This window comes from Dipodomys merriami, unplaced genomic scaffold (assembly GCF_024711535.1).
Source record: "Dipodomys merriami isolate MVZ:Mamm:240054 unplaced genomic scaffold, mDipMer1.0.p SCAF_51, whole genome shotgun sequence".
Classification (NCBI taxonomy): Eukaryota; Metazoa; Chordata; class Mammalia; order Rodentia; family Heteromyidae; genus Dipodomys; species Dipodomys merriami.
Genome location: NW_027206080.1, coordinates 10,793,991 through 10,920,951, shown reverse-complemented (window position 1 = coordinate 10,920,951; position 126,961 = coordinate 10,793,991). Strand labels below are relative to the sequence as shown.

The 126,961-nt window shown below is 40.0% G+C and overlaps 1 protein-coding gene across 3 annotated transcripts; it reads right to left on the bottom strand.

Moving 5' to 3' along the window:
* Positions 1 to 10,921: 10,921 nt before the first annotated feature.
* Positions 10,922 to 92,399, bottom strand: Prtfdc1 (phosphoribosyl transferase domain containing 1). 3 transcript variants are annotated; one of them, XM_069998304.1, is made up of 9 exons: positions 92,276 to 92,396; positions 84,063 to 84,169; positions 77,526 to 77,709; positions 28,065 to 28,130; positions 19,023 to 19,040; positions 17,583 to 17,665; positions 17,085 to 17,131; positions 13,689 to 13,765; positions 10,922 to 12,509 (listed from the first exon to the last, which is right to left on the bottom strand). In XM_069998304.1, the coding sequence occupies exons 1-9, from the start codon at positions 92,321 to 92,323 to the stop codon at positions 12,462 to 12,464; spliced, it is 678 nt and encodes a 225-aa protein (XP_069854405.1). In that variant the 5' UTR covers positions 92,324 to 92,396; the 3' UTR covers positions 10,922 to 12,461. The 3 variants fall into 3 exon arrangements, with proteins under 3 accessions (XP_069854405.1, XP_069854407.1, XP_069854406.1); XM_069998306.1 differs by lacking the exon at positions 13,689 to 13,765 and having other exon boundaries at positions 92,276 to 92,399; XM_069998305.1 differs by lacking the exon at positions 28,065 to 28,130 and having other exon boundaries at positions 92,276 to 92,398.
* Positions 92,400 to 126,961: the final 34,562 nt, after the last annotated feature.

Sequence of the window (126,961 nt, the reverse complement as noted above, 5' to 3'; positions counted from 1 at the left end):
GTTGGGCTAGGGTATTGTGTGCTTTTATTGACCTCACTGCCTCAAACCATGATCATTCTACTTTCAGCCTCCTAAGTAGCTGGATTTGGTAATGAGTCATGGCATATCTAGTTTGGAAATAGCAATTTCTTAAGCTGTGAATATTGTTGCCTAGAGAAGGATGAGTGTATTAAAGCCTAACTATGGTGTAGTTATGGAGGAGTGAATATTCAGGACATATTACAGAATCATAGTCATTAGGAACTATACCAAGACCTTGAGATACTGGATGCATCTCAAGGGTATTTATTAGTTTCCTTTAGAAATGAAACTAGCTAACAAGCCATGCCTCTGGTGACTCATGCCTGTTCTCCTAGCTACTTGAAGGCTGGTATCTGAGGCTTACAGTGAAAAGCCAGCCTGAGTTGGAAGATTTTTTTTCTCCAATTAACCAACAAAAAGGTGGAAGTAGAGCTATGGCTCAAGTGGTAGAGCACTAGCCTTGAGCAAAAAAAGTTAAAAAACAGTACCCAGGCCCTGAATTTAGAGCTGACCACATACACACATACAGTCACACACACACACACACACACACACACACACACACACACACACACACACACACACACACACATACACACACACACACACATTACTTTAAATCAGATTGTTTCCTCAGTATATTTAGGCTTCATTGAGATAATGATTAAAAAAGGAAGTAGAAATTTTACATTCATTAAGACTTCCATATCACCCAATATTTATGTCATCATGCTTTTACTAGAAGGATGAAATGGTTCCATGAAAAGTTAAGTACAACATAGTATTTATTGAATGCTTTATTTATCATCTGTATTTACTGATGGGTAACCATCCTTTATTGAGCGTCCACTTCTAACATTCTTTTTGCAAGCCAGGCACTACTGATGCATTTATACCTGTAATCCTAGCTGCTCATGAGCCAGAGAGCCAAACAGTTTGTGAGACTTCTATCTCCAATTGATTACCAAAAACCAGGAAGTGGAATTGTGGCTCAAGTGGTAGAGCACGGCTTCTGAGTGACAAAGCCAAGTTAGAGTGTGAGGCACTGAGTTCAAGCTCCACTATTTAGCACTGGCACTAAATAAATAAATAACTCATTTGATGCTTTTAAGTAGCTGGAGCCAATTATGATCTCATTGTTAATCTAGTTTGATATATAGATCTTAGGGTGATTTTTCTCCCCAGTAAAGTGGAACTACAAGCATGTCAGGGATAAGATTTAGTGGGGTTTTTTTCCTGTCTAAAGTAAGAATGGTAGAAACAATTTTTAAAACTTTCTATGCATAGCTGGGCTCTGGTGGCTTAGCCTGTAATCCTAGCTACTCAGGAGGTTGAGATCTGAGGATCACCATTCAAAGCCAGCCCAAGCAAGAAAGTCCATGAGATTCTTTTTTTTTTTTTTTTTTTTTTTTGCCAGTCCTGGGGCTTGGACTCAGGGCCTGGTCATTGTCCTTGGCTTCTTTTTGCGCAAGGCTAGCACTCTATCACTGGAACCACAGCACCACTTCTGGCTTTTTGTTTATATGGTACTGAGGACTTCTGGCTTTTTCTGTTTCAAACCCAGGGCTTCATGCTTGCTAGGCAAGCAATCTACCACCAAGCCACATTCTTAGCTCCAATAAACCATTCAAAGTGGCACTGTGGCTCAAGTGTTAGAGTGCTAGCCTTGAGCTGAAGAGCTGAGGGACAGCGCCCAGGCCCAGAGTTCAAGCCCCATGACCGACAAAAAAAAAAAATTCCTAAGTGTGTACAATTCCTTTGCAGACAACACACTGCTATTCCTACTCCCATTTCGGAGACTAATATGAGTCTAGACTAAAACAAGAAACTAAAAGTGAAAATTCCAGGAACACATTTCAAGCCCCTCTTGTACTATGAATATCATGTATAGTTTGTTCCCATAAGAGGACCTGTAAGTCAAAATGAGAGTGGAAAACATCTGGGCAGAAAAAAAAAAGAGATTTAATTTAGAGACGGTTTGCACAATCTGATCCTTAACTTCTTTCTAGTGGCTATCAGAAAGTTCACAAAGATTGTTTAAAATAAAATTCTCTAAAAGCAATCTCACTCTGCATGTGAGCAGGCAATACTGATGGTTTTTTTTTTTTAAAAATTCATTCCCTGTTATTTGTAGTTTTCAAAGGAGGGCCAACTTAGAACAGATTACTGGAGAGATTAATTGGAGGATTTAGAAATCAAGCTTTGCTAAAATACATGCTACACTCTCTGACCAAGTTCCTGCTTGTGTTAATTTGAGGGGGGAAAACGAATACCCCTGTTCGATTCCATGAAGAGAGCAAAGTTGAGAAAAATTGGAAGTTTGCCAATGGCAGAAACACACTGTCCAGAAAAATCCTTTGCTGTGAAGATCATCCTGTCTCCTTTTATAAGCTGCCAGCTGTTGCACTGAATTTAAAAAGAAAAGGTTTTGAGTCATAAGGTGCAACTACACTGGAGCAAAGTTTAGCAGCTTTGGTAAGTAAAGCACCTTATGCTGTGTGTTACAGTGTTACAGAATGAGGAACCTTGGACTCCATTCCAAACAGAATTCAAGTATTCAAAATATGGCTTAAGCCATAAAACATGAATGATACAAGATGCTATGTAAGGAAACAGTGCGTATATATACAGTACCACACACTCAGGGTCTTGTACTACTAGGTAGGTGCTCTACCACTTGAGCTGTGACTCCAGCCCTTTCTGCTTTTGTTAGATTTTAAATAGTCTCACGTTTGTGTTTGGTCTAGCCTAGACTGTGATCCTTCTAGTTATATTTACCATGCATCAAGAGTCCATCTCTTTATTGGTGGAGATGGAGTCCAGGCTGGCCTCAAATTGCAGTCTTCCCATCCTCAGGCTTTTGAGTAGCTAGGATTGCAGGCATGAGCCACCACACTTCCCATTCAGAAAACCTTGAGAGCTTTATAAAAAGCAAGCAGTTTAGGAAGTAGACCATTGCATTTTACAATTTCCTTCTTACTCCTTTGAACCGTGAGCATATTTCAGTGAAAGTTAGCTTCCTTTCAGTGTTGGGAATCAAACTTAGCACCTAGTACATGTTAGGCAAGCACTCTACCATTGAGCTATACCCCAACTCCTGCATCTTACTTTTAAAATGTTGAATCTTAATGTCACAGTGTTTGATCAGAGAATTGAGAATAATGGGATTATGTCTAGATCTATCTATCTATCATCTATCTATCATCTCTATCTATCTATGATATACCTCTCTCTTTATGTATCTATATCTATATGTCTATATCTATGATCCAACTTATGGCTTCTCTTTCTTCCCGGTAGAGATCAGGATCCCCTTAGCCTTTATTCAGAATGGAGGTTGAGCCTTCACCCTGTCATGTTGGAAATTAACACTGATACCTTAAATCTCTCCCAAGACTGAGCTTTCCTCTAAGTTCTTTGTTTAGAGACCTAATTTCAGCTGTTTGAAGCATTTTTCTGTTCTCTCCTTATAAAAATTTCTTATTCGCAGAGGTAGTGGTGGTCTTCTAGAAAGTCAAATCCTGCCCATGTAATTGTAACCCCTCTGTACAGTATGTTCACAAATAAAATAAAATAATTTAAAAAAAAAGAAAGTCAAATCCATTTTTAGGTCAACAGATCAAACCACTTTTGTTATTGATCAACAAGCATTTATTACATACCTCTGCATCCCCAACATTATTTGAGGCTCTGGGGACAAGGATGAACCTACATAGTTCCTGCTCTTTCCAGCATGGATACAAATGACTCATGGTGTTCTGTCTCAAAATAGATACATGTGATTTATGAGGGGGGGGAGGGGGAGGATAAAATATTGACATTTTATTCATGGGTGCTACTGGACTTGAACTCAGGGCCTGGATGCCGTCCCCCCCTTTTTTTTTTTTGCCAAAGTCTGGTGCTCTACCACTTGAGCCATAGATCCATTTATGGCTTTTTGGTGGCTACTGGAGTCTCACGGGTTTTCCTGCCTAGACTGGCTTCCGGGGAATACGTACATTTAAGCTATAGCAGAACACTTTCACCTCAGCTCTGAAAAGTCTCAAGTTCATCCTTAAGCACCGCCTATCTTGTCGGTGCTCTGGTAAATGATACCATTTACATATCAAAGTTGGTGGTTATTTTGTTAGTATATACTCTTCTTTTCTGTGTGCCTCAATATTGAACCTTATCATTATGCTGGCTTCCGTTCTCCGAGATTTTTGGTTGCGCTCATTAGATTTTTCTATGTATGTGATCCTGGAACTGGAGTATAAACTTGTTTTATTTTATTTTATTTTTTCTGTTCCAATCTGGACACTTTGTTTTGTTGTTGGTTTGATTACTTGATTGCACTGAATACAAGAAGCCCTACTACAGTGTTGAGAAGAAAGAATCTTTGTCTTTCTATGGATCTCAGAGGGAGGGCCTCTAACCTCTCACTTTTAAGGGCAATGTTAGAAATTTTTTTGTTCTTTTTGTGTATGTGTGTTTTTTGTTGGTCATGGGGCCTGAACTCATCCTCAGCTCTTCAGCTCAAGGCTAGCACTTTACCACTCGAGTCACAGCGCCACTTCCAGACTTTTCTGTTTATGTGGTGCTGAGGTATTGAACCCAGGGCCTCATGCATGCAAAGCAAGCACTCTACCACTGAGCCACCGTCCCAGCCCCAAATGTTTTGTTTTTTAAAATAGGTTTTTAAGTTTAGTTTTATTTATTTACTTTTTCATAGATGGCATTTATCAAGTAGAAGGAATTCTTTTCTTAAGCTTACTGAAAGTTTAATTAGAAATGAATGTCAGATTTTGGCACAGAGTTGTCAAAATAAACTACCATGAAGGATTTGTTTGGGGAGGGATTTGTTTTGGGTGGTACTAGGACTTGAAATCAAGGTGAGGCAGGCCTCTGTCACTTGAGCCATATCCCCAGACCTTTTATGCTTTAGTTATTTTTCAGATAGTCTCCTTATTTTGCTCAAAGCTGACTGAAAATCAAACCTATAGCCATTCCCTTAGCTAGGATGATGGACTTGGGATCACCGTTCCTGGTTGATTGGTTGACAGGAAATCTTGCTTACCTCACCTCCCTCCCCACCTGCCACTGGCAGGCCTCAAACTATGATCCTCCCAATTTCTACCTGCCAGTACCTGGGATTGTAGGTGTAAGCCATTGTGTTCAGCTTGATTCTAAGGTTTTCAATTCTTACATTGTAACTATGATGAATTGTATTGTTTTTGAAAGTTAAATCAATATTGCAGTCTTGGGCTAAATCCCACTTGCTCATGACATGATTATTTTTTGTACATTGTTAAATTCAATTTGCGGAAGTTTTGTTTAGGTACTCTTTGTGCCTATCAGGGAAATCTATTCTTCAGGTATTCTCTCTCCCTTTTCCTCCCCCTCCCCCCACCTTCTCTCTCTCTCCCCCTTCCCCTGCATGGAGTTTGAACTCAGTGTTTGCTAGTCAGACACTAACTTGGGGCATATTCCCAATTTATTTTTTCCCCCACTCACCATTCCTCTTCTTTGCTGATACTGGGGTTTGAACTCAGAGTCCTGCATTTGCTTGGCTGCCATTCTATGATGCAAGCCATGACTACAGACCAGCATTTTGCTAGTCAATTGGAGATGAGCTTTTCTGCCTGGACTGCCCTTTGAACTGATATCCTCTAGATCTCAGCCTCCGCCTCTTGAGGAGCTAGGATTACAGATGTAAGTCACTGGTACCTGGTTCTTAACAATTTCTTTTTGATTAAGCTTTCTCTTTCAAGATATATCCATTTTATCTCAGCCATCAAATAGTTTCTTAATATCTATCCTCTTACTATCTGCATAATCTGTCATAATGCCATACCTCTCATTTCTGATGTTAGTGATTTGTCTTATTAAAAGACTAAATTATAATAAATTTAGATGAAGAATCCTAATTGTCTGCATTTGTGATTCCACACTCCTCCCTCAAAATTTTGTGCAGAGTATTGAGTTACTTCTAAGCCTTTGCACAGTGCATGAAACACAATAGTTGAGCCAAATCAGTCATGAGATGTCCACAATCCAGCAGGCCTGGGCTCAAGTCTTCCAAGCTTTGCTTTGTTACACTCATGACAGATCTCCTAGGAGGACAGCCACGAGGACTGTGCAGTTACCAGTAGCCAGGCAATATAAGTCGTTTTCTCAGGCTCTTGATGGATATTCTTCACTCAGTGGAAGCAAAAGCCTTGTTACAATAAAGATAAGGACCATTACACTTATTGCTTTTTGCAGCCTACCGACTGTTGTCACTCAATACTAGAAGAACAGACAACCCAGAGCAATCCTCATTGCAAAACTTGATTGGCTAGAATTCACAAATCTGTTGTTTTAAAAATGGATTTGGTGGCCGGGCGCTGGTGGCTCACGCCTGTAATCCTAGCTACTCAGGAGGCTGAGACCTGAGGATCCCGGTTCAAAGCCAGTCCAGCCAGGAGAGACCGTGAGACTCCTATCTCCAATAAACTACCAGAAAACCGGAAGTGGCGCTCTAGCTCAAGTGGTAGAGCGCTAGCCTTGAGCTGAAGAGCTGAGCTGAGGGACAATGCCCAAGCCCAGAGTTCAAGCCCCACAACCGACAAAAAAAAAAAAATGGATTTGGTGATTACTGTTTGCAGGTTATTATTATCCATAAATATATAAATTATACATATCTTGTGTATATTTATAATCTCATTACTATGTGTGTACATAAATATACTACATATATATACATACACACATATATACTATATATGTATACATGTGTAACTAGTTATGTTTCAAGGAATATCTGCCCTGGATTAGTTTCTTGGTTGAATTATTACATAATTTCTTCACATAAAATTAGAGCTAGTGAATTCTAGTATGAGTTTCTAGTCTGAATTCAATTTATAGAGTACTTCATAAACAAAAACTATTCTACTATATTTCACATTACAGACAGCAACTTAGTATAAATAACACTTAATATAAACTTTCACCATATTCATAATTGTATTCCAAACTATAGCTTTATCATGAAGATATGCAGTCTGATCTTTTTATTATCTTGCCTGTTCTCATACATGGCTAGAAGTTATTCTGTAATTCTTAAACATCTTTGTGAGTAGCTATATTTTCTATTATATATTATGGCCACTGAGTTATCAGCCCTCTTCCTAATCTCATTAATAAGAAATGTATGAGGCATGTGAAGTTTTTCTTATGGTAGTCACAGAAGTGTTTCTTGACCATTTGGTGATTTGCTTTCAGATCCTTACACTTATTGGGCAAGCAGGAAAGCACTCTACCACTTGTGCCACACCCATCATTAACTTTTTTTTTCTTTAGTTATTTTTCAGATCGGCTCTTAACTTTTGTCTGGCCAGTAACAGACTGAAATCCTTTACCCTCTACCTCCTGTGTAGCAGCTGAGGCTACAGGCATGTACCGCCACACTCAGACCACTGGATCTTACAATCCAAAGTTGCTATTTTTCTATTAAGTGGTTATATTTATATAGGGAACACAATAAGTCCCGCCCCCCCCCCGTAAGTACTTTAGTAAAATGTGGTAAGAGTGTCAGCCATGTTAAATATAATGTGGCTTCCCTTCTGTTTTCTTCTTTCTTCTTTTTCCATTTGTCTTTGGAACCTAGACATCATGTTGTGGTGTGGCCTGGGCCACGTGAAAAGGCCACATCTGAATTTCAACTGAAGCCTCTGCTAAGGTTCAGCTGATAGCCACATCCTCTTAGTCTTCTGTGTGTGTGTGTGTGTGTAAAACAAACCTTCAGGATAGAGCCATTATAGAAACTTTGATAAGGGAAAAAATCCTGTGCCTTCCCTGTCTAGTATGACAAAGCAATACTACAGGTTACTAATAAACTGTATCCTGGCTAGTGTGAAATTAAGGAGAGGAATTCTTCATTTAACACTCGTTTAAATAAGGATTTGCAGCTAATGGCTGCTCCAGTGGGGACTAGGGGGAAAACCTAAGCCTTTACATCTTAGCTGGAGGTAAGTATGTGTCCTCTTAGTGTTCCTAATCCATACCAATAATAATAAGTAATGCTGTGAGCTTACACTGCTCAGCTTTGTGCTGTTTCATCATAAGATGATTGATAATACATTCTTCTTATCTGGATCTTGTTATTTTCTAGCCCAAGTCTTTCTTGCCCCAGTGTGGTATCTCCTGTACCCTACTTTAGTGTTGGAGATTAAATACAGGGCCTTTTGCTTGCTAGGTATGTGCTTTAGCACTGAGCTACACCCCTGGATAGCCCTCCCATTCTTTCTTTCCTTTTTCTTTTCTTTTCTTCCTTCCTCCAGTCCTAAGGCTTGAACTCAGGGCCTGGGTGCTTTCCCTGAGCTTTTTGCTCAAGGCTAGCATTCTATCACTGGAGCCACAACTCCACTTTTGGCTTTTTGGTGGTTAAGTAGACATGAAAGTGTTACGGACTTTCTATCCTGGAGATCCTCAGATTTCAGCCCCCTGACTAGCTGGGATGATAGGCATGAGGCACAGATGCCTGGCTACAAAGGTTTCTAACCTCAGTTGGATGCTGGTGGCCAGGCTTTTCCAGTGAGTAGTCATTTACCTTCCTCAGTCACTGATGAGTCACCACTCAACACCCATCAAGCTCTGGTTATAAATGAGGTCACAGTGACACTTGTTCAGCTAATTTGTTCCACTTGGATTTCATGTTCCTCTTTATTTTTCAGGAAAATCTACTCTGAAAGGAAAAAAAAATACAAAACAAAACAAAAAAACCCAAGAACTACCACTCTTGGCTGGGAAACTGCAAGGAACATCAACAACCAATCAACCAACAATAACCCCTTTCTGCCCTTCCCTCCCCAACACACACATCTTTTCTGAGCAGAATAAGGAAAGACACTCTTTTGGTAAGAAGGCAGTCCTCTGTAGGGTTGGTGCAGTGGTCAGCCGGGGACTGTATTTGGCTATGATGGCATTGGGCCTCGTGTCTCCTGAAATGTTCTCACAAAACAAGCTGCCATCCTTATACCCTACGTTGTGTTTGTAAGTTGCTCTGATTTTTGTCCAGGTATCCATGAACATTCCTCTCAAGTAAGTGGAGTCGTGTGGTCCTTGTGGATGTCTGTGGTATATGAAGCTTACAGAAGGTGATGTCTTGTGAAGCCCAGGGTGTAAACACTCTTTCTGAGTTTGCCCCAAACATCTGACTGAATAGGGTTTTAACACACAGCCAAGGATCTACTCTTCCCTACTCGTAAGCCTTGCCATGTTCCCCAATGAATTGTGGAGACTAGCCCATTGGGGCTATTCTATTGTGCAGCCAAAGCTCACCAGCACCAGAGCTCTTTCATCTGCTGTCTTGTTACTTTGCATAGTGCTCTGTGGAGTACAGATAGGACCGTAAAACCATACATCTCTCTCCTATCTCTGTGAATCTTCTGCATCACAGTACGGAACTCTTCCATAGTCACCTTACTCCCTTTCTGGGACTAGTCAGTCCAACTGTCCTCATGGGTCATCCTGGGACCCAAAGGAACTTCAAAACCTCAAAGTAAACAAAAAACTCTTAAATGCTATTCTTGCCCAAATTACCCAGACAATTGGGAGGAGAGTGTGGGTTAGGATTTCAATTTCTTAGAATGGGTTCCTTCTTACAAAAGGGAGGAACTAGTTCTATATTTCTCTGCACATGTGACAAGTTACTTCTCTCCATTGGGAAGACGTATGCGTATCCATCCCACAGATGCTGAGCAAGAACCTGGCTGTGCTCTGACAGGCTCTATAGTCTCAGAAGACCTGAAACACCAATTACCATGTTCCAGTCAGACAGCCAGAGATTATAACAGGCAAGTAAGAGAGATGACCATTTACAGTTCACATTTGAGGGTACACAGTTCAGTCTGTGGTATATTCTTGCCAAGGTCCCAATTCATTTAGAGAATTCTAATGTCTTATAAATTACATTGATTATAACTGAATTCAAGTTTCCCAAGGAAACACACACACACACACACACACACACACACACACACACACACACACACACATACACACACACTCACTCAATGAATAAAATTTAGAGCACTCAATAAGTGGATTTGTGATGAAATAATCTTTTCCATTTTTGATCTGAGTGAATAAATGTAATGGTATTCAATAGTTGAGTTTTGAAAGACAAAAAGATACTCTATTTTTCCTAAGATGACATTCTTGGATATCGCTGTCAAAACATTATTAAATATCTTTATATTTAGTGGGTGTTTTTAGACTTAAATACACAAGTTCTAAAAAAGTCTCATGAAGTGGATCAATATTCTTCCTATATTGATGCTTACAAAAATTCATGATTTTAAGAGAATATTTTTATAGCATATATTTTATAGATAATTTGTATTTTAAACCAAATGCATGCCAAGACTTTTCTAGGTCATCTGACAGAAGGGTGACCTAGTGGAAAGTTTCATTTAGAAAATTAATTTTCATATTTTAAGAAAGCAGCTAGTTGTACATATTATTAATTAGTAACTTGGGTACCAATTCTTCCATGGAACAAAGCTAGAAAGGATTCCTGCTGTGATTTCTCTCTTGGGATACCTGGGTGTGGTTTGTTTACTTCTAGGCTGGGACAAAGATATCAAGAAAAGCTTCTTTTGCAAGATTCCTTGTTCTCACAAAACAAGCCTGCAGAAGGAGAAAGGGTGAGAGGGGGGTTGTGAGGGAGAGAGGTCTAGCCTGGCTTAATGTATGCTTCTACAGTGTATATTTTGGATTTTAATCCAGGTTCACAAAAATAAAAATTACAGCTTAAGTATATACTATAGTATGTTTAAGCTACTGGTATATTCACACTTCAGTGGCTGAAACTATATAAAAAATATAAAAGCAGAAGTAAAACAGTAGACACTTAGGAAGCATAACAGGTTTTCTTAAATTTTTATTCGTTTAAAGGAAGTTAGAACATAATCACAATGTACCACATATGGTTCAGAAACAAAGGCTACATAGTTATTTATTTAGAATTTGTTCCTTTTAGAAAGTGAGAGAGGAAAAGAGCTCTAATGACACTCAAGTTGCTTCTCAATTAAATCCCCATAAATTAGAAAGTGTCGCATATAACAGTGATAATAGAAACAAAGGTGTGATTCAGAAAAAATTCTGCATCCATGCTTTGTTCTTATAGCAATTTTCATTGTGCTAAGTCTTATAAGGACACTTGATGAAATAATTCTAATTCAGTATTCATGCATAGGACAGCACTTACCAGGGTCTTAACATTTGTCTTTGCTTGGTTTTGAGCACTGGGAATACTCTCTCACTCAATCCTGCCATGTGCTTGGGTCCCACATGAATGAAAGGGTGACACTTACGAACAGGGCCTCACTGCCATTGTGTTTTTTCTAATTAAAATTCAGAGTATTAAACACAGTTGAGTACATCCATGCATACATGACTTACTGTCAACATAAGCCGGAAGCTCAGAGTGAGAGAACCAAGCAAAGATTCATTGCAGAACATCATTAACATTCACTGAACCCTGCGTTTCTGGAAAGCTCTGTCAAAGCAGATAATAATGTCCTGTCAGAAATGTACCAACAGAAATTTATATTTATTTTCCCCTTTCCTTTTTTTTTTTTTTTACCATGAGAATCTAGTTTCATTCCTAGTGTATAAGCTCTCAAATGAAGAGGTTTTGCAGGGTTTCTTTTTTATGCTCTAAAACAATATTTAAAAAATAGAATATTTTAAAAGTTAGATGGCTCTTGCCTGTAATCCTAGCTACTTGGAAGGCTGAGATCTGAGGATCACAGTTTGAACCATTTGGGCAGACAAATCCATGGGACTCTTACCTACAATTAACTACCTAAAAAGCCAGAAGTAAAGCTGTGGTTCTAGTGGTAGAGCATTAGCCTTGAACAAAAAAAAAAACAGGGACAGTGCCTCGGCCCCAAGTTCAAGCCCCAGGACCAGCACACACACACACACACACACACACACACACACACACACACACACACACACACACACACACACACACACACACACACACACACACACACACACACACACACACACACACACACACACACACACACACACACACGGATGGAAAAATATTTGAATAAGTAGGCGGTGGTGTTCTTAGCACCAGTCATCAGATATAATGAGTGCATGGAATTAAAGAAAGGTGTAGCTTAGGAGTGAGGAGGTGGGCAGGTCTTCTGAGTCACAAGGTGGGATGTTTAATTTGGTTCACCTCAAATGTAAGTACTGGTTTCTTTCCTTAAGAACCTTTGGTACTCTGTATATTATAATCTCAGAAAACTCTCTCTTAAAGCACTTCTTTTTCTCTTTACTTTTGGAGTCTGCTGGGTGCAGATGCCTGGGGAGACAGACATTACATGCTGGCTTCCAGAGAAGAAGGGGAAGGCAGATTGAAGGTGTCTGGGATTTCGTTGGTTGGAATTTGCTTCTTACACTCGGTATTTTTCTTTACCATGTTCATTGATCACGCAGATGTGCTGCAACAATAAAGGATCGAAATGCACCAATTCCTTAACAAAATGAGAAGCACAGAAAATGGGACGCGGTAATAACAGAAGGACATCGTGAAACTGGTTCTTGTCACTTGACACGTGTGTGTGTGTGTGTGTGTGTAAAATCTAGAGACCCAGACAAATGGTGGACAAGAGGATGTAGTGTTAGTCTTGAGCCCTATTCTATATCCACTTACTCACGTCTCCCATAACTAGAAATGCTGAGGGCTCACTATATTTACTCCTGGCAGAGCTAGACATCTACTAATGACAACTGCCTATGTAAATGGAGAACTACCAGTGACAAGCACAGTATGGACTTTTAGTCAACCTTATTTGGGTAACAAGAAGTGTATTGCAAATATTTTTATGGACAAACCAAAGAAATGGGGTAGGCTAATAGAGGTGAGAAGAGGGGACTGATTAGTAGGATATGTGGGTAGCTCATGGAATCTGAGGCATTGCTGAGCAATGAAGCCACTGGAACGCTGGAGTGGAGGGGATGGGAGGGGCCCAGAGACTTCACCATGATGTTTGTCCATGCTTTGGGGTACAGTTACTACAGGAACTTATATCCGACAGCCCTTTCACTCTGCAACTTTTTATATGGATTTCTAATTTCGAAGAATAAGACACTGGACCACTTTGGATGAGGCCTACCTCTAGACCATCCAGTGATGCGGGTGTCACGCTAGACTATGAGACCATCTGTGTATCAAGACCATTTTCTCAAAGGGAGAATCATTCATGAACTGTACACCACTGTCATCAGAACCTGTTTACTTTCAAGCATGGACATGAGACCGGTTATAGACCAGTAGTTATCAGTGGCTGGGCGCAGTGAATGACTATAGAACAAAATCAGTGTGGAGCTGTGGTTGTGCTTGCTTCCTAATTCTTTCTCTTTTTTCTTTTCTTTCTTTCTTCTTCTTCTTTTTGTAACCAAATATAATCATCACTACTCTGTCCTCTAACACCTGCCATGCAGGGTGGCAGGGCAAATTGGGCAGTGTGGATGCAAAGTGTTCAATATATTCCTCACGCAGAAGATATCCAGTAAATAGTAGTCATCACTGTTATGATTTCAGTCACTTGTTAGATTGAGGTCACTCTTAAGTTCTTATTGAAAAGAGAATCAGATAGGGTTTTGCATGCAAAACTTACATTCAGGTCTCTGAAGTATTCATTGTAATCTAAGGCATATCCCACCACAAACACGTTTGGAATCTCAAATCCAACATCTTAGCAAAAAAGAGAGACAGAGAGAGAGAGAGAGAGAGAGGGAACAAATTAAGAGCACAAACATACACTGTCACCGTATTGTGGGCATTTAAACTGAGGACCGTGGGTTTAGGGTAGATACAAATGAGAAAATGGTACAGCAAGGACAAGTCTACCAAGGACCTGGATGAGAATGATTCCCCGGGAGACAAGGCACTCAAGCAAACACGCATGAAGAATGACTGGACTGTCAGGGTACAGAGAGGAGGAAGGGCTCAGGAGGCAACAAGAAGGAAGTATGAGTTAGTCATGTGGCCCATTGTTCCAAAGCAAGCGGCCTGTAATGACATAATGCCAAAGAAAATGCTCTGGAAAGCACAAAGGACTATTCAAGCAGAAGGCACTAAGGTACCGCAGTATATGACTAGGCGTGCAAGCCATAGTCATTGGGAAACAAGTCTCCCTCATGGTCACTATCCTCCTTGGTTGAAGTGTTAGGAAGCAAACCTTGGGAGACAAGATGAGGAGAACTGGGGTTGTTCTGCTTGCTGAAAAGAGTACTAAGGGTTATTTTAATGCTGATCACTGAGTCTTCAAGATAGAAGATACTAATTAGCTCTTTATCTCTAATGAGGACAGAAGGAGAGGAAATGGATTTAAATGCAGCATAAAGAACTTGGGTTCATCAAAAGAAGACTTTGTATTGCCTGCTGGTGGCTGACACTTGTAAAAACTCAGGAGGCTGAGATCTGAGGATTGTGGTTCAAAGCCAGCCCCAGCAGGGAAGTCCATGAGATTTTTATCTCCACCCAAAATCCAGAAATGGAGCTTTGGCTCAAAAAAGCTAAGGGAGAGTGTCCAAGCCCTGAGTTCAAGCTCCAGCACACACACACACACACACACACACACACACACACACACACACACACACACACACACACACACACACACACACACAAAAGGATTTTATTGAACGGAATATGAATTTTATTGGAGAGAATCCTGAAAGAACAGTTATTTATTCTCCTCTTTTGAAGGTCTTTGACATAGAATAAATGTGTCTTGGTTCAATGATTTTTACTTTTTTCAGTATCTTGGGAGTCTTGTTTTCAGTATCTTGGAAGATTGTTTGCTACAGTATAGTACAAAACAGTTGCACTTGTTTAACCTTGATGAAACTGAACTTCCGAAGAGGCATGAGCAATCATCTGCCTGGTCATTCCATCCCATTATTTCTTGTGACCAAAGATTCTCTTACAGAAAAACGAATTGGCTCCTACTTACAAAACATATCAGACGTAAGGACTCTGTTTTCTAGGAAACTCAATTATGGGGTCACTGATCAGGAAAGCTGTTATATTCTTCCAAACTGCTGAGGTTTTTGGTTGTGTGTGTGTATGTATGTGTGTGTGTGTTTAGAAAAATAATCAGAGGAGGTGGACATGGTGGCAAATGCCTGTCATCCTCTCATCTAGCACTCAGAAGGCTGAGGCAAGAGGATTGCAAGTTTCAGGCCCACCTGGGCTACCTAGTGAGGCCTTGATTCCAAGAAGCCCAAACACTCCAAGAGAATCCAGACTAAAAAGAAAGACATGGAAAGTTACACTGAGCATGAACATGTACTACAGAGTCCATGCGGAGAAAGGAACAGAAAGTGCAAAGCCTCAGAAATTCAGTGAGAAAGAAACAGAGATTCTGAGCTGGCTCCAAGAGGTTGAGCAAATCTCAGGAAATCCTGATGGTAACTGTAATACTGACTTTATAGGGAACAATGCAATCCCTCTACAATAGGTGTGGTAACTCAGACTGGGAAAATTAAAGCCCAAAGCCAGCTTAGACAGCCAAGCCTTGTGATGTCATGGGATAAATGAGGGATGATGGCTCAGCTGGACAGTCAGGACCCAGCCAACCACTGCTGGCTGGTACCTGAGTACAGCCTCTAGACTTAGGTTGGCAGTTACCATAATCAGCATGGCCTTACACGATCTGTTAAGTGCAATTAGCTATTATCTTTCTTGAACACTGTCTAGCATGTATGACCCTTGATAAGTGTTAGCTGATTTATGACTATTTTTGTACTGCTGGGACTTGAACTCAGGTCCTTGCACATGCTAAGCAAAGGCTTCACACTGAGCCACACCCCCAGCCCCAGCAACTGCTATTTTATTTATGTTTATGCTATCAGTGACACAAGAAATTTACAATTAACTGGGTATGTTTGACGTGCGTGTTCCTCAAACTCAGTTTAAAAATCTTACCTATTCAGTGACTATCTTGTATGATTTCCTTTCAAAATTTCTGTGTAGTAACCTCATGTAACCTTACTGACATCCAGAAATCAACAGGAACACATTATTGGGTCTATCTGCCTGGAGTAAAAGGGACCAGAGTCAGTGCACCCAGCACAGGGCTGAGACTTGTGCTGAGAATGATGAGTCACCACTGGCACAGGACCCATCCATACAGTGCATGCCTCTGTCTCTAATGTTTGTTCAGCTTGCTGATGGGAATTGTAGCCAAATTTTCTCGGGGGCTTTGGAGCAAATATAAGTTATAAAAATCGAGCTGAAGTCTGCTTTATGCAGGTGAAAAAAATCGCCCCTAGTGTTAGAATAATAAATAATCCAGTGGTTTGCTTATCCTTTCTGGCACTAGACTCTGTCCTGCTCAAGAGAGGAAAATGCCCTAGATGAAGATAGCTCTCAGCACACGTGTCTGAAGTCAAGTGTGAAGATGCTATCTACAGATCCCTGCTTGGCTCATTCTCTGTGTGTCTGAACTTTTGTTTGGAGGTGATGGGGAGACATCTCATATTCCCCACCCCTTTCTGAGGGCTTTGCTAAAGGTCACCGTTGTACATTGTTTGGCAATCCTTCCTAAAACTGTGTGGAGATGCTCCTGCCACTGGTGGGAATGGCCACCAGGCAGGAAGGCTATGTGTTTGAATTAGTCTCTCCAAGTTAAGTCTTTCTCTACCAGGAAATCTTAATCATGTAAGTTATTGAAATTACAGTGTTGTCTACAATCTAACAATTAAAAAAAAATCCCAAGCACAGGACAAAGTTCCTGTGGACAATGCAAATTAAAAAATGCATGACAATGAATTTTAAAGGATTCGAAGGTCCTTTGGCAAGGCAGCAGGGAGGGGGAATTTGTGGGATTGTCAGCCCTATACAGCATCTATGTTACACATGTTGCCATCAAATGGGCAACTAATAATTCTTCATCATAAAATTGAACACCAGCATACACACACACACACACGAACACACACACACACACACACCACACACACACACACACACACACACACACCCAAACCCCCCCAAAAATACTTACAGTCAGGTCTGAAGCCATCACATCGGGGTGTTCTCTTCACCAACAAACTGCCATTCGAAAGGAAGAAAATATGCGCTTGTTATCCCAATAAAGTCTGTATGAATTGCAAACCGAATGAACAAAACTGGATGGATTTTTCTCCCTTTAGTCTGGGCAGCATCACCCCATCCTCTTGTAATTCTGGCCTTTGGTGCTATGGGGGGGGTGTTACCTCAATAGTTACAGATAAAGATGAAAGGAGCTGAGCAATTGCACAGGGCTCACCGGCTGGTCCTGCAAACAGCTCATGGGGGCACAGTCAAGGTCAAGTGGGGTAGAATACACAGCAAGTGCATCCTTTCCCCTTCCTCTTTCAGGCTATTTTTCATTGTGTTCAAAGCATAACACCCAGGAAAGGCTGAGGGAAGAGTGTGCAACAGACTCGGCTCTTTGGAAAGAGCATCCAGTGTTTGGATCCCGCTTGGGTGTGGTTGGAAAAATGGAAATGACCATACTCACCTGGCTACCTTAATCATGTTCGGTTTGTATTTCCTTATGTTGCCAAGCAGTGCTGTCATGGTCCTTCCAGTCCCCACAACATCCTTTGCAGAAGGACAGACAAGTTTATTAACAAAATGTATTTGTGCATCCCAATAGCTTTTTAAAAACTTTTCAGCCAGAGAGATAATCTTCATAAATGGTGCATGATAATTACAAACACCAAACCAGGTGGAGACAAAGGAAGGGAATACCCCGGGTTCTGTGTGCCTAGGTGCTTTTTCTAGAAGCTGAGTTTTGGGGGATAAAGCGGTGTGATGTTTCTCACATCAAGGAGTTTTGTGCAGGGGAACAGCTAAATTCAGTCTTTGGAGAGAGCCCATGGGGCTCCTCCAGGCTGAGTATACTGGACTCGTGCATGCATATTTGGGGACTAAATTTGGCCGCAAGGTTACACAACACAATAGGAGGCGCATGAATTTTCATGGGCATGGGTTGTGCATCTGAATACCCTGAAAGGATAAACCCCTCCCCCTCGGCCTCCCCCACTCAATAGGAGATTCAGTGGCTGGGAAGTGAGACGTCTCTGGGCAGCAGCTGGTGACAGCCATGAGTTCTGAGGGTCGGAGGCTGCCCTGGGCCCAGCTCATCTCGGCTGATGAGCTGTTCCTTCACAATTACGGCAGAATGGGTCTCTGCAATTTATTGTCCTTGAGACAGAAATCAGCTGTCAGTGGCTGATGCTCAACACAACAGGTCTGAATTTAGTCAGGGTTGGGCAATTCATTTGGCTGGAGGGTCTACTTCATGGGTGCAGACCTAAACAGCGATTGTGAGACAAAAGCATGAAAAGAGACTACCTCCCCCCTGCCCTCCTGAATTTTTGCTGCTAAGACAGACATGATCCTGGATGAGGCCATGTGCCCTACCAGTTCACTGCTGTCTTCTGTTTTTCTCTTCCTTTCTCTCTTTCTTTGTAACAAAAAACCAAACAAAAGCCTCAAAAGACAAAAACAAAAAAAAATTAAATCATAGCTTTCCCCTAGATTGCCATTTAAAACTGTATTTATAATTTCAATACTAAAAGCATTAGAGGTCAGAAAAAAAGATGAAATAAAGGGTAAAGAGACTTCTACATTTTGATTTTACAGGTAAGTTTAACAGTAGATTTAGTTCCTGGTTTGAGGAGCTGGGTTACTTTTCAGATTCACAAATTGGAGCAAGAACCAATTCACACATATGTGAAGCTGGATATAAAATGGGATAAACTGTTATTGCAGAGCTTTGATTCTAAATTGCTTATGGATAGTGAATCTACTTGATTCTAATTAATCCAAATGGATTAATTAGGACACGGAGAACTCAGACAGTCCTGGGCTAATCTGATAGCAAATTCTGCTGTTAAAACTCACCAGTAAATTCTTTCAACTTCCAAATATGGAGAAGGAAAAGGCAGCTTACCTCAACAATGAGGACATTCTGAAATAAATAAAACCACTGTTTTAGAATATAATGAAAATCTAGCTCACAATATAAATACATGTTTACTTTATAGTTAGAATTACACTATTTGCCAGTTGGTTCTTCTCTGCCCATTAATTCCAAATGACTGAAAATAAATCCAGCTATTTGAGATTCATTTTCCCAGTCCTTTCAGAATTCCTGGGTGGCGTAATTTTAGTATCCATATTCAGGTTAGACGCAGCTTAAAACTATCCATAAAGTCCTTCCACCTTGATAATTCAGGGAGCACACACTCTGTCACTCAGCTCAGAGTTGAGCTGAGTTCACCAGGACAAGAAGTCAATGTATCCTGCGCTAATAGAGATAGTATTCTGTAGATGGATCATATATACTCATTGTAACAATCCATGCTCATGTGGCAAAACAAATCCTTAGGGATTTGGCATTTACCCTTGGATTTTTCAACCCAAAGGAAAGAAAGGAAGAAAGAGGGGGGGCAAATTCCTTATTTTTGATGATATGTTTAGGTCTCTTAAATATGCCTCCTACACATTGAGTAGGCTTTATTTATTTATTTATATTTTATTATTAGTGTGTGTGTGTGTGTGTGTGTGTGTGTGTGTGTGTGTGTGTGTGTGTGTGTGTTGGTACTACGTCTCAAACTCAGGGCCTGGATGCATCCCTTAGCTTTTTCACTCAAGACCAGTACTCTAGCACTTGAGCCAAAGCTCCACCTGTCCCACCAAAATAAAATATGTGTTGGTGTGTCATTCCAATGAGCTAAATGGTGAGAGTATTACTTTCAAATAATGGAGTTTTGTTTCTTTAAATGACCTTCTTTATATCTCTTGAATTTACATAATACTAAAAAAAATTAGATCAAGTCAGATGCTGATGGCTCATGCTTATAATACTAGCTACTCAGGAGGCTATTATCCAGAGGATCAAGGTTCAAAGCTAGCCCCTACAAAAAAGTCCAGATGATGTATCCAAAATAGCCATCAAAATACTGGATTGGAGGCACTCTACTACCAACTGAATGAATGTGAAGCCCTCAGTTCAACCCCAGCCCCCCCCCAAAATCAGATCAAATCTTACACAGTATATTTCTTTTCTCTCTCGCTTTCTTTCTTTCTTTCTTTCTTTCTTTCTTTCTTTCTTTCTTTCTTTCTTTCTTTCTTTCTTTCTTTCTTTCTTTCTTTCTTTCTCTCATTTTCTTTCTTTTTTGCTTGCTTGCTTGCTTGCTTTTCTTGCTTGCTTGCTTTATTTCTTGCTTGCTTTCATGCCAATATCAGAACTCAAGGTCTGGGTTTTGTCTGCTGCTTTTTTTTTTTTTTTTTTTTTTTTTTGGTCTGGTGGTGGGGCCTGAACTCTGGGGCCTGGGAGCTCTTTAGCTCAAGGCTAGCACTCTACCACTTGAGCCACCTTTGCAGCCCTTGTCTACTGCTCTGTATACTTATTTCATCTTACTATCTCAGTAACTAACTATTTCAGTATCTATCTCAATATCTATCTATATATCTGTCTATCTCAGTATGTATGTATGTATGTAATCTATGAGGTCCTAGAGGGCCTTCAAACTCAGGGCCTCACACATAAATATATTTAAGTCATTTAAAAAGTTTTACCTTAGATGGGAAGGGGAAACAAAGGAGGAGGCTATAATGCTTGATAAGAAATGTACTCATTATCTTGCCCATGTAATTGTAACCCCTCTGTATAGTATTTTCACAATAAAAAATAAATAAAAATTAAAAAAATAAAAAGTTTTACCTTGTTGAGTATGTGTGTCTGGACGCACGCACACATACACACATGTACCTGTGTGCTGCTACTGGAGCTTGAACTCAGGACCTCATCTCCCAATTAGCCTTCCTGCTCAAGGCTGGTGCTCTACCACTTGAAACTACACTTGTAGTTTTGGCTTTTTTCTGGTTAACTGGAACTAAGTCAAATTTTTCTGCCCAGGGTGACTTCAGACCTCAATCCTCAGATCTTAGCTTCCTGAGTATCTAAAATTACAGGTGTGAACCACTAGCATCTGGCAAGTTGAGTTTTCAAGTCTAAATGTATATTCATTTTTAGTATAGCAACTGTATCTATTCCAACACATATAAATATATACTTATCATTAAAGACAGTTTGTGCCTCATAATACAAGATACAAAAATTACAGTAAGTTTGAAAACAGAGCATTTCAATATTTTGAATACTTATTTGTTTATTGTTGGTTGCTGGAAGTGATCCTGGCATGCAAGCATATATTTAAGCAAGTACTTTACCACTGAGCTATATTCCCAGTCCTAAGAGTTTCTAAACTTATGGTCTGTATTTTACTGTTTAAATAATTTTTAAATGTTTATGTATTTTAAAAGAGGTTTAAGTTATCATGATATTATATATTTTACAGAGCCAAAATACCACATTTAGCAACAATGATTCTATCTTGATATTACATGAAGCTTAGTATATGTTCAGAATTCCCCAGTGGCTGGGTATGGTAGCTCAGGCCTATAATCACTGCTACTTGTGAGGCAGAGATCAGGATTCATGGTTTGAGGCCAACAGGGACATAAAAGTTCACAAAGCTCCATCTCAAGCAATGGCAGGATGCAGTGGTACATGACTGCCATACCCAGCAACACAGGGAAGCATAATAGGAGAATTGCAGTCCAGGCTGACTCCAGCATAAAGGGAGACCTACTTCGAAAATATCAAGGCAGAACATAGCTGGAGGAATGGCTTAAGTGGTAGAGCACCTGCCTATCAGATGTGAGACTTGAGTTCAATCCCCAGTACTGATATAAAAAGAAAAACTGTACCTCCAGTTGTCCTTAACATGACTTCTGTAGTTTGTTTAAGCTAGAACCATACGTTGAAATATGTTGTTGTTTGATTGCTTCCCCCAGAGTTCATATGTAGAGAACTTAATCCCAATGCAGTGGTGCTTAGAAGGAGGGGCCTAACAAAGGTAATGTGGTTCTGAGAGTTCTACCTTCAACAATGGATTACTGTCATCACTGCAGGAGTGGGTTGGTATAAAAGCAAGGTTACCCCCACACACACACACACACTTGTTTTTTCCCTCTCTCCTCTTTTCCTTCCACTTTCTACCCTGTAATGGTGGAGCATGAAGGCCCAAGATTAGAGAGGATGTATCAGTCCTAGTTGGGAAACATTTTCATTCACGTCTAAAGAGATGAATAGCTTTATACTTAATTTTTGGTTTTGTTTTGTATTCTGGGACTGGGGATAGAACCAAAGGCCATATAAATGAGCACTCTGCTTTCCAGAACCCTGCTCACCCTCCTCCTTTCCTCAGCTCTTTTGTTTATATTTTTACTGCTGAGATATAGAGTCTCCCTAACTACCTAGGCTGGTCTCAAACTTGTGATCTTCCTGTCTCTGCCTCTGAAGTAGGGGATTAGAGCTATGCCTGGCTTTCTTTATGTTTGAATGTACCATGATTAGTCCTAAGAGCTAAGGGACTAACAGTAAATCGTTGTATGGAATCAGTTATGTGATGCAGAAACTGGCTGATACTAGTGGGTGCTCATGAAATGCCTGTGGAATGAATGAGAGATTCTGACCCAGTTTCTTTCGCCTGCTCTAGCGCACTCCATGCTGATACATCATCTCCATTTTTTCCCTTCACAATCTGTAATTTCTCTGTAACCAAACTATAATTAATGTTTATCACTGTACGAAGCAATCTTCGTACCCCCCTCTCCTTTCTTTCTTTCTTCCTTTTTTTTTTTTTTTTGCAGTGGGCAAAGTTGGAAATTTTTTCAGAACACACTGTGCCTCCCAAACACTTCCAATCTGATAACTGTGATCACCCAATCTGTGATGTTTGCCAGGTACTGTCTTAGTCATCTCGTCACACCTAGATCATTTCCTCCCAGAAAGCCAGTAAAATCTGCTGCCTGGGGGCTGCAGGCAGAGAAATGCATGGGGATTCTCCAGAATGTTCTTTGGTTTTGGTCAAAGGCAATCTCACTGAGTTTCCTAATCTAAACAAAGGCAAGAAAGAAGGAAGGAGGAAGAGAAGGAAAGAATTATACGAAAAGAAATGAGACGGTTGGTTATTCCTACTTTTAAGTCACATTTAATTTCTACTTTTAAAATACATAATGGCTATGTATGGTGGTGCATGCCAGTACTTGGGAAGCTGAGGCAGGAAAATTGAGAGTTCGAAGCCAGCCTGAGTGACAGAACAAGCCTCTCAATAACAACAACAAAAGAAAAGAGCAACTCAAATGCGAAATACTCAGCAAGGTCATTTTGTGGTTACTAATTCAGAGGGACAACCCTGAAGATCTGGGCCATGGGGCGGGGAGGGGGATCGCTGAGCATGCGCACAAGTGTGACTATAAACCCCATGGAGAAAGGAATGTAGCCCAGCACTTCAATTGATGTGAAAATTCACAGAACTGCCAGAATCATCAGCCAGTGGCCATTGCCATTATTGTTCTCAGACTTGTGAGCTGCAATAAAAAAGAATGATTGAACAGCGCAGGCAGCCAAGGGGGAGATCTTGGCAAGGCCTGATGCTTCGTTCTGGCATTTAATGAGAAACTCTGGTGGGGGGTGGGGGTGGGGGTGGGAGGAGAGCATGCTCCCTGTAATCCTGCAAGAACCCCCCCCCCCCCATGTTTCCAGCTTGCCAGATCAGGGCCTGCTTCTATGCCTTTGGTGTTATTCCACTCTTTCAGAGAGTTCTCTTGAACGTGAATAACATCTTCTTGTTTTAATGGATACCCACCTTTTATGAAGTGCTGGGATTAAATCAACTTTAAAAGAATCAGCCCGAAAGCGTGTAGTGCAGACAGCTGACACACACCAAGGGAAATACTCTTTAAGGTGGTGAGCCGAAAAGGCCATTTTACTGAATCAGGAGAGCTACTTTACTCAGCGGCAATGACCTATTTAGAACCATGACTCAGCCAGCCTCCCTTGAAAGCAAAAGAAAAAAAAAAGAAAAGAAAAAGCAAGCAAAAGAAAGGTTCTGAGGGGATGGGGGGGGCAATGGTGGGGGGAAGGGAGCGACTGCTCAGTCTCCTTATTATTTTAATTTGTTCTACCTCTGACTCAGTACAGCAAAACTGCCCAGGTGAGGTACTTCTTGTGTCTTATAAAATTCTTTCATCAACAAATATAATTAAAATATCCTTCTCCCAAGTCCTTCTTTTTTCTTTGTTTGTGGTGGTACTGTGGAGTTTAAGGATGTTCAGTTGCCAGGCCTGCTCAGATAGGGCCTGCACTGTCCTTGGACCATGTGCTTCCTATTCTAACTCCTAAGTAGCTGAGATTATAGGTATGAATCACCTCACTCAGCTTTTATTTTGAGATAGGATTTTGATAATTGTCTTGTCTTTGACTCCATCTCTGCTTCCTGTGTATCTATCTGGGTTTATAGGTATATGTCAGCATGCCCATGTCCCCTTCATTTTTTGACATAGATTTTCTTCTTTTATCTGGACTTTGTTCAGGTGGAACAAGTGCTCATGTTAGCTCTCCCAACCCCACCTTCTAGCTGTTTCCTCTTCCTTCTTGAAGTTCCTTCTACTGTCTTGTCAAATTCACTGTCCTGGAATAGGACTTCATGATGTCACTTCTGCCAGAACACTTTGTTTAAGGCCAGCTCAGGCAACTTTGGTCTCAAAAACAAGCAAACAAAAAATACAAACAGAAGGTCTAGGTATGTGGCTTAAGTAGCAGAGTTTTTGTCTAACAAGTATATGGCCCTAGGTTTAATCCCCTATAATGCAAAACAAACAAACAAACAAAAACCTAATTGGATCCCACCACTGCCACTGGTGTGGCTTAAATTTGCCAAGCCTCTCTTCCATGTCCTCTCTTTGTCAACATCAATCAAAACCAACTTTCTGGTTTCTAGGTAAAACACTAGGTTCTATCTATTCACTTATTCTAGCCTGTCATAGATGGGCAAGATGGTGAAAAAGTCAGGCATGGTGTCTGCCCACTTTATATTGACTTTTGGGTAGGAAGATAGGCAAATTAAAAATGTCCCAAACTAAAGATGACACATTGCAGAGGGGACTATTAGGAAAACAGGGTATATATAGAGGAGCAATCGAAGGTGAGGGTTGGGTAGGAGCAAAGAACAGAGCTCATTTGGAGTAGCAAGGAAAGAAAGTCCTCCTGTGTATAAGATACAATTAGGTTGAAGCCTGAAGAATGGGAGGAAAATAGATTCTGAGGAGAAGCCACAGATTGGCAGGAAGGACTGAGATAGTATGAGTACAGTGCTGTGAGGGGACTCAGAAATGTAGGACAGAGTGGGGGGGACATGCAAGGCCAGACCAAAAAGTCTGAGTAAGGAATTAAAATCATATTCCTAGAGCACTGAGAGTAGGGTTACCTGGTCAATATTCAGAAAACCCAGTTAACTTTGAGTTTCAGGCAAACGAGACATAAAGAAGATAAGGATTTCCTAAATATCATATTGGATTCTCATAGTAAGTATGCATGAAATATATTTATATTGAAAATGGATTCATAGCTTAGAGCTAAACTGAAACTAGAAATCTTGTCTTTTGTTTTGTTTTGCTTTTGTTGAGTCTGGTAACTCTAATGAGGAGGCCACTGAAAAGTTTTCAGTTGGCCAGTGATATGACTATAGGCCAAGTCTAGACCTGCTGTTGTTTTGTAAATAAAGTTTTATTGAAACAAGCCATAGCCATTTATTTCTATATCATCTGTGCTGGCTGTCCTGCCATAATGGCAGGGTTGAATTGCAACTAAGACTATTGACCTCACATGACCCGTTAAGGAATAGGTTTGCTGATTGGTAACTTAGACCACATTTTGCATAGCAAGGGTTAGGGCTTGGGTAATAGGGAGGGAAATGAGAGCACTGGATGGTGTTTTTTTGATCTATTTGAAAGCCATGTGTGGGATAGACAAAGTCTATCTTTTCCTTCTAATGGGAATTAGGTCCCTGAATCGTACAGTCTTTAAGCTCATGTTGGTTTCGGTAGTTGAGAACCTGGCTAATTAATGTTGATTTATCTCAGAAATATTTACCCAGGATGTTCTAAGCCCAAGGGGCTCTACTTGGCTCATGATTAAATATATATAGAAATGGATCTGTGCACACACACAGTATAAAGATACTGCTAAGTAGCACCTGGTGGCCTGGAAGAAATCATCTGTCATGTCAGTAAGAAGTTGGAGCAGGCTCTGCTTGTTGTATGCTCCTCCTGGCTGGGCTTCTACCATGCCTTCTTGTATTTCTATGACTTTTTTTTCTTTTAATTAAACTTACCATTATTTTCCTTTAGTAGTTGCACATCTATGCATGTCAGTTTGTGAGTACAATGCATCTAATCAACATCACCCCTAAACATTTCTTTCTATCTCTCAATTTACCTGGTTCCATTTTCACATGTGCAAAAATATTGACTATGATGACTGCATTCACCCACCCTTCTACTCTCCATTTCTATGGCTTCTACTTCCTCAGAAGAGCCCTGGCAGTTACTTAAAGAGGGCATAGCAAGAACAGTTACTCCTGTTCATATTATCCCTCCTAAGACACTCTCTCTTTCCCTACAGCTCCTCCGGTTGTGGAAGCAAAGGAACATCATTGCTTTCTCCAAGGGAGATTACTTCCAAACCAAATAGAAGGTGTTTTTGTTATGAAAGATTTTATTTGTACATAGAACCCCAAATTCTACGTGCAATTTTTTTTTTGGCATTCACTGAGATTCTTAAGTTTTGTCACTTTGGCAGAACTTATAGTCAAAGCACAAGGCAGCCATACATTCCTCATGTAATAAGCTTGTAAGGTAATATCATACAACAAAGTGCTAAAATGACTTATCATCATTTAAAGAGCCATCCAGGGTTGTTAAAAGTTATGGCTTTTTCTGGAGTCCTACTTGCTTTGAGTATTCTGGCTTTCTAGGATCTTTTATGAGCTAAGGCAGAATCATTGAACAACAGCCTAGAGATGTGTTACCTAACAAGTTAATTCCAATTACTATGGAAAATATTTACTCCTAGATGGTGATTTACCACTTGGACCTACTGTGCTACCCTCGAAGGAAGGGAGAGAAGTCAGCTGTTTGATCACCAGCCCTTGTGGCTCTGTGGTATTTCTAGTATGGATATATGGTATTATCCAACGTGGCTGCTGTTCTTCTTTCCTTACCCAGGGATTTCATAACAATAACAACCACAAGTATGGGAGATTAGGCTTGTGTGATAGAGTGATCCCTTTTACTTAGAGAGCTGAAGTTGTTTGAGAATACTGAATACCAGTTAGGTCAGTACAGGTGAACAGAAACAGATTCTGCCTGGCTAGTTGCTTTCATTCATAGCAAATTTGCATTTCAATCACATTCCACAAAGATCATCTGCTGTCTACAACAGCCTTTCTTGCCAATTTTGGATTTCTGTCAGAATCTAAATAGTCTTTTTGCTTTGTAATTAGGTACAGGCAGGTTTGGAACTCCAAATTAAAATTGGAGGTGTGTTTCCCCATAATCTAATCATCAGTTACACTGTTTTTAATACAAAAAGAGAGACAATGCTCACAAAAACAAAATAAAAAAACATGCTTTTCATCCATAGTTCTTTTTCCTTAATTTTGTACATTTAACAAGCCTGTTTAAATATCTTACTTCAGCCCCAAGCTGCAGATGAGGGAGAGAAAAAGCAGACAAATAAAGAAGAACATAGACTTTTTTTTCAAAGGGGCTTCAGAAAATCTGAAGGAAAAGGGTACAGCAACCAAGGACAGAGGCATTGTCTGAAATAAGATTGCTGTAGAAGCCTGCCGAAGGAAGATTCTGGTCTGTATCTGGTCCGAGAGGTTTCGTAAAAGGAAGGGTTATTTTTGCTTTTTTTTTTTTTAAGAACAGAAATCATGAAAAGGATCCACACATCCATTTGCATGAATTAACAAACCCAGAGAGCGTCTGAAATACATTTTCAGTGCTGACCTGAAATGAAGGTCACTGAAGTCCCCAGACATCAATGCTTACAGAGCAGAGTGACATATTAACAAACCTTTCCAGCCAGGGTTGAAAGATCCTCGCCTCCAATTATCTGCATCTCACCCATGGATTGATCATTCTGCAGAAAATGAGAAAGAAAGGGGGAAAAAAAAGGAAGAAAGAAAAGAAGACAGTATTTTATTGCTCAAGAAAACCTTTTAAGCACATTTTTCCCCTGGCCACTGGGGTAGTAACTAGAATGCACTTTATAAATACAGCACAGATAGCTAGCCCAGGCTCATGGTTGCCTATGGTTACTGGGAGCTGCTCTCCAGCACAGGGCCTGAGACAAAGCCCTTGGAAATCACTGGCTGGAGAAGAGACTGAGTGTGGAGGCTGGACTGAGGACAGATAAACTTAATCTTAAAGCACACCCTGGGACATGTCTGAACTGATCCCCAGACAGAAAGAACTGCAGAAGACAGTCACTCCTGCACCTCACTCAGGTGGAGAAGCTGAGGAGCCTTAGGTGTGGCTAGATAGAGTCCAGATAGAGTCCAGAAAGCAGAGACCTAGAGTCTGAGGCCAACCCCTGCTCTGAGGACAAGGGCAATTCGAACAGGCTGTAGATGAAGAAGGATTGTACTTAGCCCTAATGTCAGGAACAGTCAAGCCTTAGGACATTTCTGTCAACCCCGCTCCCCCAAGCTATTCTAAGACCTGTTTACTCAAATCCTCTCAGAACTTATGGTCAATCACTCACTTTCACAGAGTTTGTTAGAACAGTACATTATCCCGTTGGAATGAAGCATCAACAAACAAAACAAATGGTTGTGTAGTGGAGCTCACAATTGGAAGCCCATGGAGACAAAACAGGAAACAGACTGACAACTAGTCTTCTGCCTCGTGACAGACACAGGTTAAAGGAACTGAATCGGACAGACCCAGGCTGTCTGCTTCACGTCCACACACATAAGCATTCTGGGATGTCGCAATGCCTCTCTCTAAAAGATAAACTCAGGAACAAGTCTATATAGGGACCCTAAGTACCATGTACTGAATGAAACCCCAAGATCTTCAGCTACTGAGGGGGACATCTGGTCCTTCTGCCAGCTCAGCACTGTCCTCTCTTGTTCTGGCAAAGAGATCTTCCCTCTTTTTGGGAGAGTTTGGCAAGTCCAGAGCTTACCAATGCAGGCCAAGTAGCTATGCCTGAGGCTATAAGCCAGCCATTCAAGCCAATTCCCTCCGAATTTATCCTGGGTTGCTTTGAATATGATTCTGTCACTTGCAACTGAGAATTTCTATCAAGATATTTAATTCTCTTGTCAGGAAATTGCTCCTCTGGGAATAGAAAAGATAGCCACTTATATGACAGTCTGGAGACTTTCCTGATCAAAAGGGGAGAAAAATACCACCAAATACTCCCCCCCCCCCCCCCGCCAAATACTTCTTACTTCCATGGCTAAGGCATTTCTTTTCCTTATTAGTATACATTAGCTGTAGAGAGGGTCATTAGGACATTGTCTACACATGTACATAACACCATGATCAACCTCCCTCATTCTGGCTTTCCCTTATTCCATTACCCATCTCTAAAACCAATTTCAGTGGGATTCATTTCTCCATTTTCCTTTCTCTCTTGTTTGTGTGCTGGTACTAGGACTTGAATTCAGGGACTCTCACTTTTGTCTAGTCCTTTTTTTTTTTTTTTTTTTTTTTCTGAAGGCTAGTGTTCTACCATTGAGTCACACCTCAAATTCTGGCTCTTTGCTGCTTAATTGGAGATAAGCCTCTCACTGGTTTATCTGCTGAGCTTGCTTTGAACTGAGATTCTCCAGATCTCAGCTTCCTGAGCAAGTAGGAAGAGAGGGATGAGCCACCAGTGCCCAGGGTCATTGTTCTACCTTCATAAGAGTGACCATACTCATGCTCATTCACCCTTTCCAAAAACCTTCTCCATCCCACTGCTGCTCACTGCTTCCATTACAGCCTGTTTTCCTTTTTTGTGATTTAGGTGTTTTTTTTTTTCTGCCTGAATGACTCCAAGGACTCTTTTTTACTATGGTATTTCAGATGTGCATACATTATGTTTGCTCAGAACAACCCTCTTTAATGTTTCCTGTTCCCCAGCCTCTCAAATCCTCCATGATCAACAGCTAGTATTGAAGTTCCTTATACCATCTTTATATAGAATTGCATTGTATTTCAAAATTATTTGTCCTCTGTCTTTCTTTGAACATCTTCCCTTCCCCTCATTCTCTTACATAGTTTTATAATTAGAATCATATCCTATGTGTATGTATATGTATACATATATATATGTATACCTATAAATATATATATATGAATGTTATATACATATATGAATGTAGATATATATTCCTATATACATACAGATTTATGTATATAAGTATATGTGTGTATATATATATATATATATATATATATATATATATATACCCCTATATATGGGTATACATAGGTATACATACAGGTACATATAGGTATATGTATATAGGTATATACCTATACACACATACATACAACAGAGAAAGAGAGAGAAAGAAAGAGAGAGAGAGAGAGAGAGGCAAAGAAAGAGGCTTTGATGGCTCTACAATGTAGCTCATCCTGAAAGTGGCCCATTACTAGAAAAAAGGCAATAATCTTCTGATCTCAAAAGGAGAGACATCACAGGTTGTCCAGAGTTCACTGATCCTTAACTGTTCTGTATAAGCAAATGCCATCACGTTCACCAGCACCCTCAGCAGTACTTAAGAACTTGTCAAAAATGCTTAAGGAGAATATTTTCTTATCACTTCTAGAGGTGCTGAGATCAAGGACTTAGCAAGGGACAAATATCTTCATAGTAGACTCAAGTCTGTGGTTACTACCAGCAGGAAAATAAAAAGTTCAGATTCCCCAGGGGACTGGACTATGAAGAATCGGACACAACTACCAAACCACAAAGCTGATTGCAGCCAAGGAGATTTGCACTCTGCCAGATCAGTGTACATTTCATAATTCTACTATTATTGTCTCCGCTTTCTATTGAATGTTTATCTCCATTCCATTGGTCTTCTCTTCACTAAAAACAAAAATCCCCACACAATATCAGAAAGTTAAGTAATGTGCTCCAAGATATTGTGGCCAAGTCTTATTTATGAAGGTCATGCTTAGTCCAAGTTTCTAAACATGTTTTTAATATTAGATTTGTCCTTGCCCCATCTGGAACTTACATCTTCCAAGTCTGTAAATGGTCAATTATCCCAACACCACTTATTTAGTTGTTTATTGCTTTTCCATGATAGATTAAAATGTCATTTTTATCATATCCTTCATTTTCATATGTAAGGGTAGTTTTATTGCCTTCCAACATAACATGTCTATTCCCCGCTAATTAATGTAACATGTTCCATTAATGAATTTATCTGTTAGTAATTATAAATAAAAAACAACCAACTAACTTAACCTGTCTACTTCATTCAATTACTATTACTATTACTAATTACATACTATTACTAAATAATATTACTATGATTCCCATAGCTCTTTACAATATTTTAATATCTGGTAGGGTAGGATAAAGTGTCATTTTTTATTGTTGCTATCCTTTTTTAAAAAAATGCCAGCTAGGCCTGGTGGTGCATGCTTGTAATCCCAGCTCTGGGAAGGTGGGCGGCAAGAGAATTTTGAATATGAGACCATTTGGGCTACAGAGCAAGACACCCTCCCCCCTAAAAAAAAACAAACAAAAACTGTGTTGGTTACTGTGGTACATTTTCTTCTAGTCTGATGTGTGCTTTTGAAGACGAAATTCATCAGTACACGTGGAACATTTAGAGTGAAGGATGGCACATGGTTAGTGTTCTCTCTCTAAGTCACAGACTCAGTGATGTGGTTTAATCTTGAGTTCTCCCATGTTAGAGACTTGATCTCCAGGTTGTCCCTGTTGGGAGGTGGTGGAACCTTAAGAGGTGTAGGTCTCTTTAGGTCATTAAAGAGGAAAGTGAAAGCTCATCTTTTCCTCTTCTTTTCTTTTGCTTCCTGGCCACGAGGTAAGTGGTTTTGCTCTTCCATGCACTCCTGCCATGATGTGCTACTTTGTCATAGACTATAGCAAGTGAGGCACCAATCATGGAGATCTCCCAAACTGTGAGTTAAAATAAGCCTTTCTCTTTTGTAAGTTTATCATCTGAAGTATTCATTAGTGATGGGAAGCTAATTAAACCACTTAGTTCATATGATTAATTTGTAGTTCCTTCTCAGTATACTGGTATAAAGAGTTTAAGAAGTCCATAAAAATAAGGCTTTTTATTTTCCAGGCTTTTATTAAGGAGTCTATAACAATAAGCCTTTGGTCATCTACTGGGATGGAAAAGGGAATTCAGAAATGCAACTTTTCCATCCTTAGTATTTCAACCAACTTTGCTGCTTTCACTCTATTTGGCCCTCACTCTACCATCCAAGACGTTAAAGAACCTGGAGTCTCCACCACCCAAGCCTTTTCAGGTCTTAAATGGGTAAAATCCTTGCTATTGTCATTGATACTTTCCTTCACAGACATCAAGACCTTTACTTTCTCTGCTCTGCTGTGTAATATCCTTCTGTAACCAGTTTTCCTTTCAAACTGTGCTGGCATCTCTACCCACAAAGGTTTTATCCATCTCTTTTGTCCCTGTGGGTATATATTTGATTTCTTTATTCTTGTTTCAGCAGGGTTTGAGAACAAAACAGAGCCAATGGTAGATAAACAGTCCACAGTACTTAACCATAATCTATTTCTAATGGTTTTGATTTAATGATATCTTATATGGAACTATTCATGCACCTTCATAAGAAGACCGGAGTATAATCTTCTTTTCCCACCTTGGTGGATTTTTAAACCAAAGTTGTGTTATAATAAGTTGAGTGATTATTTCTCTTGTTTTTCTCTTTGCTCCAAAGAGCATAGAAATGGATGAATGGGTTTATCTGTTTTACTGAAGTTCAAAACAATTCTGAATGGGTATATTTAATCTGTTTTTAACAGATGAGGAAATTAAATAAGCATTCAAAACTTGATATATCTTCTGCTTGTATGTAGGGAAGCTGAAGCATTGGGGGATTAAGTCACTTGCTCAAGGTAATACACCTAATCAAATGGGGAGAATGGGATTGCATCTCAGGCAGTCAGGTCCCAGGGCACATGTATGCTAGCAACCTGGATCACTTCATCTGTGTGTTCACCTTCCTCATAACTCACCCCACAGACATGGTAAGAATGAGTTTCTAAATAAACATCATTATAGAAGGAAAAGGGTGCTTACATGTACAGAAAACCACCCAGAAAGTAAGACAACTTCAAGGAGGAAAACAGATCATTAAATCTTTAAATCAACCAGGCACTTGTGGCTCATACCTGTAATCCTAGCTACTCAGTAGGCTGAGATCTGAGGACCATGGTTCCAAACCAGTCCAGGCAGGGAAGTCTGTGAGACTCTTATCTCCAATGAACTACTCAGAAAACACTGTGACTCAAGTGGTAGAGTGCTAGCCTTGAGCAAAAAGAATCACAAGGGCAGCAACCAGGCCAAGAGTTCAAGCACAGGACTGGCAAAAAACCAAAACCAAAACCAAAAACCTGGGCATGGCCATGCATCCTTGTAATCCCTGCACTCAGGAGGCTGAAGCAGAAGGATGGGGAGTTTTCCACCAGCCTGGGTAAGGTGAGAGGAGTGAAAAAGGGAAGAAGGAAGTGGGAAGGAGGAGGGGGGGGAGAGAGAGAGAGAGAGAGAGAGAGAGAGAGAGAGAGAGAGAGAGAGAGAGAGAGAGAGAGAGAGAGAGAGAGAGGGAGAGAGAAAGGAGAGAAAGGAGGGTGAAGGAGAGAAAGGAGGGAGGGGAGGAGAAAGAGAGGAAAGATAAGAGAAAATAAGAGAAAAAGAAAAGAAGGAAAGGGGGAAAAGATAGATTTAAGAGGCACTGACGGGGGGGGAGGGTTGGGGGGGAGGATGGGAAGGGATGGGAAGGGGAAACAAAGGAGGAGGCTACAATGCTTGATAAGAAATGTACTCATTATCTTGCCCATGTAATTGTAAACTCTCTGTACAGTATTTTCACAATAAAAAAAAAGAACCTAAAAAAAAAAGAGGCATTGACCATGATAGAACCCATTCCATCATGGATTCACCTGTTCTACATTATTTGGGTACCCAGCCCCTCCTCCACATTCCTGTGAAAGAACGCATAGTCAGTGCATCTTTGAGAGCAGCATGGCAAAGGATCAAGCCTGGTTGCAACAGTGTGATATGGAAGAAACAGTATAATAGCCAAGCGAAATGAACACTTTTGTAGAAATGATGTTGACAGTGGATGTGCAGATTTGTTTAAGCAAAAACAAAATCACTGACATTTAGTGCAAGCAACCTTAGAAGAAATGTCTTAGAAGTTAGTGGTGTAGGTGGCCTGATCTTTAGGAACTGGTATAGCTCAGCCCAGCAGGTAAGGCAATTCCTTCCATGGAGAATTGGACTGCTTTGATAACATCAGAGGAAAACAAACTGAGGGAGAAGGACTCTCATGAATATCCTGTCCCTCTGAGGAACCAGAAGAGGAAAAAGAAAGAAAATAAACAAAAGAGTCACTCTCTAAATCATGTATTTCCAACGTCTGAGTGACTTGCTTCCAAAGCTGTATGTTTGAACGCATCCTCAATCTGATTCTTCTCTGCCTTTTCTGCCTGCATCAAGGCCTACCTTTGCTTTGTCCATCTTCCTCCTAATCCTTCCTCTGTACTATGTTCCAGCACTCAGTGAGGTCCCTGAAACTGTTGTCAGGGACAGAGAGGCAAAACATTCATTATAAGAAGTTCAAAGAACATTGCAAAGAACACTGATTTTTTTTTTAACTCACAACATTTCATGCCAAGCCAGATAGTAAAGATGCGTAAATTGATCCCAGTATCTCATTTTTCAAGCGTGGATGATGTAAGACATGACTCTTTATATGTATGCATGTGGGCGGGGCGCTAGTGTAAGGGCTTGAACTCAGGGTCTTATACTCTTTCTCAGTTTTCTTGTTCATGGCTGGCACTCTACCATTTGAATTATGCTTCTAGTCTAGCATTTGACTGGTTAAAGTCTTGACTTTTCTGCCTAGCTGGCTTCAAACCATTATCCTCTAGATCTCAGCTTCCCAAGTAACTAGGATTAAAGGTATGAGTCACTGGTACTGGTTAGGATATAGGCCTTAACTGGGTGCTTTAGTCCTTTAAGCTTACTGGGGTGAAATACAGTATGAAGACAATGCGCAGAGCTTCTGGGACATTTGTATCTGCCCGTTGCTTCAACGAGAACAGCTCTACTTGTCTGTCTGGATTCAAAAAAAGATACTGAATGGGCTGAGGAGAGATTCTGTTATTAAAGAAAAGTGTGAAAACCGTAATTTTGTTATTTGTTTTCTTTGTGTTGAATTCAGGGCCTCACACTCTTGCTTGGCTTTTTATCCTTAAGGCCAATGCTCTACCACTTGAGCTACAACTCTACTTCTGGGTTTTTGCTGGTTAAGTGGAGTCCCAGGGACTTTTCTGCCCAGATCTGCTTTGAGCCATGATCCTCCTATCTCAACTTCCTCAGTAGCTAGAATTACAGATGTGAGACACAAGTACCTGGTTGGAAACTATCATTTTAATGATTTTTTTTCCCCTCGAAGTTGTCTTACTTTCTGGGTGGTTTTCTGTACATTTAAGCACCTTCTTCCTTCTGTAATGATTTCTGTTTAGAAACTCATTTTTACCATGTCTGTGGGGTGAGTTATGAGGAAGGTGAACACATAGATGAAGTGATCCAGGTTGCTAGCATACATGTGCCCTGGGACCTGACTGCCTGAGATGCAATCTCATTCTCCTCATGTTATTAGGTGTATTACCTTGAGCAAGTGACTTAATCCCCCAATGCTTCAGTTTCCCTACCTACAAGCAGAAGATAATCCTACATCATATGATTATGGAAGGATTAAATGAATTAATATACTTGAAGCACTTAGAAAAGTGCTAATCAATAGTACCTAAAGTGAAAGCTGACTTCTTGCCATCTACCTGCAGCCTTCAGAAGCATGCACATTTGCTCTGTTTCCTAACATTCCTAACATTGGCTTTGTGACTTAACTCTTTGTTCATTCACTCAGCACATTGTGAATTCGTGTCAGTGCATGCTTTGTGGCTGGGGGTTTGTTGCAGTTGACTGTTGCCCAGGAAGCCTGTGGTTAAGAAGCACAGATATAATTCCAGTGCTGCTGTGTATAGTAGCTACTGTCTCGTTTGAAACAAGCTCGTTTGTGTGTTTCTTAGAGGTTTCTTGGTGACTCTTGCAGTTTCCATGCTGCAGAGACTGAAGCTTTAAAAGGGTCATTGGCTAGGTGGGATTTTCATCATTTTTTTCCACTGTATCCATTGTATCCATCAATATACAAGTCACCTGGAGATCATGCTCTCACCCATTTTTATACTCAGCAGCAACTTGCATGGGACCCATGTTGCTTATTCTACAGACCAACAGATGGTCAGTAGAGTGAAGTTGACCTTGAGATGCTCTACAAGATGGTGGTTATCGGCTAAGGATGTGGCTCAATGGTAGAGTGCTCACGCAGGAGCCCAGAGCTGATCCTTAGCATCACAACAAAAACAAACAAACAAATAAACAAAAGGTAAAAAAAAAGGATATGGCAGCAGAAAATCTGAGGTAGATCATGCTGATGGAAGGTCCTGTTCTTGATATTTTCCAGGGATCATTTAACATCCCCCAATTCATTTCTATAAATCTACCATTTTAGCTTGAGAATTTAAAACATTTACAACTCCTTATCAACTGAAAAATCTTAATTAAGATATCAGTAAACTGTACAGGAAAAGTCAATAGTCATAAATTTGAGATTTTTTTTTTTTTTTTTTTGGTCATGGATCTTGAACTCTGGGCCTGAGTGCTGTCCCTCAGCTCTTCAGCTCAAGGCTAGTGCTCTACCACTTGAGCCATAATGCCCCTTCAGGTTTTCTGGTGGTTAATTAGAAATAAGAGTCTCACAAACTTTCTTGCCCAGACTGACTTTGAACTGGGATCCTCAGATCTCAACCTCTCGAGTAGCTAGGATTACAGGCGTGAGCCACCAGCGCCCGGCTGCAATTTTTTTTTTTTTTTTTTTTTTTGCCAATTCTGAGGCTTGAATTCAGGGTCTGGGCACTGTCTCTGAGATTCATTTGCTCAAGGCTAGCACTCTACCACTTGAACCACAGCACCACTTTTGGCTTTTTCTGTTTATGTAATACTGAGGAATTGAACCCAGGGGCTTCATGCATGCTAGGCAAGCACTCTACCACTAAGCCACATTCCCAGCCCCAATTCTGAGAAATTTTATGAGATCCCCATTAGTGAGTGATCTCACCATTGCTGGTGAATATCTGGCTGCCTGAGGCCCAGGACTGCCAGGTACGTACCACGCTGGCTCATGGTTGCCTACGCCACATCTCATCATTTTTCTCTACATGGGGAATTCTCACTTTTTCTTCAAGACTCAGTGTAGGCGTCTTCTAGTCTAGGAAACTTTTCTGGAATCCTCTAGACTTCATCTGTTTCAGCATCCCAACCACTCTCCAGGCATATCTGAATGCTAACAAACCATGACTGACAATAACTGTGAATGCTGCAATTTCCAAGGGAATGAAACTTCTAGCACCACAGCCCATTTCCATTCTAATTGTGCCCCCGGTGGCTGGCACTTGGCAGAACTCAGTATCTGCCATGCCATCCTGAATCATCTGAGTACTCATAATTAGTATGGTTAAAAAACAATATTTTCCCCCAATCTGTGTTAAACATGAAGCGCTTGCAAGTGACACTTAATTTCTCTTGCTTTAATGTCTTTCTCAGGTTCCTGAAAAAAACTAATTGCTCAAAGCAGGGCGGAGGGGGAAAGAAAATCAAAATGGCAAGCACATATGAGAAAATATCTGTAAAGCTAAATTGAGTGACAGAAATGGAGCTGAGTACCTTGGGAGAAGGGAAGAGGAAAAATATAGAACTTTGGACATCTGATTGGTTCCCACCCAGTTCCATTTCCCTATTCTTTTTTTTTTTTTTTTTGTCAGTTGTGGGGCTTGAACTCTAGGCTTGGGTGCTGTCTGTCCCTGCACTCTTCAGCTCAAGGCGAGTGTCTATTGCTGTGAGCCACAGCACCACTTCTGGTTTTCTAGTGGTTTACTGGAGATAAGAGTCTCACAGCCTTTCCTGCCCAGGCTGGCTTTGAACCATGATCCTCAGATCTCAGCCTCCTGAGTAGCTAGGATTACAGGCGTGAGCCACCGGCATCCAGCTCCATTTCCCTATTCTTATGTCTGTGTCTATTATCTCATTATTTCAATTCCCAGTCTCTTCAAATATTAAAAAAAACTTGCATCAAAAATCCACGTAACTTCTAGGCACCTAAACACAAACTACTATTATTTTAATATCAGCAATTTCTTGAATAATATGTAAAGGATATATTTTGAAGCCTAGCTAGTAATCTTTCTTAACCAGGGGAAAATACATTAGGATAGACAATCCAGTTCATTTTAGACATCCGTTCTTGATTTTTGGTATTCCTAAATTTACAAACATGATGTGATTTTCTTTGAACACGAAATAGCTTTCTGTTCAGTGACAATGATTTATTGCTCTATTGTGATTGGTATTCTACCCCACCCAGATTCCAAGAGGGGTACTGGGTTAGCTAAGACTATCCCTATCCCACAGAGAAAGGCCCTTTTCTTTTGGAGGAATAAAGAGATGTTGGGTCAGAAGAAGGGACCACAGTGATGTGAAGAAGCTATCAGCTAATAGGAAGACTGCAGGACCACCAAGAAAAAGGGAAAAGGAGGACAGAATGAGCCTCTACTTCCATTTAGTTATCAAAGACTCCAGGGATTGGTGGAGAGGAAGCTCAGTTTAAAAACAGAGTTGGCCACTTTGCTTTACATGAACTTTGTTTGAAACCTTGAGGCCGGATATCCTTCTGTTTGCATCCTTGGTATGGGGCTTCTTGTTTTAATTGAAATTATGTTTTGAAATCACGGGTGGGATGAACAAGCCAAGCCTCATTTGTCAGGCCTATGTTCTAAAATGGGAAAACAAGGGCTGGAGGTGTGGCTCAGTTGGTAGAATGCTAGCAAATAAGCAAAAGCTTCAGGTACCAAGTTCAAGTCCCAGTCTCGGCCCAAAACTAGAAAAAAAAAAGGAAATAAAATGGGATGACTGTATGCCAGCACTGACTATTTTAAAGAAATATCTTAAACATCTTTTAAGAAATATCTTAAAAGATCAATTTCTACACATGCTTTTTCTCCCCTTAAATTACCTAAGGAAGATCTATAATCTTTACAAAGTTAAAAAGTTGCCTAATGAACACTGTTCAACAGTAACAGAATCTTACCCCAGTTCTCATGTTCTTTGCTCGAGGTGCTAGAAGATGGGTATGCAGATGAAGAAGGGCCAAGGGAGAGAACTAGAGACAGAAGCCATGCTTGGAAACATCTAGAATGGAGCTCACCACGTTTTGGCATTAGATTATATCTATGTCCATTCCCACGTGACTTTATTCTGGGTTCAGAAAGTCCATCTTGATATGTCAGCTTCTCAGCTCAAGCTATTTCTGAAGATGCCATGCCTGCAAAACTGACTCCCATTTTGGCATAGCAATGGGCAGAGCCACTTTTAGAACCAGGCTAGAGGCCCTCCGTATCAGGAACACCCAAACACAAGACCCTGATGGAGGTTTTTGATTGTTGAGGGTTTTTGTTGTTGTTGTTGTTTGGTTTTGTTTTCTAAAGCAGTTATTGTTATTATTGTTGCTGTTGATTTTGTTATGTTGAAAGGCCGGTAACAGATTGCACTCATAGAAATTGTGCAAGTGGGACATGTGGGTGAAGCAGGCTTCCCTCCCACCTTGTGGAGATATTCATGGTGGGAGTAGAGTAGAAATAAGAGCTATCTAGTTGGGGGAACCAAAGAAGGACTATTTTCCAACTGACCATCCTAAACCACTCAGCACAGGAGGCTCAGCAGCTGGGCTCTCCACATAACTAACTGTCCATTGGCTCAGAAATCTTGGAAGTACCTGAGTAGGGAAAGAGGGTCAAGAACCCAGCTACTTTAAAGCCCTGAGGTGTTCAAGTAAGGTGATGCAAGCTGAGGTTCAGGCAGGCATGGTCCCCACTCGAGATCCCCAAGCTCTGGCTTGTACCCCGCTCTGCCAGGCATATGAATGGCGCATTTCTGGCTGGCAGCCCGTAGAGATGAGTTCAGATCTTTTTATTAGCCTCCAGGAAAGGAGACCTGGGTAGAACCATGAGATTGGCCATGAACAAAACAATAACATTTCAGAACCTCAAACATTTCCGCCTATGGTATGTGTATGCATAGCTACTCTCGCCTTGGAACTATGACACTATGACGCGTAAGCCAAGCCTATTACGCATGATGCAGTAATTGCCGTCCATTGTGTTTACTTAAATGAACACCCCAAATTATGTCTACATAAAACCTGCATAAGGATATGGGTAGCTGCTTTATTCACAACTGCTAAAATGTGGAAACAACCAAGAGATCCCTTAGGAAATGAATGGAAAAATAAACCAAAAGTAGAGAAAAAAAATACAGACAATGGACTAATGAGTTATCAACCCAGGTATGCGGGTGCATGTCTGCAATCCTGGCACTGAAGAAGCTGAAGCAGGAGGATCACAAATTTAAGGCCAGCCTGGGCCAAATAGATCCTGTCTCAACAACAACAACAACATCACTCCCAAATAAACCTACCAGGTGCTGGTGGGCATGCCTGTAGTGCTAGTTATATGAGGGACTGAGATTAGGAAGATTATGGCTAGAGGTGAGCAAAAGTAAAAATTCCTGAGTTTCCACCTTCTGGATCAATAAGATGATAACTGGTAATGACTGACTGAATCAATTACCCCACACCAATGCTGTGGCAAACTCATTTGATTTCTTATTTATGATGACTTGCCTGTTATCGTCTCAATATTTGTGCCACATGTGACGTTAATATGCTAAAACCTAATCACTCACGGACGGTACTGGGAGGTGGGGCATTGGGAAGGTGATTAAGTCACCATAGCTCTGTCATAGGGCTGAGGATGTGGCTCAATGGTAGAGTGCTTGCCCAGAATGTGCAATGCCTGGGTTTGATTCCTAGCACTATGAGGAAAATGACCAGGAGAGCTTCCTTGGCTCTCCCATCCTATGAATACATAGGGTGGAAGTGTTATCTATGAACCAGAATGGAATGTGTGGGTTCTATCCTCTAGGACAGTTTCCGGAACTGTGAGCACCACTTTCTGTGGTTTATAAAACACTTAGTCTGTGATATTTTGTTACAGCAGCATGAACAGACTGAGACAGTGCTTTATCTCTTCCTCAAAGTTAATATAAGTAGCAGACAAATTACCAATGGATGCAAATGTCATGGAAAAAAAAAGTAACAAAGTTCTCACGTGCAAAAAATCATCAGGAATATCTTTAGGCAAAATCCAGAGCTAGAGGGAAAGGCAATTATATGTCATACACACAAAGTAGAAGATGGGAGAAGGCCATATGCCAACGACCTCATCGTCTGTTATTATTTTTCAGATTTATGGTCTTTGCTGAAACTTCTCCAGGTATCTAATGAGACATGAATGATATGTAAAAAGATGAGAGAGTAGAATGTTCTAGTGCTTCCTTTCATTTGTCAGAATAAGAAAAGATGTTTTATAGGATGTAGACACGTTGATTGGCAGTACAGGCCTGCAAATTCCTTCATTATTAAGTCATGTCTTTAAAACTGGGTGGGGCGCTGAGTTATTAAATTTTTTCATTTCCTCTGGAGGCCTGGGCTTAGAAAGCTAAAGACTCCATGTGAAATGAGTTGGGTGGTCTTGGGAAAATTCTGTGTAAACAGGCATTGCTCATCTAAAAGTAGCACCAAACACTGTGCATCTGTCCATCCATATGATCCAAGCCAAAATCTGGACTCCATTCATGTGCCTGAGGAATAAATTATTCCCTAATAAATGTTTTAGTAATCACAGCAAAGAGGAAGCTCCGGGACACCAAAGGAAATGAGATTGCTGTCCCCACGTGGTGGCGGAAATCTGGTAGAGAAGTGGGAGAAGGAAAGGGACCACAGATGTGTTTGGCTCATAGGGGCCTGGCCTTTTGTGACAAGGCTCAGCCTAAGAGATCCCTGAAGGGTCCCTTCTCCTAGCCTGCCGACAACCAGTGCAAAGCCCCCAGGAAGTGTGGCTGTTGCTCTCATTGCTGTAGACAGGACTACAATGGGCTTTCATCAGTGGACTCAGATATGTCCACACAATGTGTGGCCTGACAAGGACCAGAAGCTATGAAGCAGGTCACTTTGGCTCTGTTCCTTTTGTATCCAGGTCTTGCTACTGAATAAAACACCTTCACTTCTCTCTCTCCTCCCCTATAACATACTTGTTGGTGTTGGCTGATGAGCATAAGGCCCTATGTTGGTTGATTGACTGGTTTGTGAGCCTGCAGTCTGAACTCAGGGCCTCATTCTGGGTAGGCAAACAATCTACCACTTGAGCCATACCCTTAGTCCTTTCTGCTTTAGTTCTTTTTCAAGTAACACCTTATTTTTCCCAGGCTGGCCTGAAATACAAACTTCCTATTTAACCTTTCTCCATAGCTACATAGACAGGTGAACATCACTGGGCCTGGCCTTTAATTGTTTGAAATGGGGCCTTGCAAACTTTTTGCCTGGGATGGCCTCAAACTACAATCCTCCTGATTTCAGCCTCCTGAGTAGCTAGCATTACAGCATGAGCCACCAGTATCTGGTTCTATTATAGTTTTAACTTTTTTATACTTTGGGTAAGTCTCTATGACTTCTGCTACTTGCCAAAATGAAGAAACAAAGATCTATTTTACCCTCTTTCTAAGAAAAAAGAAAGGCAAAATGTATGAGACAACAGTTTCAAGATACTCCATGTCAGGTAAAAATGAACAGAGACAGACACATGGCCCTGAGATTATCTAAGATTATTATCTTTCCTGAATGGAACAGAAAGCTGGGGAAGACAAACATAGCTACAGTTGTTGGTATAGAGTACTGGAGAAAAGAGAATGAGAATTCAGAAGGCTATTCATCAGACAAGTAGAGGCCAAAGGAAAAACCATCTGGAACAATTGGTGGGACCAGGGTTTGATACAAACAGGACACAGAATAGTATCTTTTCCCATCTGCCAGAATGGAAAAACTCATAGCTGTCAGACCACTGAGTATTAGATAGTACTCTGGAAGAACTTGCCTCTGTTAGGAAAAATAACTGTAGAGTGAGCATTTGCTTGGAACCCATATAATAAATCACAAAAGCAAGATCATTAAGGACCAAACTGCTTCCCAAACTGCTCAAATGTGTTTATATGAACCTTTCTTTCTCTTTGTCTTTATCAATCCATCCATCCATCCAGCTAGAGAAGCTGTTCAATAGATATAGAGTTCCAACTTTGCAAAATGTAAACATTCTAGAGATTTATTATACAACAACTATGAATAAACCAATCACTGCTATGTTCTGAAAAATTACTAAAATAGTAAGTTGGTTATATGTTTTCCTATAAAGCCACAACTAAACAGGACTTTACAAGCACAATTCACAACGACTAGCTAGTACATCTGCTAGACTAACAGATGTACAGAGAGGTAAGAAAATGAAAATAACTGGCTCAAAAGTGACACAAATGTTAGGACTAGAAGACAAAGATATTACAATGGTTATTAGAATTATATGCTATGTGTACAATATTTTGAAGACAGCCGGCAACACAAACAGTGAGCAGCCCAGCTATGTTGATATACTCAAAGTGCATAGGTGAAAATGAATTAGGGAATACAAGGGGACGGGAGTGGATGGGAAAGAAAGGGAAGAATCATGAAAGGTGTGACATTGACCAAGGTGCTCATATTGAATTGAAACTCCTCTGTACAACTACTTAAAGATATTTTTTTAAAACAAAAATTAAAAAAAAAACAAAGCAAACAGAAACCTCAGCTATACAACTTCAAGAAAACAAATTCTGCCAACAACTCCAAGGAATTTAGATGCAGGTCTTTTCCCTGACTGAGGATATGTGGATACAGTTAACTGAAAATCTTAATTTCAGCCTTGAGAAATGCCAAGCGGGGACCCTAGCCAAATGATTCCAGATACCTGACCATGGAAACTATGAGATAATAAAAGTTTGCAGGTTTAGGATAATATGTTTATGGTAATTAATTATACAGTAAAAGAAAAATTTTGCAAATAGATAGGGCTGATTGCACACTAAACATTGCAGATAAAATGATTTGTGAACTGGATGACAGAAATTTAAAAAAATACAAAGTTGGGCATGGTAGTGCATGTTTGTAATACCAGCATTGGGTAGGAGAACTATAGGTTGAGATCAACCTAGGCTACATAGTCAGATCTGTCTTGAAAGAAAAGAAAGGAGAGAAGAAGAGAGGGAGGAAGAGAGGAGGAGAAAGAAGGAAGAGAAAAGAAAGAAGAAAAAGGAAGGAAAAGAAAGATTGAGCATTATCCTGCCCATGTAATTGTAACCTCTCTGTACAGTATGTTCACAAATAAAATAAAATAAAATTTAAAAAAAAAGAAAGATTGTAAGCATATAAAATTGCACAGCAAAAATGTTTAAAGATGATCAGCCATGGAAAAACTTCAAAATATAGCTTAAGAGGCATGTAATTAAATTTTCTGAAAAGAGGGAGAAGAAAATAATGGCTGAAGAATTTCCAAGTTTGATGGCAAGTATAAACCTAGAGTTCTAAGAAGTTTAATGGGATTCAAGTTCAAGTAATATGAAGAAAACGATATTCGCATAAAAATCATGCAGGAGCCTTCTGGCTAAAAGTAAGGCAACTGAGAGGATTGTGTGCCAATATATTTAAAGGAGAAAGGAAACACTGTCAACCCAGAAGTGCATAATTAACAAAAAATATTGTTCAAAACTAAAGTTGAAGTAAAGAGATTTTAGGGAAAAAAAAGGCTGAGGCATTGCACTACCAACAAACCTTCACTGAAAAAAATAGTACAGGAACAACCACCAGTAGGAGGAAAATGGTATCAGATGGAAATAAAGATAGTCACAAATGGATGAAAAGCATTAGAAATAATGATGCATGGGCTGGGAAAGTGGCTCAGTGGTAGAGCGCTTGCCTTGCATGCTTGAGGCCCTGGGTTCGATTCTTCAGCACCACATAAGCAGAAAACAAAAGCCGGAAGTGGCCTCGTGGCTCAAGTGGTAGAGCGCTAGCCTTGAGGTGAAGAGTTGAGGGACAGCGCACAGGCCCAGAGTTTAGGCCCCACCACTGAACCCCTCTCCCCCCCCAAAAAGAAATAATGATGCATAAAAAGATTCTTCCTTGAATAACTGTTTTGGTAAATAATTAATCTTTTAAGGGTAGTTTTAGATTTATCAAGGTTAGTGTAAAGAGTTTCTGAAGGCTCCTCACCTACTTTTTCCTATTGCTAAACACCTTACACGGCTAGGGTATAATTTGCCCAAACTAAGGTTCTACCACTGAGACATTACTATTTCCATTTTTCAGTCAGATAGATGTGTTTTGCAAAGACAGGTTATATATGGCTTGAATCTAGATGAATTAACTATGCTCAAGACTGTTATATACTTGAGAAAGAAACTTACTTAGAATTCAAACATGATTCAGAAGGAAATATCTAGATTTTTTTAAAAAAGAAGTTTTTACAGACCTCTCTCTCTCTCTCTCTTTCTCTGTCCTGTCATTGTGGGTGTTTGAACTCAGGGACTGGTGCTTGCTAGGAATGAACTCTACCATTTGAGACATGGTCTCAGCCCTCTTGGCTTTAGTTATTTTTCTAGTAGAATCTCATGCTCCCCCCCACCCCCTTTCTTGCTGGCCTGAATCGTGATCCTCCTATTCAAGCCTCAAGTGTATCTGAGATTGCTAGGGGCCAGCTAATTGATTGAGATGGGGATTCGCTAACTTTTTTTGCCTCTTTGCTGGTTTCAAACCGAGATTCTCCCATTTCTATCTCCTGAGTGGCTGGGATTATATGTATGAACTACTACATCTGGCCTTTCATGTTCTTGTAACTAGAAAGAAATATTTTATTAATTGCTAATACAACTACTACTGACAACAATAATTTTTTTAAAAAGCTGAACTAGAGACAGGTACTGTGCTGAGTTGTACCTGCCTGATTTCATTTTCTAGATGAGAAAATGGAATCTTTATTAGAAAGTTAGTCTAAACTCACTCAGTAATTAGAAGAACCAGAATGTGGACCCAGGCCTGCTCCATAGCAAAGACATTTGATCATTATGTTTAATTTCATGGAGATAACATACATCAATACTAATCAACTTGGGAATACTGGCAGGGCCATGCTGAAAGCTGGGCCTTATCATGTCTATTGGAAATACACCAAGGAAAAGAGAGAGGAAGGGCGAAGTTGCTTGTCCTCTGAGGATATTACTGTAGTTCTCATGGGAGGGATTAACATAGGGAACTTGGCTGGTCCCTGGGCCATTGGAAGTGCTTCTTAGGCTGTGAGTCATGCTCTGAAACCTCTGTATTGGTGGACGCTCACCGGTTGCCCATCACTGGGACAGTGGACAGTGGCTGTGGGTAGTGAGGAAAGTATAGCTGTTCCCTTTTCTACTTCACATAGTTCAGGGCCACCCTAGGCTTGTAGATGAGGCAAGTGACTAACACCCAGATTTCCACTCAGCCATGCCCAGTGATGCTTCACTTTTGAGGTTTTATGGAAGAGTTCACTTGAAAAAGTCAGTGCTGAAAAGCGTTTGAAAACCACTAGCCTGGTGACAGACAGCACACCATAGTGATTAAGCTTGTGGCTTTGTAGTTTGACAATTTGGGCTCAAATCTAGGCTATGTTAGTAGAGAACTGCATGGCTTAAGCATATCAACCCGTTCAACCCTCAAATACACCCTGGCTCAGGGTGGGCGCTGGGATACGGGAGTGGTTAGCACCGTAGACCCTGTGAGTGGGTGAAGAGCTAGAGGGAGTCAGGTTAAAACTCAGAAAGGGAAGGGAAAATGCCCTGTGGCTCAAGAGAAAAGCCCTTGAGATGTGGCTCCTTAGACAGGTTAGAAATAGGGAGGACCATATCTCTATCATACAGGACAATATCTGGACACTATACCATTGAAAGTGTGAAAACCAAGGCCTGGGGAATTCATACCCTCTGCCATACTTACATTGTATCCTGTAAATCATTTTGTTTCTGGGTTGATGTCAGGTTATTTTCTTTCTTTTGGAACTTTCTTATTCAACTAAAAACAGTAGTTTTCTATGTTTTTTTCAAGAGTATGTAGAAAGTAATACATAGGGAGTTTAGGAAAATAGTATAACCACAAAGCAAAATGCAAGAAAACCTAAAATGTAGGACACAGTTGAGCTGTACGTATTGATATTGATACCAAGATCTATATACATACATGTATACGTTATGACAAAACATATCATATATAGTATTTACATAAAAAGGACAGAAGAGAAAGGATATATGTCTATAGTATTACATATAGGGAATATAAATATATAATGTACACATAGACTCTACAATACATGCTATAAAATATGTTAAAACTTTATATAACTGCATGTCAATATATTTTATGAGCTATGTATATAATATATGCAACATTCAGTCTAATTCTCTCCTACCTAGATTTCTTTCACTTTTTTCCATTATTAGACTATTTCTCTAGCCTTACCCTAGTCCCCCCTGTGCCACCAAACTACTCTGACAAAAACAGAGGAATGGGAAAGTTAAGAAATTTCTTTTATTTTTGGCCCGGTTGTGGGGCCTGAACTCTGGGCCTGAGCACTGTCCCTCAGCTCTTCAGCTCAAGGCTAGCGCTCTACCACTTGAGCCATGGCGCCACTTCCGGCTTTTTTCTTTTGCTTATGTGGTGCTGAGGAATCGAACCCAGGGCCTTGAGCATGCAAGGCAAGTGCTCTACCACTGAGCCACCTTCCCAGCCCAAGTTAAGAAATTTCCTGTGCACATGCATATATCACAAATACACATCAAGACAGGATTATTAAAAATGAAGATGATATGGCTTAAAGCAGTTTTAGTCCTCTACAATAATAATATTCTTACAACCCCTACTATGTTAAACATTTCTTTCGCATTATTTTCAGACCACTAAAAGTTATACAACATACATTGAGCTTAAATTTTAAAAAAGGGTTCCTTCAGTCTTCCTGAACTGACACAGCGAGTCTCCAGAGTCCACTAATTCTCTGGCCCTCTGAAGCACAAACCCCATACAGAAGGGCTCCTACACAAAAAAGCAGGGAGCCCAGAAGCCCATAGCAGGTGCTGTGCAGTTCTTTGCTCAGAGCCAGGAGAATCCCAGAATTCACTAAGCCCAACTTTTGACAGTGGCAGGCTCATTTTCATCTGTTGCCAATGGAAGGGGCCCATTGGAAACCACCACAGAGTTACGCAGTCAGTTAGTCACACTGTCCTGAAAAGTTCTGGCTGGTCACATGGTCTCCTCATTGGCCACGGGGAGCATCCTGGAAAATGCTATGTGCAATCCAAAGTCACGCCAAGCCCACAATAAAAGGACAAACTATTTTCTGCATGAGAGAAAGGAGAGAGAGAGAAACAGAGACAGAGAAAAAGAGAGAGAGAGAGAGATTGGGACAAAGAGAGGCAGGGAGAAACAGATAGACCTTGTGAATCTGAAAGAAAAAAAGTCTATTCAGAGTCAGTCATGGGTATTTCCCATCACCCTCCAGTTATTAAGTCTAAACTTAACCAACCCAAATAAAACAAAGCAAAATTACTCCTGAGATTCTCTCTCAGGAACTTCATTTGATTACCTCTCTTCCTCTCCCTTAGAATGAAGAAGACTTCTGGTGTTTTGGACCAAAATGAGGCCAAATGTTTTGATAAAATGCCTTTGATGGCAGGAAATGCCGTTAGCAGTTTGGAGAGTGAGTCAGTCGTAATGGATGTGTCCAGAAGAATGATAAGACTCCTACTAGCATGACACTCTAAAACTTGAGGGAAATCCAGGACTTCTTTGTAAGAATGACCTGTTCTTCCCAAGAAGTGCTAGCTAAAAATAAAATGATGAGTTGGTAAATTTTATTTGACGATAAAATTTAGAAACATAGTCAAGAAACAGAGTACTGAGATTGAAGATACTAACAAGTTTAAAAAAAAAGACACTTCGGGGCTGGGAAGGTGGCTCAGTGGTAGAGCGCTTGCCTTGTATGCTCGAGGCCCTGGGTTCGATTCCTCAGCACCACATAAACAAAAAGAAAAATGCCGAAAGTGGCAGTGTGGCTCCAGTGGTAGAGCGCTAGCCTTGAGCTGAAGAGCTGAGGGACAGCACCCAGGCCCAGAGTTCAGGCCCCACGACCGGACCCCCCAAAAAAAGACACTTCCATAACTGCTGTTGGGAATATACATGAACCATAACTGCTTTGCAGGAAAATCTGGTGATAGTGTATTGGAATATAAGTGCACTGGAATTAGAAGCAAGCCTAGTGAAAGAATCAGGGATTCAATGAGTAAGCACATTCATCACAGCACTACCTACAGTACAAGGCTTTAAAGCAACCTAAATGTCTGTTGATAAAAATATACTTGAAAATGTTGTATTAGATGTATCTTGTGGGATTAATATGCTTTTACAGTGATATTGGGAGGCATTGATCAAGAGATACTGTATTCATAAACTACTTTGTTGAATGGCAACTCCTTTGTACAACTACTTAACAATAAAAATATAAGAAAATATACTGTCAAGTGCTCTATTTTCTTCTGGGGGATTGAACTCAGGACCTCAGTTGGGTCATACCCCTAGTCCTTTTGCTTTCATTTCCTTTTCAGATAGGGTCTCTCTAAGTTTGTTTGGTCCAACCTCAGACCATGATCCTCCTTCCTCTGCCTTTTGAGTAGTTGGATTAACAGTGATATGCCACCACACCTGGCCTTTAAAGTATTCTTGGTTTGTTTTTCCAGTACTGGAGTTTGAACTCAGGGCCTCACACTTGCTCAGCTTGTTTGCGAGGCTGGAACTCTATCACTGGAACCACATATCCAGCCCTGCTTTTTGATGATTATTTTGGTAATGGAGTCTTGAGAGCTTTTCTAACTGGCAGGAAGTAGAGCTGTGGCTCAGTTGGTAGCATGCCAGCCTTGAACAAAACAGAAAAACCTAAGCAAGGGCATGAGGTCCTGAGTCTAAGCCCCTGTAACCCTCCCCTCGCCACCCCACCACACACATATAAAAGGAACTCAATAGACCGGAGGGTGTGGATACATAATCATGCAACAAATAGAAAGTGGCTTTGAGAAAAAAATCACTGTCAAGACTTTAGTATACTAATTCTTTTTTTTTTTTAAATAAACAGCATAGCCTCATTTGTAATCTTTCTCAAGTTGTAAAAGACACCTGTGATATACTGTTCTAGCCACAGGTAGACTAGTTACTATGCTGGACTCCTCTGTATTTCCAGGGAATTTCTCTTCCTAAACATATAGAAATACTTACCTCTACAACAGATGGTGTATGGCAGGGTGACTTGACAGAGATATTCATGCACAAAGGCCAAAGCTTGGGAAATTCATCAGGAATTTCCCTGTGCCTCCTGCACATTTATCCACAGAGTGGGTGGTTTTTAGGAGGTGGTGAGGAGTAGAATAGAGGGTTGTGTCCCAGTTCCAGTCTTCTCCATGCACAGCTGGTATTGCTATTGGCAACCAAAACTCTGCTGCAGCCCTCCCTACGCCCCACTCCCCCTTGGTGAGAGAAGAAAGCTGATGGCTTAAAGCAATGGATGGATTACTCATCAAAGCTGCCAGTTTAGCTGCATGGCAGAGAGGCGAGATTGCCCAGGATTTTCTCCTCCTTAATCTTTAAATTGCTCTTTTGGAAAGCAACAATTCACATTGGAGTTAGGCATTAATCCCTGCCTGGTTTGATTGGCCAACTCAGAGAGCTGTGGACTGATGCCAACTGTTCACTGTTCTCCTCCCCCCATTTATTTTGATCTGTTCCCACTGGTGCTTTAACTATAACTAAGCATCCTGAAAAGGTGTATGTTCCTGGAACCTTGGAGCAGGGGGGAGCAGGACTGAAGCAGCAACTGTCTACGTCTTCCCTTTTATAAGTGGGAGATACAGTCAAACATGGCCCAGGCTTTTGTAATTTGGTAGGTCACATCAAAACCATATCCTGAATCTACATCTCATAAATCCCAATCCAATGCAGACTATCTATGTCAGGAAAGGAGACTTTTCCTATGGGCTCTAGTAGCGGATGACTTGACAATTTCCTTTACACATAGGCCAAAGGTTCGTCGAGCTCTATTCTCTCATGACATAGTGACAAATTAATAAGAATCGGGTCTTATGAGCAATAGCAAATGCAAAGTACTCCAATAAGAGGAGGAAGACTTCTTCCTCAATCACTGTGGTACTCTGACATAATTGTTGATTTGGATGGCTACTTGGTTTATTCTGTCAATAAATAGCTGTTGATCTTAAGAAGATCATAGTCACCCAAGTTCTCCCCCATGAGGGGAATAAGAAGGTAAAGAGATTGTTGTGGAAAAAAAAAACAGACTGGATCATTTCCATGTTCTAAGTAAATTTGTGTGTATGTATGTGCGCACATGCACTGGTACTGGAGCTTGAAGTTAGGGCCTCCTGCTCTTGCTTTGTTGTTGTTGTTGTTGTTACTCAAGGCTGTTGCTTTACCACTTGAGCCACACCTCCAGTCTGACTTTTCAACTGGTTAATTGAAAATGGAGCCTCATGGATGTCTCATGGATTTCCTTGCCAGGGATCACTTTGAATCTTGGTCCTTTAGGTCTCAGCTTCCCATGTAATTAGGATTATAGGCATGGACTACCAGCACCCAACTTTGGCCGTAGACTTTCCTGTCACCAAAGCTTCAAGCACTCTCAGAATGACTTTCTGAGACACAATAATTAAATCCTCTGTAGCGTCCCATCTTCTGAATCCAGAGGGTTACAGCCAATCCTTCCAAACACACCAGGCTCATCTCTTGCGGTCACATCTGCTTCCTTTCATATCTCAGGCATGAAATGCTCCCTCCATCCTACAGTTGACTACCTCCTGAACCTCCAGATGTTGTATGTCACTTTCTCTTATACAGACAGCCCTGCCATACGACTTTTTCAGTGATGCTCAGGATCACACCTGTTCACATGGTTTTTGCCTGTGTGGCATCACGGTTTCTGTTACACCATTATTGCCAAGTATCCTCAGATGTCAAGGAGGGCCAAGTCTACCCATCTTATGAGGATATGACATCATGGATACAAAGAAATATTAAGAATTATTAGAAGGCTTGCATAATGTACACACGCGCGTGCACACATACACGCACACACACACACTCCCAGGTACAGAGTATGTTAACAATGATATTAATTATAGGCCAAACTTTATTGGTTTGATGATGTATTTTCTTTTTTATTGTCTGTTATCTAATTTATTTTTTTTTTCAAATTTTTCATTGTGATTAAGTGGTTATATAATTTCTCAAATTTCACAGTATTGTGGGATAGTGATGCTTAGTTAAAGTCACAAACACATTCTAACTTTCATAGGACAAATTGTCTATCATGGTCTATAACATTTATGAGTTCTATGAGCTTTGCAATACAGTTATTTCTTCCACATTGGGTGACATGTACATTTCTTTTGTTTTGCATAGCATCAGCTGTTCCCTCTTTCCCACTTGTTCCCTCCCTCCCATCGCTGCCATTAAGTTGTTTAGTTCATTTTGGTCAATGTCCAGTGCAGCTGATGGGTCCCGCTGTTGTATGTTTTTCCCTGATTCCCTCTAGTTCTGTGTCGTCCTCCTGGTTTCCCTCTGGTGTGCACATATATACCATACTTGTGATCAGCAGCATGGGGGTTATTTAGTAGTGATTCGACCAGATGAGTGGAAGTCCTTTGTTTCTTAAGTCCTGTTAATTTTGTCGTGTAATGATGTATTTTCTATATATACGTAACAAATCAAAGACATTTTCTGATCACCTATTTACCATAGCTAAGATATGGAACCAACCCAGATGCCCCTCAGCAGATGAATGGATCAAGAAAATGTGGTATATATACACAATGGAATTCTATGTCTCCATCAGAAAGAATGACATTGCCCCATTTGTTAGGAAATGGAAAAACTTGGAAAAAATTATATTAAGTGAAGTAAGCCAAGCCCAAAGAAACATAGGTCCCATGGTTTCCCTTATTTGCAATATCTAATATATGTATGAGTTAAGCAGAAAAGGTCAGATAATGTGATGTTAGGAAAATGAACCCTTAGGTATGTATTTTAATTGTTGCTTTGTATGTCCCTCCCCCACAGTTTAACCCCTGCTTTCACTATATTTGATGTCGGTATAATTTGTGGAGGAGATGGGGAAAAACAAGGATACAGGTGGACCTGTTGCAACAATGAGAAGTACAAGTTGTCATGTCGAAAACGAACTTTACAACTTTGGTGCGGGGGGAACTGGGGGGTAGGGGGTGGGAGGTGTGGGGGGGAAGGATTGGGTGGGGGTGCAGGGGGGAGGCTGGGAAGGGATGTGAAGGGTAAACAAAGGAGGAGGCTGCAATGCTTGATAAGAAATGTACTCATTATCTTGCCCATGTAATTGTAACCTCTCTGTACAGTATGTTCACAAAAAATAAAAATTTAAAAAAAAAAAAGAATCATGATCTGAGCCAGGTGCCGGTGGCTCATGCCTGTAATCATAGCTACTCAGGAGGCTGAGATATGAGGATTGCGGTTCAAAGCCAGCCCAGGCAGGAAAGTCTGTGAGACTCTTATCTCCATAAACCACTAGAAAACCGGAAGTGGCACTATGGCTCAAGTGGTAGAGTGCTTGCCTTGAGCTGAAGAGTGCAGGGACAGCGCCCAAGCCCAGAGTTCAAGCCCCACGACCGACAAAAAAAAAAAAAAAAAAAAAGAAAGAAAAAAAAGAAAAAAAGAAAACAAATGACTTGTATCAATGAATCTTACCATATGGAATAAACAGAATATGTTCCCTTGATACATAGACCACACAGAAGGAACATAAAAATGCTGTCCTTAATTGGTGGATGTGTATCCTTGGCATTTCTCCTAAGGGACCAATTAAACGGAACATTCTGTATTTATCAAGGAAATAGGAAGGTGATTTTTACAAGACCTCATTCCATGGGAGTAACTGCAGTCACAAAGCCTACATGGAAGAGGTTTACTTCAGGTGTGCTGATTGCTGGCTTGAAGCCTGTGAGCTGCTTGCTGCCATCTGAGTGTCACAGGCCTTGGCTCTAAAAGCCCTAGGGCCCCATGAGCCAAGATGGAGATGTCAGAAGATCTTGGCTGTTCTCCTAGTTTTGCCGCTAGTTCATCTTTATATGCTTGAAATTGAGCCAGATAATTATATCTACTTATGATATAAAGAGGCCTGTGTTTTGCTTCCCTGAATATAAAATTTATACTAACGCATTACAGAAAATGGATAATGTAGCAAGATTAGTATGAAGATGAAAAAAATCACTTAGGATATGGAGAGTGAGATCTAGTGAGCCGCATGAATTAAAATTTCTCAGAATAAAAGAAAAACATGTTAAATCACTTCAAGCCCAGTTCTATTTCTATTGAAATTCAACAGAATGTGTTTTAGTTATTTCCTTTCATTTGAGTTTCACATATCCCGGGACACTTCACCAATACCAGTGAAGATGTTGTATTCTTTCAAATGCAATGTCTAACAATTAAAAAAAATATTTAGAGTGTTTGTTGTCTTTTGGTTTCTTTGTGTCCTTTTTTATTTTAGAACTATAACTCAAATCATTTCAAAGCAAAGTATTCTAACCCAGTATAAATAGAGAATGGAGAATAAAAGACTATTTCATTCTGGAGCAAAGCAGCAAAATGGCATGACCTTTGTCCTAAGAGTTTGATTTTCAGTACAATTTCTTTACAGAGTATTCTAGCAATCAAGTATTTGGAGCATTAAATGTGGGAAAATTTTACTTGAAGGCAACACTGCTTTCTAGGATATGATCCAAGACATTTGAAATGAATGTTGAATGGAGCCTTTTATAATAAATTTTCACTGAGTATTGTTAGATTTATAGAAAATCCCCCCCCCCAAACACAGAGTTATTGCATGTTCTTGTAGTACAGAAGACATTTTTTGTGGTATTGTATTTGATCAAATCTATCCTCTGTCTTTTTATAAAGAATTAGAGGAGTACCATGTTGTAATTCAAGAGGATCTTTTTATGTAAAGTACCTTTCTTTATATATAATTTGATGTCCACAATTTCAGGAAAGAAATGTATCATCATACAACCAACATGTCTAGATTAAAGCTCTGAGCACTAGAACCTTCTGTGTCTAGTGTGCACTTTATTGGATACGAGACCTCCTTCTACTCTGGCCCTAGTAATTGAGATTAGATGTGAAAATAGGGATAAGTGTTGCTTTTCCTACTAACTCTTTGATTCCAGCTATTAGGAAAGAGACAGAAGAGGTCTTGCTGGGGTGACAGCCAGCAATTAATTAATTAGACATAATTTCCTATCCCAGGATGATCAATCCCAAACAAGGCATCCAACCCTTCTGAACCTCAGTTATCTCAGATGTTAAGAGGGAAGAAGATTATCTCCCTTCCTGGGGGGTAGGTGTAGCCTAGTGGTAGTGCCCCTGTTGAGCACACATAAGGGCCTGGTTTCAATACCTGCTACATACATACACAATCTACATCAAAGATTAGAAAGAGGTAGTGCAGGGCTTTCAGTAGATAGATAACTGAAATCCAAGCTGTTTTTTTTTTTTAAATTATGAAAATGTCATTTACACATTGTTTCAGGGTTCAGGATTCAACTGCTTGCAATGTGGCTGCCCTTACAAGGATATTAGTTCCTTTGGGGATGAGATTAAGTATGACTGTTTTTTCCCTCTAGATTCACAGGATCTGGTATACAGGCAAATGCTAACTGAATGGATAAATTTACAAATATGTACATGGATTTCTTCTTAGTTTTTGTGGCTTCGGATTGGACATGAAATCAATGCAATTTGATTTCCAATGTTCTGATTCCATACTTTATACTCTGTATTAAAAAAATATCATCTTGCTGGGCACTGATGGCCCACGCCTGTAATCCTAGCTACTCAGGAATCTGAGAACTGAGATTCTTGGTTCAAAGATAGCCTGGGCAGGAAACTCTTATCTCCAATTAAACTACTTAGAAAAAGCCAGAAGTGATGCTGTGGCTCAAATGGTAATGTGCTAGCCTTGAGCAAAAAGAAGCTCAGGGAGCTGGGCACTGGTGGCTCACACCTATAATCCTAGCTACTCAGGAAGCATCTGAGCATCACTGTTCAAAGCCAACCCAGGCAGGAAAGTCCATGAGACTCTTATCACCAATAAACCAGTAGAAAAAAACTGGCAGTGATGCTGTGGCTCAAGCAGTAGAGTACTTGTCTTAGCTTAAGAGTGCAGGGACAGTACCCAAGCTCAGAGTTCAAGCCCCACAACTGACAAAAAAAAAAAAAAAAAAAAAAAAGAAGCACTTCAGAGACAATGCCCAGGTCTTGAGTTCAAGGCCCAGGACTGGCCCAAAACAAAAACAAACAGACAAACAAAAAGTCAGATTTCTTCATCACACGTAATATTCCAAATCCACAAAGCCCTCAGCACCTCAATGAAATTAGGTGGGGCCTCAGAGCCCACGGGCAGCCAGTACTGACACTGTAAGGTTCCTATGCAGGTGGAGCTCAATGAAATGCATCAACTTCTCCAGTGAGCTGAGCACAGGAGCTGCGGATTCCACATTTCAAAATGGATCACAGCATGGACATCACATAAGTTCAAGGACTAGTGGAAGAAGGTAGCTTAAGTAGAGGGAAAAGCATTGCATTTAAAGCCAGGAAATCTAAGTCTCAAAGTCTTAATTTTCGTTGTTTTGAGTTAGGTGACCAAGGTGTTCAGCAGGACATTGTGTGTGTGTGTGTGTGTGTGTGTGTGTGTGTCCTAGGCTTGAACTTAGGGCCTGAGTGTGTGTGTGTGTGTGTGTGTGTGTGTGTGTGTGTGTGTGTGTGTGTGTCCTAGGCTTGAACTTAGGGCCTGAGCATTGTCCTGAGTATTTAGTTAACTGGCGGTAAGACTCTCATGGACTTTTCCTACTTGGGCTGCTTTGGAACCCCAGTCTTCATTCTCAGCCTATTGGAGGCTAGGATTACTAGCATGAGCCACTGGCATCCCGCTCAACTCATAGATTTTCTAAAAATGTGTATAATGGTGATAATGAGTCCTAAGACAATGTACATGAAAAGATAGTATATCTTAGTAAACATTCATCAATGTTATCTGTGAATCAATTAAAATTGAGAATAATATGAGGAAGAAGGGGTGGGAAAAATGAGAGTGAGGGGGGTCAATCTGATTTTGATTGACCCACATTTTCTTATGGCTGGTATCATTCCTTTACTTTATTCATCTCTTTGTACTGCTGAGGTATACTAACTAGTCCATGAACATTTGGAGTGTTTCTAGTTCACGTTATTATGAATAAAGTTCCTATGAACATTTGCATACCAGCCTTGGTGTAAAGAATGTCCTTATGTCACTTGGATAAATACTTAGGTGTAGCATTGTGGGTCACATAAGTATAGGTTTACTTTATAAGAAACTGACAGTGAGGTTGTTTTTTTCCATTCTCACCAATAGTGCAAGAAGTTCCAACTTCACTTATACATCAATAATTGTTCCTACATGACATCTTGCTTATAGGCATTCCAGTGGATGTGAAGTAGTGTCTGCTTGTGATTTTTTTATTTGCTTTTCTCCATGGTGTTGAGACTCATTCCTCATTCTCATTTGTCATTCATATACTTTTTTGGTTAGAGTGTCTATTCAAATACACTTTAAAAAAGAACTTAGATGTTTTGTGTTCTTATTAATGGTGTTGTAAAATGTTTTATATCTGAATACATGCTCACATTAGATGCATGTTTCACAAGAATCTATTTTTGTGCCCTGAACTTTGAAGTTATCCTTGACATTTATCATTCTCTCTCATCTATCCAATCCTCCAGACTCTGTCTTGTAATGGATCCAGAGTCTGACTCTGTTCAGAACCTCAACTACTTGCTCTTTTGCCCGTCAGCTCTCACCGAAATCACACTGCAGCAGCCTCTTACCTGGTCTCCCTGATTCTGCCTTTGACCTCCATTCTTTTGTAAACAAATGTCTTGAGTGATGCTTTGAAACCCTATGTCAGATCATGTCACTCTTCCTCTTAGAACCTTCTCAAGACTTCACCTTCCTAATGGAGAGCTACAGATGGTTATCAAAGAGTGTAAAGATTCCACTTACAATGCTTTGAAATCATATTTGGCAACACATTATAATGTAATTCTTTCACTGAATAAAATATAAAGGATGCCACATGTAGCATCAAAAAGCTTGAATCCAATTTACCACTGAAATGCAAGCACCTTATGAAGAAAATAGTGACTTTAGCTAGGGCTTTCCAGATTTCCAAGCAGAAGAGTTAACTGTGCAGAAACAGATAGAAGCTCGTGTCTAGCCTCCTGCTTTTTGGCTCAAGCCATCTTTGTATTTTTTTTCTTTTCGTTTTAGCTTGACCCTCAGAGAATTGTTCACATGTTTAGTAGGATTATGAGATGATTCACTATACATTTTTAATTATAATAAAGTTTTTGTTGTGTTGTCATCGGCATATTCATTACTGTGACTCAAATACTATACCCTATTTTAGGTCCAAGCTGACAGTTCTTTACACCCGTAGAATTGTTTAAGTACAATTCCACTGTGATCATGACAACAAAGAGAGGTTAGAATCAAGTCAGGCATAAGACTTCTTATCTGTGTGCTCAGTAATTTTCCTTATGACAGAGCTGACCAAAATTGACCCTTTCAAGTCAGCATAAGTGATTTACAAGCCCCTGTTAAGGATGCATTTTCAGTCAGATTAAACAGTCAAATAGGCAATGATTTGAAAGCAGGTTTTAGAATCTATTTATCACTACATAGGAACTGGGACTCAATCTGAGAATCCTGAAGGCCAGGAAACCCAAAGTAGCATGGGATCAAAACGCACGAACAAAAATCTTTCTTGAGTGCAATGTAAAAATAATTGAATTTCCATGTGATTTTTAAACAGAGGTAGGAGATTTTTAAATCCAGGAACCAACCAAATTTTTGTATTTTCTCTACAGAAATGACTTGATTTCTGGGAAATGTCCATTTTGTTGAATTTTTCTTATTGTTGAAAATTTGGATGGCCATGAGCTCTAATACAAAAACTATTATCCAAAACCCACACTTACTTTATGAATGTCTTGGCTAGAGTGTTCTAAGGCTATAAAGTTTCAAAGTAGATAGAAGAGAAAAAAAATCATAGGGTCAAGACTAAAAACATATATCTAAATAAGAAAACAAAGTTAATGATAACTACAAGTAAACATTTTGCTAGGATGTAGTACCCATTTGTGAAATTTCTAAATAGTTTATTCAAAAGTATGGAATGTAACTATTTCTATTAGAAATATGCCAATTTAGTCTGAGTTACTGTGAAAATAAAAAAGAAAGTCATAATGCGGTCTCAAACAATTTTTAAGCATTTTAATTTTTTATCTCTGTTGTTTTGTGAACCGGTGGGAACCAACGCCCATGCAGACATAGAAAAGGAAAAATATAGAAGAGTAAGAATGAAAACACAGACTGAGGGTCAGCCAGGGGCCACTGAGTGCCACACGGCACGGTCTTCGTGGCCTGCCAACATTCTTGGGTGGCAAGGTGAGTTCAGCTCTCAGCTTCCCAGGGCTGTAGTATTATCTTAACCTTCCACATGCTACAATCTCATTTAAAGATCAGAGTTTAAAAGAAGTCAGTGGAATTTATTTTGGAGTATGTCAACCAAATATGGCCTTGAGGTCTGATCTGCCTTTTACAAGGTGCAGGCCAGAAGAAAAGCCTACAAGAATTTAGTTAAACCTGTAGTTTCAATACCTTCTCCAATGAAGATCATGCCACCAGATACTTCACCTTTGCTATATCAGAGTGTAAATGGTCAATAACAACAACAATAATGAAGGAGGATAGTTGTCTATTGGCCACATTTTTGGATGATACAGAGCTAGAGCTCTTCCATGCCATCCATTGCTCATGCCTATAATCCTAATCATGTCCACTTGAGATGTGAGGATCAGGGTTTGAAGCCAGCTCAGGCAGGAATGTTCATGAGACTCCATCTCCAAAATAACCAGCAGAAATCTGGGCAGGAGGCATGGCTCAAGTGGCAGAGCACCAGCAAAAAAGTGTGAACACAAGACTTCCAGGCCTTGAGTTAAACCCTAGAACCAGTGTGTGCGTGTGCACGTGCGCATGAATGCGCGCACACACACACACACACATACACACACACACACACAAATCCTCTCGTGGTAATTAGTGGTATTTTATTAATGAGAATGTTAATATCCAGAAATATTCAGTATTTTGATATCAAAATTAATATTTAGCACTAAACTATGCCAGACACAACTTTATTCTAAGGTTTATGCTTCTCACTTCCATGCTGCTTATATTACACTTGTTTTTTTCAAAGACTTCTGACATTTGGACAGGAAAATGGGTCATCTAGCTTCTGGTGATATGCTTCTACAGTTAAAAAAAAGCTTCAAAGTGCTCTACTTAAGTGATAACAAACAGCATCTTATTTTCCTTTCAATGACCCTTTCCCATCACCCTCCAGGCACCATTGGAACTGCACGTACCTTCTAGGTAAGGAGTCATTTCCAATGTTTTGCTCTAATTCCTGAGACTATTTGTCTAGACCAGCTGTGATTGCCAATCCATCATGGTTTGCTGAGTTTTTATTAATGTCACCAAAAGTTCCATCTTTCTAAATCTGGTGGTCAGTTTTCAGTCTGCATGCTCAGTCTATCAGCTGATCTGGATCCACTGGCTCCCAAGATAATTTCCCCAGATGCTTCTCCTCAGACACCTGGATTCCTGTACAGACCGCTCTAATTTCATCTTGCCTTCCCAGTTACAAACATTCAGATGCTCCTGGCTCAGTCCTTAAGAGTTGATCTACCCTCACTCACTGGGTGACCCATTCTTTATCATGGTTTTAAGCCTGTAGACAACAGTCACTTTTAAACTAGTAACATCATCTTTAACCTCTTCCTTAAAATTTATGACTGGCATATTCTGCTTCCTAATTCAAGTTGGATGTCTAAGAGAAAGAATGGTTCCAAACCAAACTTCGGATTCCCTCTTCCACACCTTGATTTTCTGTATTTTCCCCTATGTCGGTGAATGACAAATCAGTTCATACCCTTGCTTAGGCCAAAAACCTTAATGTCATGGCCACTAGCGTCAAATTCATCAGTAAGTCTGGGCAGTCCCTTTGTCTTCACCTCTAAGATATGTACACATAATCCAAATACTTTCTCACCAAGCTGTATGTAACCATTCTGCCTCAAGATTTCACTGTGCCTCACTGCAGTTACTGCAACAGATTTCCAAACATCTTCCCGCTTCAACATTTGACCCTTTGTTCTATTCTTATTACAACAGACGATGACCTTTCAAGTATACACCAGCCCAGTCGAGGTGGCAGATACTTATAACCTCTGCATGTAGAAGGCTAATGCAGGTGGATCTTGATCAAGGCCTACCTGGACTACATGGTGACATCCCATCTCAAAAAACTAAGTTCGTAAAATGAATTAAGTTAGACCAAGTCACTCTGCTGAAAGCCCAACAAAATCCTCCCACTTATTTGGAACAAAAGGCAAAGTCCATACGATGGCCTGCCAGACTATAATATTTCAACTCCCATTACTTCTGAGTCATTTCCAATTAAGCTCTCCAACTTTCTTTCTTTTTTTTTTTTTCTGGCTGCCTTTGCTTTTCTTCCAGCGTGCCAAGCAAATTCCCACCTAAAGGCATTGCGTTTATCACCCCTTTTCAGAACCAACTCCCTTCTAGAAGGCTTGCTTCCTTGTCTACTTCAGGTCTCTGCTTTTGATGGTCCTGTAATTAGAGGCCACCTACCTTGACTGCTCCCCAATTTCCTCCATTCTACCCTATCTCCACCCAGCTTTATTTTTCTCTATAGTATTTCCCACTATTTGGCACATTTGATGCTTTCTTTCTTTCTGTTTCTTTCTTTCCTTCCTGCTTTCTTCTTTCTTTCATTTCTTTCTTTCTTTTTTCCTTTTGTCTCTTTGTCTCTCATCTCTCTCCCATCCCTCCTTTCTTCCTTTCCTTTCCTTTCCATTCCATTTGTTTCCATTCCTCTTACTTCCTTCCCTTTTCTTGAGTCAGGGTCTTGCTATGTAGCCCAGGCTGGCTCCAAATTCAATCCTCCTGTCTCTGCCTCTAGAGTTCTGAGATTGCAGACATGTTCCACCACATTTCATGTTTCCTTGCTTTGTTTATTTCGAACTTTTTATTTTCATTGAGAATGTAAGCACCAGAACAGTGAGAGGTTTGTTTCCTTCAGTCACCTAGAGCCTTGTCACCTAGAACAGGGCATGACACACAGTGGAAGTATTTGTAGAGGGATTGGACTCTGCACGTTTGTGCTCACTTGCACACCTAATGGCATTGGTGCCTTCCTTCTGATAAGGCTTTCTATTCCACCTACATCGGTGACCTTCCCTTTCGTCTCACACACTACACACTCATCTTCTCCCTTTCCCAGAAGTCCACTGAGAGTTTCCATCCATTCTTCTCTGCCATTATGGAAACAAACCATTTCCTCTGAGAAGATTCGCCTTAGGTTTCCTCTCCTGTGAGAAATGCTCATTTCTTTGGAGCAAGAGAGGCTGGAACAGCAAGATTCTGGCATTAGTGGCCTGTGTGGTAGAGGTAATGAGGTGTGGTAGAACCATGTTTTCAGCCCAGCATTTTGTAAAGTTGCAATCTCTTGGACTTTTGTGCCCGAGCTGGATTTAAACCTGGATCCTTAGCTTTCAGCCTCCCAAGTAGCTATGATTACAGGTGTGAGCTATAGACACCCAGTTTCCTTGATGCTTCTCTTTCCATATTTAAATGGATGGCTGTTGGATAGAAAAGGAAATCAAGAATATCTACTTCAGTGTATTTTTACTTCCAAGAAAATATCCTTCTCTGTATCTTCTTGAGCAATATTCTTGTCCTGTCTCCAGGGGAATGGTAACCATAATATATGAAAGTTTTCTTGCTTTACAAATATTAACTCATGAGTGCCTTGGGAAATGTGCTTGGCACTCATGAACTAATATTTCAAAACACTTAAAATATACATTTCCATAATGATCAATTAATCAATACTATCATTATAAGTTTGAATAAGCCGAACTCAACTTTTAACAAAACTATACACTGTAAGTAGTTTTATACTAGAAAGGTAAATTAATAATTCTTAGATCATAGAAGGAAATCTCACTCTATTTTAGCAAGATGTTATTTTTGTTAGTTCAGTGTCCCCACAAACTGTACAATCCTCTTTGAACCATGGGAAGACAAGCAGAAGAGTTTATTTTCTTGGGCTTCCTTTCATGTTTTGTTTTGTTTTTTAAAAAAAGTATTTTTCAGTATAGTCTTTCATGTTAGAGCCCCTTGTGTGTGTGTGTGTGTGTGTGTGTGTGTGTGTGTGTGTGTGTGTGTGTATGCACATGGGCACCAGTACCAGGGCTTGAATTCAGGGCCTTGTACTCTTGATTGGCTTTCTTCTCTAATGGCTAAACTCTACTGCTTGAGTCATGCTACCAGTCCAGCTTTTTTGCTGATTAACAAAAGTCTTCAACTTTTGTGCCTAGGCTGGTTTTAAACCTGGATCCTCAGATCTCAGCATCCTGAGTAGATAGGAGTACAGGTGTGAATCACAGGAACCAGGCTCCCTCGAAGTTTTTCTTTTCATACTTAATGTGAGATAGTAGTTGGACTGCCAGAAAGGATTCCAAGTCCTTAGCAAGCAGAGACATGATAGCTGCATTTCCAAGCAGATTCCCCAAGGGAGAGATGACCTTTTCAATGTAATATTTGGAGGCATTTTTCCAGTACCGGGGACTAGATTTAGGGCCACACTTCCAGCTTCATTTTGCTTTCCTTATTTTTCTGATAAGCTCTTACATTTTTACCTGGGACTGTCTAGATCTAAGATCCTCCTACTACACCTCCAGTTTGGCTCAGATGACAAGTGTGTGCCACCATACCTGACCCCAAAGAGCTTTTCTTTAGATCCATTCAGTTTCTTCAAAGAACACTCACAGTCAGACCTCAAGAAGTGGGGGTAGTAAGATGTTTACATGTTAAGAAGGATTCTGGTGAGCCCACCATCTCCAGTAGAGATTGTAGATGGATTTCCCCAGACATCTTCTTTACTTGGTGCTCACACTTGGGGCAATTTTTCAGTTTATTTTTTTTCCCTTTCAAAAATGCTACCAAAAGTATTTCTTGTGTAAATCTTTTTTTTGTAGGTCCAAGTTGATCTGAACTAAAAAAAAAGGGGGGGGATACAAAGGAGCATCTTTCTTTCTTTCTTTCTTTCTTTCTTTCTTTCTTTCTTTCTTTCTTTCTTTCTTTCTTTCTTTCTTTTTTGTCAGTCATGGGGCTTGAACTCTGGGCCTGAGCGCTGTCCCTCAGCTCTTCAGCTCAAGGTTAGCACTCTACCGCTTGAGCTACAGCACCACTTCTGGTTTTCTGGTGGTTTATTGGAGATAAGAGTTTAACGGACTTTCCTGCCCGGGCTGGCTTGTTCATCCTCAGATCTCAGCCTCCTGAGTAGCTAGGATACAGGCATGAGCACCGGTGCCCAACTAGGAGTATGTTTCTTTTACAGTTAAGTATAACCCTGTCTATAATGCAACAATGGTTACAAATGATTTGGAGAAATAAAACAACAAAGAGACGATTGCTTCTTCAGGGATCTATAATCAGAAATCAGTGGAATAAGGGACATGTTAAAGATCTATTTTCAAGCTGTACCTCCTTGGGAGTTATATATAGGCAGAGAATCATTGAGGTCTGAGACCAGCCTGGACAAAGTTAGCAAGAACTTATCTCAAAAACAAGTTGGGTATAGTGGAGCATATCCATAATCCCAGTTACTTGGGAGGCAGAGGTCTGAGAGTGATCCTGGGAACAAGATTAAGATCCTATCTAAAAAACAGACTAAAGGCAAAGGACTTGAAGGTGTGGCTCAGGAAGTAGAGCACTTGCTTAGTGCAAAGCTCTACCTGTGTTCAATCCCCAGTGGCTTAAAACAATAACCTTGCCTACTATTCATGAGGCCCTGAGTTCAATTCCTAACACCATAAAACCAAATATAACCTTTTTCATTTTTTTTTTTTGTCAGGTGTGGGGCTTGAACTCTGGGCCTGAGCATTGCCCTGAGCTCTTCGGCTCAAGGCAAATGCTCTACCACAGCACCACTTTTGGTTTTGAGTGGTTTTATGAGTAGTTTATTGGAGATAAGAGTCTCACGGACTTTCTTACCTAGCCTCCTGAATAGCTAGGATTACAGGTGTGAACCATGGGCGCCTGGCAGCATTTTCATTTTTTTATGTGCCTTACTTGCTTTTTTTCTTTTTTGCTTTAAAAATGTGTGTGTGTGTGTGTGTGTGTGTGTGTGTGTGTGTGTGTGTGTGTGTGTGTGTGTGTGTGTTGCTGAGGATGAAATCCAGGACCTTGTACATGCTTTGGAAGTGTACTCTTGATGGAATAATAAGCAGGGCAGCTTAAGCCTGTCTTCTAATCGCATGCATCAAAATAAAAAGAATACACAAAAGTCTAGAGGGCACAGAAATCTATCCCAGGCCATCAACAAGGGCTCACTACAGCTGGAGAGGAAGCAGGAGTTCCAGGCTTCTGTGGACCACGTGCACACAGACACTTCCCTCTGCTGTGTGCTGTGTGAGATGAGCGTTTTTAGCCCAGGCATCGCTGACTCAAGAGAGTGCCTGACCTTTTCCTGAGGCCATCCTGTCTATCATTCCTATCTGTGGCTGGAGCCACAGGACCCTTTGCCTCCTCCGAGACAGGCATCCTGTTTTGATGTCATGATTCTCTCCAATATCAACGTCTTTTTAAATTCCATTTCTGTTCTCTATGAGGAAAATACCAGGCACAAAAAAACCCCGTAAGAACTATTTTCAAAACTATCTTTCATATGAATATCAAATTAACAAACAGACAAGTAATTCTTGTCCTTTGCAGGCTATGAAGCCTAAGCATTTTAGAACAGGTTGGAATTAGTATCTAAACCATTACTAATGGCAAAGTCATGTCAGGAAGGAATTATAATGTAAAAAAGAGAATAGAGACATTAAGTTCAAACTGTATTTTACCACAAAGACTATCATATAAGACTTTAAAGAGATTATTTTCCCAGTAATATTTTCCAAGTTGTTAGGGTGTGTGTGTGTGTGCGTGTGTGTGTGTGTGTGTGTATGTGTGTGTGTGTGTAATTGGTTTGGGATATAATTTCCTTCTCTGAATCTAATCTTCCAAACCATGAATGCCTGTATAATAACCACTTCTGCAGCATTTATTCTCTTAGTTATCTTGTCAGTGTTTGCTTTTCATAAGGAAAGGCAAACCCTTTCCTTAGTATCTCTACAGACACTAAATTTGGAATATAAAATGTGCACTTACGGAAATATTTATAGAAACTAAAACCGAATATAAATATGTACAGGTATAAGGCACAAAAACTAAAAATGTTGATATTAACCTTATTGCACAAATAGACTTTGAATTTGCTTTAACACACACATACAACCTTTTGCTTGATAGCAATCTCAAAGGAAACTTGCCTAGAGCGGTGCTAGGTGATCTCTCTTTAGGCTAAGCTAGTTATTTGCTTCTTGACAAGTTTCTTCATCTATGCACGTCGAAAGCCAGTAACAAATATAATTTAAGAATCAGAAGGCAAAGATAATTGTTCACTTCAATGTGCACAGTCTCAGAGCTCTGAGCAGAAGTCACTCAGAAATCATACTCTAGTTTACACTAAGACTTATTTTTTATTATTATCTTTAAGTAGTTGTACAAAGGAGCTGCCATTTGCACAAAAACTTCTGATTCATTTTAAGGGTTTATGTGTATGGACTCAAAACTACTCAGACATATTCCAGATTTATTCTTCAGTAAACAGCTCTTCCTTTGAAATCTGCCAAAAAAATGTTTAAAAGGTGTGCAAAATAATTTTAGAAATGAAGATTAAAAGAAAACCAAAACAGTCTTTAACGAACAGCCACCCCTGGGAATTCATATTGGAACCATAAACCACGTTTATTTTCTCTTATATTTTAGCTCTTCGGATATTTGCCAGTGTGTGTGTGTGTGTGTGTGTGTGTGTGTGTGTGTGTGTGTGTGTGTGTGTGTGTGTGTGTGTGTGTGTGTGTATGTGTGTGTGTGTGTGTGTGTGTGTGTGTGTGTGTACGGGGGGGGGGGGCAGCTACTGCTTTAAAAGGGGCATGGGAGCGGGACGCCGGTGGCTGATGCCTGTAATCCTAGCTACTGTGGAGGCTAAGATCTAAGGATCAGCCAGCCCAGGCAGAAAAGTCCTTAAGACTTTTTTTTTTGTCGGTCGTGGGGCTTGAACTCTGGGCCTGGGCGCTGTCCCTCAGCTCTTCAGCTCAAGGCGAGCGCTCTACCACTTTCTGGTGGTTTATTGGAGATAAGAGTCTCACGGTCTTTCCTGCCCGGGCTGGCTTTGAACCGCGATCCTCAGATCTCAGCCTCCTGAGTAGCTAGGATTACAGGCGTGAGCCACCAGCGCCCGGCTGTCCTTAAGACTCTTATCTCCAATAAAAGACTAGGAAACTGGAAGTGGCACTGTGGTTTAAGCGGTAGAGTGCTCACCTTGAGCTGAAGAGCGCAGGGACAGTGCCCAGAGTTCAAGCTCCACGACCGACAAAATAAATAAATAAATAAATAAAAGGGGCATGAGAAAGAATAATTTTTACCAGTTAAACTTGCATATTTGTTTTACAGTTTAATATCTCCCAAATCAGAGTCCATTTCCATGATGCCATAACTAATTTGTAGCATATTTTTTCTGTTGTTTTGGGGTTGGCTTTGAAACTAGATCCTCAGATCTCAGCCTCCTGAGTAGCTAGGATTATAGGTGTGAGCCACCAGTACCCAGACACCTGTTTTTTTCTTGTTGGCACATATAATGCTTTAGATTTAGTGAAATCTACAGGTAGTGAAAAAATTGAGGGACTTTTCTCTTTTTGTGTGCTAGTACAAGGGCTTGAACTCAAGACCTAGGTGCTATCCCTTTAGCTTTTTCACTGAAGACTGGTTCACTGAAGACTGGCACTACTATTTGAGTGGTAGTAGACAGAGTTCTACCTCTGGCTTTTCTGGTGGTTAATTGGAAATAAGAGTCTCACAGACTTTCCTGCTCAGGCTGGCTTTGAACCATGATCCTCAAATATCAGCCTCCTGAGTGGCTGATGCTAAACATGAGTAGTCCATTATAAGTGAGAGGCACTAGCATCTAGTTTGTTTGTTTTGCAGTGCTGTGGCCTCACACACGCTAGGTGAGTGTTCTACCAATGAGCTATATCTCTAGCCCTTCTATCCTTAACTTTCTTAACTATTTGTGTGTGTGTGTGTGTGTGTGTGTGTGTGTGTGTGCACACGTGCACGCGTGCACGCACCTGGGGCTTGAACTGGACCTGGGCACAGTCCCAGAGATTTTTTGCTCAGAGCTAGGATTCTACCTCCTGAGCTCCACTTCCACCTGGTTTATTTCCCCAGTGCTTAACTGAAGATACGATTCCCATAGACTTTCCTACTTAGGTTTGCTTCTAACCACAATACTCAGATCTTAGCCTCCTGAATAGCTAGGATTATAGGCTTGAGCCACTGACAACTCTATCCTTAACTTTTTAATAGACATACTTAAAGTTTGTAAGTCAATAACACATCAATGTTCCTCTTAAATAATACAGATAATAGAAAATGCTTTCCCTCCGACCAGCTCCTCCTATCAACAATGGAGCCTGAACTGGTATTTTAATTCTACTTTGTTTGCTCTACTATGAGAATCTGTCAGTCAATACCATTATTTCATTAATTATTATTTTAATCCATCACAACTTTTCTGATTTACCTCCTTTCTTGTTAACTTCTTTGCTTCTATTTTTTTTGGGGGGGGGGGTCAGTCATGGGGCTTGAGCTCTGGGACTGAGCACTGTCCCTCAGCTCTTCAGCTCAAGGCTAGCGCTCTACTACTTGAGCTACAGCGCCACTTCCGGTTTTCAGGTGGTTTATTGGAGATAAAGAGTTGCACAGACTTTCCTGCCTAGACTGGAAAGATCCTCAGATCTCAGCCTCTTGAGTAGCTAGGTTTACAGGTGTGAGCCACCAGTGCCCAGCTCTTCTATCTATTTTCTTAAGATTCAATTTCCATTTTGCTAATATCTATCCTTTAAAGTATGTTTTCAGCCAATGTCTGTTACTGGGAAATTCTTTTAGATTGCATTGTAAAAACACTTTTTTTTTTAAAGTTAAAGATTATCTGGGCATTAAAATCTAGATTAACAATGATTTCCTTTTGCTACAACAATACTCCATGTTTTCTGATGTCTGTTCTTGCCTTTCAAAAGTCTGCTACAATTTTATATTCTAGTTCATATCATTTATTTTACCTGTCTCAGTGATTTCACTTCAGCTGATCTTGCCTGTGGTGAAGTGTTTCCATGCCTCCTTTGAAATTTCATTTAGTAAATTCAAGTTAAATGAGAATTTATCTATAGGAATTGTGCCTAGGTCAAAATGTTGTCTGCAGAAAGATTTTAAGACTGACTTCCACAGGCTCTTGGGGGAAGGAAGGGAGGGCACCATGTTCTGAGACCAATTTTACTACTCAAGTCTCAGAATGGCATTTCCCAGACCACACACCCATTTACATACATGTTATTGTGCACATGGAAATTAAAACTTCAAAGGCACATATGAAACAGACGTATGTTTAAGTATGACCTAGGATATATTTCCTGTGTGACTCCAGGCTATGTCAACAAAGATAAGGATGCTTTCCCAGTGTCTCTCATTGCTTAAAGGTGGACTTTTTACTATAGGCATCATTGAGGATATCATTTTGTAACAGGTGGCTTTATTTATTTATTTAGCTGGTCCTGGGGCTTGAACTCAGGGCATGGGCACTGTCCCTGAGCCTATTTGTGCTCAAGGCTAATGCTCTACCACTTGAGCCACAGCACCACTTCCAACTTTTTCTCAGTAGTTTATTGGAGATAAAGGTCTCACATACTTTCCTGACTCAGCTGGCTTTAAACCATATGCCTCAGATCTCAGCTTCCAGAGTAGCTAGGATTACAGGTATGAGCCACCTTCTGGCTTTATATTTATTTATTTACTTACTTACTTACTTATTTTTTAGTGCTGGTCCTCGAGCTTAAAATCAGGGCCTGAGCACTGTGCCTTAGCTTTTGTACTCAAGGCTCTACCACTTAAGCCAAAGCTCCACTTCTGGCTAGGATTACAGGCATGAGCTACCAGCGTCTGGCTGACAGGAGATTTTTAAAACTATCTGAAGTATTGTATAGAACTGCCACATTTGAATTCTCTCTGGATCTAGGAAGGCACGTGTGTTTGAAAAAAAAAAGCAAATCCTTTACAAATCAGTGGTAGAATGTAAATAAGTGCTCATGAGATATAATGTACCTTTGCATTAGAATTGCTGGAAAGTTAAATCCTACAGGTGAGTAAACTCTTTTGAGAGATGATCAATATTTGAGACTTTGTGAAACAAAATAAAACCCTGAATACCTTGACAAATGCTATTAAAAGACAAACTACTAGGCTCAAGCATATGTGTACATATAGGATGTCATCCATGAGCTATCTTCGCTCTTGGATGACTTTTAGAGTGTGTCAAAGAAAGCTACTATTTCTTAAAGGCAAATTATTACATAATGATTATAACGAACTGTATATATGAACCTAAAACGTAACCAGTTCCTTTATAGATGTTACTAGACAGCTTACTATATTATGGAAACAGTGGAATTTGGTGGAAAACCTTTGAGAATTTTTCAGGGAAATGGTTATATGCTACAATTGGACTTACGCTTGAGAAACTGATGGTTCTGTACTCAGACCCATTTCTACTATTTTTGACTTGCAATAGTAGGTGAGTTAAACTCTAAGTTTATCTTTTTGCATGGCTAAAAGATGAGAAACATTTGGTCAGTTTCCAGTTAGGATTAAATGTGATTTTTCTAAAAGTGCTGATTAAAAGTTAATGGAAAGATAGAAGAGAAAATGGAAGGGAGGGAGAGAAAAAGGAAAACTTGAGATATCAAAAATGTGCTCATTAAAAAACAGAAGTATGTTAGCCATGACCTACAATAAATCAGTCTAATGCTAATCTCTTTTTTGGTGGTGAGTTGCTGGGTTTGAACTCAGAGTCCCATGTGTGCTAGATATGTTGATATCCTGCTTGTTCCATGACCCCAGTCTGTTTTGCTTTAGTTAGTCTTCAGATTGGGTTTCATAGTTTTGTCTGGCGCTAGTTTGGGACTTAGCTTGTAGTTTTGGCCTCCAGTATAGCTGAGCTTATAGAAGTGTATGACCATGCCAAGCTTTCTAATAATACTGTCTAAGGCAATCTTTTGTAATATTGATAGTACTCATGCAAATTCATTTCATGTCATATAGAAAGCTTAATACAACGACAAAGTCAAACAGCCTGGAGTCCTGTGATGTGTGGAACTGTTGTCTATCGGGATGGTTTCTGTCCTGTCATATAAACAGTGGAAGGTATCAGACAAATGAGACATATCTGGGGAAATTGTTGTAGAAATGAATTGTGGATGCCAATGATGAGCACCAGGAGAAACTTAGTCTTTCAGTAAAATAAACTTCCATCTTTTTATCCTCAAAAACTAATTTTCAAAGAATCATATCATTTTTTCTATTCCGGGGGAGAATTTTACTCCTTGGGCTCTGAAGGAGAAGGAAGGCAATAGGTAGCATTGAACCTCTCCCCCCATCATCCAGTCTCACACTGGATGATGAGCTGTTACCAGGCGATACACAGGAAGGAATAAAATGACCCCATGCTTTCCAATAGCACCCAGAGGTACACTCAGTCCTCCTCTCCCTCAGAAACTTCTGAAGGAATCCATAGGATATTTCAATGGCCATTGTTTCCTGTGAGGTGTTTTCCAAGATGTCTACAACCTGTGAATTGGTTTGGAAGTATGAGGGGGTGCCAAGTGCCCTTAAAGGAACATGAGCCAATCCTGTTCCCCTTATTTGATGGGTTTGTATTCATTGTTTTATTGGTCTCTGCCCTGAGGTGTGTTGAGGAAGCTCAGGTCACCTTAAGCCTGACAAGAATTCAGTAACTAATGGCTGGGGACAGCTCCTGTGCTGTGTGTGAAGAGATGTCCACGCCATACCCCAGGTTGAAGATGGAATTCCCAGCCATGGCTGACAATACTTAATTAGGGGACAAAACTTGCTTGAGTGAACAGGCAGTCTTTCACATGAGGTAATCAGATGATTTGTATTGCCTTGGTGATAGACAAAAAGAGAAATAGTTGGTAAGAAGAGAAGAAAAGAAACAAGGCAACCATCTTTGTGTCTTCCGAGTCCTAAGGTGAGGGACAAAAGTGTATATAACTGCGACAAGCAGAAAAGGCCAGATAAGATGATGTTAATGGAAATGAACGCCAAGATAAGGACACAAGTGGTTTTTTTTCTTTCTTGCTATTGTTTCTAATGTATTTATAAGGGACTATGTGATTTTTTTTGTTGCTTTGTATGTCCTTCCCCCATAGTATAATCCATTTTCACTGTATTTGATGTTGGTATGATTTGGGAGCGGAAGGGGAAAAAAACGAATTGTTTAAATAGGGATACAGGTTGACCCATTGCAACAATGAGATGTATGAGATGCTTTGTAGAAAAACGAACTTTACAATTTAGGCAGGGGGGGGGCAGAAGGAGGAGTGCCAAGGGGGAGGAACATGTAGTTGTGGAGATGGGAGGGCAGGGATGGTAGGGGAAAAACAAAAGAGGAGGCAATAATGCTTGATAAGAAAGGTACTCATAACCTTGCTCATGTGATTGTAACCCCTCTGTACAGTATTTTCACAATAAAAAGCTTATTTTTTTAAAAAAAGCTTAGGTGTACAATATGCAAGGCCAGATGACTGTGGTGAAGTTGTAACATCAACTGCTGCCTTTCTCTTCCTTCAGAACTCTTGATGGGAACCCCCATATCTTTCTCTTCAGGAAAATATGGTGATTTGAAAATATGTGTCTAGCGCAGTGTCAATGGCTCATGTTTGTAGTTCTAGGTACTGAAGAGGCTGAGATCTAGAAGGTCAAAGTGCAAAGCCAGCCTGGGTAGAAGAAGTCCTTGAGACTCTGTCTCCAAAATAACCAGTAAAAAAAGCCAGGCTGGAGGCATGGCTCAAGAGGTAGAGCAACAGTTGTATAAGTGTTAGAATGTATGCTTCTAAGTGAAAGCCTTGGTAATAGAGAGATTGTTGAGAGAAATACACATTGGACAGAGATTAGGAAGTAAGTGCTGTGATTTAATTTGGCATGGAGTACAATGCTATTAGTCTCAGAAAGATCATCTTTATTCAGGGATATAGACACATCGGCAAAAGAAATTTTTTTGGGGGGTCTGGTCGTGGGCCTGAACTCTGGGCCTGGGTTCTTCAGTTCCCTCAGCTCTTCAGCTCATGGCTAGCACTCTACCACTTGAGCCGCAGCGCCACTTCCGGCATTTTTCTTTTTGCTTATGTGGTGCTGAGGAATCGAACCCAGGGCCTCAGGCATGCAAGGCAAGCGCTCTACCACTGAGCCACCTTCCCAGCCCCAGCAAAAATTTTTTTAAAGGACCCATATATTCAAAAGTGTAATTTCTGTAGTAGAGTTAAACTGAAAATAACAAGTCTCTGGAAAATCCCTAAATATCTGAAAACAAAACAACATGAAATAACCAATGGATGAATGAGGAAGTCATGAAAGAAATTACAAAATAGATTCATCTAACTGAAAGTATAAACAATATAGCACAGTATGTGGGATGTAACCAAACATGAACTTAAAGGAAAACTTACATCATTACATGTTTATATTAGAAACAAGTCTGATACCTATGAACTAAACTTCTGTGTAGTAAAATAAAATCAAAATAACCTCAAACAAAAAGAAGGAAGAAAACAACATCAAAGTATAAATTAATGAAACTGAAGACAGTAAGAAAATCAAGGAAGCAATAAGTTGGCCTTTTGAACTAAAAAAAAAAATCAACAGCACCACAATTATGGAAGTAAAAGCAAAGATAGAAGATAAAATTTTAAAAGAAGGTTGAAAGAGGATATCACTAGGAACTTACAGATATTAAATATATTGTGGGAGCTAGATGCCAGCTCACATCTGTAATTCTACCAACTCAAGAGGGTGAGATTTGAAGATCACAGTTCAACACCAATTGGGGCAGGAAAGTCAATGCGACTCTTATTTCAAGTGATAGAGTGCTAGATTGAGCAAACTTGCTCAGAGACTGTAGAAGGCCCTGACTTCAAGACCCAGGACTGGTACACACCACACCACACACACACACACACACACACACACACACACACACACACACACACACACACACACACTGTAGGAATATGACAAGCGACTTCATGCCTCCAAATATGAAATCTTAGGTAAAATAAAAAGGGGAAAAAGCCCCACAAACTCCTGAAAATTTCAGGCCAAACGATTTCATTGATATCCAAAGAAAAATCTGTATTAATTCTATAGAAATTCCACTGGAAAGACACAAAAAGGAAACGAAGCAGTTTCCCATTCTTTTTATGAGACCAATACAATCCTGATACGCAAAACCAGAAAAGACCAGCAAGCCCCAGGAAAACTATGGTTTGCAATCTATCATGAACATAAATGAAAAAAAAAAAACAAATATCTCAAACAGATTGGCAAACTGAACAGGATGGAAGGGAAGACAAAATGGCTTGAAGAGGTGAGGTGTCCCCCAAATTAAGCTACAGATTCATAACGATCCAGACAAAAATTCTCACGAGTGCTTTTTATAGACATCAACATGATTTTAAAATTTACTCAGAAAGGCCAAGAACAAAATCTGTTTTGAAGAAGAACTAAAATGGTTATTAAAAAGAAAAGAAAAGCTGGAAGATGCATACTAGTGCAATTGAATTAAATTATGCTCCTTGAAAAGACGTACTATTATGAAATTTTAAAAAAACCCAATGGCTGGAAAATGTATATAAAACACACAACTTTTGGGGACAACTGTTGAACTCAGGGCCTTGTGACTGCTAGGCAGGCTCTCTACCACTTGAATCATGCCCCCTAATCCTATTTGTTTTCTTATTTTTTAGTTAGGGTTTTGCTTTTTTGTCTGGGGCTGGCCTAGACCATGATCCTCCTACTTCTGCTGATATGATATATATGAACCACTGTGCCCAGCTTTTTCCTGGTTGAGATGGGAGTCTCACTAACTGTATATCCAGGATGACCTCAAACAGTGACCTTCCTATTTCTGCCTATATGCTTTTAAAGAGCTAGGACAAATAAACTGAGCATTAGAGCCAAGTGAATAACAAAAAAAATCTTCTAAGGAGGAAAAATGGTTACAAAAATATAGTCTGTTTTTGGGGGGGTAGTGCTAATTATATGAATTAAATAAAAACTCTTTTCATTGGCATGCTAAGCAAAAACAATAAAGAACCACTAGTTAATCCAAGCTGAATGGAACCTAAAGAAAAATATTTTCAAGTGGAGATCAGAACAAAAGGGTGAATTTGAACAAAACACATTGTACACATATATGGACATATCACATTTAAACCCCTTTGCACACTTATATGTATATGCTAATAAAAATGAAATACTGCCTTTAGAAAAGAAGAGAGAATGAAAACAATAAAGAAGAGCTAAGTATCTGCAAACAAACCAAGAAACAAAAATACCCAGATTCACCCTAGACTGAAGGATCATCAGACATACAGAGTACTTCTCATCAGAAGAACTAATCTGCAGCTGCTGGACATCTAAGGCGATTGAATTGTGGCAGACAGAATTGTAAGACAGTCTTCAAGATTGTTGGCCCTGGGAAACATATGTCTTGCATAATCCTCTCCACGTGAGTGGAGTGGGAGGGAGTCTTATAAATACAGCAGTAATTCACTCCCGAGACTAGATGACAGGTCAGTTGACTTTGAGTTCATCAAAAGGGGGATTATTCTAGGTGAACGTGACCTAATGAGTGAGCTTTAGAAGAAGAGCTGGGCCCTTCCTGAACAGATACTCTCCCACTGGGCATGGAGAAGCAAAAGCTATCCTATCAGTGTTGTGAGCTTCCTGTGGAATCCAGGAAGCAAAGACCACCATGAAGTGGTCCTGGACAGAGAGGGCTACAGCCTGCATCAGCAAGAAAATGAGGACTGAATTGTGACAAAGGTCAAGATTCTAGGGAAAGGACCATAAGCCTCAGGTGATCAAAACCTGAGCTCATTCTCATGTCAGCTATTTGAACTGCCAGGAGAGAAAGAACGCTGCTCTAAAAATGCCCAGATTCCTGTCCCAAGAAACTAAGATAATAAATCTGTGTACCTGGTGCTTTAGATTTAATCTTGTGGTGATTTTGTTTTCTACCAGCCAGTTCAAATAGTGATTCACAAATCAAAATGTGTCAAGCTTGTTACGTCAGTAAGAATGTTTTCATGGGTTTGAACCCTCCCTCTCACCCCAACATACACATTGAAAAATTAGTTTCAGTGATTTTCTGTCTGTTGAACCAAAAAGTATCATAGAAGAAGAGAACAGCTGGTACCAACTCCATCTAGAAGTAGCCACAGAAAGCTCATGCTGCACTGGTGAAGAGACTTCTATGGCAGATTCTCTAGCCTAGTTCCCTCCCACTATCCCTACAGACCCTTTTTAGCTCCAGGCCATGATTGTTGACCTCCAAGTGCCAAGTCTCCGCTCTATATGTCTCCAGGGAAAAGGGCAGCACCCAGGGTAGAAGTACATCTATGTCCAGTGGAATTCTTAACACTGACCCCACTCATTAGTGAGGCTGGGCCTCAGGAAATAACCACTCACTTTTATCACCATAAAAGAAGGCGTGAATCATTCCTAAAGAGTCTTTCTATATATGCCAAAACAGAGGTTTATTTTTCTCCTCCAAAAATACTAATTGAATTCTTATTAGTAGAATGTCGTATTCTTGAAAGTTAAAAGAAAATACATTCTTGGCTTTCATTTCCATTAAAAAAATTAGACTCTGCATGTTCATGTATTAGTTCTTGTATCCTGGCACAATGTAAATTCTAAATACCAGGCAATAAAAATGAATGTGGGATAACTTACCTTGTAACTTTTTAGTCGGATGAAATCGACCTTCATAGAGACAAATCGATCTGAATTTCGGCTGATGTTCTTGAGGTGCTCCACAAGGTCAGCACAGAACTTGTAACCCCCTTTAAGCACACACAGGACCATAATGTCACAGTTCCCGATATCTTTCATTATGTCCTTAGCCAGCCTCTCAATTCTGAAAGAAGTAAGTGGTAAGAGACACACTGAAACAAAACTATTTTTGAATATTCTGGTTCTTATAATAAAAGCACAGGATGTTATAGGAAAAGCTTTGTTAAAGTTAGTCACACAAAGGGTATTCAACACATATTTCTGATAGCTATGTCACATTACATGTTTGTTGCTATATGCCATAAAAATTAAAATGTTGCTAGGTGCCAGTGGCTCATAGCCATAATCCTAGTTATCTCAGGAGGCTGAGATCCAAGGATTGAGGTTCAAAGCCATTCATGAGATTCTTGTCTCAAATTGACCAGTTTTACAAATCAGCATGGTCAGTATTAAAAAAAAGTCCGGGAACACAGATGTACTTTTACTCTGGATATTCTTTCAGTAGTCACAATGCTCTTGACTTTTCCTCCAATGTAAGGAAAGTGAGTCACTCTCCATTTCCTTTTGCTCTACTATAAAATAAGCATATCACCAAATACCATCTTAAAATTGCTAAGTACAGCTAGGTACTACAATGATAATGTAATAGATGACAGACACACATGATCTTTGACACTGTCTTGAGCCATGTTCAGTATTTTATTGGTTAATTGGAGCTAAAGCCTCCATATGCACATATACTTATAGCATGTTAGCCACGATGGTTTTAGGCAACATTTCCCAAAATATGATAATCAAAAAATGTACTTCAAGCTGAGCACTGATGGCTGACACCTGTAATTAATCCTACCTAATTAGGAAGCTGAGATCTGAGGATCAAGGTTCAAAGCTAGTCCTGGTAAGACAGTCTGTGAGACTCATCTCCAATTAACCACCAAAAAGCCAGAAGTAAAGCTGTGGCTCAAGTGGTAGAATGCTAGCCTAGAGCAAGAGAAGCTCAGAGACAGCACCTAGGCCCTGAGTTCAAGCCCCAGAACTGGTGCATACATACAAAAAAATACATCAGAATATCTGCCACATGCTTTAAAAAGAGATATTTTTCTTTCATGATGGAAACAGGGGTTAACACATCCTACACACACACACACACACACACACACACACACACACACACACACACACACACACACACACACACACACACACACACACACACAACTATTACTTGACAAATCTGTCCAAATCATCTATCTCAGCACTCTTGAAATCAACTAAAAGCATATGACAAACTGAGAAGCATAGAAACAATGAATAGAAACAATGAATACTAGTAGAAATAGCACAAGTCTATGGCATTTTTGCCTGGATGTGCCCATCATCCCCGCCATATTCCAGCTCTATTGTTCAACAGCACTGCCAAGGAGAACTCACCTGGTTAGGCGCCTGGTAAGCTAACCTGGCCATCTTAGAAGCCTGGCTGCATGAATATAAATTCAGTCTCATTTGAACAATGACCAGTTGAGATTTGATAAAAAGCTCTAAGGAATGAGAGAGTCATAGACAGAAGTCCACAAAACTTCTGCATATATCTCAAGTTGATCAGAGGCTGTTCATTTGTAAAACAGAGATTAGAGCATGCCCAAGCTACCTACACATACTTGGAGATGGTATGCAGGAACAGAGGAGAAATAAGAGACCAAGGAAAAATAAAAGCCAGAAAAGACTTGAAAAACACTGCATGGAAATCTGAATATGCTTGTAAGCCCACAAACACATTCATCAGCCAGAGAATGGAAGCTTTACTGTTTCTACAGTCTTCTAATCAAACTTAGACTGAACACTAAGCTATTCAAACATGGGAATAAATCCTAGTCAGTAAGCCTTAAACACAAAAATAGAAAAATATAAAACTGAAGTCATCAGAGGCTGTACATTGTGGGGGAACAAATTCACAGAGTGGAAAACAAATGAAGAAAGAAAGAAAGAAAGACAACAGTAGCAATAAATAGAAAATAGTTATCAAAATGAAAATGGTAGAAGTACATCAGTTAAAAGATAGAGTGTCAGGAGCCCAGTTAAGCATTGTTTACAAGAAATCCACATTAAATATAAAGACACAGATCAATTAAAAATAAAGGAATAGAGAATCACATGCTAATAAAAAGTAAACTGGGGCAGCTATATTAACTTCAAGAGACTAGACTTTAGAGCAAGGGAAATTATCAGGGATAAAGAGAAGCAGAACAATAATAAAGAGGTTGGCTCCCTGAGAAAACATAACATAGTGCCAGGCACTTGTAACTCACACCTGAAATAATCACTACTCAGGAGGTTGAGATCTGAAGATCTGAGTTTGAAGACAGCCTGGGCTGGAAAGCTCATGAGATTCTTATCTCAATTAATTAACCAGCAAAAAGCCTGAAGTAGAGCTGTGGCTCAAGTGATAGAACACCAGCCTTGAGTAAAACAGCTAAGAGACAAGTTCAAGCCCCAGCCAGGCGAAAGAAAAAAAGAAAGAAAGAGAAAGAAAGAAAGAAAGAAAGAAAGAAAGAAAGAAAGAAAGAAAGAAAGAAAGAAAGAAAGAAAGAAAGAAAGAAAGAAAGAAAGAAAGAGAAAGAAAGAAGGAAAGCAAGGGAGGGAGGAAGGAAGGAAGGAAGGGAGGGAGGGAGGGAGGGAGGGAGGGAAGGAGAGAAAAAGATAAATGAAGAGGGAAAGAGAAAGGAGGAAAAAGTAAGGAAGAAAGGAGAAAAGAGAAACAGAAAGAAAAAGAGAGAAGAAAAGGAATGAATGAAGAACGAAATGTAACATAATCTGTGCCTACAACAAAATGAGTTAAGCCTGTTGTAATTGCCAAGAAAATAAGACAAATCCTCAACTGATTTGAAGACTTCAATATTCCTTTACCACTCACTGTCAGACCGAACAGTCAGACTCTAACAAGGATAGTATCTACTGAGTAACACCAACAACAAACTGGTTCTAATTGACAAGCATATAATACTTCATCCAAAGATAGAAAACACATTCCTTTCAACTCATGCCAATAGGAAAAAAGAAAAATCAAGTCACAGACTGGGGAAAAATATTTTCAAATCATACATATGACAAAGGAACTTGTATCCCAAATAAATATACTTAAAGCTCTTACAATTCAATAAGAAAACAACCAAGTTAAAAATTAGCAAAAGATTTGAATAAACATCTCTCCAAAAAGATATGAATAGCTAATAGGCACACTAATGGTTCAGAAACTGTCAATTAAAACCATAATGAAAAATAAGTATATATCCACTAAAATGGATATAACCCAATGGGTACATGATATAAAATGTTGGTAAGTATAGGGAAAAAAATGTGCTGATCATAGGGATGAACAATAATGAAGATTACTTAAAAATAATCTATAATTTCTTAAACTGAGTTTTAGTCCATGAAACCTATTCAAGAAAAATAAAAAGCCAGAAGTCAGTAGCTCATGCCTGTAATCCTAGCTACTTAGGAGGTTGAGATCTGAGAATTACGGTTTAAAGCCAGACCAGGCAGGAAAGTCTGTGAGACTCTTTTACAATTAACCATCAAAAAGCCAGAAGTGGAGATGTGGCTGAATGGTAGTAGCATGCTAGCTATGAGGCAAAAGTCTCAGGGATAGCAGCTAGACCCTGAGTTCAAGCTCCAACAACTGGCATAAAAAAGAAAGAGGGGGCTGGGAAGGTGGCCCAGTGGTAGAGTGCTTGCTTTGCATGCATGAGGCCCTGGGTTTGATTCCTCAGCACCACGTAAGCAGAAAAAGCCAGAAGTGACGCTGTGGCTCAAGTGGAAGAGTGCTAGCCTTGAGCTGAAGAGCCAAGGGACAACGCCCAGGCCCCAGAGTTCAGGCCCCATGACCGACAGGAAAAAAAAGAAAGAAAGAAAGAAGCAAAGCACAGCAAAGACATATTCACATAAAGATTTACATGTTCATAGAAGCCTTATTTGCAATAGTCAAAATAAGAGAACCAAATGTCCAACCAGTTGGTGAATAACTAAGTAGCTATTCTATGATTTTATGTTAATGAGATATTCAGAAAAATAATTGTACAGGGGAAGAGGCAGATTAGCGATGGTCTGGTACTGGTGGTGGGAACAGGGTGGACTGCAAACAATTTTTTTTTTCAGAATGGAAATGATGATGGAAATGATTGTCCAATCATACAGATTTATGAGAATTCCTGAGTCATTCACCCATAACAGGTGAATTTTGTAGTATATAAAGATGGCTTAATGTTAGTTTTCAAGGTGAGAACTGGCATTCCTAGACTCCACCTCAGCCACTGATGGAAGATTTTCAGACATAAAGGTTAGGATTATGTACTATTAGCAAGTTTACGGGGCAATTCTGTACAGGGAAGAGGCCTGCAGTCAATCTATCCTGGACTCAATTAAGTTTTAGGTCATCCTGTTAATGAACTGAAACCACAACATTCAACTTAGAATCAAGAATTTGTTTAAACTTAGGGTCTCTCAAGGGTGTTAAGGGAACTCTTTTTTTTTTTCTCGGTCATGGGGCTTGAACTCTGGGCCTGAGCACTGTCCCTCAGCTCTTCAGCTCAAGGCTAGCACTCTACCACTTGAGCTACAGCGCCACTTCCAGTTTTCTGATGGTTTATTGGAGATAAGCGGTTCACGGAGTTTCCTGCCCGGGCTGGCTTTGAACCATGATCCTCAGATCTCAGACTCCTGAGTAGCTAGGATTACAGGTGTGAGCCACTGGTGTCCGGCGGGAACTTTCTTGAGAGTTAAGAAGTAGTGAACACAGAGTCTCCTTCTGCACACATAACCTTGGTTTACTTGTTCAACTCCAGCATATTTCTTCCTCTTTTGTTAGTTTACCAGAAATTCTGTATCTGAAATAGGGTAATATCAGTTTTTAATCACCAATTGCTAGGTTTAACAATTTAAACATTCAGCATCTCTTGTTCACTGGATCATGGAACTTCTCTTTCAGATTTGCATTTCATGAAAAATCTATCTTAGGCCAGACCAAACCAGGATTTATTTTAATAATATTCTATAAATTGAAAGCATAAGCAATATATAAGTCATATACGATGGAAAAATCTTAGAATGTAGAGGAAAGAGTGACAAATCCTTTTTGCTTCTTGACAGTGACTCATAAAAAGATAATGTCCTGGAAAGAATGAGTGAGTGTTCAGTGTATTTTAAACTTTCTTTTGCTCAGAAGACTAAGTTCATAAAGTTAAATTTTAAGTCAAAAGACTATTATAGATTAAAAAAAATAGAGATAGAAGTTACTACAGCTTATGAAAAGGGCTGGCTTTGGCAACCCAGATTCTTATCTTCCCCAGGCTAAATTCTGGGACTGACAAATCTCTAGGATTACAGAAAGTGTATTGTAAACACTAGGAAACTTGTTTTCCATATAAATGTGGAGGCTTCAGTATTCAACCTTTGTCCAGAATTTAGGAGTGCATAAACAGTCTTGCACTACTGTAGTTTTGTTAAAGGGGCATTAACCTGTAAGTCCTGATGTTTGTGGCCAGGCTGAAGGAGGCAGCCTTCTAAAAATCCAGAGTAGGGGCTGGGAAGTTGGCTCCGTGGTAGAGCGCTTGCCTTGCATGCCTGAGGCCCTGGGTTCGATTCCTCAGCACCACATAAGCAAAAAGAAAAAAGCCAGAAGTGGCGCTGTGGCTCAAGTGGTAGAGCACTAGCCTTGAGCTGAAGAGCTGAGGGACAGTGCTCAGGCCCAGAGTTCAGGCCCCACAACCGGACCAAAAAAAATAAATAAATAAAAAATAAAATAAAATAAAAACCCGGAATAAATTGAAGTGTTGTGAGAGGGAGGGGCTTAAAACAGGATAGAAATTGTCTTTGGGAAAGCCAGTTGTGTAGAAATAAACCAGAGAATGTCTGTGGACAGTGAACAGGCAGGAAAGAACTAGAAATAGCATGCTACAAATAGTTCTCTGCAAATACTTTTAAACTACAAATGCTATTTTTCTCAAAACATTGCCACTGCCCTGGAAATAAAATCTTATACACAACAGCTAACCTGAGACACATTACTTGATCTAAGAGAAATGAAAGTTACAGGAATGTCCAAACCTTCAGGGTGTGTCCCCTGATGATAAAGGTCACCTCTGGCCTCCTCCTGGTTAATTTAGAAGTCTGTGAAAAGCATGAGCAAAAGTTTTGGGGTGAAAAGCAATGCTTTCCTGGCCCCAGTCTCTATTTTTATAGGACATTATTATTTTGAGACTAGTACTTTCAAATAGTTTATTTATGTAAGCTCAGCAAATGTCCAGGTATACAATCCACTTAAAGCATAGATTCACTGCAGACTAAATTTGCTATCCTGTAAAAGTTCTTTCTATGATGAATAAAAGGTTGAGAAGAGGATTTTCAAGTACATTATGAGATTTCCACAAGAGCGGGTCAGGCCAGTTCCAGACCAAGACTAACAGAGGAAATAACACTCACCTGTCCACAATGATGCCATGAGGTATAAGCACAGAGTCCAGATCTCCATAATAGTGCTGTGGGTATGTGAATAAATTCAAGTCATATCCTGGCCAGTTGTCCAGAATCTGTAAATCAAATTATTTCTGTGAATGATATTTTTCATCGGAAAATTAATTAATTATTAATTAATTTATTTTTTAAAAATACAGTCTCATGGACTTTCCTCCTTTGGCTGTCTTCAAACCTCAATTCTCCGACTGTAGCCTCCTGAGTAGCTAGGATTATAAGCGTGAGCCACGAGCACCCAGCTTAGAAATTGATTTTACAAATTTAATTAATAACTGAAGTATATAATTTGAAAAATATATTAACACTAGATGCAGAGACTAAGTCTAAATATGACCTAAGTGTTGCATTTTCTCAACCTATGTAAAATTCTGTGGGTCAAATGTTTACTAGAACCTGATAAAAGATAGGGTTATAGGTGTGGCTCAAGTAGTAAGCAGCCTGAGTTCAAACCACAGTACCACTAAAGGAAAAAGGAAAGAGTACAAATGTGAACACAGTGCTCTACTCTTAAGTATTGGTGTCGTATAATAAAATACAAACTCAATGTCTTATAGCTGATCTAATAGTATTGTTTATAATAATACGTGTAAGGGGTGAGGTATAGCTCAATGATAAAGCATTTGACTATAATGTGTGAAGCCGTATATTCAAGCACTATATAAAGTCTGTATATATATATATATATATATATATATATATATAACTATAAAAATTATATAAGTAAAATATAACATTTATAACCCTATAAAATATACAATATCATTTTAATTTCCATTCATTGTAAATAATTTATTTGCCTGGGAAAGATTACCTATGAAAAATGTGTATCTCCTGGCATTACAGGAGACTCAAATTTTGAGTGGTCCAGTCACTACAGCAAAGACTTTAAAAGGATATACTAATACTATGGTGGGAACTTAAACCAATACTATTAGGATAGTGATGTGAACAGAGAGATGGCAAGTCTTCTTTCTCTTGCTTCAGACTCAATGTGTAGGTTTCAAGGTAGGAAAAATAATAAAGTGAAGGGAGAAAATTTGCCTCATGGAAAAGATGCAAATGAATCAAATGTGCAGGAGGCAGAAGCAGGAAGATACTCCTGTAAGATGGGTCCAGCAAAAGCATGAGACTATCTGAAAAACAAACTAAAAGCAAAAGGATGGGTGACATGACACAAGTGTTAAGAGTGCTTGATTAGCAATTGTGAAGCCCTGAGTTCAATTCTTGGTAACACACACACACACACACACACACACACACACACACACACACACACACACACACACACACACACACACACACACACACACACACACACACACACACACACACACACACACACACACACACACACACACAAAAGTATGGTATGCTGAAACCATTCCGAAACTACATTCTAGCTTTCTGGTCTTTAATCACTCCTGCACACTTTAATAAAACTCCTCTGTTTTTAAATATTGAGGCCTCTTATAATGAAGAACCATGCTGATTTTTCAGCCCTTCTCCCCAGCCCCAGATTGGTTTCTAGTCAAGACACAAAACTTTGTAGCTACGGGCTGGGAAGGTGGCTCAGTGGTAGAGTGCTTGCCTTGCATGCATGAGGCCCTGGGTTCAATTCCTCAGTACCACATACACAGAAAAAGCTGGGAGTGGCGCTGTGGCTCAAGTGGTAGAGCACTAGCCTTGAGCTGAAGAGCTGAGGGACAGCGCCCAGGTCCAGAGTTCAGGCCCACAACTGACAAAAAAAAAAACAACTTTGCAGCTACATTTTGTTCATCTGTCTGTCTTATGCCCTGTACCTTTTCCCCTTTCTTCTCCCTTTAGCTCAGTATTCCAAGCTCATCATCCTAGGAATCTTAGATGAGGTCTCACTTTTTTTCCTGGAGACCTTGCTGACTGTTCCCACTCTCTAATCTGCCTCCTTAACTTCTGGTGTCCTTTCTAGGTCTGTTCTAGCAAAGGCCCTGACTCAGTCCCTTTAGACACTCCAGCTCTCCCGCTCTCATTCTCACTCTGTCTTACCTGTTTGCTGTGATTCAGAGTCCATTGGAACTCCACTTAGTGCTGAGTCCACACACAGGACTCATAACCAGCTCTTCTTTGACCAGGTTTTAGAAGGGAGGATTAAAGTCTAATCCATACACACTTCCATCCCCATTCCAAGTTCTGGAAAGCCAGACAAAGCAAACTTACGCTATTTCTGTTCAAATGTATCCCTTCCCTACCCCAGGAAAGGAAATTCATTCTTCCAGTTGTTCAGCCCAAACCACGACACCATCACTCATTATTTTCCTTCAACTACATCATGTAATGTCATCCTTCCTCAAGTCTTTCAAAATGTAAGCAGGACTAACCCCTCCAGATCTCTACTGTTATCTCTCCATCCCCATCATGGTCGGTATCACCGCCATTTCTCTCCAGACTATTGCTGAAGCTGCTCAACCTGTCCCCTCATTCCACATTTGCACGGTGGCTGGGGTGCTCTTAGAAAAACGTACATCACATTATGGTAGCTTCTGCTCAAGTCATTTCAAGAGCTTCTTATTCAACTCTAAGTAAAATCCAGAGTCCTCATTATGGTCTACAATTGTCTACTCCTCTGATGCATGTCCAGGATAGTGTGTGTGTGTGTGTGTGTGTGTGTGTGTGTGTGTGTGTGTGTGTGTGTGTGTGTGTGTGTGTGTGTGTGTGTGTGTGCTCTTTCTGTGTGTGTGTGTGTGTGTGTGTGTGTGTGTGTGTGTGTGTGTGCTCTTTCTGCCTTGTCTCCCCTGGGATATTAGCTCCTTCTGGAAGAGACTTTCTTTATTTTTGAATTTCCAGTGTCCACAACACTGACCTAGAATATGTCCACAGTAGTGCTCAAATATGCCCAGTGAATCAAAACTCCAGCCTCAGCTTTGTTCAAGACTCTAGGGAAGCTGGGCATCAGTTGGTCACGCCTGTAATCCTAGATACTCAGGAGGCTGAGATCTGAGGATCGCAGTTCAAAGCCAGCCCAGGCAGGAGAGTCCATAAGATTCTTATCTCCAATTAACTACCAGAAAACCAGAAGTTGTGCTGTGGCTCAAGTGGTAGAGCGTTTGCCTTGAGCTGAAAAGCTGAGGGACAGTGCCCAGGCCTAGAGTTCAAGCCCTACAACCGACAAGAAAAAAAAAAAAGACTAGGGATTCATAGCTACCATGTCCATTTCTAGGCCAACAGTCCAAACTATGGACCATCTACATATTTGAAAAGTATCACATTTTCTCTGCTTCTTCCAGCAAACTGATTGCTAGGAGTGTTGAACTTGAGAGCAACCCCGGCTCTCATCCTGAGAATTCCATGGGTATGCTGCAAGCTCTATCATAATGGCTGTCAGAGCCTATGGGGACTGCTGTAACTAAAAGGCCACAAGCCTCTAGGAGAGCCTCTGGCAGGCCACAGTGAAGGTTATCCAAGAGCTCTGGTGAGCACTGGGCCCCAGGGTGTGGTGAGGGTGGTGGTGGTGAGGGAGATCACCCAAGCGCTTTCTGGCTTCCTTTCTGGACCACACACTGTGCTCACCTCTGGTGAGCCCTTTCCACTGGTGCCATCAGTGGCTGGCCTTCTGAATTCATTCCTCCCTTGGAAATCCCCTACTGCCCTTTGTTCGCACTGAGTCTCAAAGATTCCAAGTTCAAGAGTGTGGCTCTGATCCTTGTTGACAAGAGGTTAGAGAAATTATTTTCATTCTCCTTTAAAGAGTCTTCCTTAAAGGGCAGGTTGGAGAAAGTGATTCACAGGCAAGGTACTTAAGAGTTCCTAGTACATTAATTAGCATAACGTAAATGCTTAACAAACGCTGCCAAAAAGTGAAAAAGAAAGGAAGGCCAAAAATAAATGTCAATGGTCAACAGACTTAAACATCTGACACATTTGAAGCAGTTGGTTAGCCACAGAACCGCAGGTGGACTAATGCTTCTCAGTCTCAATGTGTTTACCTACAGAATGGAATTAGGGCTTGCCTCCTGTGACTACTGTGAGGACTAAATCAGATAGATAATAAATAAAAGACTCATACCGTGCCTCTTCTATATAATTGGTGTTAAACATTTAGATATATTAAAACATCAATCACGTATATAAGTTGAATAAGTGATTATATAAATTATATTCTAACTCATTTAATGTAAGATCTCAAAGCTTGCCAAGGTCTTATTATCTCCAGCTGTAAATTTAAAAGTGGAAGAAATATATTTATCTGAAACTATTCTGTGATCCCAACTGACCATTACTTCCAATTAATCTGAAATAGTATTTTCATCATTGAGGTAAAAGACAATTAGAGGTGAAGAGCTCCTGCTTTATGCTCTGTTCTCTGTAACAGTGCATGAAAAACCTGTTGTAAATAAGTCTTAATCTAGAGGAATGACCATTGTTCTGAACCTTAGATTATAACGTTTCTGTTTTGTTGAGGTATCTTTCATCACCAGAAATCTTTAAATAGTTTCAGTATCACAGATAATATAGTCTAAGTTTTTTCACCACAATGCTTTCTCTGTGCGAAGAGGCAAAGCATCACCAACTTGAGGAAGTGGCATAGTAACTGTCATTTTATACAACATTCAAATCTCAGAACCAATTCATATTCTCTTATTCTCACTTGCAGGTACATGGAGAACCTTCTTTCGAAGCCTTTACACCACACACACACACACACACACACACACACACACACACACACACACACACACACACACACACACACACACACACACACACACACACACACACACACTCATTTGCTTAGACTATTACTTGTAGTTTTCCCCCTAGGGAGAAACACAGTTTGGAAACACTATATAGTGTTTGAGCTTTATACAAATGGCTTCACTTGGCCCTACTCAGTTCTGCAGACCAATGTGACTGTTTTTCAGGCTCATGTCTATCCTTCCATCAGCAACGAAAAAGGGAGTCTCATCCCTGATTCAAAGAATCCCAGACAGGAACATCAACCCAGACTCCTTAACCACACATTTGGAATGATTGAGACAAGTGGTGTTAAAAGCAGGGCCCTAAGCTCATCGACTACGTAACACCTTGCGTTATATATGCCTTCCTCTTCTTTGGTGGGTCCTGCACTCAGAAGTCATTATGATCAAGTTGTGCTTTCAATGGAACTCACCCTGATTACTACCCATATCCAATTCTGCCACTCTATTCCCATGGTAATGAAGGTGGGCATGGGGTAAAGCACAGAGTCAACATGACAGATCAACACTCATTTCTCTTCTTATTCCAACCAAGCATAAGTACTATACTATGGCTCTTTTGACCAAACCAAACAGAGAAACAAAAATAATAACCTCTAAATCTATGAAGGGAAAAATGATCTTGTCTCTCTTTTTGAGAAATAACAAAGGGGTGCCAACCAGGAATCTGGTGATCTTTCCCAACTGCTGATCAAATGATAACCAACTCAGAGAGAAATTTCTGAACTCAAAGTCTACATCTCTCATTTGACAATTAGTATATGCTACCATCCATTGTTAATAATCCATCAATGCCCTACCTACCTCATTCAATAGAAAGCAAGTAAGAGCCATTGTAAACCTTAATATTCCCTTCTCTTAAACAAATTAGACATTTTCTGCTATTGGTTACATATGTGACTAGTACATTTACGTAAATGTGTGATTTACATATTATCTTGGTCCCTCCACATTTATGAGGCTTAATAGCACAGTACATGTTCAAGAAATGCTGGCTATTACCTGCTCCCCACCCACCCACATTTTTTTGTGGGGGGGTCTGGTCATGGGGCCTGAACTCTGGGCCTGGGCGCTGTCCCTCAGCTCTTCAGCTCAAGGCTAGCACTCTACCATTTGAGCCACAACACCACTTCCAGATTTTTTTTCCTGCTTAAGTGGTGCTGAGGAATCGAACCCAGGGCCTCATGCATGCAAGGCAAGCGCTATACCACTGAGTCACCTTCCCAGCCCCCCCCCACATTTTTATAAGAGCTTCAACTTCCCCTTGATTTTTTACACCCCTTCCTACAGGGTTGTCTACATTTGCAGAATCCTTTTCCTTTCCAACTCTCATTTCTTATGAGTCATGAATTTCCTTCCATTAGCACCTTGAATACTCACTAAACCTAGACTTGTCTGTTTATGAAGTTAATCCAATGATCACAAGTATTACTGGAGAAAAATATATAAATGCCAGACGATTTCCATCATACATTGGTTATTTCCAGTGTTGGTTGCCTCTCATGCAATTAGGCAATTATTCCTAATGCCCTGAGCCCTACAGTAGCTGGTAACTTCTCCTCTCCTCATACCTCCCTCTCACTATCCACCCTATGCATCTTTCATGAAATTACCTCATTTTTAAGAGGGCTTCTGTTGACATTGACATGGTTGATCTCTTTTCACTGTTCTCTCTTCTGCTTTCTTAGACTTTAATAATCTTCCTATCTTATTAATGCATCTTTGTTTCCCTCATTCTTTTTAGAGTGTCTAGCATTACAAAGTAGCACTATATCTTTAATGTTCTGTCAACAGAATAGGTGTTTAAAAGATACTCACAATTAATGGCTTTGTGTTTACTAATACAGTGACAAATCTCCCAACTTTCTCTCTTTCTGCAGCGGTGACAGTCTTGATGACTGTTTAGCCTCTTCCTGCAAAATTCTGTTGTCTGGGCACCTGTGTCCTGCCTGCTTTCTTTCATGTTACTCTTCTTTCTTGGTTCCTTTATCCACCCTCCTACCCCGCTCCCCCCCTCCCCAACAGTCTGCCTGTTATATTTGAGGCTTTCCAAGCATTTAGCTTTATCAGTTTTCCCCCCATTTTCACTGGGCATCTCCTTCATTCCAAAAGGTTCAATATTACTCATTTCCCTGACAATTTCCACATGTATCCTATTTCCCTCCTAAATTCCAAACGTGAACTTCTAATTATCTATTGTACACCTGACCTTACAAGCCAATGCTTCGGGGTGCTCCCAAGGTGACTTCCTCTGTACCCTCCAGGTATCTTCCAGGTCTTGGCTGCAGTCACCAAAAGGAAGCCACCCTGATCCCCTGAGTGAATGCATTGCTCCCTGCTCTTCTCCAGCTACTCTATCCTCTTGCTTCCACAGCACACACCATTCTCTGAAATTATCTAATTGATTTGTTTTTCCACTGCTTGCCCCTGTCTCTCCTCTTGAAGACAAGTTCCACCAAGACAGGCCAGTGACTTGTTCCCTGTGTAAGGCTGGGGGCCTACAAGCCCATTAGGAACCTAGCAAGACAGACATGTGTGGAATGAATAAACAAATGTGCTCTCTTAAGAAGGAAAGGTCCTGCTGTTGAACTAAGAATCAAGTCACACATTTCAACCTGAATAGTTCTGTTTGAATAGGAGGTGTTCCTTCCCCAACCTACTCCTTCTAATTCAGTCCATTCATTTTCATAAACAGATTATCTGTGAATTACACTTAGAGCTCTGGAAAGAGAATCTTAATGGCAAATGAGTTCCACCCCCAACACTTACCACCTTCTCATCTGATGGATGCCTGACACGTCTGCATGACACCACAGTCTTAATCACCAAGGTCTGACTGGGTTGGGGGACTCAGAGAGGAGTACCCTCTAGCTGCTACCTCAGGGACTTTCAGGGTTACAGAGGCTCAGGTTTGTCCCATCCTGGCACACGTGGATATTTCACACACAACCTCTCCAATTCATCTCCCTTTACCGAGGGGGCTTAGGACAGTTCTGGGGCGCTAGCTTGTCCCAGTGTCTGGACAGAGAGCTCTGGGCCTAGGCTCAAAGGCTTCCAAGCTCCAGCTCCATCCATCTGCACTGCTCTATGGCCTAGCTGCCTTCGAGAAGCCTCGGGATCTTTTCGGTAAACAAAACTTGAAGCCTGCCCGGAAAGAATCAGGAAGCAGCGCAAATGGGAAGACAGACAGAGGAGCCCGCGGGGGTCTTCGCAGACCCGCGGGTGGGGAGGGGTCGGATCGGATCGCGGTGGGGCGGGGGCCGCCTGGGCTGGAGGACACCAGCGATCCCCGCCAGCTCCAAGAACAAAGCCACTGGTCTGCTCTCACCGGAACGCGCACGCCCGGCACCGCATCTGCGGGGGAGGGTGCCCAGGGGGAGGACGGGGAGGGGGAGCACCCGGCCGGGCCCCGAAATCGGAGTTTGCATTTACCACGACGCCTCGCCCGTAATCTGGCGCCTCGTCGCTGCTCCAGGCCATGGTTCTCCCGGGGAACGCGGGAAGGACAGTCGCGCGCGGGAAGCCTGCGGTGGGGGATGGGACGTGGGAACGCCGACCGGGCCGCCCCGCCCCCCCAGGCCAGCAGGCGGGAAAGCCGCGCCTCGGCCGGGCTCCAGCCCGCGGCCGCCGCGTCCCCGCCCCCGCCGGGCCCGGAGGCGCGGGGCGCCGGGCGGGGGGCGCCCGAGCCCGCGGCGGTGGCGGCGGAGGCGGTGGCGCGGGGAGCAGCTGCGGGGCCGCCCGCCCCACCTGAGCGCAGGGCCCCGGGGCGCGTCCCTGACGGCCGCCGCTGGCTCCGCGCCCCCAGCTGCACCCGGGGAGGAGCGGGCGGCCCCGAGGCTCGCGCTCCCCGGGAAGAGCCAGCATTCTCTGCGCCCCGGTCCCCTGCCTTCCCGGAGGAGTCGCTCCAGCTCCCGGGCTGGCAATCCTTTTTGACAGCCGCTTTGGATGGGCTGGTTTATTCTTCATACTCAAGCGGTGCTATGGACTCCATTGATTGATTGATTGATTGATTGATGGCTTTCACCTTCGATCAGATCCAAAGCGCTGTTCGTCAGGCCTTTCCTCGCTGCTGCCTTTGAGGAAGGGGACAAGGGCTTCATCGTCCCCAGAAACATGGGGCCAGAAGTTAATTGTCTCAGCAATCGCTCTCCACCGATTAGAAATCCTTACTTTACGCATCTGTTGTGTAAACCCAGCTTCCAGACCCAGTTGACACCGAACCCAATTCCCCGGGTTCTTTGTCCTTTCCTACAGTGTCCTGCTTTGACTTTATCTGTATCCATTGCCCTGGCCTGGCCTCTGACATCCTTCCAGAGGCTTCTACAGCTGTCCCCTCCCCACCCCCACCCCCCTTAAAAGATTCGTGGTCTGAGGAAGGAGCTCAGGGGTAGAATACCTGCCAAGACCCTAGGTTCCATTCCTAGCACTGAAGCAAACAAGGTTGATTCTCTGCTTTTCAACTGAAATCAAGTGCTATAGTTTTAAGTCTTTGGATTCTGGCACTCCAGCAAGAGGAATGCTGATTGGGCCTGGATAGAGAGGAAATAGTTATCAATCAGTTCATGCTGTCCTAGGTTTGAAAAATATTAGTTATCCAGATGCGGCACCTAGGCCAGCCTTGGCTGTCGGTACCTCTTCTAAATGTCAGCACAGTTGGAAGAAGGTGGACCCAACATGGACCCCAGTGCTTTCTGACTGGTTCAAGAAGGGGTGATGTCCAGTGCACAAACAACGACTCGCAGTCATTGCTAGAGGTCCTTATTTGTGAGCCACTTTTAAAAAATAGTTTGCCCTGTTTTCATGATCAAACACCAGGCCCAGGAAATATTCACAATATTTTACTAACATTTCTGGAAAATGAAAAGTGCTCTCATAATAGTAACAGTCATACTTGAGAGTTAATGGGATTGTCTCAAGGAGCTGGCCCCCACTTTGCACCACAGTTATGGTGCAGAAGGTCTGCAGAGTTCTCAGGGGTCTGCACTGCTCAGGGGCACCCAGAAGTTGTGCTGTGGCTACACTCTAGGGTAGCTGGAATGTCTAACTGCTTCAATGTCAGACCTCCCTAGTAGGTCCTCTGTGGATGTAAGGGCCAGATACGGCCACAGATGACAGGGGTGGGATATAGCTCATTGATAGCCACTTGTTTTCGATGCTCAAGGTCTTGAGTTCAATCCCTCACACACACACACACACACACACACACACACACACACACACACACACACACAATGCTACTGTAGTATTGGTACTTTAGGATAAAAATAAATAAATAAATAAAAACAAGCAAATCTGGCCTCAGCCAAGCTACTGTGGATGATACAGGGAAATGGTAAATCAAAAATGTTTTCCCTCTTGGACACACCATCAGTTTAAACCTAAAATCCAATAGGTGCACAGTGAAAAATGTAACTTGCTTGAGAGACAACAGGACCTTCAAGAACAGCCAGCATAGACCTGTATAGGATATCCTATAAAACACAGAAGGTTGACAAATAGTTTTTGGAAACGGAATTGTTGTTATTTACCATTTCCTATATGATCATATTTTGTGCTATTTGATTATACTTCAATACATTGAACAGCAACAACGATGCATAAGATGTGATATCACAATTAGTATTTGCAAAGACCAGCATTGGAGAATAATAACTCATCTGTCTGGGTTTTATGAAGATTTGTAGACCATTTTCCTTTTGCCTGTAGATCACTTTGCCTCCCCATAGGTGGAACCACAGAAGTATACCACCAGGCTTGACTTTTTTGTTAAGATGGGGGTCTTACCAACATTTTCCCACAAGTCAGTGTCTTCAATGTCTCTCTCCAAAGTAGAGTGTTGGTATTACAGGCATGAGCCTTTAATATTCACCCTGAAAATTTTAAAATCCCAAATATATGTTACATACCCAGCACATTAACTTTGGATTAGGCTTCTAATTTTTCTGGTAACAACCCATATAACTTCAATCAATGAATCTAAGTCAGCTAAAACAATATAAAATGCTTCAATTTTCTCACTTGTAAAAGGGCACAAACCTTTTCTTCTCTTATATGACAAAGAGATTAACACGAGGCCAGTAAGAAATCCTTTGTAAAATGCTAGAAAACCATAAAGTGTTATTAACCTGAGGTACTGTGAAAAATGCATACCCAAATGTTGATAAAATTATCCCAATAATAAGGAATTGCTTTTTTAAATTAATATAAGATGGCCAATGAGAGACACTTAACAATCTAGGGACAAATGAAACCGGTAAAAGAATGGATACAAACAATAAGAAAATTATTAAAACAATGAAATTCTATATTAAAAAATGAGAATCAGACTTCCCAGATTCAAATATTTCTTTGGAGGAATTCTAAGAATAAAGCTAAGCATATTTGCAAAGTTAAAAACTAGGAAATATACCTGCATTTTTCTGGCATTCTCTTTGCAACCCTTTGTGTGTGTGTGTGTGTGTGTGTGTGTGTGTGTATGTGTGTGTGTGTGTGTGCCAGTCCTGGGACTTGAACTCAGGGCCAGGGAACTGTACCTTAGCTTTTTTGCTTAAGGCTAGTATTCTATTAATTCAGCTCCACTTCCAGCTCTTTGCTGGTTAATTAAAGACAAGAGTCTCACAGACCTTCCTACTCAGACTAACTTTGAACCATGATCCTCAGATCTCAGCCTTTTGAGTAGCTAGGATTACAGGCATGAGCCAGCACCACCCAGCCATCTTTATCACCTTTTGGTTATAAGTTTTCTGCATTTCAAATTCTGAAATTATCTTGGGCCAGTACCATGGTGAAAACACAAATATTTAGAGTGAACTGAATTCTCCACCAGACTGGAGACTTTTGGAAGTGCATACTAATCTTTTGACATTTTGGTGATATTTTGGCTTTTTCAATATAAATCTGTTATTGAAGGAACAAGTCAATCTACCTTTCTCATTGTTTCTAGCTAGTTACTCCAAGACACCAAAATGGAAATTCAGAGGGACATTTAATATCTTGAGTCCTAAAACATGAAAATAAATTTTAAAAAACTTTTAGCCTGGGAATTGTGTTGAAATACGTAAACATCTGAAACTTAGTGACTCAGATTGTCAGTCAGAGAGTGGCTGGTTGGAATCTGGATAAAATCCACCGTGGACAAAGGCCAGTAACAATGACGATGATATTTTGCTTTTCTATGCAGCATAAAATGCTTTGTAAATGTTAAAAGTACAAACATAAAAGTGGCGAAAGGATTTTCCTCCAAATATTCAAGTTAAGCAAGAATTTTGCTACAGTTAAAGTAATTTTCCGTCTTTACATAAAAGAAGTATAATTGTAACAAAAACTAACTTAAGCAAAAGCCTAATTAGTATTCAGTACACATAGTAACTTGTCTCTCCTGGCTTCTTGTTTGAAGCAGACTGGACCCAATGTGTATTCTTAGAGTAAAGAAAATAATGGCTCTCAAGTAGTTTTCACAAATAAAGCCAGAAGCTGTGCTCAGAATCAGGTTTTGCATTATTACACTTTCATTAGTAATTGACCTTCCATTGAAGAGCCACGAGGATACATAGATGCCTGTAATGGCAGGTGTGAACAATACCATCAACAGAAAGTGTTGGGCGGCTTCATAATATCCTCCTACTATCTCCCCATCTGACCGGAACAGGAATTGGATAGCTTTAGAGAGAAAGAATAATGTGTCCATGTGTTCTTCCAGATCCCAGAGTCCTGGCAACCATCCTCAACTCTCTTGGCCACCATAAAACAGTCATTGAAAGGACACAGCTGCAGGAACCAAGGAATAAACACTAAATAAATCTACAGAGCTGGAAGCAGAAGTTACCTACATGACTCTAGCCTAGCTCAGAGAGGTTAGGAATGAACAGATTAGCATCTCAAGATGCTATGGCAGTTTATGCAAAATTAATTGGTGCCTCAGCCAGGGCTAAGTTTCCAATGGAAAGATGTCCACTTCAAAACACAAACTAAAACAAAACAAAGCCTCCCAACCCACACAGAAAACAAGGAAGCTTCATTAAGTAGACAGTAACTTTGACTGGTATCCTAAGAAAATGAAGGGCTTCACAGAATGGGAACTAACTGTTTACTCTGTATGGCTATGGCTTCAGATCCAGTTTGATACATATTACCTCTGCTCCAGGTAGCTCCAGATTCTGGATTGGGTTTAGAGTTGTGGTGGAGTAGATTGGGAAAGTGGTTGGGGAAAGGTAGCTTGAGAGTGGAAGAGACTGGGGGGAAAATCAGAGACTGAACATTTATCTGCCTAAAGCAACACTTCTCAGAGTGTATTTTGCTAGATTTGTCTTTACATTTGAAGAAAATATTGCCTTGATTAATGGGGCTTGAAAAACAATGAAAGAAGTGTAAGTTTAACAGACGGTGTTATAGAACTTCTAGAAGCCTTATTATACCAACAACAAGACTTGCAAAATTAAAAAAAAATGTTTTACAAACTTTTTTGAGCATGGAAACATTTTAGGAGGTGTGTGTGTGTGTGTGTGTGTGTGTGTGTGTGTGTGTGTGTGTGTGTGTGTGTGTGTGTGTGTGTGTGTGTGTGTGTGTGTGTGTGTGCTGTTCCTAGGGCTTGACTCAGCCTGGGCTCTGTCTCTGACTCTTTTGCTCAAGATTAGTGCTCTACCACTTGCGCCACAGCTCCACTTCCAGCTTTTTGATGGCTTTCCTGCCCAGGCTGACTTGGAACCCCAATCTTCACATCTCAGCCTCCTGAGTAGCTAGGGTTATAGGCATGAATCACCAACACCTGGCTTATCAGGTAACTTAAATGGACATGTAACTTAAAGGGACAAGCAGTTGGTCTTTTGCAGCCCCTGAAGAACCCCAGATTTTTTAGTCTCAGCAATCTTTTGAGGTGACTTGAATCTTGGTATTTGTCATAGGTAACAAAGAGTTTATTTTCACCTACCTTGCACTCCCATTCTATCTTCAGCTGTCTCACCACACCCTTGTATAAACAAAGTCAGCTTTCTATGTAGCAAAACCAACAGAGGCCAATGTGGGGGTAGTTTCCTTTTTCTATTTCAGTGGCAGTCCAGTGACATGTAGAATAATCTGGTGAATGAACTGAGAAGCACAGCTGGGTGGTTTAACAAGTCATACAAGAAGACTGGCATCCGAGGCTCCTGACTCTTTCCAAACTACTGTCTGTCACATCCAGTCCAATACTAATCCATGGCAGCAACCACAGTGATAAGCCTGTGGTTTGCAAGAGGAAACTTGTTCTTTGTGTTTCTCTGAACTCCACCACTCCTTCACTGGTACCTGTGGTGTTTGTGGTATACCAACCCCAACTGACAGAAGGTCAAATTTGCTAAGTTTTACCTATTCGATACAACTATAAAAATAAAAAAAATAGGCCAGGCAACCCTGGCTCACATCTATAATCCTATTCTCAGGAGGCTGAGAGTTGATGCTCATGGTTCAAAACTAGACTGGGAAGGAAAGTCTGTGAGATTCCCTTTTTTGGGGGGGAGGGAAAGAAGGTAGTTGAATTTTTTATTATATATATATATATATATATATATATGAACATGAACAAAATACATAGAATTAAAGCATTCCATGTACATTTGACTCTAGGAAAAGATTGGTGTTATATTAAAAATCAGAGACTTAATGGTTTGAAAAATAAAGCTTAGAACATTTTTAAATACTACATGGTAGATACAAATTTTGGAATTAAAAAAATTACATTATCAGAATTGTCACATGGTTCTCAACAGCTAACATTTTGCCACCTGTACCGATACATTCAAGTTCTACATTCACCTACACAGGCAGTTCCTAAAATGAAAAAGAGCCTAGCCATTCCTTTGGATCTTAACTATGTTGCCCTCATTATTATTATTATTATTATTATTATTATTATTATTATTATTATTATTATTATTTTGGTCAGTTGTGGGGCCTGAACTCTGGGCCTGGGCGCTGTCCCTCCATTCTTCAGCTCAAGGCTAGCTAGCACTCTACCACTTGAGCCACAGCGCCACTTCCAGCTTTTTCTGCTTATATGGTGCTGAGGAATCGAACCCAGGGCCTCATGCATGCAAGGCAAGCACTCTACCACTGAGCCACATTCCCAGCCCCTATCCTCACTATTTTTGTCAGAACAGCAAAGAAGGATCTGAGATGGGCCTGGGTGATCTTATCCCCTCTATTTCAAGCATAGGATAAGAACAAGATAGGAGACTCAACTCCTTTGACTCCATCTGTAGCTGTCTAGCTGTCTATGACAGCAATGCTCTCCTATCTTTCTCTCAAAGCTAGTCTCTACAATCTCTAATCAAGCTCAAGTGATCCCGAGTCTATTTCTTCCTGACTCTAGACTTAAATGGAGCATTGTAAAATACTCGTGACACAGTGCTTCATGAACCTAGGATTATGAGGTCTTTATGGACTATTTGATAACCCATTTAGATATTAAGAAGGAAAACCACTAAAGTATTAATAGAACTGGCAATCACTGCTTCAGGGAACAAAGCTGTTCACTGATTGTAAAGCTGAAAAAAGCCTGATTGTATTAGTAGTAGTAAGTAACTGAAATATGCATCATTCTTTCTTTCAAGATGGTGACACAGAGATATTCCTCCCTTATTAATATCCTAAATATGGTAAAAAAAAATGCTCCTAAAACTAACCTAATATTTCTTTGTGTATGCCAGTCCTAGGGTTAGAACTCAGGGTCTAGCATTGTCCCTGAGCTTTTGTGCATAAAGCTAGTGTTCTACCACTTTGAGCTGCTGTGCCACTTCTATCTTTGTGTAGTTAATCAGAGATAAAAGTCTGGTGGACTTTCCTGTCTGGTCTGTCTTTGAACTGTGATCCTCAGATCTCAGCCTGCTGAGTAAGCATGAGTCACTGGCACACGGCTGACCTAATATTTTAACTAAGCATGTCTTGGAGATTGGTGTGTTCTTGTTTTTGCAGATTATAAATGTGATATATTTTTGTTAATGACTAAAAGAAAAAAAATAAGAGGGAGGGCCAGCAATATAATTGATATATATTCTTTGAAATAAAAAAAATCCCCGCCCTTCCCCCCTCCCCCCCTCGCCAGGCACAGGTGACTCAGACTACTCAGGAGGCTGAGATCTCCTCAGATCTCAGGTTTGGAAGCCATCCCAGGCAGAAAAGTCCCGATCTCCAATTAACCACTCAAAACCAAAAGTGGTACTGTGGCTCAAAGTGGTAGAGTGCTAACCTTGAGCAAAAGAGATCAGGGACAGCACCCAGTCCCCGAGTTCAAGCCCATGACAGACAAAATAAAAAATCCCCTGGATTTACATGTGAAAAAGTAATCAATACCTATGTTTCATTAAGTGACTAGATTAGGACATGAAAATGGAATACAGGATAAGAACAGCTATTCTTAAAACATAAGAGATACTCATCCCAAATAAAATAGTAAGAGATTAAACAGTTTATCTTCACTTAACTATTAAATATCCATGATTGGATCTATGGCTCAAGTGGTAGAGTGCTAGCCTTGAATAAAAAAGCTCAGGGATAGTATCCAGGCCCGAACTCAAGCCCCAGTATACTCTCTCTCTCCTCACACACTCGCACATGCACACACACAATTAAAAATTAAAGCTACTTTTTTCTGATTTTACTAGTATGTGAAGTTGATTTTAAGCTTGGAAATATAGAGTTACAGTAGTAAAATATAAAAGTATTTAAAATGTGTTGGTATGTTCTTCCAGTTTTGTGATTATGGAAAGTTTATCCTATATGTTTGTGATTAAGTTTTAGACTTAATGAATGGTTTTAGACCTAGCTCTGCATCACACTCCAAATATAATAAACATGTAACACAAGTGTTTTCTCATGTTATAATAAACTAGAAACATTATTTGAAGCAGGAATACCATCATTTATTTAATCATTTCCAGAACACTGGTATTACTCACAAATTTTGGTTTTTATAAACCTATATAAACAAATGTGTATAATAAACCATTTATATGCATTTTAACTAATTTTGGAGATAAAGTCTTCTAGAAATGGAATTTCTAAGCTAGAGGTTTTAAATATTTTAATGCTCTTCATACATATTGCTAAATTTAGCTTACATTTTGTCATATTCAATGAAAAATGTAGTAAATTCTGTAGATTTTTAAATAAAGAATTAATTATATATTATTGTTAAAACACTTTGAGTTGTAAAGGAAAAGAATATTAGCTAACATATGTAAAAGCTTAGTAATTGCAACTAATAGGAAAGTCAATTTGAATTTGTGATTAATTCTCTGTAGAGTACTTTAAAGCAATGCTGTTTTAACATTGAAGTCCATAACTTAATACCCAGACTAATGAAAACTTTATGGTGCTCTGTATCAGGCTTTTGGCTCTAAATCAGAGCAACTCAGCTTTAAAACCAGACTCCAACACCTACCATCTGACCTTGTGCAAGTCTCTTTACTTCTTTGCTTTATTTTCTGAATCTATTCAGTGAAGATAATGTTGATTATTTACTTCATAAAATTATTGTGAGGAATATTTAAAATAGTGTATTAAAAGTGTCAACTATCCCAAAACTGCTCAATAAATTTCATTTAGTATTGAAATTGGCAATACCTATGAAATTAAATGAAAACCCTGGTCAGATGGAATTTTTACATTAATAAAACAAATCAGTTGAGTAGTTCTTTTGAATAAATAAACTTAAAATCTATAAATGTTTCTTTATATAAACAAGTTAGCATTTTCAATGAAGTTATACTTATTTGCTGTATCATCAGCTTGTCTTTTGTAAAAAAAAGTAATGATTATAGCATTTATATGTTTCTACAAGAAAACCTCTTGTTAGTATAGAGGAGGATGGTGATTTAAAGCCTAATTTAAAAACGATTGCTTTATTATCTTCAATTTTATATTGGGATGAAAAATAGCTTTATTTAAAGCTCTTAATGTTCGGACTAACAAATAACAAACAAAATAAGTGCAAAATAAATGGATAGATTTCAAAATCCACAGTTAGTATGGATCAAATTTAAAATTCTAAGTTAAAAATTAAGTTAAAAACATTTTGAAGTGTCTCTAGCGGTAAGGTGGGAGTTATGTGTATTAAAATGTTGCTTGGTATAAATGTGCCTAAAATTCGAGCTTATCTGTTTCCTCACACCATTTGAAATGCTATTTGGTTACTGTGGGAGTGGTTTTCTTGTTTTCTCACTCACCTGATCTTAGACTCTCTATTCTTTCTTAGCTCAACCAAACTCAGATCAACTTTGTCAATATCTAACTTTACCTCTCGGCTTTGAAAAAGATCCTTAAGTTTCTCTGTGGTTCATACCAAATTCCAAAACAGTAAACAATCTTGAGTCACATAGGTGAGAAACTTTGAACACAAAGGTGATTCAAAGGAACAGGAAATTAAAAAAAAAATCCTAGTTTACATAGTCAAGGCCAGATGTTTAACCACAACATAATTTCCTTCACCCTCTAAGATGATTGTCATTGACTTTTCATTCTCAGATTTCTCAGCATATTCAGCAGTCAGCCACAGAATAGACATCCCGATCACCTTTTCCAGAGAATGAAGACATGAGAGATGGCTGACTTGTCTTCTCTATGGGTCTGGGGATTTTGCCAAAGCTTAAGTGATACAAACAGACTGCTGAAAACATTTGTGCACGTCATTCCTGAACTTGATGCCCTGTTAACCTTTTCACCTTTCTATCCAAGTCAGGTGACTCCTCCCCATAGTGGATGTATTAGGAATCCACCCCAAGTCCTTGTGTGTATGTGGCAAGTGCTCTTTCACTGAGCTGTACCTCCAGCCCATCATTACCTTTTATATTTCCATTATTTTGTTTTTCTGGTGTTACCTGTGAACTTTCTGCATTCTTTTCCAACATTTTCCCCTTAAATCTTAAAACTAGTTTGGATATAGCTCCCATAGTATAGAGTGCATGTTTGGTATGCCAGAGTCCCCAGCTCAAGCTTCTGCACAAGTAAAATAAAATTAAAATTAAACGATTTAAACAACAACAAAATAAGCTGGGTGCCACTGGTTCACGTCTATAATCCTAACTAATGAGGAAGCTGAAATCTGATGGTCTTGGTGTGGAGCGAGCCTGGGCAGCCAAATCCAAGAAAATATTATCTACAATTAATGAGCAAAAGCCAGAATAGAGGTGTGGCTCTAATGTTAGTAAACTAGTCTTGGGTAGAAATCTAAAGGGAAGTGCCCAGGCTCTGACTTCAAGCACATCTACCAGCCTACTCCCCACCCAGAAAAGAAAAATTAAAGAAAAAAGAAAGCTGCACGCCAGTGGCTTACGCCTGTAATCCTACCTACTCAGCAGGCTGAGATCTGAGAATCACTATTCAAAGCCAGCCCAAGCAGGAAAGTCTGTGAGACTCTTATCTCCAATAAACCACCAGAAAACCGGAAGTAGCGCTGTGGCTCAAGTGGTAGAGCACTCACCTTGAGCTGAAGAGCTGAGGGACAGCGCCCAGGCCCCACGACGGACCAGAAAAAAAGTAAAAGAAAAGTATTGACCATTGTTTCTGAAGTTACTGTTTAGTTATTTCTGAAACCCTTTTGTGTTCATTTGGAAACATTGAAGCCTAAGTTTCCACTAATTTTTCTTTTTTTTTTTTTTTGGGTCCGGTCGTGGGGCCTGAACTCTGGGCCTGAGCGCTGTCCCTCAGCTCTACAGCTCAAGGCTAGCGCTCTACCACTTGAGCCACAGCGCCACTTCTGGCTTTTTTCTTTTGGGCCTCATGCATGCAAGGCAAGCGCTCTACCACTGAGCCACCTTCCTAGCCCTCACTAATTTTTCTTATCCTTAGAAACATCGGACTTTTTTGAAAGATTTTTTTTCCAAATCTCTTCCTATGTCTTCTTTTCCTTTGTGTAAAAGAAAAATAAAAAGGAAAACTGACATAACCACTGTTTTCACTGTATTTGATGTTGGTATAATTTGGGGAGGGGAAGGGAAAAAAGAAATTGTTTAAATAGGGATACAGGTGGACCCATTGCAACAATGAGATGTACAAGAGGTTATGTCAAAAAACGAACTCTACAACTTTGGGGGTGGGGAGGGGGCTGGGGCGACTGGGAAGATGGGAAGGGATGGGAAAGGGAAACAAAGGAGGAAGCAACAATGCTTGATAAGAAATGTACTCATTACCTTGCTCATGTAATTGTAACCCCTCTGTACGGTATTTTCACAATTAAAAAATTAATTAATTAAAAAATGAATTTTGAAAAACAATGTTGTAAAATGACAGACCACCTAAAATTCCTAAAAGCCAATTTTCTCTTTTGCAGAGAAAACTAAGAAAAATGGCCAAAGATCAAAGAAAAACTCTCCTTTAGACGGCACATTTTTGTGGATGTCTGAAGGTTAGAGGAGAATCTGCAGTCAAAAGCCCTATACAACCCCTGCTATGATGTTTTGCCCTAAGAAGACTGCCTAGAAACTTTGCTGTTGTGATGCCCAGTATGTAAACACCCATACATCTTACCTGGTTTGGGACCAGGGTTTTTCCATAACAGCAACATGGGAATTTGGAGCTGTATGATTCTGAATTGTGAAAGTGTTTTATACATTGTAGACTGCAGCAAAAACACTGACTCTTTACTATTAGGACCTTGAAGTATTTCCAGTTGTAACAGTAAAAAATGATGTCTTCAGAAAGTACTAAATGTCTCTGAAGTAGGAGAAAGCAAAACTGTCCCTAGCAAAAAGCCACTTTCTAGATTAACAGTTACTAAACAGGCCTTGTTCCCTACCCTGTGTTTAGGTGGTCAAAGAAAACTTTAAATTCACCACCAAAAGAACTATAGACAGACAATAGGTCTAGAGACTTCTTAGATATGTAATAATAGAAAAGAGTTTATGAAAAGGGTTTTTTCTTTTATACTTTCTAGACTTGAAAAGCATAAAGAAAAAAACATCATGATTCAAAAATATAGAAATACAAAAAAAAAGTTTATGTCAAAAAGAAAAGCCAGAATTTGGGATTTATGCTTTTTCCCTCCCCACCCCCCACCTTGCTGGTACCAGTGCCTTACATTCTTGCTTGGCTTTTTTTGTTGTTCGTCTTGGGGCTTGAACTCTGGGTCTAGGCGCTATCCCTCAGCTCTTCAACTCAAGGCAAGCGCTCTACCTCTTGAGCCACAGCACCACTTCCGGTTTTCTGGTGGTTTATTGGAGATAAGAGTCTCATGGACTTTCCTGCCTGGGCTGGCTTTGAACTGCTATCCTCATTTCTCAGCCTCCTGAGGAGCTAGGATTACAGGTGTGAGCCACAGGCACCCAGCTCTTGCTTGGCTTTTTAAATCACAGCTGGCACTCAACTACTTGAATCATACCTCCAGTCCTGTACTTATTTTAAAAAAATGGACTCAATCATTTAAAAAAGTTTCTTTTAGGCCTTCAAACTAGGAATTTGTAGTTTATGTCAATAGACTTCAGATGTTTAATATTCTTTCCATTTCATAGGAAATATGAGAGTTGGGAGAATGAGGCACCTACTTAAGACTGTCCATGGTAATATTCTTTGAAATTCATGAGCTTAAAGTAGGATCCCAAACCCAACTTGTTTTTTTTTTTTTTTTAGACTTGCCTCTAACATAGAGTTGTACATGTGATGGTGAGCAAATATTGTTTTGTTTGTTTTGTTTTTTTATTTTTATTTTTTGTGAACATACTGTACAGAGGGGTTACAATTACATGGGTAAGATAATGAGTACATTTCTTATCAAGCATTGCAGCCTCCTCCTTTGTTTACCCTTCTCATGCCTTCCCATCCTCCCTCCCCCCCACCCAATCCTCGCCCCGCGGCCCCTCCCCCCCTGCACCAAAGTTGTAAAGTTCGTTTTCGACATGACAACTTGTACTTCTCATTGTTGTAACGGGTCCACCTGTATCCTTAAATGACTTGTTTTTCCTCTTCTCCACAAATTATACCGACATCAAATATAGTGAAAGCAGGGGTTATACTGTGGGGGAGGGACATACAAAGCAACAAAGAAATAATCTTATAAATGTGTTAGAAACAAATGCATGTAAGAAAAAAACATTTAAATACATATCTAAGGGTTCATTTTCCTAACATCACATTATCTGACCTTTTCTGCTCGACTCATACATATACTAGATATTGCAAATAAGGGAAACCATGGGACCTATGTTTCTTTGGGCTTGGCTTACTTCACTTAATATAATTTTTTCCAAGCCTTTCCATTTCCTAACAAATGGGGCAATGTCATTCTTTCTGATGGAGGCATAGAATTCCATTGTGTATATATACCACATTTTCTTGATCCATTCATCTGCTGAGGGGCATCTGGGTTGGTTCCATATCTTAGCTATGGTAAATAATGCTGCAATAAACATTGTTGTGCTGGTAGCTTTAGTGTGGTCTTGTTTGTAAACATTTGGGTTAATGCCCAAAAGTGGGATTGCTGGGTCATAGGAGAGCTCTATGTGAAGTCTTTTGAGGAACCTCCTTACTACTTTCCAAAGTGGTTGAACAAGTTTACACCAACAATGAAGTAAGGTTCCTTTCTGTCCACATCCCCTCCAGCATCTGTTGTTGTTAGAGTTCTTGATTTTTGCCATTCTAACTGGGGTGAGGTGGTATCTCAATGTTGTTTTGATTTGCATTTCTTTTATGGCTAGGGAGGTTGAGCATTTCTTCATGTGTCTGTTGGCCATCCTTCTTTCTTCTTCAGAGAAGTTTCTCTTTAAGTCTTTAGCCCACTTATTTATTGGGCAGTTGTTTCTTTGAGGATTTGTTGTTGGGGGATTTAATTTTTTGAGTTCCAAGTATATTTTAGATATGAGACCCTTGGCCGTTGTATGGCTAGTGAAGATCTTCTCCCAATCCGTGGGCTTTCTATTGATCTTGATAGCTATGTCCTTTGCCATGCAGAAGCTCTGCAACTTCATGCAATCCCATTTGTCCAACCTTTCTTTGATTTGTTGTGTTTCCGGGTGGTGAGCAAATATTGTAAAGCTGAGCAGCATAGTTGTCCTGGAAAAAAAATCTTCAATGAGCACTTTCAACTGAAATCTACTGTGACCTGTCTCTTGTGATCTTGAGACTTCAGTTTCCCCATGAGAAAAATGAAAAGCACCATAACTTGTGGATATGGGCACTGTGCAGATTACTTTAGTACCAGTATCCCTATTACCATTATATTTCAATGTTCCTCCTTTCGTTCTCTATGTGTGCAACTATTTCTTGGGCACACCTAAGGTCTTGGGGCCACAGCCCTGCTCTGTTTGCTTAGCCTCCATTCTGGGTCCCAGCACTATAGAGAGATCACCAACAGCATTATGTGGTTTTAGGTAATTAAGTTCATGTACTTGATTAAAAAAAAATAACGGAGTCCTCTGACAATGCAGTGTCACTTGAAATATTTTGAAATTTCCCAGTGCTTAGATGTCTATGAACATGGAAAGGGCATTTTTGAAAGTACTAGGGTTGAGTGGAAGAGAGATTAGAGATTAGAGATTGCCTCATCTGGCAAGGATCCCTTTTCCTGGTGCATCCTTGGTCCTTTGTAGGGCTTCCCATTTCATTTTTTTTTTTTTTTTGGTCTGATCATGGGTCCTGAACTCTGGGCCTGGGTGCTGTCCCTCAGCTCTTCAGCTCAAGGCTAGTACTCTACCACTTGAGCCACAGCACCACTTCTGGCTTTTTTCTTTTTGCTTATGTGGTGCTGGGGAATCGAACCCAGGGCCTCGAGCATGCAAGGCAAGTGCTCTACCACTGAGCCACCTTCCCAGCCCCCCCCCATTTCATTTTTTTTTTAATTTTATTTTATTTTATTTGAGACCATACTGTACAGAGGGGCTACAATTACATGGGCAGGATAATGCATACATTTCTTACCAAGCATTGCAGCCTCCTCCTTTGTTTACCCTTCACCTCCCTTCCCCGCCTCCCCCCTCCCCCCACCCAATTATACCCCCCTCCCACCCCACACCGACATTATAAAGCTGGTTTTGACATGACATTTTGTACTTCTCATTGTTGCAACAGGTCCACCTGAATCCTTAAACGACTTGTTTGTCCCCATCTCCTCCACATGTTATACTGACATCAAATATAGTGAAAGCGGGGGTTACACTGTGGGGGAGGGACATACAAAGCAACAAAGAAATAATCTTATAAATGCGTTAGAAACACATGCATGAAAGAAACGAAAACATTAAAATACATATTTAAGGGTTCATTTTCCTAACATCACATTATCTGACCTTTTCCGCTTGACTCATACCTATACTATATATTGCAAATAAGGGAAACCCTGGGACCTATGCTTCTTTGGGCCTGGCTTACTTCACTTAATATAATTTTTTCCAAACCTTTCCATTTCCTAACAAATGGGGCAATGTCATTCTTTCTGATGGAGGCATAGAATTCCATTGTGTATATATACCACATTTTCTTGATCCATTCATCTACTGAGGGGCATCTGCGTTGGTTCCATATCTTAGCTATGGTAAATAATGCTGCAATAAACATAGTTGTGCTGGTAGCTTTAGTGTGGTCTTGTTTGTAAACATTTGGGTAAATGCCCAAAAGTGGGATTGCTGGATCATAGGGGAGATCTATGTGAAGTCTTTTGAGGAACCTCCATACTGCTTTCCAAAGTGGTTGAACAAGTTTACATTCCCACCAACAATGAAGTAAGGTTCCTTTCTGTCCACATCCCCTCCAGCATCTGTTGTGTTGTTAGAGTTCTTGATTTTTGCTGTTCTAACTGGAGTGAGGTGATATCTCAATGTTGTTTTGATTTGCATTTCTTTTATGGCTAGGGAGGTTGAGCATTTCTTCATGTGTCTATTGGCCATCCTTCTTTCTTCTTCAGAGAAGCTTCTCTTTAAGTCTTTCGCCCACTTATTTATTGGGCAGTTGTTTCTTTGAGGATTTGTTGTTGGGTGGTTTAATTTTTTGAGTTCCAAGTATATTTTAGATATGAGACCCTTGTCCGTTGTATGGCTAGTAAAGATCTTCTCCCAATCGGTGGGCTTTCTATTGATCTTGCCAGCTATGTCATTTGCCTTGCAGAAGCTCTGCAATCTTATGCAATCCCATTTGTCCAACCTTTCTTTGATTTGTTGTGCTTCCGGGTCTCTATTCAGAAAATTTCGGCCTGAGCCAAGGAGACCTAGGGTTTCTCCTATTCCATCCTGTAATGTTTTCAGAGTGTCTGCTTTGAGTTCAAGGTCTTTGATCCATTTGGAGTTGATTCTGGTGCAGGGTGATATATAAGGATCTAGCTTTAGTTTTCTACATGTAGTTAACCAATTTTGCCAGCACCATTTACTGAAGAGGCTGTCTTTCTTCCATTCTATTGTTTTAGCTTCCTTATCGAAGATTAGATGGCTATAGGTCTGTAGGTTCATTTCTGGGTTTTCAATTCTATTCCATTGGTCCTGAGGTCTGTTCTTATGCCAATACCAAGCTGTTTTGATTACTATGGCTTTATAGTAGAGTTTGAAATTTGGTATTGATATTCCTCCAGCAGTGTTCTTTCCGTTGAGGAGCGTTTTTCCTATTCGGGGTCTTTTATTGTTCCATATGAATTTTTGGATTGCCTCTTCTATTTCCTTGAAGAATGAGGGTGGAATTTTGATAGGTATCGCGTTGAATTTGTAGATAGCCTTGGGAAGTATTGCCATTTTCACGATGTTAATCTTGCCAATCCAGGAGCATGGGAGGTTTTGCCATTTTTTAAGTTCTGTGTTGATTTCCTTTTTCAAGATTTTAAAGTTTTCATCATAGAGGTCCTTCACTTCTTTGGTTAAGTTAATTCCTAGGTATTTTATTTTTTGTGGGGCTATTACAAATGGAGTTGCTTTCCTAATTTCAGCCACACTTTTCTCATTGTTGGCATATAGAAAAGCCATTGATTTTTGGGGGTTAATTTTGTAACCTGCTACTTTGCCAAAGTTTTGAATCAGCTTGAGTAATTTGGGAGTGGAGTCTATGGGATTCTTTAAATACAAGATCATGTCATCTGCAAAGAGGGAGAGTTTTATTTCTTCTTTCCCTATTTGGATCCCCTTTATGTCTGCATCTTGTCTTATTGCTGTAGCTAGGCATTCTAATACTAGATTGAAGAGAAGTGGAGAGAGTGGGCATCCTTGTCTTGTTCCTGAGTTAAGAGGAAATGGCTTTAGTTTTTCACCATTGAGTATAATGCTGGCTGTAGGTTTGTCATATACAGCCTTTATTGTATTGAGGAATGTTCCATGGATTCCTAATTTTTCCAGAACCTTCATCATAAAGGGGTGTTGGATCTTGTCGAATGCTTTTTCTGCATCTATTGAGATAACCATGTGGTTCTTATTCTTGCTCCTGTTGATGTGATGAATAATATTAATTGATTTGCGTATATTGAACCAGCTTTGCATCCCTGAAATGAATCCTGTTTGATCATGGTGTATGATTTTTTGGATGAATTGTTGAAGTTGATTGGCCAAAATTTTGCCCCATTTCATTTTTGAGCCATTTCTACTATTGAAACATTCTGATCCTATCCTGCCTGTATTTTGGGGGCCGGTGGGGAGGATGTATCCAGAAAACAAAGGCTTGCCACTGTCACTTCCACATATCTCTTTTGTCACCTACACCACCTCCAAACGTAGAGAAGAAAAGAGACTGTGCAAAGGCATTAAGATTGTGTGGCGTATGCACGACATGCTCATTAGCTCAGAAAGCAGTATGGACTTTCCCTTGAACTACTCGGTATTGTGGCATATCCATGACTTCAATCCTTTCCCCAGGGCTGTGGGCTCTTTTCTGGACACCAGAAACATGTTTTCTCTGTCAGAATCAACTGAGTAGCCTGTACTACCTGCCCCATCCTCTTTATGCCTTTCCATAACCTTGCCCAAGTGAAATGTACTACAGCACATATGCATGAGGTAAAGTGGATACAGTACAAGCAGTATCCCAGAGAAATGAAATTTTAGTAAGGTATGAGATACTCTGGAACCCAGCAGGTATTTTAGTATATGCCTGTATTTATGGACACTCACACTGTCTCTTATCAAGATTTTTATAGTCAATCACTAAGGATAAAATCTTGAACAATTCCCTAACCTCCCTGGGCCTCAATTTCTCTGCTAGTAAAATAGGATGATAATCATCCTTACACCACAGGCTTAGTATGAGGAATAAGAGAATTAATGTAGCATAATCGCCTAGTGCAGCAAATTGCTGTTGTATCCATTTGCTATTATCACGGTTATAGATATGAAAAATGTGACAATGTCTTCATTCACTTTATTGGTTGTATATAGCTTTGAAAAGTCACAAAAAGGGGTGTGTGTGTGTGTGTGTGTGTGTGTGTGTGTGTGTGTGTGTGTGTGTGTGTGTGTGTGTGTGTGAACTCAGGGCCTGGTTGCTGTCCTTACGCTTTTGTGCTCAAGGTTGGCACTCTCTACCATAGAGCTACAGCTCCACTTGTAGCTTTTTGTGGTTAATTGGAGATAAGAGTCTCACAGAATCTCCTGCTGGCTTTTAACTGTGATCCTTAGATCTTAGCTTCCTGACTAGCTAGGATTACAGGTATGAGCCACCATCCCCTGGCAAAACATTATTTTTAAATGTAATGTAACAAGCAGCTTAACTGCTCCTAAGAGCTAAGACTCAATGCTTTCCATGATCATCATCTTGGTACAAGAAAATTCCAGATCCCATGGATACCAGGTTCAATTTCTGGTTCCACAAATCAAAAGCTTCTGGATCTTTTATTATTGGTGTGTGTGTGTGTGTGTGTGTGGTGTGTGTGTGTGTGTGTGTGTGTGTGTGTGTGTGTGTGTGTGTGTTGGATACAGCTGGTCTGGACTGCCTGCCCATTCTTCTGTCATTACTTTACATAATGAAACCGTGTGATTTCTTTCATCATGTGCAGCTGGTACCACCTGGTCTGCTTTTAATGGATAGCATGCCTAGAAATGATGAAAAGCTTTGTCTCTTACAAATGAGACTCTCCCCCCAGATGAGCTCAACATTCACCATGGACGGCGAGCATGAAAGGTCACTCATTGTCCTTTCATTAAGCTCTACTAGTTTTCATTGCATCGTTCTTTGCCTAATTCTTGAACAATTTTTACACTACATTTCTCAACAGTCTCATCATGGTCCTGACTCTCTTTTATGCCTTTATTTGATTAGTAGTAACATATATATGTGTGTGTGTATGTGTGTGTGTGTGTGTGTGTATAATAGGTGTCACACACATCATACATGTATAGAGATGCTGATACTATACACACATATATAGTATAGTATATAGTATATATAGTATATATAGTATAGGCTGTCCAAATAATTATGACTCAACACACCCCTTTAGGCTATAAGCCTAAAGACATAAAGAAACAGAGTAAAGCAGTGTAATTTTTGAAAAGTATTTAGATAAATTCCCATAGATGAGGCTTCTGGTAGCCCTCTGGTAGGCCTTTACTGGGACACTGAGAAGAATGGAATGTTATTCCCTGTTAATTTAAATTTTTTTATTGTAAAGATACTGTACAGAGAAGTTGCAGTCACATGAGTCAGGTAATGAGTATATTTCCTATGGAGCATTGTTGCCCCCTCCTTTGTTTTCCCCTACTATCCCTTCCCTCCCCACTTCTACATCTCCTCCCCTCCCAAGTTGTAAAGTTCGTTTTCAACATAGTGTCTTGTATATCTCATTGTTACAATGGGTCACCTGTATCCTTGTTTCAGCATTTTGTTATTTCCTTTCCCCTCCCCAAATTAGAAAAATATATGAAAGATGCAGGGCACCAGAATCAAATAGTGACAACAGGGGGAAGAACATACAAAAGAAACAAAAAAAAAATCACATAGTACATTAAAAACAACAGCAACAAAGAAAAAACCTATTATGTCCATATCTTGGGGTTCATTTCATTTCACTTAGCATCATCTTATATGGTCATATGTACATAGCTTTTGACCTTTTCTGCTTATCTGGTAAGATTATCCTAGATGTATGGTAATTATTGCAAATAAGGGAAACCATGGGACCTATGTTTCTTTGGGTCTGGCTTACTTCACTTAATAGAAATTTTTCCAAGTCTTTTCATTTCCTAACAAATGGGGCAGTGTCATTCTTTCTGATGGAGGCATAGAATTCCACTGTGTATATATACCACATTTTCTTGATCCATTCATCTACTGAGGGACATCTGAGTTTGTTCCATATCTTAGCTATGGTGAATAATGCTGCGATAAACAGAGTTGTGCTGATAGCTTTAGTATGGCCTTGTTTGTGATCGTTTGGGTAAATACCCAGAAGTGGGATTGCTAAGTCATAAGGGAGCTTTATGTGTTGTCTTTTGAAGAACCTCCATACTGCTTTCCAGAGTGGTTGAACAAGTTTATATTCCCACCAACAATGCAGTAGGGCTTCCATTTGGCCACATCCCTTCCAGCATCTGTTGTTATTTCCCTGGTAAATTTTTAGGCCTCTTTGCAAATAAGATTCTTGATATAGGGAGCAGGTTTTCCTAGACTCAGAAGGGAGGACTTTGTCCTTTTTCTTTTTTTTAATTGTGAAAATACTGTACAGAGGGGTTACAATTACATGGGCAAGATAGACTTTGTTATTTTTCTTTGCTCTTATACTAATCCATTTCAAGGTCTAATGAACAAAGAAATGAAGGCCTACGGCTAGCCATTCTGAGTGATTCCTGTTTGTGAGGTCTAAGAAGGCGTGGACTGGATGTCTTTTGGTGCCAACATGGCAAACTTAGGAAATAGGAAAAGTCTTTTGTGCCCTTAGCCAACCTCTACCTCATTGAAACTGCTGCACCTTTCATTAAAAAAGCCAGTGTGCTCTATGATATTTTTTTAGTTTTTGGCGCTGAGACAAGGGCTTTAACTCAGGGTCTGGGCACTGTCTCTTAGCTTTTTTTTTTGCTCAAAGCTGGCACTCTATCTTGAGTCACAGTGCTACTTCCAGCTTTTTGGTAGTTAATTGGAGTTAAGAGTCTCATGGATGGGCTGGGAAGGTGGCTCAGTGGTAGAGCGCTTGCCTTGCATGCATGAAGCCCTGGGTTCAATTCCTCAGCACCACATAAGCAAAAAGAAAAAAAGCCAGAAGTGGCACTGTGGCTCAAGTGGTAGAGCGCTAGCCTTGAGCTGAAGAGCTGAGGGACAGCGCCCAGGCCCAAAGCTCAGGCCCCACGACCGGACCTAAAAAAAAAAAAAAAAGAGTCTCATGGACTTTTCAGCCCAGCTTGGCTTCAAACAATTATCATCACATCCCACTAGCTAGAATTCCAGAAGTGAACCACCAGCACCTGGTTTATGATACTTATTGTTATCTAAGACCCACTGTGGTACCCTACCTACAACTCCCTTGCTCAATATTGTGTCACACCCATGGCTTTGATCATGTTCTCTACATGGCTTCTACTCCTTTATTTGACTCCTTCAGCTGGGGCCCATTGTTGTTATGCCATTTGCAGACTTTATGGTGGGATTTCAGACAGTGCAACCAGGTGACCCAGTCAGGCAGATGTTTGGCAATCTATGAATCCCCTGAGTGTCTCATTTCTCATTCAGTGAAGTTAGCTACCTTTGATGGCACAAAAGTTCAATAACCAATGATCACTCACTCTTTTCTACTTTCCCAACCCTTTGTTTTTGGTTTCTTCATAAATAACAGGTATATGTTCCAATCCTTAAGTAAGCCCATGCTACTTCTTTAGAAATAAAGTCTCACCATTTTATAGTCTGTAAGTCATGTTTGCTGAGGATGAGGGTTACATGCTTAAGCTATGGTAAATATGTTTCATCGCTCCTCTTTTACATATATATCATCCAACTACAGAATTCATAGTTCCTGAGACATACAGATCTCTTTCTATAAGCAAGTACAAAAGAGAAATGCATGTGAATGGATGCTTACAAATTCATATAAAAGTCTATATGTCTTAGGGAGTATAAGGGGAGGCACAGAAATGGAAGGACCAAGGGTAAATAAATGCATCAATGAACTATACAACTTGTGTGTGGGATGGGAGGGAAAAAATGGGAGAGAGAGAGGGAAGGAGTGACATTGTCCAAAAGGAGATGTGCTTTTTACTTGACTTATGTAACTGTAACCTCTCCGTTTTTAGTATTTTCAAGTAAAAATAAAAAGGAAATAAAAAAATAGAAAAGGAGGCCATGATTCTAACTTTTCTAATAAATACTGCAAGTTGTAATTTGGGAGCATTTATTTTAGCTTTCCAAGATAGTAGAATATATACTTTTAAAAGAAAAGAATCACAGAGATGAGTGAATTTGAAGGGAAACTTGGAGAAGAACTTTTGTTTGCAAAAGTACAAATAAGTCCACTTTTCAAAACTACTGCTAAAGTGCTGTCAATAGTTCCAAAGTGCCTGGAGCTGAAATTTATCATGTGGAATGACATTCTGGGCCTTCATCCTTTCTTATCATGAATGTTCTTACTCTATTCCCCAAAGAATTCTGAAACTGTTCTAAGAAAAATTTGCATCATCCTAACTTGCATCTGCTCAGCTTGATTGCCTTAGGAAAAAAAAACCCACTCTTTTATATCATTTTGCATAGCAACACTGCAAACACAGCAAACATAATGATGCATGGAAAATACAAAGAGTCTGGGAGAAATACAGCTATGGAGGGACTGAGCATATGTTCTCAGAAAACACTTGAGGACTGAGTACTTGCTCTCCCATGACAGCAGCAAAAGGTCTGCCCACTCATGGTTCTCATTTCCTCCAACTCTTCCTTAGCATTTCTTACAAACAAAGTTTTGTTTTATTCTGAAATCAGGTAAAAAAAGGGCGGGGGAACCCAATGTTTATTGAAAGAAGGAAAATCCTTTCAAGATGATGTGTACTCCCATAAGGATGGCCTGCATATTTTAGAAATATAGTAAGTATGCACTGTTCTAAAACAGTTACCATAGGAACAAAACTTTCCCCCCATTAAATCGAAGATTATCACTGCAATAAATTTCCACACAAAAATCATAGCTACACAAATTCAATGTGTGTTGGAAATCAAATCCAACTGATTATATACTTGAACACTCTCTTAAACAGAAAGGCATTCGATGAGCAGGAGAGAAGAGAAATATTTCCAGCAAAGTTTATTCATCTAACAATTGAACTGTGAGTTTGTTCAACAAACCACCAGAAGCATACTCTGATACCCACTGCTTTCCCAACCAACTCTCCCATCCCAGAAAGACATCCTGACAGCTCTCAGATAAAAAACAAAAACAAAAAATATAGACTCCTCCCTCTGAAAAAAAAGAACAACACAAAAATTTTGCTGAGAAATATCAGAGGATTCTAACAAGACTTGTTCTGACAGGAAGAAAAACATTAGTGATCTATCTGTAAGCAAGATGAAATTTCAAATGGGGTTTAACTATGGAAGGCTTTCACAATGAGCAGGTCTTGAGCCAGATTCTGAAGAATAAGGTGATTTGGTAAAAAGAGCTGGAATCATATTCCATTTCTCTTAAGATGCATGATTCTTGTATTTAAATAGTTCTCAAATCAGGATGCCTTATAATTGTGTCACTATCAAGCAATAGCTATGGCGTATGTGAGATTAGCCACACATGAACAAACTTTAATTGAGCTTTATCCATGGTTAAACGTCAATCAAAATGCAGAAGAATTAGATGCTTGGAATAAAATCCTATAGATATGACAACTTGTGCCAATGATACTCTGATGACTCAGAGAATGTGGTAAAATGTGGACACTGACAATTCCAAGTAGAAAATTGAGAAAATGAGCCCATTGTTAATGCAAATATATCTTAAGCTTACTTTAGCTTCTTTTTATGTCATAAAAGACAACATGTATGAATTGTTGTGTCAGAAAAAGCTCAATAATTATAAAATAAAAGTTCTAAGAGCCGGACGCTGGTGGCTCACGCCTGTAATCTTAGTTACTCAGGAGGCTGAGATCTGAGGATTGCGGTTCAAAGCCAGCCCGGGCAGGAACGTCCGTGAAACTCTTATCTCCAATAAACCACCAGAAAACTGGAAGTGGCATTGTAGCTCAAGTGGTAGAGTGCCAGCCTTAAGCTGAAGAGCTGACGGACAGCGCTCAGGCCCAGAGTTCAAGCCCCACGACCGACAAAAAGAAAAAAAAATTCTAAGAGATAATTAAGCTTTGTGGCAGTTGGTTAGAGGGATTTATTTTCCAAGAAGTCTGTTAAGAGAATTATGAATCTAAGACACTTTGGATCTAATAACATACAGGCATAAAAACGAATAGATAAAATATTGTCTCTGTACATGTAATAGAAAAGCAGCTACAGCACACAGGATAGAGGTCAGGCAGAAATCAAACTCTGTAAGAGTCCTTCAAGATGCTAGTTTAGTAACTTTAATGCTTTTAGATCTACTTTTCTATTTTTTAAAAAATGAATAAAGTGATACATTTGCATTCTGATATGATTTTTATTTTATTCTTAATTTATCCATCTTAAAATAGCTATACAAAGGGACTTTAGCACGTCAATACATTATTATGATGGATCTGAACTGACTTTTACAATACTTCAATAACTGAACAATACTTAAAAATCTATTACAAGAAAATTAAGTTCCATGTGCACATGAAGAGGAAAATTCATTGCAATGTAACTCTACCTATATATAAAGTATATTTTGTTGTTGTTGTTTGTGTTCATGTGTATGTGTATGTGTGTGTGTGCGTGTATGTGTGTGTATGTGTGTGTGTGTTTCTGTGTGATTCTGGGGCTTGAACTCAGGACATGGCACTGTTCCTAAGCTTTTTTGCTCAAGAGTAGCACTATATCACTTGAGCCATTTCTGTGTTTTGGTAGTTAATTAGAGCTAAGAGTCTCATGGACTTTTCTGCCTGGACTGGCTTCAAATTACCATCCTCAGATTTCAAATCTCTTGAGTAGCTAGGATTACAAGTATGAGCCACCAGTACCCAGCAGTACAGGAAAGGAAGAAAGGAAGAAAGAAGGAAAAAAAGGAAGTAAAGAAGGAAGGAAGGAAGGAAAGAAGGAAAGAAGGAAGGAAGGAAGGAAGGGAAAGAAAGAGATGATGGTGGGCATCAGACAATATAGTACTCTTTTACTTCATTAGCTAATACTAGGAACATAAAACTAAATGATAGGAAAAAAAGAAAGCCTTTTGCAAAGGAAATCTTTTTGATGAAGTTAATGCACCTGACTTATAATGTTAGTTTCTGGGAACTTTTCCTTTTTTTCTTTCAGCTTTTGAAAAAAAATGTATAAAGGCCAATTGTCATTAACTTTGGTTAATAATGATATAGGAGGATTGGAAGACTTAGAATCTTGGCACATTTTTTTATGATATAAAATATACTTATAAGAAACTGAGTTTTTTGGGATTTACTACTGTGTTTTAATTTCCTAAAAGGTGTGTCAAAGCAGTTTTTTTAAGCTTTGGGTGCATTTCAAAAGGCCAATAGCAGTTTAATGATGCAGTAAGATGGTCATCCAAATTCTAAGAGACACCAATCTCAGTGCTTTACCATCTTTACCCATAAAGCACCAGTGTTTGCCAGTGTTGGACATCATCTTACGATGTGGGTGGCAGCTGCCTGTCAATAATTCTCAAGAAAAGCCAGGGAATTTGTTTCTAAGCATTTGTCCAGATTAAACCACATGTGGCCTCCAGGCTGCTCTGGGCCAAAAGCCTAAGCCTTCTGGCTGTGTAGAATCATCAAGCTTATCCAGGAAAAAAAAATGGACTGTCTCCTCAAAGCCAATAAAGATAAAAGAAACTTGCACTAGTCCAAAACAGAACAGCTCATGGGTGGGAATTGCATAAGATTACAGTTTGTCCTCTGTGTTGGCCTCAGAAAAGCCAGGGAATAGAAAGGAAAGTAGACAGCTGCTGGGTCCCTCTGGTTTTTGTTTTGCTTGCTTAAAAGGAACTTTGAATGGAACACTTAACTTTGTGTTAATAGACTCCATCGGTGGCAAGGGGACCTTGAATACTTAATAGTCACTGCTATTAGGTTCACTTAGGTGAAATACACATGTAACATTATTGGATCAGAAGCTATTGAAAGGTATGACTTGATGGCTTGTCTATATCTTAGAAAGGTGTGAATCCTTATAAATGTCATCTAATAAGGTGGTTGTTGATGAGAGCAAAATTTGTTAGGCAAGTCAGAAAGTCATTGGCTTTGATATTCCATAGCAAAGTATTTAGTAATGGGACTAGGAATGTAGCTTAGTGGTAGAATGCTTGCCTAGCATGCATGAGGCCCTGAGTTTGATTCCTTGGTACCATATAAATAAAAATTAATAAAGATTTTTTTAAAAATCCATTCTGTTTAATAAATTGTCACACCACCCTAGGAAAGAAGTGATGTGCCTACTTTCAGGAAAATTGGTTGGAAAAACTCAGAATATTGTAGCACATTGATGGTTTCTTACTGCTTCTAACAAAATATTATGAAAGACAAGGACTAATACAGAAAATGTATAGGTTGCAGAGAAAAATAAAATGGAGTGAAAGAGATTCTGTTGTGTGTTCAGAGAAAGTTTCTCTGCACGTGGCCCTATCTGAAAACTAACCTCTGTGGAACAAGGATGGCTCAAGTGGTAGAGAAAATATGTGGTCCTGAGTTCAAATTCTAGTATCTAAAAAAAAGTGAGATGAGAAAAACTGTGTTCCTAATATCACTCATGACTCTGACTTACATGGACACATGATTCCTCACTCAGATACTGGCCACAATCAAGACAAACCATGACAGAAGACAACCAAGTGTCTGTCAAATCGGAATACTTCACCTATTGATGCATATAAGGTTATTATCATAAACATAGAAACAATTTTTGGAAATGTGCACAGAAAGGCAGTCATAGTGGCTGGGAAGATTGCGCAGGGGCTGTACTAAGAGCCATTAGAGAGACAATTTCCCTTAAAATTTTGGTTAAGTTGTCAATTTGGACTATGTGTATGTAAAAAAAAGCAAAATAAATAGTTGCTAATAAAATTACAAGTGCACATAGTTTTTGACTCAATTCTTTTCTTTCCTGTTAATATAATGCTCTATAAGTGTATCTAAATATAGAAAATAAATATTGAAACAGCTTAAATATTCATCAACATGGAACAGGTAAAGTATATAAAGGATATATACTTTGATACCATGCATTTACAGAAAGGAATAGAGAAAATATATGTCCACAAAAATGAGTTGCCCAATATTAGCTGAAAAAGGCAAATGTTACTGCATATCTTGCTAGAATTGAAACAAAAATGAGAGGAATATTGACATATGTTATAGTTACATATGTGTGTGCTCATTTGTTTCTCTAAGTGCTTCTGAAAATGTACCAAAAATGATAACATTGCTTGTCTTAGGAGAAGAGAATTTGGTGGAAGTGGTTCCGAGATGGGATGGATACTTTTTATTCCAAAAACTATATTTTCTATGTAGACCATGTCATTTAGACAAGTGTATTTTTTGCTTCATAGATCACACTCACTTGAGTACCTCAGTGATGGGATTTGTAACATATATGTGTCTATATATGTGTATATATATATATGTATATATATAGATGTGTATATATACATATATATGTAGCATATATATGTGTATATATATATATATATATATCCAGTCTCATTTTCTAAATGGACAGTATACTTTAGAATAAGGAAAGTATGCATTTAAAAGCCGTATTTGTATGAATAGTTTGAAAACAATATGTGCATGACCTTTTTATATTAGCTCAGTGAAACTTTTTCAATTTGCAGGTATAATTAACATTCACTTTCTCTGTGACTAATTTCTCTTTTGTGCTGATACTGGGACTTGAACTCAAGGCTTCTTAGCTTTTTCACTCAACGCTAGTATTCTACCACTTCTACTTATGGATTTTTGTTTGCTTGTTTGTTTGATGGTTAATTTGAGGTAAGAGTCTGTTGTATTTGTCTGTCCAGGTTGGCTTTGAAGCCCCATACTCAGATCTTAGCCTCCTGAATAACTAGGATTATAGGCATGAACCACAGATGGCTGGCTAATTTCAGTTTTGTTTTCATGAGGTAACTGATGTGTGCAGGGGAAAAAATCATTTCAACTTTTGACTTCAACTTTTCAACCTTCTTAAGAAATTATGAAGACATGGCTAGGTTTTGGTGATTTCAGATACTGGCCTAAGGCTATAGCATGCTCACAGAGAATGTTCTGTAATTGAACTACTCTTTGTAGATGTAAGGTCATATCCCATTTCTGTTTTATTTTCCCTCTCCCTTTTTTTCTTTCCTCTTTTCTTCCTACTTTATGTTAGTACTAGTTTGTTGAGAGATTGTCTACTTAAAATACTTATAATAAGGAACACTTGAAATTAGTTGATTGTCATTAAGGATTTTTCCCTGTACATTCTCCCCCAAATCAGTGACTGTTTTGGCATAGTGTTCTTCCTATTGTGTCAGCTGATAATTTTTTGCAGGTAAGTGGTGGTAAAATTCACTTCTTGTAGCTCCACAACCGCTATCTGAAATTCCAGTCAGGTTGGGATTCAAACTCTTGGTTAAGCCTAAGTTTAAAATAATTATAAAGTTTTGTTTTATGGTTATGGACACTTAGAACTCAAGGAGGATTGTATAAAATCTAGTTAAGTTTCTTTGTTTTACTGAGAAGAAATGAAAGTTAAGGGACATTAGTGAGTTCCCCAAATCACATGACTTGCCATCAGAGTCAAGTCTGTTGATCAAAAACTAATGATAAAACTCTCAGTAGAAGCCATACAACGGACAAGGGTCTCATATCTAAAATATACTTGGAACTCAAAAAATTAAACCACCCAACAACAAATCCTCAAAGAAACAACTGCCCAATAAATAAGTGGGCGAAAGACTTAAAGAGAAGCTTCTCTGAAGAAGAAAGAAGGATGGCCAATAGACACATGAAGAAATGTTCAACATCCCTAGCCATAAAAGAAATGCAAATCAAAACAACATTGAGATATCACCTCACTCCAGTTAGAACAGCAAAAATCAAGAACTCTAACAACAACAGATGCTGGAGGGGATGTGGACAGAAAGGAACCTTACTTCATTGTTGGTGGGAATGTAAACTTGTTCAACCACTTTGGAAAGCAGTATGGAGGTTCCTCAAAAGACTTCACATAGATCTCCCCTATGATCCAGCAATCCCACTTTTGGGCATTTACCCAAATGTATACAAACAAGACCACACTAAAGCTACCAGCACAACTATGTTTATTGCAGCATTATTTACCATAGCTAAGATATGGAACCAACCCAGATGCCCCTCAGTAGATGAATGGATCAAGAAAATGTGGTATATATACACAATGGAATTCTATGCCTCCATCAGAAAGAATGACATTTCCCCATTTGTTAGGAAATGGAAAGGCTTGGAAAAAATGATATTAAGTGAAGTAAGCCAGGCCCAAAGATGCATAGGTCCCATGGTTTCCCTTATTTGCAATATCTAGTATAGGTATGAGTCAAGCGGAAAAGGTCAGATAATGTGATGTTAGGAAAATGAACCCTTAAATATGTATATTTCTTTCATGCATATGTTTCTAACGCATTTATAAGATTATTTCTTTGTTGCTTTGTATGTCCCTCCCCCACAGTGTAACCCCGCTTTCACTATATTTGATGTCAGTATAACATGTGGAGGAGATGGGGGCAAACAAGTCGTTTAAGGATTCAGGTGGACCTGTTGCAACAATGAGAAGTACAAAATGTCATGTCAAAACCAGCTTTACAATGTCGGGGGGGGGGAGGGGGGTATAATTGGGTGGGGGGAGGGGGGAGGCTGGGAAGGGAGGTGAAGGGTAAACAAAGGAGGAGGCTGCAATGCTTGGTAAGAAATGTAGGCATTATCCTGCCCATGTAATTGTAGCCCCTCTGTACAGTATGTTCTCAAATAAAATAAAATAATATTTAAAAAAAAAACTCTCAGTAGAAAGAAAGTAGCTCTTCAGTAAAGAAAAAATAAAAACTGTCTTGGCTCTTTTGGTCTGTTAGCCATGTTTGTCTCTTATTTGGAGTATCGGTGTTTATGAGTAAATCACCTTCTATGGTTTACTAAGAATTTGGGAATGAGAGAAATTAGATTGCTGTCTTGAGAAATAAACATGACATAAGCCAGCATCGGCCTCTATCACTGCTGCAAATTGTCCTTGAGCTGTGGAAAAGTTCCCTTCAGCATGATGGTCAAACTGTATGATATGGGTGCATTCGTCAACACAATGAGTCACACACATGCTAGGAACGAAAAGATTTTAACGGATGACTGGGTTGCAAATATAAAGTCGAGACACCAGTGTAGATATTAAACTGAATCTTGTTCAAAGGAAAGGAGAAGTCTTGGCCAGATGTTAATGATTTAATTGGCATTGTTAGTGTCTTAGCTTGGGAAAAGTAGACTCCTGTCTTGAATTTTCTTGATTTCCTGAGTTTTCTTCTGACCTCTCTGACACTTTCCTGTGTTTCAGACTTAAGCCTGTTCTTCAATCTAATCTCCAAATAGGACTATCACCAAGAGCTCAACCATTGACTCATCTTGTTGTCATATCGATATATTCCCAGATTTCTAGCTCCATCCAGAAGTCTTTTCTGATTTGAATGCCTCACCCCTTTCTCTAGGATTTAATCTATCTTTTGAGCAGTCTGCCTAAATTTCTAACTAGATGTCACTAAAACTGAATGGCAGTCTTAATCTCTTCTGCATGTCCACCAGTCTCCTCCCTCAGCCATTCTCAATCCAGAAAATAATATCCCAATGCCATTTCTTGCTCAAATCAGAATTAGTTGTCATCCTCAGAACCTCCTTTTTTTTCCCCTTTCAATCTGTCTTCAAGTGTGTGTGTGTGTCCATGCACGTGCATGTATGTTTGTGTGTATGTGCACCTGAAGCTTGAACTCAGGGCCTAGATACTATCCTTGGGGATTTGTGTTCAAGGCTAATGCTCTACCACTTGAGCCACAGCTCTACTTCCAGCTTTGTGGTGGTTAATTGGGGCTAGGAGTCTCAGGGAATTTACCCTGGCTGGCTTTCAACCGCAATCCTCAGATTTAGCTTCCTAAGTACAAGGTTTACAGGAATCTTGACTTGTATTTTTACCTCCTAAGTATTTCTTGTAACCAATGGCAGCTATCTTTGCCATGGCAACTTTGGCTTGTGTCTCGATATCCTCCAAATGGAGGACTAGGTTCATCTTTTCATTTCCATCATTCATTCATTCTTCCATGACACTTCATAAAGCCATTGGTATTTAAGAATACATTGCGGGGGGGGGGGGGGGTAAGACGGGCGCAGGGGCGGGGAAGGGATGGGAAGGGATGGGAAGGGGAAACAAAGGAGGAGGCAACAACGCTTGAAACAAGTAAAAATCAAGATATGTACAATGTAGTATGATCAATGCTATAGCAAGAAGGTAGATTCTGGAAAAATCAAAGAATGTGATGAGTTGATTCTTGGTAGCCAGTGTGGCAGGAGGAGAGAAAGGAAAGGGCTGTTTTATGTGTTTGTATAGATCTAGGAGGCTTCTAGTAGTCCAGTATTATGAACATGGCAGCTTGTTTGCTTAAGACTGATCATACACTTGAGCCATGCCCCAGACTGACTTCATGCTGGTAATTTTGGAGATGAAGCTTCACAGACTTTTCTGCCCAGGGTTTGCTTCTAACCATGATCCTCTAGGTCTGGACCTGGGCTTAACATTTAGGCAAGAGTCAGTTGTTTCTCCTAATGATCTCAAGAAAGAAAGTCTAATCAGTCACTGGCCAAACTGCCTGAATCAGGTGTCTGTTCCTCCTTGGGCGGATAGGATGCCCCAGGAATGTGTGTATGGATTGGAAGAGACTTCAGTGAAGATACTCAAGGTTGGGATTTCTTTCTTTCTTTTTTTTGTCTGTCATGGGGCTTGAACTCTGACAAGGTTGGGATTTCTTAATAGGCAGGTCCTACCAGGAGCAATGGATCAGAAGTTTCCCTAAGAAGACTGTATAAAACAAAGGCAACAAAGTCCATCTAGTCCAACACTTATGAGTCAAAGAGAAAAGTCTGGATTTTTTTTTTAGTGAACATTTACAGAATGTGAGAGAAAAATCCATCTGCTAGAACCACCAAGTTATCATTTTAACATTTAAGGCTACTCCTACTTACAACTCCAAAGAGTAACAACCATAAGGCTGAAATAATTAGTTTTTGTATTGCTTCTGCTTTTTGAATTACTTAAAAATGAGTATGTATAGCAATCACTTCAAAAGTAACCTGTGTATCTTACCCTAAACACTGGCAGGGAGGACATGGCTGTACCAAGAAGAGCCATCAGATGAAAGGGAACTGAATCTCCGAGTGACTTTATGAAACAGAGTGCCTCCACTTGTACAGAAATGAGAAATTTCTATTGGGCAACTACAACTTGAAGTTAATTTGTTGAAGGAACGACAAAAGTTGCTTACTTGGATAATGATATGTGCTATTTCTAGGGCTTAGTGTAGAGGATTCTTCCCAACTCTTGGTTAGACAGAATCTACTCATTTGTGTGGGTCCCTGAGAGACAGTGTAGAAAGGGTTCCTGTTCCTGTTGACTTGTTGACAGCACAGAACTGTTATGTGAACAAGAACTGACTTTCTATTTTTGTTATTTAATAACACATTTGGGGTTTACTATCACAGCTGTTAGCGAACCCTAAACAGCAACCGACCATTCTGGACAAATAAAGATTTATCATCCTTTGTATTTATCAGATGCTGTTTTTTTTTCTGCCGTAGGTTAATAAAGAAGAATGTTCATAAAGAGTTGTAAAAAAGTTTCAAGTAGCTTTTCAAAAATAATTATATATAAACATTTTTCATTTACTAAAGTGAGCTTTGCAATGAGGCTCTCAAATCTGCGTTTATACAAATGTTTGAAAAAGCTTGTCATTTTCCTATGTTGTCTATATGTTCAAAATTATTTCAGATAGTAGAAATTGTTAATAGTCCTCTGAAATGTTTCACAGGTTTGACTGAATTTCTCTCATTTAAAATTTCATCAAAAATCTTTTCTTGGGTACAAATAGGTTTGTTTTTCAAGTTGAAGATGTCTCTTCTGACATAAATCTATTGGTTAATTATGCAATCTTATAAAAAAGTAACTGAACCATTCACAGAATAGCTAAATAGGATCAGAAAGAAAATTTAGTAAAATCTAGATAGTGAATTATGGATAAAAGAGAGTATAAAAGAGTTAAAAAGCAGTAAGTCTGCTTTTTAGAGAAGGCGGCTATTCTTTTTTTTTTTTTTGGTCCAGTTGTGGAGCCTGAACTCTGGGCCTGGCCGCTGTCCCTCAGTTCTTCAGCTCAAGGCTAGCGCTCTACCACTTGAGCCACAGCACCACTTCCGGGTTTTTTCTTTTTGCTTATGTGGTGCTGAGGAATTGAACCCAGGGCCTCATGCATGCAAGGCAAGCGCTCTACCACTGAGCCATACTTCCCAGCCCAAGGCGGCTATTCTTATTACTCTCCATGTGTTCTGTAAATTGTCTTCTTAATTTTTCTTCCTTTAGATACAAGTGTGTCATCATATTTAGTGTTATAAGTACTGACACCATTTGTGGTTGGGAATAACTACAAATGCTATGGGCTACCTAAGAATGTATTTTTTCCATTTTTGGAGTTCAGAAATTAAGTAGGAAACACTTGAGGGAAGCCAGAAAGCATCTGTTTCTGTTTTCAGGTTAGGGTATTTACAATTTTTAAAGCTTTTTTATTGTCAAGGTGATATATAGAGGGGTTACAGTTACATAAGTAAGGTAATAAGTAAATTTCTTGTCAAACTTGTTACCCCTTCCCTCATTTTTCTCCTACTTTCCCTCCCCTTCAATCCCCCCCCACCCAAGTTGTACACACCATTTCCAAAATATTGTCTTGTGTATATCACTGTTGCATTGGTTCCCCCTTGTCCTTTGTCTCACCATTCTGTTGTTCCCCTTGCCTTCCCTAATTCAGATAAACGTATATACAATAACAGGGTACATACCATGGTGGAGGGAAACATACAAAAGAAACAAAAAAAATCACATAGTACATTAAAAACAACAACAACAAAAAACCTCTTG

Excerpts from the sequence above, each read along its gene's own strand:
- Prtfdc1 (XM_069998304.1), bottom strand. The coding sequence starts at position 92,323 with ATGGCCTGGAGCAGCGACGAGGCGCCAGATTACGGGCGAGGCGTCGTG. Across the intron at positions 17,132-17,582 it reads AACATGATTAAGGTAGCCAG|TTTGTTGGTGAAGAGAACAC; the intron begins GTGAGTATGGTC and ends TTCGAATGGCAG. Across the intron at positions 12,510-13,688 it reads AATACTTCAGAGACCTGAAT|CACATCTGCGTGATCAATGA; the intron begins GTAAGTTTTGCA and ends TTATTGTTGCAG.